The sequence below is a fragment of the Wyeomyia smithii genome, chromosome 1 (assembly GCF_029784165.1).
Source record: "Wyeomyia smithii strain HCP4-BCI-WySm-NY-G18 chromosome 1, ASM2978416v1, whole genome shotgun sequence".
NCBI classification, from domain to species: Eukaryota; Metazoa; Arthropoda; class Insecta; order Diptera; family Culicidae; genus Wyeomyia; species Wyeomyia smithii.
In genome coordinates, this window is record NC_073694.1 from 197,440,346 (window position 1) to 197,566,649 (window position 126,304).

The following is a 126,304-nucleotide window of genomic DNA, read 5'->3' on the forward strand; positions in this document are numbered from 1 at the left end:
ATAATGCTTGACTTGCTTTTGAACTGGTTTTGGATGCATTATTGCAGATTTTGATACTGCATTTTCACGTTTCAGTGCTGCGATTTTCAGGTTTTAGTGCTGTATGCCAATTGTGTTGAACCGAATATATTTGTACAGAAGTACAGAAATAACACCGAGAGGTAAAATAAGGCTTCTTGAGCAAAATTTTTAGCAAAAATTTGTAGAGGTTTGTAGAATTATCATTCTTATTAAACATATGCTGGCAACGACATTTTTATTATCACTGGACTTGTTTATTCATACTAAATTCAACAAGGAACTTGGAATATAAGCATAACAACTCAGATATTTTTTCCCTTCCTTTTCAATTTTCTATATTTCTGAGTACAAATGACATAAAGTATTTACAGATCAAATTTGTAACGGCTAATTTAACAAACATATTTACCCTGGTAAAAATGTTATGCAACTTAAATCCAAACAAAATATGGCAAGTGTTTTTTACGTCTAATGCCTGATTAATACCTGATAAAATCTGCAATATTTTGCAAATCATTGAAACTTTTTCTATCTTTCACAACAGTTCGAAAAACATAGAGGAGAAACAATTGGTATGATAAAAAGCTCATCGAAGCTTTTTTCCTGATTGGTCTGATTTCAATTAGTCGAATGTTCGCGGAATACCAGTTCAAGAAACACTAGTTAGGGCCAACAATAGTGGTCTTAAAAGGCTTCGCGCTCATTCCACAGCCCTCCGACCGAAAAGCATTGCCACAACGATTATAAGGTTAGTTTCAGAGCTATATGCTCTGTACTGAAAACAGTTACAGTTTGAACCTTTGTTTTTATTTGTTTTGTAAATATTCGAACTGTTATTAAAATTTGTATACACTTGTAACAGTAAGGAAAAAATTTTGAAAAAATACATATTTAGAAGAAATTTGTTTTGTAAGTTCTCCGTACGTCACAATTGAATCAGTTGTAACACACCCTGTTGACACAGTGCGGTTCGATGGTTCGATTTTGGTAACGTATTTATTTGCTTTCATTGACCACAGGGGGTTTGTTTTTGAAAAGTTGGTTGGGTTTGTAACGACAGATGTTGTTTGGCCATAATGGGTCAAGTAGGAGAAACATGCTGTTAGTGATAAATCAAACGGGCCCGTAACATCAAAATTGCACAAAAGCTTGAAAACTCCGAAATTCAAAGAGTAGTAAATCTAGAATTTGTTTATATTGAAATGTTAATCTGACTTAACACCAACTAATTATATGTAAGGAATTACCCATCGTGAAAAAGTTGAAGAGGTTGTTTATTAGACACGACCGCAGAGTTAACCTAGAATACGACAGCCTGTCTTAAGTCAATGTATTTCTTGCAATAGGTTTGGGAATACACTCAATGGGGTTAATCAATTTAATGGTCTCTCTGTTCCAGATGAAGTTTACCTCTACAGACGGCACCGGTAACGACAAAGAACAACAGCAGAAGCTATGTGCAGCTAAGCAGTTTCACTTGACGCCATATCCAAAACAAGAATGAAATTGTATTGTTTTGTGGCTGTCTTTTGTATCAAGTTACACTGAGAAAGCTTAATTTAGGCAGTGGCTACGATGAGGGCCAATAGTGCATTCCCGGTAACCTAGGTTTAATACGAACAATTTTCTGCAGTTTGCAGTAGCGTAGATAATTTTAAAACTGATCGCTGCAAATAGTAGGACTTGAGCGAAAAATTATGTGATTCAGGTTCACTGGCGCAAACATTCTTCAAATAAATGTTAAAATACACTCAGTAAACTTTGAGACTTAGCTGAAGTCAAAAGAGGTTAATAATGTTTGTCAATGCCATTTATTGACAACTGAATATTGTTTTTTGACATGGCAAATTTTTGATTTAGTTCTGAATGATTTACTGTGTAAAATCAACATGAGATGATTTATTTGAAACTATATATGATAATTTTTATCGCTATACTGCTAGTCACGCACGCTATATAGCTATATATAGCCACGCACGCTGTAGATATGCACACACGCTATATAGCTAGCCACGCACGCTATAAACATGCACAGACATGTTATAGACATGCACAGACACGCTATAGACAAGCACAGAAACTATATAACCATGCACACGCAAGCCACGCACGCTATAGACATGCACGCGCTATATAGCTAGCCACGCACGCTAGCGACACACGCTATAAATATTCACACACGTTATATATGTGCACATACCCTATATTTATACACCCTGGAAGATGGTGGCTTCTCAAACCACCTGGCGGTGCGAGTCTCATTTAGTTTCTGGCTGTATTCACCCAACGATAGCTGAATTGAATTACCACTGGTGGGGTCCAACTCAGATCAAAAGGGAGCCGAACTGAAAAAGTTAGGTTCTGCAGCTAACCACTACCGCCGCCGCTGTTGCCCGCTGCTGCTCTACGCCGCGTTTGCCCACTGCCATCGCTGCTACTGTCCGCCGCTGCTGCCTGCTGCTAGTAAACTGAGATTGCTTGAGGAGAAGCAGTCTCTTATATAGACCAACGAGTGCATTCCTGGCTAACTAGGTACTCCATTCTGTCGTCCTTTTTAGGGAAAGGCAGCAAGCAACCAATCAAAGGTCGACATTTACGTTTCGACAAGGTTCAACAATTTTCAATAGTACATAGTTCGAACAGTCAGATTGCAATTTTCTGCATTTGGACGGTTGCTTAAATGATTATCCAATCGATTGCTGCAAAAATGACGGAAATCGGTTGAAAACTGACTGAGTTTAGAACGTTTGAAATTGGACAATTTTCGTGACGCTCTCCATGTTTTCGGTTTTCGAAATTGGATCCCTGTATTGAAGTTGAACCCCTATATATGTTGCCGTAAGACGTATTCTACGTCAAAAAAATCAATTTTGTCAATGATCAAGGAACAACTTTATTTGAAATAAAAAAGTCTCTCTCTCGCTCGGGGAAAACTAATAGTGTTAGAAGGATCGTAGCTCTAGCCCCGCAATTGACCTGTACACTCAACAGTTGGCTGCGAAGTCTGTGTATAACAAACAGAAGTTCAAATTTCAAGACGGAATGTAGCACCAAGGCATTGCTTTACATTATCAATACACAAAATTTAAAATTGTTAAAAAAGTTGTTTAAGTTAATATTTCCGAAATCTCATTTTTTGTTATGAAAACACTATAAACGGTTAGCTAAATATTTGTTGTCTGATCATGGCAAACTAAGAGAAAAAAAGTTAAGATGGCAGTTCGTAACGTTAATGATATTTGGCCGAAAACTACAATTTTCCACCGCCGTGCATCGGAAATTGCCATTCTCCGCCACAAACATTTGCCGAACTTTTTCGGATACATTATTTTTTCTTAGCCCTTTGTCCATCTTGACGCCTTATACCGACAAAAGCTTCTAACCAACTAGCAATTTGCACTCGCGCTTGCACCTACCAGCTACCACCAAAAAAAACCCCGTTGAGTTGAGTGAGAGTAGGAAAACACGAACTCTCTTTCTTGAAAAAAAATCCCCATCATTGAGTAAATATTTACGATCCAATTTCTCTTATTCATTACTTGTTCATAACGCGACTAACTTTATATTCTCAGCTGTGCACATAGAGAATAACATATATTGCGTCTAGAAAATCTATAACGAGCGTCTTAGCGTCTTGATTGATATATTGCGTGCTCCCACGATGAAAAGTACATCGTAAGAAGGAAGGCGGAGAGAGTGCACCAGTAACGATTTTTTTTATATGGTGCTCTTTTGTGATCTTCGTTATTCACCTACCATGGAGGTCTGTTTGCAAATGTGTGAAGAATAAGAATAACTCGCACACTGACGACGATGTCAACGCATCATAGGCTTGGTTTATACGTATTCATTAGTCGCTAGAAGCGATTTTTTCCATCGGTGCTTGCGCGTCGCAATCCGAACCGAAAGAGCAACCTGCAAATTGTATGTGACTAGACACGTCTTGTCGCACATACATGGAAATTCTACGAGCGAGAGAGAAATTTCTCTCGTCGCTTGAGAAAAAAGCGATTATTCACAATTTACAAGTGTTGCCATAAAAAATCAGCAACGCTTTTGTGGCTTTGTGGAATGGAGGGTTTTGCTAGTTTTGCGGTGAGCTAGCGTTGATTACAAAATGTTGTGAACAGAATTTTGTTTCGAATTTATTTTTGCAAATCATTCAATGGTACTTTTTAATTACCAAATCCATCGAGATAAATCGATCGAGTATTATAGCTATTTAAATCTAGTGAGTTCACAAGTTGTTGTTTGCTGCTTGCACTGCTCCATGAGTAGCAGTCACTAATACACTCGACGTGAGAAATGAAGTGTCGGATACATATTTTGAATTCATTTTATGTCAATGTATTCGCAGTACAACTAATGCGTTGTGCGTTTCACACATTTATTGTGCGATTTCTGTGCAACATTTGTGCGAATCGGGAAGACACAATGATTGTACAGGACTTCAACTTTTGCGTGCACGAAAAACGTGGGCATTTTTTGTGCATTTTTTACAATGCAATGAGATAGTTCATTAAGCAGACAGTATGTGAAGTAGAGAAAGAACGAAAAATAGGCGAACTGGAAATATGATACAGATTTGGAAAAATATACCGCATCCCGACCGGAATGAGATAGGTCTCAGTAGTTTTGTCTTCTCGAAAAAATCGATGATTTTCTATACATATTTGTCCCACTAGATTTTTGCCTTTCTCCTATTGCCTTTCTCCTAGAAAGGTAAAGCAATCACTGGCAAACCCGAAAGTATAAAAGTGGTCCCAATGGCCGAATGTTATATACCACTCGACATCTTGCGACGAACTGAGCATTTTCTGTATGTATGTATGTATGTGTGTATGTGTGTGTGTGTGTGTGTATGTGCAACTTTTTTTTCTCACTCACTTTTCTCAGAGATGGCTGGACCGATTTTCACAGAATAATTGCAAATGAAAGGTCTAGTTGCGCCATAGGTTGCTATTAAATTTTATTGTAATCGGATTTTTAGTTTAGAGGTTATGTATCAAAATGTAAATATCACGGAATATCAATATCTCAGAAACCACACAACCGATTTCAATAAAACTGGTTTCAAATGATTGGGCTGTCCCCAGAACTCTTAACTTTTGAATTTTGTTATGATTGACCTTGTGGTTCAAAAGTTATGTAAAGAAAAGTTATCCTGAGGTTGTTTAAACTCACTCATTTTTCTCAGTGATGGCTGAACCGAATTTCGCAAAATTAGTGTCAAATGAAAGGTATAGTTGCCCCATAGGTTGCTATTGAATTTCATTGCAATCGGATTGTAACTGTGTCCGTTGTTCATAAAAATGTGAAATCACATAATGAAAGTAAACATATTGACTTTCTCCTAACGATCACTGGCTAATTAAAAGGTAGAAAAATGATTGAAATAACCGAATGTCATATACTACTCAAATCAGTTCGACGAATCGAGCATTTTCTGCATATATGCATGTATAGGTGTATATGTGTGTGTGTGGGTGTGTACGTATGTGCACATTTCTTTCGCACTCACTTTTCTCAGAGTAGGTCTGACCGATTCTTTCTATCTTGGTGTCAAATGAAGGGTTTATTTGCCGCTTAGGTTGCTATTGAATTTCATTGTAATCAAACTTTTAGTTTTGGCGCTGCGTCAGAATGTGAAAAACGCTCTCATATCTCAGAAGCTATGAACATAGTTGAATTCAAATAAATGGGCTTCAAACCTTTTAACAATGAATTTCATAATGTTTAAACATGTGTTTTGAAAGTTATAGAACGAAACGAAACCCACGGACTGTTTAAAACTATAGCTATAATCAAAATATGTGGCCTCAACATCATTTAAATTTAATATTGTACTATTTCAATGTTTGCGGCCTTGCTCGGCATTGAAGTTGAAATTAAAGGTCATTTCTATCATTTCACTTTTTGCCTTTCTCTTAGAAAGGTATAGCAATCACTGCAAAAACTAAAGGTATAAAAGTGCTCAAAAGGGCCGAATTTCGTATACCACTCGACTCAGTTCGACGAGCTGAGCATTTTCTGCATGTGTGTGTGCAACGCTCTCCCAATCTCACTCGATTTTCTAAGAGATGGCTGAATCGATTTCAATGAAATCAATTGCAAATGAAAGGTCTAGTTGCCCTGTAAGACCCTATTGAATTTTATTGTAATCTGATTTCTAGTTTAGAGGTTATGTATCAAAATGTAAAAATCATGAAACATCAATATCTCAGAAACTACACAACCGATTTGAACAACATTGTTTCAAATGAACGGGCTACCTAAAAACCCTCACCTTTTGAATTTTATGAAGATTGAACTTATGGTTCACAAGTTACAGAAAGAAACGTGTTCTGGAGACTATTTTATCTCACTCATGTTTCTCAGAGATGGCTGGACCGATTTTCATAAAATCAGTGTCATATGGATACGTCTTGTTGCCCCATAAGACCCTAATGATTTTTTTTGCGAACGGATTATTACTTTTCCTGTTATGTTTTAAAATATGAAATCCAGCTATGAAAAGGAACATATTCTGATGACTACTTGGGCTCACTCACTTTTCTCAGAGATGGTTGACAGAATTAGTATCAAATGAAAGAAACTTCATTATCTTTGAAACTACACAACAGATTTGACCAATATTGATATCGAATGAACGGGATAGTTAGGAGTTAACTGATGAATTGTTCAAACGTTTTGTAAGGAAAGGAAATTCAAAGACTATTCAACAGTATAGCTGCTTTGAACAATATATATGGCCTCAACATGATTTAAATGTGGTATCGTACTATTTGAACGTTCCCGGTATCGCTCGTGGTTAAATTGTTCGAAATTAAGAGTCATTTCTTATATTTCGCTATTTTTGAAGCACCAACATTACGTCAAATTTCATAATTTATACTTTAATTACAACATCAATATTTTAGAACCCAAATAGTGAATATACCTTTTTGGATTCATGTAAATCTATAATTTCTAGCATTCATGTAAATCTATTTTTACAAATAATAAGTTTGAATGAGAAAGGCTGAGTCTGACAGCTAGGTGGATTAATTTAGGTTTTTCTATTCTAATTCTTACCACTAAACGCTAATTCCCATATCAACTATTTGAGAAGTGCTACAGAGCACTAGACTTCTCTCTACAATATTCGGCTACATTTTGGATTTCCGAAATTCGGTACGGAAAATCACTTTGCTTGATCTTTTAAATGCGGTACGTTCATATCTTTATTAGGGATATTTATATACTTTGTTATCTGAACGCATTACTTTTCTGAGCATAAGAAGATAAACGCACGAGATTCATACGAATTGAAAGTTGAAACAGTTCTTTTGTGTGTAGCCGCTCAGAGCTTAACAACATTCAAATATGATAGGAATGGGCAACCTCCAAAAGAAAAAATCGCTTTTTAATGGTATGTCATCTAATATTTATTCAATTAACTAAACTTTCATCTCCAAGGTAACAAGTTTAACGTGATCATTTTTCCGAAAAAATTAACAGCCTTGTATCCCCAGTACAAACTTTGTATTGTGAAACATCGAATAGACGTAGTGGGACTGTGTAGAAATTATCTACTGGATGGCAAATTTCTCGGCATTATTGTCCCAATGGGTATTTTTATGAAAAAGAGTGTTGAATCGAAAAAAACTAGATTCATTGAAAATAATTCATTGCAAAGCAAAACTGGGGCTTAATTGAATTTGTCACATTGACGTAATCCGTAAAAGTATCGTAAAACTTTAAAACAGTTCATCTCGTTTGCTTGATTTGGAACATGGGACAAATATGCGTAGAACATACCTACATACAGCAGTACATATCAAACTATCATATTTGATCAGTAGACCACTGAACAAACACCAGTTTGCCTTTCAATCTGGTAAATCAACCGAAACAGCACTTTACACGTTGGTTTCTAGAACTAGAACAGTCATTTGATGCTGAAAAAATCTCACTGGCTGCTTTTCTAGTCATTGAGGAAGCATTAGACGAAGCCAAATTAGGTAGATCTACTTTAACGACAAAACCACAAGAGGTTGTCCACAAGGAGGGGTTTTATCTCTCTTATTGTGGTCTTTTGTAGTCGATGATCTTTTTAACAAACCTAGGATACGAAGTCATCGGGCTGCTGATGACATGACTATTTTAGTTAGGGGTAATTGCGGGTCTACTATTTCCAATATAATGAAATCCGCCGTAAAATACACACTCAAATAGTGCAAGCTGGTAGCACTGAACGTCTTACTTACCCTACCAGTCAGCTCAAGGCCGAAGTGTCCCTTGCTGTTCGAAGAAGTCGTCTCCATTCAACTCGGTCCATGGCTGCAGCTCGCCAGCCATGTCGTCTGCGGAGGCCCCGCAGGTCGTCTTCCACTTGATCAAGCCACCTTGTTCGCTGCGCGCCCCGTCGCCTTGTCCCAGTCGGGTTTTTATCAAGAACCATTTTCACCGGGTTGTCGTCCGACATCCTAACGACATGCCCAGCCCACCGTAGTCTCCCGATTTTCGCCGTTTGAACGATGAGGGGTTCTCCCAGCAGCTGATGCAACTCGTGGTTCATCCGCCTCCGCCATGATCCATCTTCCATCTACACTCCACCACAGATGGTACGCAACACCTTCCGTTCGAAAACCCCAAAGGCGCGTTGGTCCTCCACGAGCATCGTCCAGGTTTCGTGGCCGTAGAGGACTACTGGTCTGATCAGTGTTTTGTAGATGGTTAACTTCGTGCGGCGGCGGATTTTATTCGAGCGGAGCGTCCTCCGGAGTCCAAAGTAGGGACGATTTCCTGCCATGAGGCGTCGACGAATTTCTCTGCTGGTGTCGTTGTCAGCAGTAACCAGTGAGCCTAGGTACACGAACTCGTCTACCACCTCGATTTCATCACCGCTAATATGAATTCGTGGCGGGAGGTTGACGCTGTCTTCTCTGGAACCTCTTCCTCTCATGTACTTGGTACGTCTCCGTCATCTTTTCAAGGTTTCGTGCTACAATATCAATGTCATCGGCGAAGCCAAAGAGCTGAACAGACCTTCTAAAAATCGTGCCACTCGTGTCGATACCAGCCCTACGTATCACACCTTCCAAAGCGATGTTGAATAGCAAGCACGATAATCCATCACCTTGCCGTAACCCTCTTCGAGATTCGAAGGGACTCGAGAGTGTCCCCGAAACTCGAACTACGCACATCACCCGATCCATCGTCGACTTGACCAACCGTGTCAGTTTATCCGGAAAGCCGTAATCGTGCATAATCTGCCATAGCTGGTCTCGAACGATTGTGTCGTATGCCGATTTGAAATCGATGAACAGGTGATGTGTGGGCACGTTATACTCACGGCACTTCTGTAGGACCTGCCGTACCGCGAATATTTGGTCCGTGGTGGCGCGGGCACCCATAAATCCCGCTTGGTATTGCCCCACGAATTCCCTTGCAAACGGTGATAGTCGACGGCACAGAATTTGAGAGAGTACCTTGTAGGCGGCGTTCAGCAACGTGATTGCGCGATAGTTGCAGCAATCCAACTTGTCGCCTTTTTTGTAGATGAGGCACACTGTACCCTCCATCCACTCCTCCGGTACTACCTCCTCCTCCCAAATCTTGGCAATAGCCCAGTGTAGCACTAAACGTCAATCCTTCTAAAACAGTCATAATCCCATTTTCATTTACAAGAAAGAGAAAGTAAAATATTGCAACTCTTAAGTTGGGAGAAACACAGTTGGTGCTGTCCAAGCGACTAAGTACCTGGGTGTAATTCTCGACCATAAACTCAACTGGAACGACCATCTAGAGCAATGGTTCCCAACCGGGGTTCCACGGCCAGCGAGTGGGCCGCGAGGCTCAACTAGATGGGGGGCGAAGCTCTGGGTAAATTTGACAGGTTATTAAAATTTCATTCTAGATATGGATTTTCAACTCACGCGTACACTGAGGTCGTTTTTTACGCGGGGGATGCGTTCCAAATTTGTATAGGCCCGGGTAAGAAGCAACTTTTTTGAGTTGCAAATATAATATAGCAAACCGTCCTTAAACGTTTAAACCTCGTTTGAATATGATAGTGGCCAATCTAGAGACCAAAATGCAAAACTTTCAATTTTGAGTATTTACACCAAAAATTGGGACTTTTTTGAAAACTATATATGATCACTCGTGTCCTAAAACGGAAAACGTGATTGAAATGAGGTCGATATCTTGTACCGTTTTTTGAGTAATGGAGAAAAGCAACCCGCGTAAAAAAACCGCGTAAGAAACGACCTTACTGTATTAGAATCAAGACGTAAAACAAATTAGACTTGCAGGACGATATGAGACTGGAAAACGCAGCCTCGTATTGCAAAACTTTTATCTGGAATTCTTTTGCAGGCTCTTTGTGCTTTGCAAAAGAGACCGCGGAGCCAAAAAGCTTGAGAACCACAGATCTAGAGTATGCAATCTTAAAAGTAAACAACGCTCTTTGGGGTTGCAGCAATAGATTTGGAAAAGATGGGGATTCAAGCCGAGGATGATTCACTGGATATACTCGGCAATAGGGAGACCCTGAGTAACACATGCTTCGCTGGTGTGGTGGCCCAAAACTACACAAATACCAGCTCAGAAGAAGCTAGATAAACTACAACGTTCGGTATGCTTATCAACAACAGAAGTAATGGCCAGTGCACCATCTAAAGCCTTAGAAGCTTTTCTATATCTTCTTCCCTTGCATCAATATGTACAACTTGAAGCCTAAAGACATGCTCTTAGGCTCAAACGTGTTGAAATTTTTCAGGAAGGGGATCTAAAGGGACATTTACGAATCCTCAAAAATTTCCATCTGAACTCCTTAGTAACCATGAATGAAAACTGGATGGACTCTAAGACTAACTTCAACTGTTCAAAAGTGATTGAATCCAATCGCAGCGAATGGAAAGAAGTAGGTCCTAAGGGTCGTCCAAGATCAGTCATATTTTATACAGGCTCTCAAATGGGCGAGTCTACAGGCGCTGGGGTCATTGGATCAGGAATCAATATATCAATTTCAATGGGACAGTGGCCCACAGTTTTTCAAGAGCTGAAATAAATGCAATTTCAACATGCACGAATATTCGCTTGGCTAGGAAATAGAGGTATGTAAAAAAACCGTGCAAAAACCGTGTTATTTCGAGAAACCGTGCAAAAAAGGCGTGTAAAACCAATCCGTGTAAGAATAGATCGTGCAAAAAGAGAAAACGGTGTATCTGTATTTTTGAAAGAGTGAGACTTAATTTCAGCTCGTAGTCGACAGCGAGGATAGAAAATTTGCTTTTAGTTTTTGAGTCATCAAATATAATTGGTGGAGTATACCACAATACAGGGCAAAATACAGGACAAGGATTGCAAAATTCGAGTTGATCGCGACCACGCCCCGTTTCACCTTAACAACAGATAACATGTTAAGCTCTTTTCCACACTGAGGCTTATAAATCATCGAATCGAGAATTTTTCTGCTAGCAGCTCAAGGTTTAAAAATTAGCAAACAATTTTTCAAACATTTCACAGCCTAAAAATAGCTTCTTTCTTAAAATGAAAAAGGGTGTTTTTCCTTCAATAATTTTTTTTTAATAATTTTTTTCACTTTTTTATTATTACTTATTGTTATTTATTGTCAATTACGGATGAGTAAACTTCTCCCTCTTTCTGCATATACCCGAAATCCCAAATTTTCTAGAACAGGAAGAAAATAATCAAACAATTTCCTACTTTTTTACTGTGAAGTTTTCAGCAATTCAGAACAAAAATTGCTGAAAAATGTTACCTTAAACATTTTCAGCAAAAATACGAAAAATAATCAGAGGTCTGGTGGCTGGATAACTGAGACCGGAAGAACACTTCCTGTTGTATAAATACTTACACACATTCATTTTAAAGTTCTATGATAATGTCATGTAACATGCATAACAAAGTTGTAATCACTTATCCTTTGAATGCCCCATTAGTAACGCTTTGAGAATAGCACAATGTACCGTGCTGGATCGAAACCCGTACAGTATCGAAATCCGTACATCTTGATGTTTTTCTTCAGTTTTAAGCATTATAAAAATGAAAATTCATATGATAGTTACATGTACCCGTCCGTTGAGCTGTTGGCCTTCTGTTAAAATAAACTATGCGCCAGTAGGCCATGAAATAAAAATATTAAAAATAAAAAATCAATCGTGTATCGGTTTCAGTTGTCATTTCGTTGTATCGTTAGGGAATTTACTAAGGAAACGTTCATCAGATAAAAACGTTTTTCAAGTGGGATATAAGTGTTTTACTCTGTGAATCTTTTTGAATTCGATGGAAAAGGTAAGTCTTTGTCATTTTCGAGCTGTATATTGTCTGTTAAATAGTGTATATTGTATTTATTCAACAAAAACTGTGCCGTACGGATTTTGATCCTTGTTAATTGCTTGAATCGAAATCCGTACAGCGTGTGTATCATGCATATATTGTTGAATTTTCTTCTTGTTTTCAGCATATAATGGAAGAAAACAAGTATAAATATATGGCAAACAATTTCGAAGGAGCTGTGATTGAGGTGCGCAAGGGAATGTCGTACCGGGAAGCTTCGAGAGGTTCCGTTGTTCTGGTTACTACGACAAGGGGTGCCGCAACGAAACGCTACGAAAATTTCACAATTTCAGCTGATATAAAAAATTTGAAAACCGTGTGAAACTTTAGGAACCAATTGATCCTCAAAATATATTTATTCGTAAATTTAAAGATAAATTATAAATGAAAGATGTTAATTTTTGTACTTACGGATTTTGATCCATTGCTGTATGGACTTTGATCCAGTCTATATCGCGTGTGTGCGGATTTCGATTCAAAAGTGTACGGATTTTGATTCAGACAAAAAACTGTGTACGGATTTCGATTCAAAACATGTTCTATTTAAACATGTTTTTTTCGAGTTTCGGAGTGATTTTATTCATTTTGCTTGAAAATAGTGATAAAAAATAAGTAGACCTATGAGTAAACATGTCCGTTTAAGGCAATATGTGATTTCTTGATTTTATATTGACCATCTAAGATTATCATGTGCTTAAGTGTACGGACTTCGATCCAGCACGGTACCTGCTGTTTTCAACAAGAGAACCTCACGGCTACTCTCTACACTAGTAGTGCTTACCTAGCTGAAAACTAATTGGCCATCGCATCGCAACTTGCATCACAGGCCAGTTATTGAACCCATCGCTCAGTGCGCAGTGAAGTGCAGACCTACGAACGACCTACTTCCTGTACTTCCGCAGTTGAGTGTTAAGCCGCATTGCATTGCATTGAGTGATTAGCATCCCACATACCGCGCGCCAATCATCAATCGGTACGTTGCTCGGAGTTATCAACTGATTGCAATTATCCTGACCGCACTGGGGCGCGAACAATAAAATAGCATAAAAAGTAGTGTATACAAGCTAATAACACTTAGGTAAACGACGGTAATAATAATCAGCAGCTGCATGCGGCAGATTCATCCCGCTCTGGCCACTATCTGAACAGAGACGTTTTACAAGTAACTTATTCAAGAGAAGTTGATTTATAGCGTCTCGTTCAGCAAGAAGCGGCTGCTCTGCGGTCGTACCTAAGTGTCTACTATTTGCAAACCGGTCGATCGGCCGACCGATAGCCGACGTCTCTCGGCTGCTGGGTCGAGTTCAATGTTCAACGGTTTCTCACGCATGGCTGCCATAGGTCACTTTTGCGAAGAGCGGATCAGTTCGATGGTAAGATTGGAGCGCCACTCTCAATTTCACCCTCGCGGCGGTGTAACGGCGTGCATTACCGGGACGACGTGATACGATAGAGCAGGAGAGAGAGAGAACGGTAATACTCTCACCTGTCACAAACTACTTACAAGAATGGAGCCGCTCGGTTGTTTTCCTTGCGACATGATAAGGGTTGCTGATCATGATCGTGTTACCTGGCGACTCTCTCGGCTCTGCTGTCTTCTCGCGCGCTCTGCGTTCAGCACAGATCAACAAATCGATCGCTCGCTCGGTGTTCTTGGTTCGCGAATGAGATTTTTTTATCATTCTTATATTGTTTACTAGCTGCCAGTGTGTGTGCGCGAGCGTAACAACGCCTTCGGAAAGCTTCATATATAAACCAACCGGCTGGTGATGCTGTACTCCTATTTTCTCGGATAGTTCCAACTGGCGAGGATCGTAGTCCTCGCGGGTGCGTGTTGTTGCTTGGTGCGTTCTAGTGATTTGTGAGTTCTAAGTGACAAACGGATTTTGTGTTTTCGGAAAGACTTGTGCACAAACCAAAACGAGTGACAAAGTGTCCGAGTTTAGAATTCGACTGGTGAAGCGTTTAGTTTAATACGTGCAGGAGAAAGTGTACGTGTCTATGAGAAAAACGGTTAAGATTCGATTCGTATAGAATTGATCCTATCCATACGCAGTACAAAGCGGGAAAAACCCAACAGATTGCGTGTCAGTGTTACTGACTCTGTGATACCGTTTGTTTTTTTATCTCTGCGGAAAATTTGTGATATTGTTTCAATTCAGCAGGATTTCAACGTTAGGTAAGTTTAGATTGGAATCGTTCTGCATTGTGAAGTATTTGCATACAATATCTGCTGATATTAGTTTTTTTTACGGGACGACAAGATCAATCAGTGAATTAATTTGAACGATTCATGATCGACGTTACGTGTAAAAATATTACCTAACACCCAATCTACATCTGTATAAATAAGTCAATTCAATTATCGATATTTAAATGAAACGTCTTTCACGAGATACTACTGGACGAGCCTCCTAAATGCACCATTGCGATTCGTTTTGGTGGTGTTAATCCGATGAAGTATTATGATATACTTGTCTGAACGCACGTATATGGCACACATTAAGCTTAATTTATAGAGCAGGTCGTATTTCGTAAGTGTCTTGTGAACATCGTCATCGTTTTTTGGAGTCTGGTTTGAAGAACTGATTGTCATTTTTTCTAATTCTAGTGCTTAAGTCAAAAATGTTTGTACCGAATTGATCAATTTGTGTTATTTTGGTTCGAACTCAATGTAATGAATTAAGTCCGTTTTATTGGGTTGTCTAGTAGCGCAGCCTAAAACCATAAATAACCAATAAAATGATCGACCGTATCGATCTTTGATTATCATTTTTTATTGTAATACTATTTGAATGTATCCGACCTTGCCCGAGTAAAAATAAACTACTTAAACTAATGAGTGTTTTTTTTTAACTGCTCATTTTTACTTTTTGTATATATTTTTTATTTCTATATTCTTTTTAAAAAATATAAAATTTCACAATTTTAATTCAACTATAATATAAAACTTTTTCAAGACAATATTCTTCTTCACACCTTCGGGAGTCTATAAAACAAATGATTTTTATATTGATTGAATATCAAATTATAGTATTAGTGACGTGAACAAATCCGTTTCCATCCAGAAATTTTTAAAAACAAATGGTAGTTGTGCAACAAGTGGTCATAAGTTTGAACCTTAGTTGAGTCAGCCTGGATTTATTCTCAGGTTCCCCCTCCTCTCTCATGCTGTATTCCAATAAAAAGTAAGACCCAACACACAGATTAATGAGTACTCCTTTTCAGGCATTTACCAGGTTCCAAGTTACTTACCACGGTGAGAAAGTACCTCCCTTTCCATCACAGTCATAGGAGATGCAGTTGTAAACTCGGTATCTGGCTCAAGCTCAAAGTGTCGTTCTAATTTTGGTTTTTTTTTATTTGGTTGATCAACATTCGAGACTTAACAGCTTTTTTATTAGACGGTAGAACGATGCCTATCTTAGCGTGTAGTAGCGAAAAATACTTGATACATTTTGCTTACGAAAACTGGACATTATAATTGCTCAAGTGGATTTCGATTAATTCCGTTTGGAGTTCCGGTAGTTTCATCTAATGTGTAACCTTAAAGTATGGTTCACAATATTTCCAGGAGAGCTGACAAATTTCGCTAATGAGCTTTCACATTGAAATTTTCAGACTGACTAACTATTTATATGTGTTCTTCTTCTGATCTTCTAATTGTAGTCATCAGAATTACTTTTATGGCGTAATCTGAGCTAATCACACAGATATAACGGATTTGATTTCAATAAATGATGATTAAAAAATAGTTTACAAGAATCCTCCCTTGATTGTATGACGCGCTTTGTATTCCGTTCAGTTGCTAGTTGAACTCTAGCAGCCCTTTTTCCGTAATAATTGATGCTGACGTTTACCGTTTGATTTCATCTGTTTACAGAGTTTACATCACGATGACTACGGCTTAAAGCGGCAGCGTGTTTTCGTTTGCTGACAGACGACGGTTCGAGGAGGATTGCACTGCACGATTAGATTCCCACGCAAGCGAGAAGGATAAGAAGGAAAGCAATGACGACGACGCCGGGTTTCCCGCTCGATGCCAGCCGAAAACGTAAGTCCACTTAGATTTGTTTACCGCAATGACGAGCCGCAATGATCCGTTTCACATCCATTAGACCACTTTCGGTGGCTGAATGCCAAGAAAAAAAAACAATAAAAATGTCACCGAAAATACTTGCGTCAGCAAGCGATAATTCACCAGCGTCATTCATCGCACCACCAGTAGGGATCCCGAGGGTTGAAACCTCCCTCACTCGAGGGTCGGTGTGTGTGCTGCGAAAAATGTTTTGTTTGCTAAACAATCATTCAGCCTGCACCAGCAATGGGAATGTAATCAGGCGGGGTAATCCACACTAGTGAGACTCTCTTACAGGAAATCGAATTAATTTTTTTTATGACAGTTGACCCCTTTGTCAATCTTATTAGCGTTTGCAAGATGCCGGCCGCCGTTGCTGTGTTTGCGCGGGGCCGACTGTACACAAGACGGCTGATTTTTTACGGCCCTGCGGGTGCGGAATACTATTGGAATCGATTAAAAAGCTGTACCTTTTGTGAATGATTATTTACCAGTAATGTGAGAGAAGACAGAGCACAAAAAAAATCACATTACACTTCAAGTGCGTTTTTTGCTCGTGTGCTCGTGCATGACATTCTGTACCTCTGAGAGGAGGTCCACTCAAGGACTCCACACACAGTGTCTCCGGGCTATAAAGTTAAAACGATGAACACACCACGTGCATCCATTGGGGCACTCCACCGCAGAATTGTGCCGCTACCCCCGGGGGAGCATTGGGTTCTTAATTAGGTATGCAGATTGTGAAATCGTGCCTGGACGATTGTGTTAGCACGCCCTCCACCACCGACCGGCAGCTGCTGTTTTGTTCCGGGGGAAATGTCACCGCTGGGAGTTAGGCGGTTTCGAGATGGGATTATGATTTTTTGTCGAGGGAAGTCTTGATTTTGCATCCTCAATAAAACAAAGCAAAACATTGTCTATCGAACAGCTTAGATGGCACGTGTCTAATGTTGATTTTTATTCCCACCCCAACAAATTATTGGAATTTTTCTCTTTGGCATGGAAAGGTAATATTCTCATTTTCGACAAATTCATCATTTTTTTTTGCAGAGTGAGCAGAGTTCAGTGGACTTTATTTTCATTCAATTTTTTCATGATTACACTACATTCTAATCAAGCAGTTGAATTTGTCTATGTTTTTTCACACTGGTATTGTTTGCTGAGTAAATTCGAGCTTACGTTTAGTACTGTGTTGTGTATATAATAAGCATCACGTTGAAAATATTTTGCTCACCGGCTTGAAGCAGCACTGTAAGAACCTACGAGTCTTGTTACGCCTTAGTTGCTGTTAGAAGGTTCAATTGAGTAGACTATCTTTTGTTAGAAACATATTTTGACCAGAAACCCTGCCTGCTTCCACGGTTATCATGAAAAGCTTGCAGTTCCAAATCGCTAAAAAAAACGTTTCTAAAAATCAAAAAGTTTGAAAACGATATACTACCTCAAAAAACTTTGATATTAATGAGAATTTTTGTAGTTATCATGAAGGGATCGAAAAATGTCTCATATAAGGCTTGATATTACAGAAAACCGTCTCCTAAAACCAAAATGCGTACATACATGTTAGAATAAAAAAGGGTTTATAGTAGATGTACAAAACTAAATTCACGCTGTTATTTTTAAACCAAAAATCGACTTTATTTAAAAAAAGTTACCAATAAATCATTCGAAGTATTGCCCATCGTTAGCCACAACTTTGTTCCGCCCTTCTGGCTGGTAACGCCTGAACCGATTTTTACCAAACTTGGTATACGAGTGTCCTTTATAAGGGAGGTGGTGAAGGGACTGTCCTTATAAACAAAAAAGTTATGATTTTTTGTTCAATATAGGGATATTCTGATTGAGTTCGATGATTTTTAGTCCCAGGTCTGAAGGCCGGAAGTTTATGTTCAGAGACCGGAATATGATGTTCGAAACCACTTTTTAAATCCAAGATGGCGAGCCTAAAATACGTAAGAAAAGTTGCTACAACTGGTGTATTAATAAATTTATATTTCATCACTCCGTATTCATCAAGATCATCACTCCGTTTTTGCTAGAGCTGTTCTACCAAATTTGGCACAGGTGTTCCTTGACATGAACAAATGGTTATTGAAATAAACTAAAAATTGCCTTTAAAATAAGACTAAGAAATATTTTTTATGTTTGCTCTCAAAAAATGACAAACAAATGGAAAACGTCTATTTTTTGATAAAAAAACATTAATAATTTTGAGTAGAATTAAGATATTTACGATGTCAGCATTGCAAATTGTTTCTCTTAAAAAGCTCTGAAAGTCGCTCAAAGACAGTTTTAAGGTTAAACTCGAAATAAAAAAGTTAGAGTGCAAAATGTTTTTTTTTTTAGTATTAATCGGTTGTTTGCAAAGATAGAGAAAAACTTTTTTTTACAAAGTTACTAAAAATTACTGGAGTTATAATATTGTAGAACAAATTTTTCTTCTATCTACAAAGCTAAAAAAGTTAGATACTTGATTGCATCTAAAATGTTGGTCACCCTAATTTTTGATAATTTTTCAATAAGCGCTTTATTATATGTAACAACTTTGAGGAAGAAAGTTTTTCTCTAAAATATTGCTATTGATCTCTAGACCCAAATTTCCCCCTAAATTTGGTTCCTGGACCATTCTGCAGTGTCACCAAATTTTCAACTAATTCGGTTCTCATCGTATTACACTGCTGGAGGAGGAGTGCGAGTCAATATCATCGACGACAGCCGTAGCCAATCACTAGGCTGTGCTGTCTTAACGAACAAAATACATGCGCAAGCATGAGCTGTCGTGTACAACACAAGACAGCTTCATTGCCTCTGCAACCTTTATCTGTATGTGTGCTCTCATGCTCAGCTTATTCATGAGGCTGTAAGAGTAGAAAGAGAGAACAGTTATCAGTATACTATTCCACTGCAGTCTTTTTCCGAAGCCTGGTTTCAAACCTCTAATCACACTGGCCGTTTTTCGCACAGCGCTCGGAGTAATCGCATGCATTGAAGTCGATAGCATTCCTCGGTGATGATTTCGTTCGGTTTGAACAGCTCATAATAAATAATACCGGCCTGGTCCCACCGAATACACCAATCCATTTCTGAATACCCGTCACGTACGACGAACCCTTCCATTTAAGAGTACATTACTTGTACAGTTTTTAACATCGAAATTACCATATTTCACGTGACAGTGCCAATCACGGCGCGTTGTTTCACTTAAGGTAGCTTTCCCGGAACCTTTTTTCAACTCGATGCACTTGAATAAAATGTGAAAAGTTAAGCACGTCTCGCAAATGAGGATTATTTGACACAAAATCAAATATTTCACCCAACTAAAAGTATATGACGCCCTGATAAAATCACTTACGTACAATACTCACTAGGGTTTGCAATCCTGGGAACGATTTCCCGGGAAATAGCTTTTCCCGGATTTCCGGATCCCGGGAACAGAAATATTGATTCCCGGGATCCCGGGATTCCCGAGTTCAGCGAAAAATTTTGTATGATTCACTATAGTTTTTTATGCATTATTGCAATTAAATTAAATACGTCAAACTGGTGCGACCTCAAATAAATCATTTAATAAAACTTAAAGTCAGGATAGTATTTAAACGTAAAAATCATCTTTGCATGTTTATTAGTAAGCCTTCAAATGCTCTATGACTGACTTATCTTGAGTCGTATTGAACTGATTATTTAGTATTCTCTCGTTTCCTTCCGGTTTGTCTCGGTCACAGAAAACCACCGAGCGGCGAAATAACGAAATAACGTAGTTAATTAACCAAAAATCTTCCTTTGAATTTTACGTTCTAATCAATAATGATATAAACTCCAAAAGGGTTTGAAATGTTGCTCTGTCAATGAAAACTAGATTTGACACGCAGTTTAGTCAAAATAAATCACAATGGCATAGCAAATATATTTAAATGAAAAAAAAAAGCGAATAGGTTTCCTACCGCTCAAGTAAACAGTAAATATTCACTGTAGTGTAAAAAACATTTTGCCCAAAAAGTCCGTACCGAATAAAGCAAATATTTTCCGCGTCCAATGCCTGCCTAAAAGCCCAAACACAATAGATACGTTTGCGTTGCGTTGACGTTAATTTGACAGAAAATGTATGGGCTAGCTGCCAAATTGCCGCAAACGCAGCCACAACGTATCCATTCATTCAAACATCAGCGGTGATTCAGCAGACATGAGCAAAGTTTTACAGAAGGAAATAAAATTTTTGAGCTTAACGGAAAATCGTCAGCGGATCTGAAGCGACTGTTTGGCGACATGAATACCCTTAGTTCTCCTCTTCTGCAAATATATGCTACAAAAATCGATCACGAATTTTTTATGTTAACTTGAAAATGTTTAGTATTTCGTTTGTTTTTTTTTTATGCGTATTGAGAATGAAATTTTTAACAATTTTTTGTTACCTTTTACTGATGAATTCCATTTAAAATGTCATTTTGCTAAAGAATTTATTATTTCCCGGTTTACGGGAATTCCCGGGAAATTCGAGTTTTCATTCCTGTTTCCCGAGAAATCGGGAATATTGCAAACCCTAATACTCACCATAGGTTTGGAATCGCTTCACTGACTATTGCAACACCTGTTTTGAATATTGCAGCACCCCGAAAACTCACCCAAAGAGTGCAGCTTTATGTAACTCTATTTCCAGATTCCAACTGCTTAGTGAGTGGTTGTGCTATGGTTCGGAATTCGGCCGTAGCCTGGCGCTAGTGCACATGTAGTTTTGAGTATGTTAAATTTTGTAGTAATGTCATTGAAAAGGTCAAGGGCTTTTTATTGGTGAAAATTCTGATTCGAACATCGTGTTACTGAGTATTTTCTACTCAAGACGCCATTTCGGGATTCAAGATGGTGACTTCCGGTTTATGGCCAAATATCATTCAGGAAACCTGAATGATACCCAGAATTCGGAAACCTATTCCAGATGCCATTTTGAAATTCAAGATGGTGACTACTTCAAACTTATCACTTGCGATCCTGAATGCACCAATGTAATGTAACATACAGACTTATGTGAGCTTGGGGTTGTGTCTTTGCACAAAACCCTGCTGTAATTTTTGTAAAATCAATTGGAGAGGGTTTTTTCTGTTTTGTGCCCATTTGGATAGTAGATCTATCATACAGCAATACTTACGATATTAGTTGAAATTACCGCCACTGATGGCGCTTACCGGAGAGCGCAACTTTCTAGGACTTAAGGTGGCTTTTTTCAAACAATTATGAGGTTAGGTTTCATTTCATTTCACGATTTTGAGCGTAAAAACTCAGCTTCCACCTAGTAAATAGCGTTTGAATTGTTACTCGATACATGCGTCAGCGGTGCAAACAATGAAACAATGATTTACACATGTAATTTTAATGATTTTCGAGAAAATTATCCTGCAAAATTCGTGCACGGAGAAGAAGAATCTTAAGAATCGTGGGATAAGTTATGGTCAAAATACAAAGAAAGTTTGCAAACTAGCGCTATACAGCGGTGAAATTCCTTAATAATCTTTCCACCATCCAGAAAACATTGACTTTCTCAATAAGTTTTTTTTGGAAATTGCATCTTACTAACGTTTGCGGTAAAAAAATGGACTTTTTTCAGATGGTTCTGAAAAAAAGCTAAGACAGATAATGGTAATTAGGGTATCAAACGTGGTAATTAGGGTATCGAACGTCTTCGTCAGTGGTTTTCTTCGGCAGGTTTCTGCATAAGATTGCTGCAGAAAAGCTGCCGAAGAAAACCACTGACGAAGACGTATTATCTTATTTGCAAAAAAAATTCTACGCCCTTGCGAGCGGCTTTCCGGAACTGGAACATTCGCCATGGTGGACGAAAACATGTGTGTAGGCATGTTTTCAAGCTCTTTCTTCGTTTTTTTTTTCATTAATTCCTCCTAAGTTTTCGCGACAAAATTGTTGGAATAGATCTTGCGCTTCAAGTTTGCCCAGAAATTCTCGATGGAACGCAGCTGGGGGACGTTTGCCGGATTCGCCTACTTCGGTACCACATCGATATTCAGCCGCTCCATCTCCTCCAACGATCGCTTCGAGTAGCGGGGCCTATGCCAAATCTGGCCAGAACACCGTGTCTTCGCCCTTATGGTGTTTCTTGATGAACGACGCAACTTCTGGCAGGCACTTCGTACTATAAATTTCCCCGTTCATGGCCAGCCCGGAGTGAAAGAAGAGCAACTTTGGCATCCCCTTCTCGCTGATTTGCAGCCACAGCAGCATTGTCTTGGGGAACTTAGTATATCAAATAATTTGCACCTCGAAGCTCACTTCCTTCGTGGGGCAAGTAAATACATAGTGCCCAGCCAGTCGTTGCCATCAAGGGTATGATAGGTCTCGTCGTCCATCACCATTGCCACGTCGCTATTCTCCGGGAAAATCGACTTGACCATCTAATTCAACCGCTGTCGCTGCGTCATTGCCTGCAACTCCGACGTCCACAAAGTGCCGTAAGATGTCCGTTTTTGACGCGGTGGGGTATCGTTCTTTGAACTCGCACACTTCTGAACAGAGTAGCTTCACTTTTTTCGCCATCACAGTTAGAGTTTGACTGATAGAGCTGTCAAATTTTTGTTGCTAACTCATGGGTTACTATGATTGATGATGCATCGGTAGTTTCGTCAGTGCGATTAAAGGTAAACCCATGAAAAATCAGCGCTTTTTGTTCATTTGTTTTTTCTACCGCAAACGTTAGAAGGCTCGAAAAAATCGAGAGATATGTTAGGATCAAAATACGGTGAGTATCATGCTCACTAGTGTCACGTGGCGGTGCAATTTTATACCAAAGAAAGCTGGTTTTGGTCTGCTCTGTTGAACAAATTTACTGAAGACCGCAGTTTTCCAACTGGGCGTTGCAATGCTCAGGGAACCGATTCCAAACTTATGGCGGGTAGTACTAGGCAGTCTGATAAGTACCAGAAAAATGAAACTCGGAGACGTTTAGCCAAAGTCGGTTTTGTTTTTCAACATACTCTCCTTTTAGATCGATACAGCGAGTCCAACGATTTTCTAATTTTGTGACACCTTCCGAAAAGTACTTGATCGGAAAGTCCCCAAAATACGCCTCAGTTCCGGCGAGCTCCTGATTTGAGTAAAAACGCTTACCGGTGAGCCATCTCTTCAGGCTACGGAACAAGTAGTAGTCGCTAGGTGCCAGGTTTCGTGAATACGGTGGCTGAGGAACCAATTCGAAGCCGATTTCATGCAATTTTGCTTGTGCAACTAAGCAGTAATGAACAGGCGCATTGTCGTGATGGTGGAGCGGTTTTTTCTACTTCAAATGTGGTCGTTTTTCGGTGATTTCGATTTTCAATCGGTCCAATAATGATGAATAGTATGCTCCGGTTATGGTTCTACCCTCTTCAAAATAGTCCACGGATATTATGCCATGTGCATCCCAAAATACGGAGGCCATAACTCTCCCGGCCTATTGTTGTGTTGCGTTTTTGAACGCTTCGGAGCACTTTGGTTCGATAAAACCCGCTGTTTTGTCTTTTGCGTTGACTCAGGAGTATAGTAGGGGAACCAGGTTTCATCCATGATTATGAATCGGCGCAAAAACTCGGTCGGCTTACGCAAAAATGATGCCAAATTGTGCAGGGAAGTCTACACACGAATTCGTTTTTGGTCCACTGTGAGCAAACGCGGCATTCATTGAGCGCAGAGCTTCTTCAAGCCCAAAACTGAATGCACGATACTGCTCACGCGTTTCAATGACATGCCTACAGTGTTAGCTACCTCTCTCGATTTCACTTTGGGATCATTCAACATTATATCATGGATTTTTTTGACGTTTTCTGGTGTAGTGACCCCTTTTGGGCACCCAGATCGTTCAGCATCAACTGTGCTTGTACGGCCACAACGAAACTCGGTAAACCACTTAAAAATCGTTCCAATCGACGGTACAGAGTCCGGATAGTACTTAACCAGTTTGGCCTTGGTCTCGGATATTGGTTCGAAATGGCTGCCCTATAAAGAGTTAAGTTTCTTAAGCATTCCTGTGAATTGTGGTGCCCCTAGCGTGACGCATAGCTTGCCAGGTTGGTCGCTTTAACGTTATGTTCACGATAAAACTTATGTAAGCTTTTGAAAATATTTTTTTCTAATTTGAGCTTGAGGGCCACACCTGTGTTGACCCCAGTCATCCAATGATAAGGATTTGTTCTCCGTTATTTGATAGACAACTTCTCCTCAAACGTTATCAGGGCTCAAGCTCCCCTGGGAGCTCCAGCAAATTTAGTAACATTCCTTTTTTTGTTAGGACAAACGCTAAAAATCGCTGAATCAGTACGCTTTGAAAAATCGTAGAAAATTCAAATTTTGCCGTAATGTTCTAAAAATTTGGATTTCGATACCGTCAGTGTTGTTCCAAAAGGGCACTACCAGCATTGAAGTTGAAGTTTCTGTCGAACTTTTTGCCGCTTTTTTTAAAATAGGTGTATAACTTTAACCTTCCGCCTGTCTTTTTTGAATTGCTTAACTTCTTGCCGTCATACGAAATAGAATGGAAAATCTCTGCCATCACGCCTATTCACAAAGCCGGAAACGCTCACGACATTACTAACTACAGACCGATCTCGATTCTCTGTTGTATCGCTAAAACACTCTAACTTTTAATTCAGCAGCCGCTAAACCCATAATAACTCAACCCCAACACAGCTTTGTTAAAAACCGCTCTACTACCACGAACCTTATGGCATACACTGGCTTCCTCAACTCTAGTTTTCTCAATGTTCTCGAGTGGATAGTGTCTACATGAATTTCGCCAAAGCTTTCGATAAGGTACCTCATAAGCTAACACTAAGTAAACTAGAGAAGCTCGGCTTCCCTGACTGGCTCATCTCGTGGCTGCGCTCCTATTTGCGGGGCATATCCGCTTTAGTGAAATATAAATCCGTTGAGTCTAACCGCTTTTCGACATCATCTGGCGTGCTGCAAGGTAGCCACCTCGGTCCTTTAAGCTTCGTTTTATTTGTGAACGACTTGAGTAATCACCTTAAATCTCATCATCTTATGTACGCCGACGATCTGAAGATTTACCGAGTTACGAGTTTTGCGGGGAGGGGGTAATGTATTATTTTTGCCCTTTTTGCGAGGAGGGGGTAAAGACAAATTATTATTGTATCTTTGAGTATATCTTACACTCTTGATATTACATTAAACAGATTTCAAATAAGCTAATCTAACGTCGAGATAAATCTATTGTAGTACTGTAGGGGAGTTGGAGAAAAATTTACTTCTTGCTGACATTTTACGTGGATCGGACACCTACTATCGATTTCTAAGATATTTTTACTCAATATGAGACATAATTTGACTACCACTCTAAGATGTTAGCGCATTACCATTAATGCTCATACATAATCGAAATTATTTCACTTTGTGAAATATATTAAAATTATCCCAAAACCGTTTTCGTAGTTCACCGTTTTGAGCTCAGTTTTTGTCCGATATAAGGTCTGTTTTTTTTAAGATGGGTAATAAAATTCTAATATGTGGACAAACTCTTAGAATTTTGATATTTGGCTTTGAAAACAAAATGGCGTCGAAAAAACATCGAAAATTTCCGATTTTTCCAAAAATTCAAAATGGCGCCACAGTTGCCCCTTAAGGTGAAATGTGTTCAAACTCGGGGAAATTGTCTTTACGTCAAAATACATGAAATAATCATACATAGAAGCCAAGGCAAAAACTGTGTTATTCATAGAAATGAAGACGGAGGACGACGGACGGAGAATTATTTATCACATGTTAATAACTCAATTCGAGTGTGATGTGCACCCCTATTCAAGCACACTTGAGTAATTTCTAGTATTTTCATGTTAACAGGAAAAAAGGAATGCCGGTCAATTCAGGTACGTGGGAAATGACCACAAACTCATCAAATGCTCAAATTTAATTCAACTGATCGAGCTCTGCTGTCTATCAGAGTTCCTAATCTGATAGGTTTTTTTGTCTGAGAAAGTAACCTAAAGATTCAATCTTGGGTCCAATCCTGTAAAACATATTCACATCGGATCTTACTGAGTCATTGTTCTGTGATGGCACAAGCAATTCCGTAGAAGACCTATATGACTTCTTTACCAACTTAGAAAAGAGGAAAATTTCTTCCAATGCATCTGAAAATCAATTGATCACTTTTTTACTTTGAGTTGGCCTGACAAGGCTTAGTACGTGAGACTAATTTACAGTAGAAACATATTTTTAAATTGTATCAAATATGTAAAATATGAGATGATTATATTCTTTCATTAACGTGTATTCTAAGTTTTATTTTAAGTATAAACTTTCGATTTGATTATTCAATTTAATATCAGTTACCCCCCAAGATCTGTTCATTGCACTGAAAATGTTGACGATGCAGTGTAGTTACAAGTAATTCTACATCGGAAGTGAACATCCTCATACTCGCTCTGGGCTATACTCGCAATCCTTATTTCGTAAAAGGCTATAACGCTCACACAAACACGCGCCCGCGACCAGACGATTTAATCAAATAAACGGTAACCACACCAGAGCTAAGACACCGGCGAGTTAAAGTGGCGTGACATGCGGTGATAAAACGAGAAACAACTTCAAAATGCCCATTTAAATGTGTATACCTTTGTGCCGCTACGGGAAAACAGACCCTCGCAGGGTATATCGTAAAAGGAGCAAAAACAGTGCAACAGATTGACACGATACAGTGCCACACTTCGGAGAGCAGCACGTGAAATCTCTTTTTCGCTTCCGCGAAACGTGCCGCATGTGCGTCACTCCGAAACGGAACAGAGCGGCGGCGGGTCAACCATTTAAGGATCGTGTTAAAATGTTAAAAGTGAAGCACAAAACTGATGGAACAAGCAACACTCGAAGAAGTTTGTTAGCCCGGAGCGCGCGAATGTAGCGCGTCCCGCCGAAGAGTGACAAGAAATGGAAAAAGCGCATTAAAAAAACGCACATCAACGACCGCTGACTGGCCGGTTGGCGGTTGGTTGTCACTCGGCAGCAAATGCAAGGCCGAAACTATCATAACACTCACTTGAGCGATGACTAGTTGCTTTTCGCGGCTCGTTTTTTCGTCGCTCTTCGCTCCAACCCATAGACTTTGCTTCGAAAAAAAAAAAAAATACATCCAGCCCACACGCAGGATAATGACTCGCGCTCGATCGCTCGTACCATGCTTGCAGATTTGGACCGCACCGAGGATCCAGTTTGCTGCAACCGAATTGGTGTGAATGCTTACGATAACGAATCGAACGTGCACGACCGCATGCCACGCCATCGCCACCGACGGTAAACATGAAACGGCTGCTGCTCCGATGATCACTTTTCGTTGCGATAGGAGGAAGTGACTTCAACCGGTGTGTTGAATCATGAACGACGAACTCGATTTGCATTTGATTGTTTTCTTTGCTTTGCTTTGTTTTGTTGTTTTTTTGTCTTCAATTTTGCGGCTTAGCACGGGAAGGAAGCACATGGCGAAAGTGTGCAGTTTGCGTGTCTTCCGAAGCGCATTATCGGCCCGTGCCCCCAGATCGAAGGCTGGGAAGCGCACCGCGCCCTTTGCGAGATTCTAATCGATTCTAATTGTATGCTAATCGCACCGCAGTAGCGCAGCTGCTAAACGATGGGGAATTTGCTGACAGAAGAGATCTTGTCAGATAATGATTAAGCCCATCAATTTCGAAGTGCAGCAGCGCATTTCTCTCTATTTCCTGATTCTTTTGTCTAATGACTGCGTGTAGATGATTTGTTTTTATAATCTTGCTTAGAGTTATTTCCCTCCGTAAGCGAGAAAAGATGACGCTCAAAGTGGAAATTGATGTGTAGACTGGTAGTGAAAGTGATACAAGCCATCAAGCAAAAAAAAAAATCCCAGCTCATAAAATTGACTAAACGAAACGGCGAAGGTCGCGCAATGCGTTCTGAGCGGAGGATCGATGCTACGAGCGCAGCTTTATCGCACCGTCATCGGCAGCGGCTTTGCGCTCAAGCGGTCGCCTTTATTGACCGACAATAAACATTCGCGTAGGGAGAGCTTTTTTATTGATCGGCAAACAGAGCCGGCGCAGTTCGCCGAAAGAAGAAAGCGTTCTGAATGTGCCGAGCTGCTAGGGGCAACAATATCTAAAAGGGGAAATTCCACCGTGAAGGGCCGATTCAATATTGGGATTGTTGTTTGTTGGTTTTTTTTTTTGCCAAGTCGAGAAAATGCTAATCCGTGAATGCTCTGACGATTAGGGAAATGAATAGTGGAGGCCTGAGGGGAACCACAAATTTACGTAATATGCTAAGTGCGTATTTGACTACCAGATTCAGGTGTGAAACTTTAACAACGCAACATAGACCGTGCGATGTTTTACACGCATTCTTTTCTCATGTTTATTTAGATTGTTTAATAACTTAACAAGATTTTCGAATCACTTTGAACGTTATCTTTTTAGCAGAAAGAAACCGAGCGAGGCTTTGTGTATCAACCTTTCAGACCGTTCTGTCAATCGTGCTTTGGGATGGCAGGGATTTTTCCGTGTTTTTCTCGTATTTGTTCCGTACCAATTGTGTTGGTGCTATGTCCGACGTATGATAAAAACAATAACTTAAATTCAAAGTTTCATAGAGTGCTTCACTTGTGATCTCCTGGCTCATACACTAAGATTTCAGACATGATATAGAACAGACATGAAGAATTAAATTGAATTAGTTTTCAAGTTGCTAAGGGTATTGCGAAGCACAAATCGTGTCATCCTGAAATTATTAGAAGACACAAAGTATTAAATCCGTAAATCGTAAATTTATTTTTTTTTTATTTTGAAGCTCAAAAATCCTAACCCCATAGAATCTAAAAATGCTAAGCTAGACAAATTATGTAAGTTTCAAATCATTCAACCTTAAGAGTTTTAAATCATGAAAACCTAAACTCCCAAACTTTGAATCTTGCAATCCAAAAAATCGTGAAACCCGGAAATTTCAAATTTCTTATATACTTTAAACCTACAACCCTTCAATCCAAAAATATTGAAATACGGAAATCCCAAGGTGCCAAAGTAATTCGTAATTCTCATGATATCGACAGCCTAATATTTCAACAATTCAAATACAAAAATTTCTCGAAACTGGAATATCGCGAAATCCTATAAAAAACATAATCTTTAAATATCAAATCCTAAATAAATAACAAATTCATAACATCCCGGTAGTATATCATCATAAATTTACAAGAATTTTAAAACTTCAATATTTTAAAATCCCCAAAAACTAACAATTGAATCCGTAAAATACAAAGTCTCTCAGACCATAAAACTTTCGACCCTCAAATACTTAAATCTTTAAAACCACAAATCCTATAACCCTTAAATTCTTAAAACCCGCAATTATAGAATCCAAAAATTCTACACTCTACAAATTTCCAAATCCAAAACTCCTAACATCATATCCGATCGTTGATGTGTCTTCGGATGGTCTTAAATTCCTAAATCACACGATTTCGTGAAGTTTTATTATCCCAAAATACAAAAATATTGAATTATCTTGAGACCCTAATAGCCGCAAGCTTCAAAATCCAGAAATCCCATAATTCTAAAAGTTTTGAATTCCGAAATCTTTAACTCAAGAATCAAGAGTTCAAGAGACAATGTATTTCACACGTGAATGTGTGTTGTACAGAACGAAATTTAAAAGTTTTTTAAGAATGACGGATTTATTTTGAATGAAATATTTATTTTTGGAACCCATTTATTTATTGATTGTTCAATGGAAGCCTGTAACTGATGAAGTTTTTACGAACGGATATTTATTTGAATGTTGAGAAAAAAACATGAAGTAGTTGTGGTTAGTCTGGCCAAAGATCATGAAAACCCTGTGCTAGCTTTGTGTAGCTCTACAGCTATTCACGTTTTTACCGATGTGAATCAAGTAAACAGTTTTTGAAAAAGTTTTTATCTGGAAATGGAATCAGCTCGTTTTTTTATAACTGATTTGAATTGTGACTACAATAATTATCTATAGATAAATCAATCCATAGATTTGAAAATATTGAAATCCTAATATCCTAGAATTTTAATATTTTTAAATCCCAAAACTCCTTTTGAACTCAATTTTTTAGGGATTTTATAACTTAAATGCTCTAATTTCTTGACCCTTAAACTTTTGATACCTCAAGTATAGAACCAACATAATTCCTTATATTAAAAAATCCTTGAATCTGAAACTGTCAGATACTGAAATATTAAAATCCAAAAATCCCCAAAATCTTAAATCTTAACATTCTATAGTACAACAATTTAAATCCTTTAATTCCAAAATACTAAAACTCTTAAGTCTCAAAATCCCAATGATATGATCTTGAACACACAAGCCTGAAATCTTACAAAAATCCCAAATTTCAGAATCCTAAGACTTCAAGGTCTCAAAATCTTCAAATATCCTAATTCCTAAGTTCTATTCTCTAAGCATTTTTCTAGTTTTCTAAGGTCCTAAAATTCTGAAATCCTGCAGTTCTTAAATGCTTAACTCTCAATATTTTTTAGTTCACAACTTATTTTAATAAAAAATCTAAAATTTCAATTTCTCCATAGCTCACAATGTGCTGGAACTATGATTTCCAAAAATACTAGATTTCCCAAATTTCAAAATTTTATAACATCAGAAATGAAATCGAAAATCTGGAAATCTTCAAACTTGAGGACAATCAAATCAAAGAATACCTTTTTTCCGAAATCTAACATCCTTAAACATGGAAACTCTCAACTGTTATGTGTTCGACAAAAAACCATGTCGAACACATAACCCTTTCATGCCCGACGGGGTACCCGGGTACCCACAAATTAAAACTCTTGAAGCTTTGACAATTTTCATCCGATTTCAATAGCTTCAGTACTAAAAGATTCAGCAACTTATCTACTTTGAAATCTGTGCCAGCGGTACCCCGAAAGAATTTTCTAATTCCCGGAATCCGTTTTTCGTTCGGAGGTATGTTCCGAAATTGAGGATTTTTATGAATATTTGATTAAATTATTGGTACAATTTCGGTTTCCGTAAAAACTATATTCAATGATATTCGGTCAATTTTGGTTTTTGGATACCGCAAGTTGACATTTTGAAATCCAAATTGGCGTCAGGGGTCATTCTCAGGTCTTCGGATATCGTCGCGATGCTGAAACTCCTCATACAAGGTGGTTTTTGGTCAATTTTAGCTGTTTTCCGGAAACCGGAAGTCACCATCTCAAATTTCAAAATGGTGTCCGGAGTTGATTTGCGGTATCTGGGCATCATCCCGATTCCGGAAATATCCATATTCGATGGTATTTGGTCAATTTCGGTTTTCTTCCAGATACAAATGAACTTGAGATGTCAATGAGTTTTATCATTTGATTGCAGTGAATTATGAAATTTCATCTCGTGAAACCTAAAAAGGTACTCGGGTACCCTGTCGAGCACATGACGGTTTAGGTCAAATAATGTAAAATTCCGAAATAATCCTCAAAAGTAATCCTCAAATTAACCTCAAAATTCAATAATGACTAAGTTCCAAAACATCATGATACTATAAAATCTGAAATCTCAAAAATTCTACTTCCAAGATTCCCCAAATCTTTAAGTAAAACTATCCTAAAATCTTGAATACTTATAATAGCAAAATTATAAATTATAAAAAATAACAGATCCGTAACACCTTCAACCACAAAAATACACCTGGTTAGATGAAACGAAATTTGAAATTCTAAACCCCAGAAATTTTGAAATTTCAATTCAAGAAAATCTAGAAAATTTGAAATCCAAAAACCCTAAAATCCGAATTTATCAAACTAATATCCTGAGAGCTCAAAATCTCAATATGTTTTAAGCTTTCAATAATTAAATAAAATTAAAGTCTTTCCATTTTTAACCATAGATCCTCAAATTCTCAAATCTTTGAGACCATATATTTTTAAACCCTTAAATCCTTGAATTGTTAAATCATAGAACCCTCTGATTCCTCAATCCTCAACACTGAATCCTAAAATTTAAGAATCTAATCATTCATAAATACTTACCTAGGTAAAATCCTAAGATGCCAAAATTCCTGAATATTGAAAAAAATAAGGTCCTGAAAGCTGCAAATTTTTAAAATCCAGTATATCCATAATTTCTCTTATCTCAAAATGGTTGAACTCTTAACTGTTATATCTCAAAATACTAAAATCTCTAAACTCCTAAATCCTGCGAGAATATCAAAATGCGACAAATCTTATAATATAACAAATCCAAAATATTACAATATTCACTGGAGTACGAAAATTCTTTGAAATTTAAAAAAATATTACCAAATCGTCAAATCTTCATCTTGATAAGATATCAAGGATTATTTTTTATGTAAATTTTCGGCATGAAATCCGCTTCGCAGTGGAAACTTCAGTTCCTGATTGAAAATTTTATTTGTATGTGTTTCGGAGGACTTTATCTAAAAATCATGGGAAAAATTTACTTGTTTGCGTTGTTCAACGGGTTCTGTGAGTCAAATAACTGAATGCCATACTGAACTAAACCATGCATATTCAAATCTATTGTGTATACTGGTTCCGTGATTTATTTTCCCCTCTTTCAAAACAACATCTTTTTAATGGAACTATTCGTTTTCTAAGCAATCAAAATACAAGTAGCAATCAACAAACAAATCCAACGGCCGGACGCTTGGTCGCCCCCTTGCATGCATCGTAAACTGCACACAACGTTGGTAGCTAGCTACTGCCGAGCTCATTAGATTACAGGTCGACCCTCCGCGGTGACGACTCGAATCTGGATCACCTACAACCGAGCTGGAACTGTACCGATCGATCGCGCAATGTTTCACGTTCTTCGCATTCTAGTGGTTCACGGGAAAGCGTTTGGCGAAGGATACCCACACCGGATCGGATCGATGGGCCGCCCCACCACCGATCGGGCCAGGGGTGGGGAACCCGTCCACCATCACCGTCAGGGGTGAATCACCAATTAACCATAATTGAACCGATCGTTGATGTGTCTTCGGCTGTTATCTGCGGTGGAGAAAAAAATCTTCGGAACGACACTTATTCATAAATTCAAGCTATTTACGAGATGAAGGAAGCCTGTTAGCCGGTAGTAATATAATTGTCTATTAGACGTAATGGACTGCTGACCTTCGCTCGGGTTGGCGTTTAGTAGCAACACAGTCGCCACTACTTTCGCATATCCACCCCCACCCCCTTGGCAGTAAGATTAGCTTCATGTTGCATCGGTTCATCATATCCAACCGGGCGGGTGGTGTGTAATGAACTAATCGCGCGCGCACTCGCACACGAGAGTGATGACAGCTCACGCGTCGTCCGTCACCACCGCACATAACCTAACCTAGACACTGAGGCAAGTTCAATGTCAGGTGCGGTTTTTAGTACCTGGCTATGTCGCAGCAGCAGTCCGTGCCCGTACGCGGTCTAATATCGTAGTGGTGGCGACGACGTACCGTTAGGTGGCGTAGGATGCGCGGATCAATTTGCGGTTTTTTGTGTGTTGTGACACACACCGTCAGGAAGTGGGAAATTCTCAGCTCAAGTGGGCTCAACGAACTGCGTGAACTGCTGGCATATGAATCGGTGGAAGAACAACATTTTGGTTTATGATTGATAGATCCTGTAATACAGACTGGTTTTCAGGCGTTCGGCGCAGGTGGCAATGTTTAGTTGATGGGTCAGTTTATTATTCGTTGGTAAAGTAATCGTGTAACCGTTTAAACCTGTTAAACCTGTGGTCAAATTTGATGGCATTGCCGCGACGCGATAAAAAGGGTTGAATAAACCATCACCAACAAATTCAAATTTCTAATATGTTTGACTTAGAACCAAACCTTGGGGAACGTCTAAGAATACCGTTCAAGAATTAACCAAGTTTTAAACGTTTGATGCGGTGTCGTTTCATGACAAGATATTTACTTCAGACAGTCTGTTTTCTTTTCTCCAGCAATTACTTGTAATATGTTAGATTTCCTGATAAACCAGTTATGGCAACTTAGTGTTTACAAAAGTCGGATCGACGAATCTTTCTCGCTACTATGTCAATGAAAAAAACAAGTTGAGTATTCAGAATGAGTGCTCAAGAGGTTATTTGCTATACTTTAAAGGAAAAATAGTAAGAAACAGTCAGAATGACCAGTATCATTTTCAGTCAAAATTCTAACGTTTTGGGACGGTTTTCTATGTTATTTTTTCAACCTAATTTAGTCTTTTTTGCGCATATCCCTCGCGTAAAATAAACCTGACTGCAATAATTAACTTTGTAATTGCATCCGTTTTCAAGTTATTTTGAATTGAAGTTGAGAATTTAGACAACACAAACTAAATTATACATAAATACAGTAACTGTTCGCTAACTGGGTGCTGTTTAACTGGGCTGCTTTTTAACTGGGCGTTCGCTAACTGGGCTATAGCCCAGTTAAAAAGCAGATGAACGTCAAAAATCAGCGTTTGGCAGAACGCTATCAAAACGAGATAGGGGCTCATGAATAGTGAATTGAGATCGATTTTTTCAGTTCAATGGATTTTGGTTGTCATCACACCCCGATCAGAAGAGCATAACTAAAAAATTACAAAATTCTATCAACGTGAAATACAAATAACATATTTTGATACAATTTTGTAATTTTCCACATAATTTTAATAACAAAATTGAATCTGAATGAGTTACAATAACAAAACGTGAAATGAAGTAGTTCTGAAACAAGTCTAACTAATTTTTCGTTTTTATCAAAACCTGTTGTTTCCAACAATGTTTGTTATTAAATTGTTCTATATACTATCTTATTTTGTTAGAAAGCTGATATATTAGTAACAAATTTTGATATGTGTTTGATACTAGTAGAATCATTTCTGTTATAATTTCTGTTATTTTAACACCTAACGGGACCAAATTAAAAACACAGCCTGTAAGGGTTTTCCCGTAACAAACTAACAACTTCTGTTACATTTTTGTTTTTTCTTTCTGATCGGGACATGCGATCCACCAGACTCGTTTCCAGGTCAAATAAATATTTTGTGGAAAGAACATGTTTCCAAGCAACGGTTAGTGTAAATAAAGCACACGCAAAGCTAAAGACAATGTATTATTTTTCATTTCATCAATCAGGATTTTTAGTGTATTTGTTTTTAAACATTTTCCAATTTTCGCTGAGGGAGATTTGCCTAGCGCCATTACATCGAAATCCCCCTCGGTATTTGACGACATTTGAAATGTCAGCCCAGTTAGCGAGCGACATTCGTTAACTGGGCTAGGCCCTCAGCCCAGTTAGCGAACGAATAGTGTAATACACTAACTAAATTTTCCCAACGAATATTTTTTGCCAAAACATGACATTATACCACAACTATTGATAAAAAAGTTCTTGAAGGAGAAACTTAAAACATATGTTAACTTAAATGTTATGTTTTAAAGAATTTTTTCGTTTTCAACATATCTGAGAATATTCAAATTACAATTATGCAATATGTTTTTAAAAGTAACTATAAACTATAAAGCTCTTGGCAACTTTTTACTTTATAAATGCATCTGTTGTTGAGATATATGAAGAAGAATTTTAAAACATTTCAGTTTTTTCATAAAAATAAGCTTTATTGTGAGTTATTTGTGGTTCTCAATGAACAAGCATGAATTTATTAAAATACACGATTGGTATAACTCAATTCATTCTTTGGCGTGGAGGGTGGATGAATAATTTAGAAGTTATTTCCGTCCATTAAATTACAACTGGTAGACAAAAGCGACAAAAGTGCTGCTGTAAAACTCAAAATGGCTGCTCTAGAAAGATTATAGCTTTTAAACCATTTCTGTGAATTTTGGTTGGTCATTACCAAAACGCGTCAACTTGCGTGAGAGTTCGCATTGCAATTCCTTGCCGGATTCGACCTGAGCACTTCTCAAGGCCACAACAGAAAATGATCCCAAATTGAGCGCAAAATTGCCGAAAAGTCCTTTCTAAAGCCAGAAAAGGCCAAAATAGAAAAGGATCCCAAATTGAGCTCAAAATCGCCGAAAAGTCCTTCCTAAGGCCAGAAAAAAACAAAAATAGAAAATGATCCCAAATTGAGCTCAGAATCGCCGAAAAGTCCTTCTTAAAGCCAGAAAAGGCCAAAATAGAAAATGATCCCAAATTGAGCTCAGAATCGCCGAAAAGTCCTTCCTAAGGCCAGAAAAGGCCAAAATAGAAAATGATCCCAAATTGAGCGCAGAATTGCCGGAACGTCCTTTCTAAAGCCAGAAAAGGCCAGAATAGAAAAATTGCTGAAAAGTCCTTCCTAAGGCCAGAAAAGGCCAAAATAGAAAATGATCCGAAATTGAGCTTAGAATCGCCAAAAAGTCCTTCCTAAGGCCAGAAAAGGCCAAAATAGAAAATGATCGCAAATTGAGCTCAGAATCGCCGAAAAGTCCTTCCTAAAGCCAGAAAAGGCCAAAATAGAAAATGATCGCAAATTGAGCTTAGAATCGCCGAAAAGTCCTTCCTAAAGCCAGAAAAGGCCAAAATGGAAAATGATCCGAAATTGAGCTTAGAATCGCCAAAAAGTTCTTCCTAAGGCCAGAAAAGGCCAAAATAGAAAATGATCCCAAATTGAGCGCAGAATTGCCGAAAAGTCCTTCTTAAGGCCAGAAAAGGCCATAATAGAAAATGATCCCAAATTGAGCGCAGAATTGCCGAAAAGTCCTTTCTAAGGCCAGAAAAGGCCATAATGAAAAATGAGCTCAAATTGATCGCAGAATCGCCGAAAAGTCCTTCCTAAGGCCAGAAAAAAACAAAAATAGAAAATGATCCCAAATTGAGCTCAGAATCGCCGAAAAGTCCTTCTTAAAGCCAGAAAAGGCCAAAATAGAAAATGATCCCAAATTGAGCGCAGAATTGCCGAAACGTCCTTTATAAAGCCAGAAAAGGCCAGAATAGAAAAATTGCTGAAAAGTCCTTCCTAATGCCAGAAAAGGCCAAAATAGAAAATGATCCGAAATTGAGCTTAGAATCGCCAAAAAGTCCTTCCTAAGGCCAGAAAAGGCCAAAATAGAAAATGATCCCAAATTGAGCGCAGAATTGCCGAAAAGTCCTTCCTAAGGCCAGAAAAGGCCAAAATAGGAAATGATCGCAAATTGAGCTCAGAATCGCCGAAAAATCCTTCCTAAAGCCAGAAAAGGCCAAAATAGAAAATGATCGCAAATTGAGCTTAGAATCGCCGAAAAGTCCTTCCTAAGGCCAGAAAAGGCCAAAATAGAAAATGATCGCAAATTGAGCTTAGAATCGCCGAAAAGTCCTTCCTAAGGCCAGAAAAGGTCAAAATAGAAAATGATCCGAAATTGAGCTTAGAATCGCCAAAAAGTTCTTCCTAAGGCCAGAAAAGGCCAAAATAGAAAATGATCCCAAATTGAGCGCAGAATTGCCGAAAAGTCCTTCTTAAGGCCAGAAAAGGCCATAATAGAAAATGATCCCAAATTGAGCGCAGAATTGCCGAAAAGTCCATTCTAAGGCCAGAAAAGGCCATAATGAAAAATGAGCTCAAATTGATCGCAGAATCGCCGAAACGTCCTTTCTAAAGCCAGAAAAGGCCAGAATATAGAAATTGCTGAAAAGTCCTTCCTAAGGCCAGAAAAGGCCAAAATGGAAAATGATCCGAAATTGAGCTTAGAATCGCCAAAAAGTTCTTCCTAAGGCCAGAAAAGGCCAAAATAGAAAATGATCCCAAATTGAGCTCAGAATCGCCGAAAAGTCCTTCTTAAAGCCAGAAAAGGCCAAAATAGAAAATGATCCCAAATTCAGCTCAGAATCGCCGAAAAGTCCTTCCTAAGGCCAGAAAAGGTCAAGATAGAAAATGATCCTAAATTGAGCGCAGAATTGCCGAAACGTCCTTTCTAAAGCCAGAAAAGGCCAGAATATAAAAATTGCTGAAAAGTCCTTCCTAAGGCCAGAAAAGGCCAAAATGGAAAATGATCCGAAATTGAGCTTAGAATCGCCAAAAAGTCCTTCCTAAGGCCAGAAAAGTCCAAAATAGAAAATGATCCCAAATTGAGCGCAGAATTGCCGAAAAGTCCTTCCTAAGGCCAGAAAAGGCCAAAATAGAATATGATCGCATATTGAGCTCAGAATCGCCGAAAAGTCCTTCCTAAAGCCATAAAAGGCCAAAATAGAAAATGATCGCAAATTGAGCTTAGAATCGCCGAAAAGTCCTTCCTAAGGCCAGAAAAGGTCAAAATAGAAAATGATCCTAAATTGAGCGCAGAATTGCCGAAAAGTCCTTCCTAAGGCCAGAAAAGGCCAAAATAGAAAATGATCCCAAATTGAGCGCAGAATTGCCGAAAAGTCCTTTCTAAAGCCAGAAAAGGCCAAAATAGAAAAATTGCTGAAAAGTCCTTCCTAAGGCCAGAAAAGGCCAAAATGTAAAATGATCCGAAATTGAGCTTAGAATCGCCAAAAAGTTCTTCCTAAGGCCAGAAAAGGCCAAAATAGAAAATGATCCCAAATTGAGCGCAGAATTGCCGAAAAGTCCTTCTTAAGGCCAGAAAAGGCCATAATAGAAAATGATCCCAAATTGAGCGCAGAATTGCCGAAAAGTCCTTTCTAAGGCCAGAAAAGGCCATAATGAAAAATGAGCTCAAATTGATCGCAGAATCGCCGAAAAGTCCTTCCTAAGGCCAGAAAAGGCCAAAATAGAAAATGATCCCAAATTGAGCGCAGATTTGCCGAAAAAACCTTTCCAAGGCCAGAAAAGGCCAAAATAGAAAATGATCCCAAATTGAGCGCAGAATTGCCGAAAAGTCCTTTCTAAGGCTTGAAAAGGCCAAAATAGAAAATGATCCCAAATTGAGCGCAGAATTGCCGAAAAGTCCTTTCTAAAGCCAGAAAAGGCCAAAATAGAAAATGATCCCAAATTGAGCTCAGAATCGCTGAAAAGTCCTTTCTAAAGCCAGAAAAGGCCAAAATAGAAAATGATCCCAAATTAAGCTCAGAATCGCTGAAAAGTCCTTCTTAAAGCCAGAAAAGGCCAAAATAGAAAATGATCCCAAATTGAGCGCAGAATTGCCGAAAAGTCCTTTCTAAAGCCAGAAAAGGCCAAAATAGAAAATGATCCCAAATTAAGCTCAGAATCGCTGAAAAGTCCTTCTTAAAGCCAGAAAAGGCCAAAATAGAAAATGATCGCAAATTGAGCTTAGAATCGCCGAAAAGTCCTTCCTAAGGCCAGAAAAGGTCAAAATAGAAAATGATCCGAAATTGAGCTTAGAATCGCCAAAAAGTCCTTCCTAAGGCCAGAAAAGGCCAAAATAGAAAATGATCCCAAATTGAGCGCAGAATTGCCGAAAAGTCCTTCCTAAGGCCAGAAAAGGCCAAAATAGGAAATGATCGCAAATTGAGCTCAGAATCGCCGAAAAATCCTTCCTAAAGCCAGAAAAGGCCAAAATAGAAAATGATCGCAAATTGAGCTTAGAATCGCCGAAAAGTCCTTCCTAAGGCCAGAAAAGGCCAAAATAGAAAATGATCGCAAATTGAGCTTAGAATCGCCGAAAAGTCCTTCCTAAGGCCAGAAAAGGTCAAAATAGAAAATGATCCGAAATTGAGCTTAGAATCGCCAAAAAGTTCTTCCTAAGGCCAGAAAAGGCCAAAATAGAAAATGATCCCAAATTGAGCGCAGAATTGCCGAAAAGTCCTTCTTAAGGCCAGAAAAGGCCATAATAGAAAATGATCCCAAATTGAGCGCAGAATTGCCGAAAAGTCCATTCTAAGGCCAGAAAAGGCCATAATGAAAAATGAGCTCAAATTGATCGCAGAATCGCCGAAACGTCCTTTCTAAAGCCAGAAAAGGCCAGAATATAGAAATTGCTGAAAAGTCCTTCCTAAGGCCAGAAAAGGCCAAAATGGAAAATGATCCGAAATTGAGCTTAGAATCGCCAAAAAGTTCTTCCTAAGGCCAGAAAAGGCCAAAATAGAAAATGATCCCAAATTGAGCTCAGAATCGCCGAAAAGTCCTTCTTAAAGCCAGAAAAGGCCAAAATAGAAAATGATCCCAAATTCAGCTCAGAATCGCCGAAAAGTCCTTCCTAAGGCCAGAAAAGGTCAAGATAGAAAATGATCCTAAATTGAGCGCAGAATTGCCGAAACGTCCTTTCTAAAGCCAGAAAAGGCCAGAATATAAAAATTGCTGAAAAGTCCTTCCTAAGGCCAGAAAAGGCCAAAATGGAAAATGATCCGAAATTGAGCTTAGAATCGCCAAAAAGTCCTTCCTAAGGCCAGAAAAGTCCAAAATAGAAAATGATCCCAAATTGAGCGCAGAATTGCCGAAAAGTCCTTCCTAAGGCCAGAAAAGGCCAAAATAGAATATGATCGCATATTGAGCTCAGAATCGCCGAAAAGTCCTTCCTAAAGCCATAAAAGGCCAAAATAGAAAATGATCGCAAATTGAGCTTAGAATCGCCGAAAAGTCCTTCCTAAGGCCAGAAAAGGTCAAAATAGAAAATGATCCTAAATTGAGCGCAGAATTGCCGAAAAGTCCTTCCTAAGGCCAGAAAAGGCCAAAATAGAAAATGATCCCAAATTGAGCGCAGAATTGCCGAAAAGTCCTTTCTAAAGCCAGAAAAGGCCAAAATAGAAAAATTGCTGAAAAGTCCTTCCTAAGGCCAGAAAAGGCCAAAATGTAAAATGATCCGAAATTGAGCTTAGAATCGCCAAAAAGTTCTTCCTAAGGCCAGAAAAGGCCAAAATAGAAAATGATCCCAAATTGAGCGCAGAATTGCCGAAAAGTCCTTCTTAAGGCCAGAAAAGGCCATAATAGAAAATGATCCCAAATTGAGCGCAGAATTGCCGAAAAGTCCTTTCTAAGGCCAGAAAAGGCCATAATGAAAAATGAGCTCAAATTGATCGCAGAATCGCCGAAAAGTCCTTCCTAAGGCCAGAAAAGGCCAAAATAGAAAATGATCCCAAATTGAGCGCAGATTTGCCGAAAAAACCTTTCCAAGGCCAGAAAAGGCCAAAATAGAAAATGATCCCAAATTGAGCGCAGAATTGCCGAAAAGTCCTTTCTAAGGCTTGAAAAGGCCAAAATAGAAAATGATCCCAAATTGAGCGCAGAATTGCCGAAAAGTCCTTTCTAAAGCCAGAAAAGGCCAAAATAGAAAATGATCCCAAATTGAGCTCAGAATCGCTGAAAAGTCCTTTCTAAAGCCAGAAAAGGCCAAAATAGAAAATGATCCCAAATTAAGCTCAGAATCGCTGAAAAGTCCTTCTTAAAGCCAGAAAAGGCCAAAATAGAAAATGATCCCAAATTGAGCGCAGAATTGCCGAAAAGTCCTTTCTAAGGCTTGAAAAGGCCAAAATAGAAAATGATCCCAAATTGAGCGCAGAATTGCCGAAAAGTCCTTTCTAAAGCCAGAAAAGGCCAAAATAGAAAATGATCCCAAATTGAGCTCAGAATCGCTGAAAAGTCCTTTCTAAAGCCAGAAAAGGCCAAAATAGAAAATGATCCCAAATTAAGCTCAGAATCGCTGAAAAGTCCTTCTTAAAGCCAGAAAAGACCAAAATAGAAAATGATCCCAAATTGAGCGCAGAATTGCCGAAAAGTCCTTTCTAAAGCCAGAAAAGGCCAAAATAGAAAATGATCCCAAATTAAGCTCAGAATCGCTGAAAAGTCCTTCTTAAAGCCAGAAAAGGCCAAAATATAAAATGATCGCAAATTGAGCTTAGAATCGCCGAAAAGTCCTACCTAAGGCCAGAAAAGGCCAATATAGAAAATGATCCTAAATTGAGCGCAGAATTGCCGGAGAGTCCTTCCTAAGGCCAGAAAAGGCCAAAATAGAAAATGATCCCAAATTGAGCGCAGAATTGCCGAAAAGTCCTTCCTAAGGCCAGAAAAGGCCAAAATAGAAAATGATCCCAAATTGAGCGCAGAATTGCCGAAAAGTCCTTCCTAAGGCCAGAAAAGGCCAAAATAGAAAATGATCCCAAATTGAGCGCAGAATTGCCGAAAAGTCCTTCCTAATGCCAGAAAAGGCCAAAATAGAAAATGATCCCAAATTGAGCTCAGAAATGCTGAAAAATCCTTCCTAAGGCCAGAAAAGGCCAAAATAGAAAATGATACCAAATTGAGCGCAGAATTGCCGAAAAGTCCTTTCCAAAGCCAGAAAAGGCCAAAATAGAAAATGATCCCAAATTGAGCGCAGAATTGCCAAAGTCCTTCGTAAGGCCAGAAAAGGCCAAAATAGAAAATGATCCCAAATTGAGCTCAGAATTGTTGAAAAGTCCTTCCTAAGGCCAGAAAAGGCCAAAATAGAAAAATTGCTGAAAAGTCCTTCCTAAGGCCAGAAAAGGCCATAATAGAAAATGATCCGAAATTGAGCTTAGAATCGCCGAAAAGTCCTTCCTAAGGCCAGAAAAGGCCAAAATAGAAAATGATCCCAAATTGAGCGCAGAATTGCCGAAAAGTCCTTCCTAAGGCCAGAAAAGGCCAAAATAGAAAATGATCCCAAATTGAGCGCAGAATTGCCGAAAAGTCCTTCCTAAGGCCAGAAAAGGCCATAATAGAAAATGATCCCAAATTGAGCTCAGAAATGCTGAAAAGTCCTTCCTAAGGCCAGAAAAGGCCAAAATAGAAAATGATCCCAAATTGAGCGCAGCATTGCCGAAAAGTCCTTTCCAAAGCCAGAAAAGGCCAAAATAGAAAATGATCCCAAATTGAGCGCAGAATTGCCGAAAAGTCCTTCCTAAGGCCAGAAAAGGCCAAAATAGAAAATGATCCCAAATTGAGCTCAGAATTGCTGAAAAGTCCTTCCTAAGGCCAGAATAGAAAATGATCCCAAATTGAGCGCAGAATTGCCGAAAAGTACTTTCTAAAGCCAGAAAAGGCCAGAATAGAAAATGATCCCAAATTGTGCTCAGAATTGCAGAAAAGTCCTTCCTATGGCCAGAAAAAGCCAAAATAGAAAATGATCCCAAATTGAGCTCAGAATTGCTGAAAAGTGCTTCTAAAGGCCAGAAAAGGCCAATTTAGAAAATGATCCCAAATTTAGCGCAAAATTGCCGAAAAGTCTTTCCTAAGGCCAGAAAAGGCCAAAATAGAAAATGATCCCAAATTTAGCTCAGTATTGCTCAAAAGTCCTTCCTAAGGCCAGAAAAGGCCAAAATAGAATATGATCCCAAATTAGGCTCAGAATCGCCGAAAAGTCCTTCCTAAGGCCAGAAAATCCCAAAACAGAAAATGAACCCTAATTGAGCTCAGAATCGCCGAAAAGGCCTTCCCAAGGCCAGAAAAGGCCAAAATAGAAAATGATTTCAATTTAAGCTCAGAATTGCCGAAAAGTGCTTCTAAAAGCCAAAATAGAAAATGATCCCAAATTGAACTCAAAATCGCCTTAAAGTGCTTCCTAAGGCCAGAAAAAGCCAGTTTTTGCATCATTTTTGTTCTTGGCAGCAGCATTCTATTTCATCTTCTCGGTGGCTCCAATTCCGCTCCGTCGGCTCGTTTTTTCTGTTGTTGGCCATTGGCCATCCATCGTAGAAACGAGTAACTTTGTTATAAATCATGGATGTTTTATGGATTTCTGTTAAAAAAAAGCCCACTACCTTCGATTTTGGATGCTGTTCAAGCATTCTAAAGACGCGCTCCCGAAGAAAACTCTGTTCCACGACCTTCATTGTAAATAATCAATAATATATCATTACCCAAAAAGAGGAGAACAAATCCACTTATAGCTGTTTGTCTCCCTCTAGCAGATAACGTGACATGAGTTTAATCCAGCTTCTTATTACTCACCCGTTATATTGTTTCAGTAAATGAAAGTATACATAATAAGGTTAAAAAAAAATAGTTGACACAAATAGAGAAATTTGGTTTGATGCTTGGCTTGGAACGAAAAACTAACATATTTTAACGCTAACCGTTAGAGAGTGTAACCAAGTGTTCATAACCCTATCAGTAATAATTACATTTATATTTCGAAGTATTCGCAGCTTGGACTGAAACGGTACCGACACATGCAGCATCAGCGCCACCGCCGCTCGCACCTGCATGGATTATAGCATAGTCATGCGGTTTCACTTTATGCCGGGCAATCCCTTCGGGTGGCCTTGCACTCTTCGCTGGTAAAGACTGACGGGCGCAGGGTTTGCGTACGACCTGTCGGCTGCATGCCGGCTAGCGATGAAGTCGTCAAATTTGACAGACAGCAACCTTGCCGTCACCTGATGCTGTCACCGGCATTCAGGTCACAAGTCGCGTCTTTCTCTCATCAATCACAATGTGTCACACGTGTGCACGTGTGTATGCGTAATCAGTGTCAGATCGATTGCAGAAGTTTTATTGTTCGCAACAGCCGAACCATGAGAGCAACCGATGATGCAATATTTATGCTTCTTCCTGATATGCGTGTAAAGCAAACCGACTCGGAATATCCAGCGAGCGCTGTGTGTATACAATTAACTAGTTTCCACTAACAAGATTAATGCATGTTCACGCATAGTACAAACTATTAACGCAGGGAATCCCGCGCATGTACACAAGCGGTTGTCAGCCGCGAAGAAACACGCGTTGCGTTACCTTTTTTTGAAGGTTATGGGTGCGTGCACCTTCTTCTTCGGCGGCCACCGTAGGGCCAGGAGGACAGGGCTGGGTCAAAGTACCACCAACGAAACAAGTTTTGAGAACGAACAAAACCGCGCATTGTCGCGGCGCGGTGCAGGTTTAATGATCGCTAATGTGACATTGACTGTACGCGGTCCATCGGAAGATCTGCTGGAAGATCGTGGTTTATGCCAAAAGCGGTAAAACAAACCATTTATTTTGATTTACACGCTCACAGTTGCGGTGACTAATAGATTGCCAGAAGTGCGGCTACCGGTTTATTAATGTTGCCACCTCTATTTGTTTTCGCCCTCTTTCAAGGAATCATCAAGTTCGCATTTCTGGGGCTGCTGTTCATCGTGTTGGGCTGCACCGTTGTGGTGATTGACCCGACCGATATGATCGTGACAAATGTAAGTGCTTAGTTCCGTTGGATTTCCCACCGTTCTAACCATTCCTCTAATTGCAGATGTTATCTATGTATGAAGGTTCCTACCTGCATCGGTTGTGGAAGAAACCGCCGTTAGATGTGTTCATCAGCATTTACGTGTTTAATGTGAGTAATGCCGATGCGTTTCTTCGCGGTGAGGAGAAGATCCGTGTGGTGGAGGTCGGTCCATACGTATACCAAGAGTACCTGGAAAACCACAATTCAACGTTCAACGCAAACGGAACTTTAAGTTTCACACCCGTCCGTCGGCAGGTGTTTGTCCCCGAACGCTCGATCAGTGATCCTCAGCAGGATTTAATCATCGTGCCAAACATCGCACTGCTTGGAGTATCCAGTGCAGCATACCGGATGTCAACGTGGGCCTCGCTTGCCGTAGCAGCCGCTCTTAAGCCCCTAGGAATGTCTCCTTTCCTTAACATCAGTGTGCGTGATCTGCTCTGGGGCTACGACGACCCACTAGTCAAGGTCGCATCAACCCTCATACCAGACATAATAAACTTCAAGAAGATCGGCATTCTCGATCGCGTATGTATCTCACTCGATCATCGCGCTTTGCACCTTGCCTTTCCGGTTTCGTCTTGGCTTCTCGTAGAATGAAATCTCACCCGAACTTTCTTTCTTTCTCTCTTTCATTCGACCTCTCTCACAAACTAACCCATAACCCATCAGTTTAACCGTGTTTACCCCTGTCCCATTCACGTTAGATGTTCGATGACGGCTTCGATACAGTCACGATCAACCTGCCAGAAGCGGTGCAGAATCTGCGCAAAGCCAAGGTTGTCGCCGATGTAGATGACGATGTTGACCTGGTGGAGGATGAGTATTTCGCCGAAGATGTTCTACAAATCGTGGCCGACGATGATGAGGACGCGGAAAAAAGTGACGCTGATGAGATTATCCGCAACTACTCGATTGATTTGTGGAACGGTTCCCCCGGACTAGCCCATTGGGGTTACGTAGGGAAGGACCACTGGGATGCTCAGCGCAAGTATGGTTCACGCACCGTAAAAATTATGAAACTAAAAAAGTCTAAAGTTTTGGTTTTGCTTCAACAGAAATACACCCTGTAATACACTCCAAGGATCGTACGATGGAACGGTGTTCCCGCGGAACATTTCCAAGACGGAAATATTTCGAGTGTACCGGAAAGCGTTCTGTCGAACGCTACCGATCGCTTTCGAGCGGGAAGGCGAACACGACGGCATCAAGGCGTACTGGTTTGCGATCCAGGAGAATGCGTTCGAAAGCTCGCTGGACGATCCGTACAGTTCGTGCTACTGCCGGAATGGACACTGTTTGCCCAGGGGACTGGGCGATCTGAGCCCCTGTTGGTATAGTAAGTAGTTCCGTAGGTCTGTGTACGTGGTACGATCGGCTAACGGTTTCCTAATTTTGCAGATATTCCAGTTGCCGTTTCTTTGCCACACTTTTACAAGGGTGATCCGGCACTGGTGGAAGCTATCGATGGACTGAAACCGGATAAGGAGAAACATGATGCGGTCATTATTATGCAACCGGTGAGAATTTCGACCGTTTATTGCTGTAAAAATAGTACTAAAATAGGGCCCGATTTTCGTTGTTTTTAGCAACTAGGAATTCCCATGAAAGCAAGCATCCGGGTGCAGATTAGTTTGCTGACGAATGTCAGCTTCAATGCAGACCTTCGACCGTTCCATAATCGAGTGATTCCCCTTATCTGGGCTGAAATGGTGAGTTGATAAGATTTAGGATCGTATTGCTCATCTTAACAATAGCTTATTTTAACCATTCGATTGTTCGAATTTTTGAAAGTTTTCATCAATTTTTTGACTCTTTATACTTTTTTTTCAAATTTGTGTCGATTTGGCTATCGAACAATCTTTCTTCTGTTTCAAATTCAGACTGTTAAAAGTCTCGCGATTCGAGTTTACATGTTTTACTCTTTACACTCTTCACTAGTTTTGCTTTTCATCTTTGCGGATAAAATTGTTACTAACTCTATATTATATGATATATATTTTTACTCTAACTGACGTTCTAAAACGCTGATATTAAGGCCCTTCAACATTATCGCTCTAATTTTCACTTTTCCGCAAATCGATTTTTTAACGATTCGACTATCGCACAATAATTTCTTTTTTAGCAATTGAAGTAAAACATTTTCAACAAGAGCATTGATAAAATACGAAACACATTTACGTACAAATCTAACTACCACCAGAACGAACCATTTTATGTCTCTATCATACTTCCTCTCTCTCTTCGCGCAGGCAGTCGAGAAGCTTACACCGGACATCGTGATGCTGCTGCACCTGCTGTTCGACTTTGCACCGTACCTGCAGAGTGGGTTCGTGTATTTGCTGTGGCTGCTCGGTGTTTCGCTACTGGCCACGATGGCGCTGTCGCTGCTGCTGTGCACGCGACATACCGCCCTCGAGTACGACCCGCGCAAGTCGATCCGATACTCGACCGTCAACATCATACCGTACCCGCTGCGAAAGGAGCTGGAGAAGTACGGCAGTGCCGTGACTGCCGCCACAACTGAAAGCGAAATCCGCCGCGAGCCGCTGCTGATTGAAAACGAGGCCCAGTACTGCTAGAAGCGAAGCGACCGAGGGGGCGGCTTCCATCAGGCCGATTTTATCCGCTTGCGGATAGGATCTTTGCGCAATTATTCTTATAGAATAACTTAGTCATTGTGATAGTTAAGGCTCAGTTTTATTTTGTTTAGTTGTTTTGACTACCGGTCAAGCGTAAAAGTTTTACATGTCAACACAGCACAGCTCCATCCGTCCGTTACTTTTTTTTATTTCTGCTGAACGCAGGAAACTCGCCTAATAAAGAGTTGAAACTGTGATTCCTACAATAGCGATTATGATAACAATTTGCTATAAAAAAACACAATGCTAACAATACCTAACAAATGGTTTCATTGAGCGCGGCAATTTTCCCGATACAGCGTAGGGTTAAATAAGGTGTTGTAACTATTAGACAAGTACGTATGTTGGGTATTATAGAAGTTAACGTTTAATTTAATTTTCCCACACTCTAGTTAAGATATAAACGTAAGATATAAACGATTAGAATAAAACTTTTGCTTGTAAACACATTCGTTCGTACAATTATCTGTCAAATCTCCTGTTACGCGCACCTGTTGCAATAAAATCCTTACGGAATTTCGCTAGACCAAAGGGATAGTTAATTATTCGTTAATTATGGTAACTCACCTGAAGTGGTCGATGATTTATGGTCAACCGATTGGCCCCAGCATCAGCACGCGTAATAAACTGGCACGTGAGTGCGGAACATCGGTTTGGGAACGTGAATTCATTTATCAGGACGGATACATTTTGGTTGGGGTTTTTCCTTTTTGCGTGCGGAATTACTATTAGGACGCAGCTCGCTCCACAGTGCTAATTGCCATTCCATGGTGCAATGCGATTCCATTCTGGCGATTTGATTGATTAGTGCGCTAGGGGGAACTGATGCTACTGTGATGCTTAATGGTCATTTAACACGAAGATAGTGTCTTATTTATTCATTCTATAATTGATACATGTGAGGTAAAGGTTATGTAACCGATTTAGAAACTCTCCTATCGGAATCATCAATGTGGTTGGTTGCTGTAAGAATACTAGATTGAAATGCTCTGGATAAAAGTAACCTTCGAATTTTTGAACCGGAATGTTGTTACATGCAACTGGAGACCCTAAAAAGAGCCTTTATCACAAGGTGAAAAGACCTTCCAGCGGGTGAAAAAGATAAAGCTTTATAAACTGATGTACCCCCATCCCAACGAAGGATGAAATTGTCAAAATAGCTGACTGTAAAAAAAAAAAAAATTCACTTGTTGCTGTCAACCCACTTTTCAAAAATCTACAAGTTTGCAAGTGATCGGCGTTGAGGGTACGAAGATATTGACCACATAGTCTTCGTATGCCCTAAGTACCACAGAGCAAGGGCCAAGCTTATAGATTCTCTCCGGAAACAGAAAGTGACGTTTACAATGCAAGTACGGGATGTGCTTGCTAGCCGCAACCCCGCGCTTGTAATACCCATTTACGACTTTTTAAGAGATATCAAGTATCGAATTTGATTATCTCTATGCTTTCTCTCCTAATTTCTCCCAACACAACAATCTTAAAAAGTTTCACACTAATTCTGTTTTTTTTTTTCTTTCTTTCGTTCATCTTTTTTATAGAAACATGAATCATCGCTTCTTTTTGAGAGACATGATCCACCGAACTTAGATATAAGTTTTGATTTCAAAGAGATAAGGAACCATCACCCTCAACGAATAGTAGTAAGGATTAGTATTTAGTTATAAAGAGAAAAACTTTGATGTTAATGTTAGTCGTAGGCTTAAATGACATGTATTTTTAAATTGTATTTTTGAAAGAGAAAAGATGAGAGGGTTTTTATGCCTGTTTGAGGAGGAGCAGTCGGGATACAGGCTCAACTCAAGCTGGCTTTTCCCTACTCCAAAAGATATTCGGCCCCGTTATGCTTCGCGGTTGGGCCTAAATAAATATTAGAGTTTAAAAAAAAAAAGTGATCAGCGTTGACCTACAAAAATGCCAAAAAAAACTCATAGATAGCATTTGAATGTTATGCTATCTGTTCAATTGCCTTTCGAAGTAAATTTTTATAAAAATATGACATTGGTAGAATTTGATTTGTTTTGTCAGAGACGTCGGAAGCTTGCACAGTTACACTTATACAATGGTAGAAGGTTAAATATAAAAGCATAGTTAAAAATGAAGAAAAAATACTACAAGGTATACAGCCCTAGGGTTGTATGAAATGGTGACGTGGGACTAAACACTGTAATTAGGGGATTTTTTGTTACAAAATATACAGAGTCTGCAGACAGAATCAATGTGTTTATTTTCAGCCTCCCCTGGAAATCAATTTTTGGAATATATTCAACAACACTCGAAGAAAGATCATTTATATTTGGCGATATTATGCCTTTAGTATTTTTTTTTGTGCAAAAAAATATGTATTTAACAAGGCACAAGCATATCGTGCTTGTTGAAGAAGCACCAAGAATTTCTCATAATGCGTCCAAGTCAGAATTATCTCTATATCCTCAAAAACCAAATCCAACAATGCTTACGTTATCATAATGAATGGTTTTGTCTTATTCAACTCCAACTAAATCAAATCTATAGTATGGATCTTACTTTCAAAATAATATGGAAGCCCTAACAAAGGTTCATCAATTGGAAAACATAAGAAAATATTTTGAACAAAATTCCTAACAAGTTCCAGCAAAAAAAAAAACGTAGAAATCCACAATTACATTTTTATTTTTTGCTTGACAATTGTTTCATTTGCCTGCAACTACATTCGCTGTATTACGAAGACAGGAAATATACGTTTATTATGGTTATGCATAGAATAATAATATATCATCTAACAATTTTTAAATGTAAAAATAGATTCTGTACGAATCTTACTAAATCAACTAAAAAATCACAAGCATTCGCAGGTTCTTACTCTTCTATAAATGTATATATTTAGGAATTTACTCTTTCGATACTATCCGGTCACGATAATTTAGTGAATATCGAAGATAAAATTAAATAAATGTCCGTTGCAAAAATTTACAATTCTTGCTGAGTAATTTATGCCAATCATATTTATGAAATAAACTTTCAATCACCATCAACAGCAGTATTGTAGTTTTTCCTCAATTGCATACGAATAGAAATGTACGAACAAAAGTGTACCACTGCAATACGAATAGTACTGCTGCAGTACGAATAGAAGAGTACCACTGCAATCATAGACGACTAGCCTGCGGTTCTATACTCCACTGGTACTGTTGCTTTTACTGGCATGTTTTCTTTCAAGACATCAGTTTTTATTAGGTCCTACAGTACCTAACACTCAGGTTTAGAGATTGTTCAAGGATGGGTATTGTTTCAAACTTTTAGGAAAACTTTTACCTTCGAGACATCATATTAGTCTAAGCTCATGGAAGCAAAAATGAATTGACCTTTTGGGACGGGGAGACTCTGTCAATTTTTATTTCGAAATTGATACAGGGAATATCACAGGGAACGGATGGTGTCCATTCACGTCGTCTGTGCTAGGAATGCTCGCATGTAATTGGTTCATTATTCGCGTAAATTTGCTATTGAAATTATTATCAATTTTACCGCTTAGCAATGAAATTAGAGTGATAATTAACACATTACAAAATTGTTATACATTTTATCTATCCAACAACATATTGGTTATTGTTATCCATCATGTAGTTATGCTGTTATAAGCGTTTCAAATCTGACGCAACATGCATCCCAGTATAGTAAACAAAGACGTGTCCCACGTCAAAAATCATCGATTGTTAAGGTTTTGTATATTGATCAAAGCGCTACGCGAATATAATGTTAATAAATAATTTCCAGTTTGTCACTGCATAGTGGTACGAGAGCTCAGAACCTAGAACTTATTCTATTTATTCTCTAATTACTGGTTTTATTGACATACTATCATCAAAAAGTGTTTAGTATATAAGAAGCCTCAAAGAATGACAACAAGTTTTAGTTCGGAACTCCATCGCTAGCGGCACTGCAAAATCTAACTTTCAGTTTTACACTTGAGAAATTATGGATTCAGCAAAGTTGTAGATTAGCTTGTAGCAACAGCTCTAGCTCTTCTTGTTTTTGAGATAAATGTGAGTTCCGTTTTAAGCACGTTTCGTTTTACCAGCAAATTTTTTTCCTATTTTTGATTTTTAATTTTTAACTCGTCTAATGTTTTACTTTATGGTAGTTCAAAATTAATGCTCATAGTTTTCCACAAGGGTAGATTTACACGATATATAACATATTTCGTGCCAACTTGACAGAGGGGCCGGCAGTCCCCTCAGAGAATTTAATGAAACTTTGTAGGTGTGTAGGCCTTACAATCCTTTTTTTTTTTATTCTCGCTTATTTTCCGTCGGTCTAGTTTCGCCACTGTTGTGGCCTATCACCGACGCCCAAGGAGGCGACTCCACACCCAGAACCCTAACTGACGACCCGTTTATTAACAGACCGGTGCCAACGGCAATCCTGAAAACTTTGCATAATTTTTTTTTTAAGAGTTTATCTGGAGTAACATTTGAAGGAGACTGGAACCTTCAAACCTTTTTTTTAATTGATATATCTAAATAATGTCGAGAGATAGAGAAAAGTTGTTAATGGATAACATTTGAAGAATTGTATGAAATTGTTGAAAAAACTGAATTTGAGAGCATACACTGAAAAACTTATTTTAAAACAAAGAAATTTTGCTCAAAGTTCAATCTGAAAAAAAAAGAAAGATTATAGCTTTTTAACCATTCCTGTGTACTTTGGTGTCCCTAGCCACCAATATTTTTTCAGAGACTCAAATGTGTTCTCTCGTGGTGAGCAATTACCATACAACACGTTGAGGTAAATGATTGCGTTTTTACTATGGCTAGGGGTACCAAAATTCACAGGTTAAAAAGCTATAATCTTTTTAGAGCAACTGTTTTGAGTTTCAAAACAGCATTTTTTCGCTTTTGTCGACCAGTGCAATTTAGTTGCCCTCTGAACTCTTTTGAACACATATGACTTATGACATATTTTTGTGAAGGTGCTTTAGGTTTAACAAAGGATCTCTTCCATGTTTTCTTCTCGTAGTTGTCTTATTGTTTAAGAGTCACTAAGCGAAGCTTTCTGCTCTGACCGATGTTTCCTAATTTTTAGATAATCAACTAGCCTAACCCAAAATTTTGGAATTAATTGTTAATGATGATTTTTATAAAATCTTGTTGACTATATGGAGATAAAAATGCCACAAAGACAGAAAGCAAAGCGTGCGGCACTCAAACGACGGATTGGTATAAACTGTTTGAAAAGAATACTGACAAGTAAGGGGTAACAATAATTTACTCACTAAGCTACCTTTTCCTAGAAGCAGTGACAATGGCACCCGATGACTCTTCAGCAATGAGACAATCAGAAGAAGGAAATATGGGACTGATCGTTTGTTGCACCGTTAGTGATCATTTACATTCTCGCTCGTAAGACAAAGTTATAGATACTTTAGGGTGAATTCAATGTCCAATTAATATTCAATTTCTAATAATTAAAAATGATAACAATAAAAAAAAATCTCACGAAACCGTTTTTAGCAACTGAAAATCGAGGAGCGTGTTGCCAAAAACGGAGCTTACCTGTAGTCCTTAAAATGAGATTTTTTTTCAATATTTTAATATAAACTACAGCATTTAGAAGGCAATATCTTCCAGCATGTATTTTTATATGTAGCTTTTTCACATGTAGCTTTTTCACAGAACGAATTACTGCAAAAATTTAAAATGAATATCAATTTTTGTACAACGGAAAACAAATAAAAATATTTCGGACATAATTTTATTGAGATCGGCTATGAGATCTCTGAGATAATAGAGTTTCGTTGTTCACACATCTGTATACTTATGTTTAAAAAGCCACTTTTTATGAAATTCATTAGAAATCAAAGGGGCAACCAAAACTTTTGGTCGACATTTTGATTGTAACAATCGGTCAAGCCATAACTGAACCGACTGCAAGAGGTTAGAAAGTGTTTGATATAAATACATACATTCGCACATGTATTTTTAATAAACTTTTTTTTATGAAAACTACAATAGATTCGTGGAGAAATTAAATGAAACAAAAATGAGACAAAAAAGAAGAAACTTAATTCCAGAAAACAAATTGAAGTTCGAACGTTTGGTTTGATTGGTATAACGCCTTCAGTGATGTTGTAGACAGTAATTTGGTTCTTCCAGAAAAAATATACACCCTGAGACAAAAAGAATTGAAAAAGGAACACAAAAAAATAAATAATTGATATAATTATTCAAAACACTCACTTTATTCTTTATTTGTAAAAAAATCATCTGACAAGAATAGTCTTAATGAATGTGCACTTGTCAATTTAACTTAAAAACTACGACGAACTCTCATTGCGAAATTGTGTGATGGTGTGCCAAAATCAAAAAGGTCTTCCACTCTGGAGAATGATCGAATACAGCAAGCTAACGGGTCGGTAAATCCGAAATTAGTACGGTGAATTTGAATTTATTTCTACGGAAACTACACATTACAAGCTTACCAAAAGTAGTCTACTGAATTTGGAGAATTAAAAAATAAAAAAATAAAAATTTGTCAAAAATATTAGAATTTTTTCAATAATATTTTTTAACATTGTATATTTTTTTTGGAAGGACAACATTAATTTCTACAACTTTGCCGAACATTCGCTTCTCTGCTAGCGTTGCGAAAGGAAGCATTCGAACATAGGTCCGTTATTTTCGCTCGCTTGAACAAACCGCCGGGCGCTGGTTACCCCTTGCTGCACAGAAGACTTTGTGCACTTTGTTCAGACTGTACGCGTGCTATTGGTGTTTTCGGTACCGGCACTGTGACAACAAAGCCATTCAGTAGTCGGTACAAATTCCCCGCGCCGTCGGGCGCCAGATATACCCTAGCGGTGTAGAAGAGTGTACAAAGTGTTCAGACGCTGCCGAAAGAAAATCCCCTGCACCGCCAGCCGCTGGTTAGCCCCTAGTGCTGGTTCAGCTGAAGGAGACTGATTGTGATTCCTGCCGAGCCACATACTGGAATAACCCAACTATCAGCCAAGAAGGCGCGTAGGCGAAAATACAAAACGTCTGGTGAAATATTCACATCTTTTGTATATTTTTTTTTTCATCGGTTGTCTCTTTTTTATTTACCGTTACCGAGGAGAATATCACTGTCGATGACATTTTACGTTATGTGGTGGACTGTTTCAAGAACCCCGTGATGCAAAATGTAAAGAAACTTGATTGCAAGCCATTGGATTCAATATCCATCGAATAAGGGAAGAAGAAACTCCTCCCTTCTAATTTTTTTCGAGAGACATTTTCCGGATCCGCATTGCCGAACTACGTCCTATTGGACAGGGTACGTCTGCCTGTACCCCTGTTCGCACAGCCACCTACTGCTGCAACTAGGCACGCTGCAGCAAGTGCAGAGGAGGCAATCATGATGAGATCGCTTGCAGTGGGGATACTGAAAAGTGTCTCTATTGCGAGGGAACTCGGCATGACCTTTCGGCATGTCCCGCGTACAAACAGCGCGAGGAAAAAATTAAGCGTTTTCTCAAGGAATAATCAAAGCGCTCTTTTGCAGAAATGCTGAAAAGAGCTGAGCCACCCTCGACAGGAAACATCTTTTCCTTTTTGCCAACCGATGAGGGTACATCTGACAATTCCGCCGAAGAGTGTTTCTATGCCATGCCAGAAGGATCTAAGAAAAGAGGCAGAGAATAATTCGCTCTCCTAATCTTTCTCGCAAAGGTCGTAAGATAATCTCTAGCGGAATGACCAATGAGCCAAAACAGAAGCGATGAAGAAAAACCGAAGCAAGTACCTCTCGGTTTTAATTTCAAATCAAACCAGGAGTACCCTCCGCTCCCTGGGACACCAAAAACCCCTCGTGCACCCATTTTTCGATCAGAAGAAAAAAAATAAACAGGGTTCATAAAATTCTCTGGTATTGTGGATTGGATATTTATAACATTCAACATACCAAATTCCCTTCAAAATTCAAATTCTTCTCGCCATTCTCTTAAACCTTTTTGAAGCAACTCGCAGTAACTTATCATATCTGATATCTTTTGATGACTAATCTATCGAAAGAGATTAGGATTTACGCCATTGTGTTACAGTTGAATTGGATCTATTTTCACATTTGAAAAACGCGTTTGCGCTCTGTGAGACCTTTCTTAATTCAAATGTTTAACTCAATTTCTACGATATTAATATTATTCCTCGAGATCGAGACTCACACGTTGGAGGGGTACTTTCAGAGTATACACTGGGGTCTTTTTTTACGCGGGTTATTTTTATGAATTTTATTAAACGCGATTTTTTTACAATAAAGCGGAGTATTTTCACGCGATTCTGAAGATTTTTTGTACGCGGTTTCAAATAAGTTTAGTATAAGTAAATCTAATCTAATCTTTAAAACGCGGTACAACCAACCGCGTAAAAAAAGACCCCAGTGTAGTGCTATTCCTTTTTCAGAATCGACCTATTCCCGATCTCGAGTATTGAAGCTGTTGCCATTCAAACTAATACGAATGGAAAAGACCTTTGCATGGTTTCATTTCATGTACCTTCATCCGCGCGGATTGAACAGAAACAACTTTTTGATATTGCAGAGTTGCTTCCAGTACCTTTTTTTGAATGGGAGATTTTAACTCTCATTGTTCGCAATGGGGGTCGCTGTACGACGACAACCGATCTTCTTCAACCTGTACTTTGATCGACGACTTCAATATGACACTTTTGAAATCTGGGAAAGCGACACGTGTACCTAATCCTCCAGCACGTGGAAGCGTGCTCGACCTATCTCTTTGTTCGACATCACTAGCGTTAGATTGCCAGTGGAAAGTAATCAATGATCCCCACGGTAGTGATTACTCACCAACCGTTATCTCAATTGCTAATGGATCAACTCCAACGGATCTAATCAATATTGCGTAAGACCTCATACGTAATATTGATTGGAAGTCCTATGAGACCAAAATATCGCAAAGAATCGAGTCCCATCAGGAACTTTTTCCGGAGGAAGAATACGCGTTCCTGTCTGGCTTGATCATCGAGGCCGCGACTCAAGCTCAGACAGATGAGCACTCTTTGGGATACCGCCAGGCGCATGCGGAATCGTAACGTTTTGAATGAGAAAGAGGAGTATTCAGATCGCTGGATATTCGATTTTGCCAGAAAGGTCTGTCCGGACTCTGTACCGGAACAGAAGACCTTTCGCGACGCGACGTACGGAAGAGCCTCCATTTTCGAAGTTAAAATTTTCAATGGCCCTCCTCTCGTGCAACAATATAGGTCCAAGTTTGAAAAGAATCAAATTCAACCTGTTGAAGAATCTACCCGGTTATGCAAAAAGACGCTTGTTGAACATGTTCAACAATTTCCTTCAGCTAAACATTGTTCTGCAAGGCTGAAAGGAGGTAGAAGTCATTGCTATTCGAAAACCTGGAAAACCTGCCTCTGATCACCATTCTTATAGGCCGATTGCTCTTATGGCTAGACAAATGGGTCGAAACAAACGGGTTACTTTCAGATACTCAATTTGGCTACCGCCGGGGCAAAGGGACGAACGATTGCCTAGCGTTATTTTTTTTATTAAGATGAATCAATTATTTACAAACAATATCGCACGCTTAGCCTTGGGGCTGATAGCGGTCTCGATCAACTTAATTAGTTGAGAGAATTCGTTATCGATATTGTTTTTGGCACATTTTGTATGTGTAGGATAAGTACAACGATACACCGTGCCCCAGTGCTGAGTCGAGAAAATTTCCAGCTCGAAAAGATCCACGACTCGATCGGGAATCGAATCCGATATCACAACCGTGTGGGAGGGCTAGCCGACCGACATCGCCAACCACAGAGCCACGGGGACCACAATTAATTATTCAATTATTTACTAATATAATTTATTCAAAATTTTTATTGTGTGTTCTGCCACAAACGGTGACAAATCAACACTATTTATTGCCTAGCGGTACTTTCTACTGAAGTTCAAGTCGCCTGTGCTCGAAAAGAGCAAATGACCTCTGCATTCTTGGGTAATAGGGGGCTTTTGACTCTGTCTCTGTAGAAGTTTTAACCGAAAAACTTCCTTTGCAGGGATTTGCACCAAATTTGAATAATTTTTTGCTCAGTTTGTCGTCAGAAAAGCATATGTATTTCTCGCTTGATGATTCGACAACTTCCCGAATTAGCTACATGGGCTTTCCCCAGGGCTCATGTTTAAGCCCTCTTTTATATAATTTTTACGTTAATGACATCGACTTGTAAAAAACTATTCCAAAAACGATTCTTGTATTTTTATTAGAGTTCCCATCCTTCTATGTGTTGACTGACAATCATACCATGAACTTATCCAATTGGAAAAAGCGCGGTATCGAGAAATTACTACGGTACAAATAAGAGATTAGGCAGTGTAATAATTTTGTCAAGGCGTGATGAGATGAATATAGGTACTGAGATGAATATAGGAGCGGTTACCCTATATCAATGGGAAATACGTTTCAGAATATTCCAATTTGTCCTAATTGAGTCATAGATCGAGTATCCTTGTTGTATTTCATTTCTGCGGTGTTACATCATCAAACAGAAACAAACGCGTCATGATTTCCGTACAAGATATGGCTCATACGCGCGATATTTGTTATTATAAACCCGGTACTCGAACACAGTCCATCGTTTACCAAAACGAACCTCCTCCCTCTTCCTTTTTCTCCAACATCCCAGAGATTTCTCGTGGATATGCAGAGATGTTCTCGGCTTCCAATAAAGCGACCTGCATTCGGATGCGGCCGGTGCTGAATGAAAAGATCAACGTCAAGAGTTTTCACACATTAAGGACGAATTTTAGTCTCGGGTATCATCCGTTGGATCTCTGTGTAATTAAAGCTGATCTGGCAATTATGGAGTAGCAACCGCGGGCGGCCAATCATGCTCATGCTCATGCTTTACGAAACATTGGTGTTCCGATGCACTGAAATATGCCTAAAGTTCAGCTCACTGTACCGAAGTCTTGTCCCGCTACCGGCAGCAGTGTGTGTGACGACGATAGAAAATAATCCTGCTACTTACGACATTACCGTAACTGAATTTTCCGTATACTGTCCTTGTGTCTACTGTAAGTACTGAGAAGTACAACATCTGGTGGGCGTATCTTTGTGCACTCGAACAAACAGAGCAACAACAACAACAACAAATCGTTTACAAATTCAAATCGTCTATATATCTTAGTGTCGGCTGTGCTGGGGAAGTGCTTGGATTGGATCATTGCGGACACATGATTGGTTGAATTACAATCAAGGTGGCTATGAGCTTCAACTAGTTTAGTATGAAAAAAAAAATGCTGCAAAATATAATTCCATGAGCTAGAGTAATTTATTCTTTGTTCAACTAGATATCAATGACTAAAATCCGTTCAGTGGTAACAGAGTTCTTAACATTCGAAATATTTCAATCTTGCCGTTTCACTGCATTCTCATTTTTTTGGATTGCCGCCCTACTAAAGTAAGACGTGGTTCTACGTCAAAAATGTTATTCCGTCTTGTGACAAGATTTAAAAGTAACAAACTGACGTAAATTGCACATGGTTGAAATTTTAAACAAATACTGTTTTGCAAATTTATTTTCTTTTTCTACTATTGGAAAAGGCAATATTTTTCCAGGGTATATTTTTTCAAGTCGAGTCAAAGATTCCACCTACATATGAGATGTTTCCTTAAGTCGAGTAAAGTCGAGAATAAATACAAAATTTCATCACAATCAAAAATGTTCGTTTCTTAGCAAAATAAAACAAAATTCATCCGGGTTAAATATGAGCGCGTCATTAACTTTGTCGTAAGATAATGTCATTCGAAGATAATAAAATTAATTTTCAAATGCAATCAAAATAAATAAAAGTGGGCGTTTCTATTGAAAATGGTTTAAGCTTGAGTGTACAGGGGATAGTCGAAATAAGTAGGATAGGCAAAATTTTGATGAAATTTGAAATGCTATAGCTTTGCTAAACGTTATTCGATTTTAATAATTCGAACACCATTGAACTGGAAAACTTTTGAAGTTTCATTTTCTGACCCCAGATCTGGCCTAGGTCACCGGATATAGGAAATATTCCTGAGTTCCGGAAGGCATGTCAAACCTGCTAATTCTTGGATGGATTTGGTAATGGGTTACCTGATAAAAGTGCTCATTTGCATAGATCATTTTTGAAGCGAATGGTTCATCAAGATCCTGAATCGGCCAAGAACTCATCGAGAAATGGCTATTTTTCTTCCGAAAGTCCTCAGAGAAACCTTTAGTAGGGGACATTTACGTTTTTGCACCAAATATAGCGTGTTACACCTCTATTTTCAGGATTTTTTATCAGGAATCTTATAAAAGACAGATATCTGAATATAGGCTGCATTGGCCACTTCCGGAACGACCTGGAGGCCCCGAAGGAACCCGTAGTGGGAGAATTCACATTTCTGCATCAAAATATAGCATGCGACACCTCTATCTTCAGGATTTTTCATCAGGAATCATTCAAAAGACATATTTTTTTAAATACAGATTACGTTGGCCACTCCCGGATCGATCCAGATTCCCCGGAGGAACCCGGAATTGGAACATTTACATTTTTGCATCAAATAAAGCGTGCGACACTTCTACCTTCAAGACTTTTCATCAGGAACCATCAAGAAAACATATTTATGAATACAGATTACGTTGGCCACTCCCGGGATGATCCGGATACCCCGTAGGAGCCCGGAAATGGGGACATTTACATTATTGCATCAAATAAAGCGTGCGACACTTCTATCTTCAGGATTTTTCATCAGGAATCATACAAAAAAAATATTTCCAAATATAGGCTGCATTGGCCACTTGTCTTTTGGATGATTCCTGATGAAAAATCCTGAAGATCGAGGTGTCGCATGCTATATTTTGATGCAGAAATGTGAATTCTCCCACTACGGGTTCCTTCGGGGCCTCCAGGTCGTTCCGGAAGTGGCCAATGCAGTCTATATTCAGATATGTCTTATAAAAGATTCCTGATAAAAAATCCTGGAGATAGAGGTATAACACGCTATATTTGGTGCAAAATCGTAAATGTCCCCTACTAAAGGTTCCTCTGAGGACTTCCGGATGAAAAATAGCCATTTCTCGATGAGTTCTTGGCCGATTCCGGATCTTGATGAACCATTCGCTTCAGAAATGATTTTGTCATCTATGCCAATGATGCAAATGAGCATTTTTATCAGGTAACCCATTACAAAATCCATCCAAAAATTAGCAGGTTTGACATGCCTACCGGAACTCAGGAATATTTCCTATATCCGGTGACCTAGGCCAGATCTGGGGTCAGACAATGAAACTTCAAAAGTTTTCCAGTTCAATGGTGTTCGAATTATTAAAATCGAATAACGTTTAGCAAAGCTATAGCATTTCAAATTTCATCAAAATTTTGCCTATCCTACTTATTTTGACTATCCCCTGTATATCGATTGTAAAGTTTTGCAATGTTATACCAGCTAGAAAGTAAGCTATATTTGATAAAGCGGATAATTTCGGCAAACAAAAAGAAAGAATATTTCAACAACATTATTTCTTCGATTTAATCTACATTTTATAACTCAACATATAATACAAGTGTACAGACCTAACTAAACATACTAATTAAAAACGCATTTTTCTATTCCTAATAAAATTTTTGCTCATGAAATGGTAACAAGTTGAACTATACAATCGCCTTCTCCTATCAGTGCGATCCAATCTAGTGCGGAATAGAGCACAATGCGAAACGCGCGTCTGTTCATTTTCCTTTCGCTTCTCGGTTTTTTTCCTCTCTTGCTAAGCCAAATAATCCATGTTACAACAAATAACAAACAAACTATTCCGCACTGCTGTGCGATAGAAGTTGAATGAGCAATAAAAACAAATATAACAACGATTCGGTTTTACGAACAGCACACTGGTAACTGTCAACGACGGTGTGGATGAAACAAAGGAAATTCCAAAACAAAAAAAGCTCCACCAAAACGGTATGGAAAAGCGTGAAGGGGCTTGGCCGTATGCCATGGTGCCAGAAACAGAGAGAGAGAGAGAAAAAAAAGAACCGCTTGGCAATAGAGAAGCCGGTGTTTGGAACAAAGATGAACACGCCGGTAAGCATCGGGAAGAGGAAAATCGACGCGTACTGAAATCCAGCCGCCGGCCTGTAGATTAGAGTGGTTCGTACGTAACTCTATATGGCAATATCATTGGGAAGTGAGAGTGCGGATCGTAAACCGAACTAGACAAGCACTAAATTCTCGAGAGTCTAACCAAATGGCAACAACTACAAAAAATAGTCAAAAACATTAATGGTATTGTTTTTCGATGTCAGTTTTCTATCACCCGCGAATTGTGGTGTAAAACCAATGGTACTCGAGTCATGTTTTCTGCTTTCGATTGCTATTGGCATAACATGCTTCCGATCAATAAGATGGTGTGTGCTTCAATAGCTACCGAAAAGGATTTCCCTAAAGCACGCAGTCATGATAAGTAGTAGTAAAATCAAAACATAAGGAGAACTTGACTGTCGGTTCAATGGGTCCGCATCTCTGAACCATCTTAGCTGCAATTTGATAGTATTGAATCATCATCATAGGGTGCTCGAATGTATTTTGTTGGTTTTCTCTGGTCCCCGAACAATGCCTTTGTACAACCACGTGGCTACCAATCTGAACCGGCGAAATTGGGTTCGGTCAGTTCACCGTTGGGATAGGGGCCTATCGCTTCCATTTCTGGATACAACCGTCGGTCAACCGCGCACTTCCGGATGCTTCTTCCTCTCCGGCTAAAAAGTAATATCACAATGTGCGTTTTGTTGCTCTGCTTCTTGTCCCCGGCGGTAGGGAACCAGCTGTTCTTGATTGGCGGTAAAGTTCGGTTCGATAATTGCCCGTTTGCCTACGCTGCAGCGGATGTAATTCAATTCTGCCGAATTGTGTCCATTATCCACTGCCGGTAGAAGGAGATCTTGGTGTAGACGTCCGGGTAGTTTTTGAAGGCACATCCTGATCCGAACGACGTTATTCCGACTAGAATCCAAGGGCCATGCTTTGTTATTCGACACTGCAGCGGTCCACCGGAGTCCCCCTGTGGATGAAAATTAAGCAATAAACAAGCGGTTCTGCACTGCTACAAATCGATTCGTTGCGGTTCACAGCCACAGCTGATCTGCGCTGAGATAGTTTTAAAAGGGCATAGTTACCACGCACGTGCCGCCGGTTCCGTCCACGTTACCCGCGCACAAATGGCCCCGGTGCAGTTTGATGAAATCTCCATAAGCTTCCTCACATCTGGACAGTCAAAAAATCGTACACCCAAAAGAAAAGAAAACAACAATAATGGAAAACAAACGAAAAAAAACGTTAACAATCAAAAACGTTTATTCAACGAGGAGTCGAAGAAAGAATGCAATCGTTCCACAAGCACCCAAGCATCAAAGCATCAGATGGGACTTTCGACGATTGCCCAGAATGGGGAATCCGTCCAATAACCGTAAAAGACCGTTCTACATTCTAGCTTCAGTTTGGTTTGGGGAGAGTTGGTAAAAAAGTGCACAAAAGCAATACTTTTTACTATTCTGGATGGGGGCCTTCGTCTGCAGCAGGATGTCGGTTAATTCATCGTCGATTGTCGATTTGCCCCAACCTGTTGCCAAACAGTCCACGTACTGGGTGGTATCGGGAATGGCACTGACTACATCGCCACCGCTACTGTTGCTGTCGTCTTCCTCTCCGAACTCGTTTCGGTAGTGGTCGTTGCGATAAAATCCCCCATGGACGAACTTATCGTTCCGTCGCCGTTGTTTACCCCCTGACCGACGATTTCCGCCGCTGAAATTGTAGTCCCTGCTGTTGTTATCATCGTCGTCATCATCATCGAAATGTAGCCGTCGCCCCCTCCGGCTGGACCGTCTCGAACTGGTTAGCGTTCCATTCCGTTGCAGCTGCTGTCGCACCAGTCGGGTGACAAGAACTCGTGCTGTGGTTCGCTGCGGCCATTCGGGGCTTTCCCCGAGAAGTCGCAACCGCCGCAGATAGTTGTCGTCCCGTTCCGGTAGAGGTTCCGGAAACGATTCTGATCCCGTATCAGAGCCAGACTCCCCTTGGTGGTTGGCATCGAATTGTTCCGCATCGTTCTCCGGTGGCCGCCCGAGGTAGTCATAGAAGAACAACGCTCCCCCGGTGGCTTTCGTGTTCAACCGGTCCAGTTCCGGGCGGGGGTCGTACGCCACACTGTTCACCTTGATGTCGGCAAACGGGAGGCAGATCTTTTTGACGCGCGAGTTGGGCGCCATGTTGGCGGGCCGGTTCAGCTTGAGCAGCACTGGAAGAGGAAAGGGAATCAATAGAGACATATAATTTGACCGGCACATAGCTGTTTTCTGGATAAACAAATATTTGTTTGGCGATTCTTTTAAAGTTAAATACATTGACTAAAATGTTTTAAGGTCAAATATTAGAAAAAAAATGAATACGGGCAATAGAAACTAAAGAATTTAAATAAACCAGAAACACTCTGAGATGGGAGAGGTCGTAGCAAGCTGCGACCGCGACTGGATGTAAAAAAGTTTTCGCTTGCGTTTGTTTGTGTATTTCTAAATAATTCACAAATATTTTCCGGTTTTTCGTGTTAAAGTGCTTAAGAACTTGGAGAGAATTTCAATCCGCATTTTCTTCGCTGTTGTGCATGGATCTTTTTCGTTTATCACTGTTTTTGGACCGTAAAAGTGTGCTATTAGTTATGAATATTGTTATGCAGTTCGAAATAAAAACTGCAAACTGGAGCCAAGTGGAAAAGACGTGACTGAAAAGAATGTATTTTTTTATTGGAACCTGCAATCATGAATGTAACAAGATTATTTTTCTCGAAAGTGCTAACTATCACCAAGGAAACGGTATGATTGTACTTGCTTGTGTGCGAGTGGTGGAAAAAATAGCGAAATGGTTGGGTTGCTGAATGCTGACTCGATGTATAAAGCAGGTATTAGACGAAGCGCATTGTGTAAATATTTACCAAAACGTTCATTTATAATGTTGCTCAGTGGTTGAGTGGATCTTTTTCGGATCTTGAATAGATTTTCTCTATTTCCGGTGAAATATTAAATATAAGCTAGTTTTCTAGAATCTTTTCTACTTTTTTCAAGATACAAATAACTAAAACTTTGACATAATTTTGTGAGTATTTTGTCAAGCTTCATTTCATGATTTTTGTGGCTTTTGAATACAGTCGAATCCCTCTATTACGGAATTGTCGACATATAGCGACAAATCTTTCCAAGCAACATTCTCAACGGTCCCTTCTGCTTTTCATAAAAATTATTTGTTTTATTGCGACATTTGTCTATAACGACGGCCCTTTGCGATGCCACTATAAAACAGTTCGACTCCTAATATTGATTTTTAAGTGACTATCTCGAAAAATATGTCACTTACTGGGCTATTGCCTAACAGCATACCGTTGCTTTCGGTTTAAATCGGTCTTGAATGAGAAAATTAAACAATTTTGTGCTTTAGTAAAATAAATCACTCACGCGTGGCCCCTACAGTATTATTAATTTCTGATAGTTTAAACCAGTATCAACACGTTAATAAGCTAGGTGTGCATTCCTAATCAACCGACTGAACGAAGAATAATAATATAATATAAATTATAATATAAATTATTGGTCGCATCACTCATCGAAGTGAACCCTGATTAGGGTGTCTCAAAAAAGGAAATGTTGAAAAAGTCAAGGTGCTCAGCCCTAAATTGAAAGATAATGTTATTTAACCCATTAACGTGCCGAGGCTAAAAAATGTCATTGAATTTTCTTGTTTATTTCTGATCACTGATCATAGCTTGTAATTTTCAAGCAGAAAAAAAAACGAAAGTTGTTGGTGACAATATAGTTGCCACTGCCTTAGAAAGGGTTAAAGCATTTTTGTAGAACATTTTGACTTTCTAAAAAATTGTTTTCAGGTTGCCCAAACGAGATTTATGAAATATAGACTTTTTCAAGCTATAAAACCAGAGTGGTTTTGCACTTTTTTCAATTCTATTCGATTCCCACATTTTTCCATATATTTTTTTTATTTTTGTGGGGTTGTTTTTGAATATTTTGCATGTTTTAGTTTAACATCGTAGGAAAAAATGAAGCGGACGAAGAATGAAGGGTTCTAGGAAAGAAAATGAGTTGTCTCCCGACCCGCCAAAAAAGACTTCTTCTTTTTTAAAAATGGAACTTTCTGATCTGTTATATATTTCAATAAGTTTTCTTAAAACACATACCCGTTTTAGAAAATAAATAAATATCTAATCACTCAAAATCATTCCGCGTCGAACACTCGACAGAAACGGACGTGCAAAGTGGTCGTTCTATTACAATCCGGTCCGTGTGTACGAATAGCCAAACAAAAGAGTGTATTATTCGCGCTAAAGGCCAACTAGATTGTGAGTTGTGTCGCTACGTTCTGTACCCGGCTCGCAACTTTGGCTGTATTGGTGCAAAATACCAGCTGCAGTTTTGATCTGTGCACAGTGAATAGATCTTTCTAATTCAAGGCCATCATTTGACAGTCGAGTCGTGTCGCTGTGCTGAGTGATCTCACACCCGGCTCACTGCTGGTGGCTGTATTGGTGCTGCTGTACTGGCGCTGCTGGCTGCTTTGGGTGCAGCTTCGAACGATCGGACAACCACTGCTGGAAGGAAGAAGTAAATAGGTACGTGTTCTTGTCGGCGCTAGTGCGCTAGTGCACTACATTTAGCGCGATGGATATAGATCCCTCGCCTCCCGTGCCACCATCCCCGAGCCCCCCTGACCCTGACCCTTCTGTTACCCCCTCCCCTGTTCATTCTCCAGTCCCCCCTCGCCCCAGGCTTTACCCGGACGGATCTCAACAGGGCAGCTATACTGTTTATTTTCGTCCAAAGGCAGGAGTGAATTCAAAGCGATTAAACATACTGCAAATTTCGAAAGACCTGACGAAGGGGTACAAGGCCGTGACCGAAATTTCCAAGGTCCGACCTAACAAGCTCCGTGTCGTGCTCAGTGATCTGACACAGGCCAATGCTATCGCTTGCTCTGAGCTCTTCACACGCGAGTATCGCGTTTACATACCCGCACGAGACGTGGAGATCGACGGTGTCATAACCGATTCGAGTCTGTCTGTCGAGTGTATCCTAAAAAGCGCAACCGGTTGCTTCAAAAATACCGAAACACAGGCGAAGATTTTGGATTGTAAGCAATTGCGGTCCATGTCTCTCGTCGGCGGTAAAAAAGTTTACACTCCGTCAGACTCGTTTCGCGTTACGTTTGCCGGATCTGCACTCCCTAGCCACGTCTCGATCGACCGGGTTCGTCTGCCTGTGCGATTGTATGTACCCCGTGTTATGAATTGCACCAATTGCAAGCAGTTAGGCCACACAGCCGCCTACTGCTGCAATAAGGCACGATGTAGCAAGTGTGGGGAGACTCATGCGGAAGATTCTTGCAGTGTTAATGCTGAAAAATGTATTCACTGTGGGGAAAACCAGCATGAGCTCTCCACATGCCCGGTGTACATGCAGCGCAGAGATAAAATCAAGCGGTCACTTAAGGAGCGTTCAAAGCGTTCTTACGCTGAGATGCTGAAGAAGACCGTGACCACTTCTACCATAACATCGAACCCCTTTGATCTTTTGTCCTCTGATGACACCGATTCTGACGATTCATCAGCGGGAACATCTTATGCCAATCCTGGGGAGTCTAGGAAGAGGAGAAATGTTTCTTCTCCTAAACTTCCCCGTAAAGGTCCTAAGATTTCCCAAAGTGTAATGAAAAGTACGAACAAACCAAACAGTGCTGCGGAAAAGCCGAAGCAAACTCCTCCTGGGCTTGCAAATTTAAAGTCCCAGAAGGAGTTCCCAGCACTGCCAGGAACATCTAAAACCCCAGTTGTTCCTTTTGCACATCCAGTTGATGAAACAAACTCTGGATTAGTGAAATTTTCTGACATTGTGGACTGGATTTTTGAAACTTTCAATGTACTCGATCCAATTAAAATTTTTCTTACAGCATTTCTCCCAACAGTTAGATCATTTTTGAAGCAGTTGACTGCCCAATGGCCCCTCCTTGCAGCGATTGTATCCTTCGATGCCTAATTCAACTGCGTATATGAAGGATTCTATCTCTGTCTCGCAGTGGAATTGTAGAAGTATTTTACCAAAAATTGATTCGTTTAAAGTTTTGATAAATAAAAACAAATGCGATGCATTTTCCCTTTGTGAAACTTGGCTTACTTCAAATATTGATCTCAACTTCCATGATTTTAATATTATTCGCCTTGATCGAGACACCCCATATGGAGGAGTACTTTTAGGGATTAAAAAGTGCTATTCTTTCTATCGTATTAACCTCCCCTCGATTCCAGGCATCGAAGTTGTCGCATGTCAAATGACATTACAAGGTAAAGAGCTTTGTATTGCCTCAATATATATTCCTCCCAGAGCACAGGTTGGGCAACGGCTGCTCTTTGATTTAATAGAACTTCTTCCCTCGCCACGTTTGATTTTGGGAGACTTCAACTCACATGGCGTGGCTTGGGGTTCCCCTTACAATGATAACCGCTCCTCTTCAATCTATAACCTTTGCGATGACTTCGACATGACAATTTTAAACAACGGCGAAATGACACGTATCCCGAAACCTCCAGCGCGCCCAAGCGCTTTGGATCTATCCTTATGTTCGACGTCGCTACGGTTGGATTGCACATGGAAGGTAATCCTCGATCCTCACGGTAGCGACCATTTGCCTATTCTCACTTCAATTACTAACGGATCAACTCGCATGCGACCAATTGACATTCCGTATGACCTCACACGGAATGTCGATTGGAAGTTATACGAGGAAATGATTTCAAAAGCGGTCGAGTCGATTCAACATCATCCACCACTTGAAGAATACAACCTCCTCGCGGGCTTGATTCTCGACGCCGCGTTGCAAGCCCAAACGAAGAAATATCACGGCGTAACGATTAAAGAACGGCCTCCCACTCCGTGGTGGGACCAAGAGTGCTCCGATGTCTACACGCAAAGATCCGACGCGTTTTTGGCCTTCCAGAAGGGAGGTATACCCGACGACTATATACGGTATTCGGAGCTTAATACCAAGCTTAAAAGCCTGGCTAAAGCAAAGAAACGCGGATATTGGCGTCGGTTCGTGAACGAGACGTCGAGGGAGACATCGATGAGCACTCTTTGGAACACAGCCCGAAGAATGCGGAATCGCGTAACGGTCAACGAAAGCGAGGAGTCTTCAAGTCGGTGGATATTCGATTTTGCCAGGAAAGTATATCCGGACTCTGTTCCTGCGCAAAACTTTGTTCGCGATACGTCTCCGGGACACGACGCGATAGAGTCACCTTTTACGATGGCAGAATTTTCAGTTGCCCCCCTGTCCTGTAACAATAACGCGCCTGGGTTAGATAGAATCAAATTCAACTTGTGGAAGAATCTACCCGGCAATGCCAAGAGGCGCTTGTTGAACTTGTTCAATAAGTTCCTGGAGCAAAACATTGTACCGCAGGATTGGAGGCAAGTGAAGGTGATCGCCATCCAAAAACCAGGGAAACCAGCTTCTGATCACAACTCTTATAGGCCGATTGCAATGCTATCCTGTATCCGGAAATTGATGGAAAAAATGATACTCCGTCGTTTAGACCATTGGGTCGAATCAAATGGCCTACTATCGGATACTCAATTTGGCTTCCGCCGTGCCAAAGGGACGAATGATTGCCTTGCGCTGCTTTCAACAGATATTCAGCTGGCGTATGCTCGCAAAGAACAAATGGCGTCTGCGTTCTTGGACATTAAGGGGGCTTTTGATTCCGTTTCTATTGACATTCTTTTGGGTAAACTTCACCGACAAGGATTTTCTCCAATTTTGAACAATTTTTTGCACAATTTGTTGTCCGAAAAGCACATGCATTTTACGCACGGCGATTTGGCAACTTTTCGCATTAGCTACATGGGTCTTCCCCAGGGCTCATGTTTAAGCCCCCTTCTTTACAACTTTTATGTAAATGACATCGACGAATGTCTGGCAAATTCATGCACGATAAGACAACTTGCAGACGACAGTGTAATCTCTGTTACAGAAGCCAAAGCTGCCGATTTGCAAGGACCATTGCAAGATACCTTGGACAATTTGTCTGCTTGGGCTTTACAGCTAGGTATCGAATTCTCTCCGGAGAAGACTGAGATAGTAGTTTTTTCTAGGAAGCATGAGCCTGCTCAGCTTCAAACACAATTAATGGGTAAAACGATGTCTCAGGTTTTGGTACACAAATATCTTGGTGTCTGGTTCGACTCTAAAGGCACCTGGGGTTGTCACGTGAGGTATCTGATGAAAAAATGTCAACAAAGAGTGAATTTTCGTTGTACAATAACCGGACAATGGTGGGGAGCCCATCCAGGAGACCTTATAAGGCTTTACCAAACAACGATATTGTCTGTCATTGAGTACGGGTGTTTCTGCTTCCGCTCCGCAGCAAACACACATTTGATCAAACTGGAGCGAATACAATATCGTTGTTTGCGTATCGCCTTGGGTTGCATGCAATCGACCCATACGATGAGTTTGGAGATCTTAGCTGGAGTACTACCATTGAAAAACCGCTTCTGGAGCCTGTCTTCTCGTATTCTAATCAAATGTGAGGTCTTGAACCGTCCCGTGATTGAAAATTTTGAAAGGTTAATCGAACTTAATTCTCAAACCCGTTTTATGACATTGTATTTCAATCACATGTCCCAAAATATTAACCCTTCTTTGAATATTCCAAATCGTGTCGACTTATCAAATACTTCTGATTCTACTGTGTTTTTCGAAACATCCATGATAGAAGGAACTCGTGGAATCCCGGATCATTTACGCGTGCAGCAGATCCCTAAATTTTTTTCCAATAAATATCGAAACATCAACTGCGACAATATGTACTACGCTGACGGATCACTTCTTGATGGCTCCACTGGCTTCGGTATCTTCAATAACAATTTAACCGTCTCCCATAAGCTCGATAATCCTGCTTCTGTTTACGTCGCAGAATTAGCTGCAATTCAGTACACCCTAGGGATTATCGAAAAAATGCCCACGGACCATTATTCATCTTTACGGACAGTCTCAGTTCCATTGAGGCTCTCCGATCGATGAAAGATGTTAAGCACTCTCCGTATTTCCTGGGGAAAATACGGGAACATCTGAGTGCTTTATCCGAAAAATCTACTCAGATTACCATAGCGTGGGTCCCTTCTCACTGCTCGATACCGGGCAATGAGAAAGCGTACTCTTTGGATAAGGTGGCCGCAACAAACGGTGATATTTATGAATGACCAATTGCCTTTAATGAATTTTTCGCAATTGTACGTCAGAATACGATCATCAGTTGGCAAAATTCTTGGACCAAGGGGGAACTGGGAAGGTGGTTACATTCCATAATCCCCAAGGTGTCGACGAACCCGTGGTTCAAGGGGTTGGATGTAGGTCGGGATTTTATTTGCGTGATGTCCCGGCTTATGTCCAATCACTATAGATTTGACGCGCATCTCCGTCGTGTTGGGCTCGGGGAAAGTGGTATCTGTGCCTGTGGCGAAGGTTATCACGACATAGAGCACGTTGTTTGGTCATGCTCTGTACACCGTGACGCCAGGTCTAGATTAATAGCTTCCCTGCAGGCCGAAGGTAGGCAGCCGGCTGTTCCTGTTCGTGATGTCTTGGCGAGCCGTGACCTATCCTACATGTCCCTTATATACGTTTTCCTGAAATCCATCCACGCCCCAGTTTAGTCCTATCCCCTTCCGCCTACATCCAACCAAACGACAAGAACACGTTAAGACCCCGGATCCGGAAACAGCAATCAGACCCGCACGATACTCTCAAGGCCCGATGGAAACAACCCAATATGCCAGTCCGTAATATCTTGGCCCAGCAGCGGAACAAATTTAATATGCTGCTTACCTATGGCAATGAAAACCATCAAACAGCAAACGTGTGCTTTTAATGCAAAATATTCTAGCTTTAAGTTAGATTTAGTTTCAGCTCGTAGTCGGCAGCGAGGATAAAAAATTTGCTTTTAGTTATTAAGATACTTTAGAAAGTAAGCTACCAGATATAATTGGCGCCGTTAAACATTGAATTGTATTTGTGCCGTGTCAAATAAACTATAGATGAAGAAAAAAAAATCACTCAAAATATACTACCTAATCAATCTTCTCCCGATATTTAAGCTTTCATTGACTTTGTTTCGACTACCTTTCGTGTGGTTTTCGTTTAACAATAGCAGTATGATCACCGAAGAAGGCGAAAATAAAACAGTAAATAAAGCATTAGGCTTGAAAGAACGTAAAACGTTGAAGCTGCGTGAACTCAATTGAAAGTGACCTTCAGATGGTTAATTTTAAGTTAGAGTAGGGTATAGTAGTAGGGTAGGTAGAGTAGGGTAAGCCTTTAATGGACCACTTAGTAGCGTGGCTGCAAATTTAGCTAGGAAAAGTGTAAATATCTAAACTGAATTAAGTATTTCATTATGTATAAACATGAAGTAACATGTTTATCATCTTTTCTGCATGAAAAACAACAAGATAATACCTCTATTTTCTTATAATAAAAGAAATAAATCATCGCTTCAGTTTCCTTTAATGGGCCACCGTTTCCTTATTTGGACCACAACAATTTCCTAATGTGGGCCAGGTCTAAATAATATATCTCTTCAACTGTAGCTGCTGCTGATTAAACTAACTCTGGCTTACACACTGAGAGTTCTGGATGGCGGTTCATGAATCCACTGTACCATTTATAATCGAACACAGACAATATTGCAATAGCATTGAATATGTTATTCAAAAGTTTACTATTGTATCAACATACCGGCTTTCATCTTACAGTCTGAATGACGAGGGTTTTCTGAAACGAATCTTGCAACTGTAGACTGCAGCCGTTCTTTCGTAATAGGGAATCCTTTACGTGATATCCGAGTTATCCAGCTAACAATTGAGTCCTAATTCCGCGACAGTCAATGCAGTTGGTTTACCTCTTCTTTAGTCGAAACACCACTGTTTATTGCCTGTAGACACCCAGTAACAGCTGCTTCGGTATATTATTACCAATTTTCGGCGTTTTTCGCCTTTTAGCAGCAATTTTTTACAATAACACGATTATAACAAATTTATGGCTACTATTGTAATCATGATTCGCGGCGTTATTTCGATGATAGCTCTTGTTCGAAATGGAGAAAACAATATTATTTCCACCTTTATTTGGGCCACTATTTTTTTCAATATTTTAAGTGTTTTTATAGTAAAATTTATTGCTTATCTTTTAAAGACACTATTATCCTACCCGTTCATCGGAAATCTGATAAGTTTTGCTCGGAAAGTGTGATGCCAGTACAGTTTTGGTAAAGCCCTTTCCTATGAAAACGTTAACAAACCATGGCAAATCAGGAAGCTGTTATTAAAAGACATTTTTTGCAGCTTTAATGAAGAATATTATAGTAAACGTCTGTTGCATCATTTCTAATGCAGAACATTATTGAAGTTGTCGAAGCACAAATCAAAATATGTATATTTATAATGTGTCATTTAGTGTAAGAAGTTTAGGTGGTTCACTAAAGGAAGTGGTCTATATTAAGCAGATCTACCCTATATTTTCACTCATAACCATGAATTCGAATGCTTATGCAATATTCAAACATGCGCATTGATTAGCTGATCAGAGGAAAGTGCCATCCCGTGAATTTGTATTGTTGAATAGAGTATGAAAAATTTTGACAACGCACAGCATGACGGTGGCATGACTCTCGTAATCATCATCTAGGGGAAAGTAGGTAAAGACGGACACCCTAAGGTTTTATCTAAATAGTTACTTAGTTATTGCTATTTAGATCGCAGTAGTCATACAAATTGAAACTTGAGGTCATTTGTTTTCATAATCATTTTTGGTTTTAGTTAACTTCCTCCAAGTTTTATGTGTTTTGGGTCTTCAAAAATAAGACTACAAATTGCTGTTTTTTGTCATGGTTGGGAAAGACGGACACTTAGGGTGGGTAAGATGGACACTACGAAGGTAAAGGTGGACACTCACAAAAAAGATGTAGTACGTTAAGTGTTCTTTTGATTTATGTGTTAAGTGATGGCCATACATTACTCTACGTTATTAGAGTCCATCTATACATCACGTGAACAATTTGAGAGGATTGGTTTCGATGAAGGCGAAAATTCTCCGCCTATATGGCCTGTTCTAACTGCTGAGTGATTAATATCTGCTGGTTTCTCTCGCGGGTGTACTTTGTGAACATCTGTAGTACACAACAGATGCTATATGTGAAAATTCTTGGAAAATCCGTGTGCCCATCTTTCCCTACCTTAGTGTGTCCGTCTTGCCCGACCTGGTTGTAAATTTTTCAAACGATCGTAGCTCTTCATCGGAACATCGGAAATCTGCTGGATTTCCACTAGAAAACCAAGGAAAGACTAATTAATCACTTTACTATTGTGAACAAATGAAAACACGTAAGTTTCACGAGTTTTTCACTATTTTCCGTGGAATAAAAATTACAACAAATTGCGCGTTCACGAAAATATTCTTTGTTTTACTTACAAACTTGACAGTATGCTTGCTGAAAACCGATAATGCAACTCAAAAGCATTAACACACTATAAATAAGGTATTCGCATCACTCAACTATCATAATACATTCTAGTTTGTGAAATATTAAAAGTGTCCATCTTACCCGCAGTGTCCGTCTTTACCTACTTTCCCCTACATATACAAGATTGCTTCAAACACTGGAAAAGTATTAGGGTTTTTAGCTAGGTTCGATGTAGGGCTACAGATGGTGTGACAAACCACATTGAGCTATGGATTATTCAAAATCATGCAGAGAGCTCTGTGAAGTTTTGTAAACAAGATAGCAAATACCAAGGTATTTTATGCCATAGGCTGTGGATCTTTTTGAGTTTAGTTGTTATTGCTTGAAATGTTTTTTTTAAATATTGAAAAAAAAAATTAATTCAAGTTGGCACATTCAATCAACTCTAATCCTGAGGGATATTTCACCAGTGTTGGGAGGACAACCCTTCCAATCGGAAACGTTACCGAAACTACCATCAGGGCTCGGCCGGTTGACAGCCGTCAGCAGATGACAGATGTCAATGTGGAATTGGGCCCAGATCCGTTGCATTGTATTTATATTGCGATCGTCATCTCACGTGCACACATGTTTTATTATTTTCTCGGTAATAAAGTTTTATATAGTTTGTAATCGTGAGTCTGTACTTTAATTATAACGGTATAGCAACAGTGGTGACGAAGCGGTAGTGAAGTCGTTCGTAATTACGCGCGATCATCCCGGTGAAGGCGTTTTCGTGAATCGACGGTGGCAGAAAGTTTTCGCGATGGCGACAGGAAGCGGAACAGCACCAACCCCGAACAATATCACGGATACCTTTGTACGAATGCGGCTAATAAACAAACTAAATGAAACTGAGGACCAGACCCTCCAGCAAGTTGTGAAGCAGTGTAGAAGCCTGATATATCAGAAGCAGGGTACCGTCCTGGTGGATAATGTGTCATCGGTACTCTTCGTTGCCCACAACCACCATTCGAAGTTCAATCATCGCCCACGTAGCGAAAGTCTCTCTCGTGAAAAGCCTAGATCGCTCTGCTGGTCCTGCGGCGAGATGCATTTCAGCAAAGACTGTCATTTTCATGAACATAAATGTCACGACTGTGGCAAGCAAAGGTCACCGTGAAGGATACTGTGCCTGTTTTTCATCGAAGTCCTTCGCGAGAGGGCATAACCAGAAACACTAGCGAAGAGTCAACGAAGACGGTGACAGTGCAAAAAAAAGCCAGTGGAACGGCTTGGCATTTCGGCTACAGCTGGACACTGGGTCGGACATATCCATTATCTCTCATCGGTCGGTCGAACCAGGACAGCGTCTGTGAAAACCGCTGAAACTAGCCTCAGAACTCCAATGCAGCATCACCCTCCACAACATCACCAGAGAGGGCGAGTGTGACGTAGCTGCTCCTAATGCGAACCTCGATATTTTAGGGATCGATCTGCTAGATATGATTGGATTGTGGAACCAGTCAATCACTGCAACCTAGTTTCCGATCCTGCCAGCAATGACGTTGTAGCCCTCTGTTCTCAGTTCCCACAAGTCTTCACCTCGGAGTTGGGCTTGTACAACAAAAGACCTATCAAGCTGGTTTTAAAGGACAATCTGAAGCCGGTTTTTCGACCTAAACGACCGGTTGCTTATAGCTTGGAGACAGTTGTAGAGACGGAACTGCAACGGTTGGAAAGCCTTGGAATCCTGACTGACAACTTCTCTGAATACTGTGCTAGAAACAAACTGCTATCCTTCTCCTCTGTCTGAGGATATGTTCACGAAGATGACTGGCCCATACCGTGAGATTGTCTGTGCTTTTAGACAGTTGGGGTCTACGGAATGCAACACCTGAATCTGATGTGGACAGGGATCCACTAGCAGTTCCCTTACCAGACGATCTTATAGAAGATCTGCAATAACCAACAATTCAACAAACCTGAGTAATTCCTCCCCAGGGTCGGCGGTTGATGTGGGTAGTAGTAGTACCCACTCGGAAAAAATCTCTGTGGGTACTTACTTACACGGAATTATCAGATAAAACCAAAAAAAATGTAATGTTTTCTATGTTCGAAACTTAAAATTGTCGCGCACATGTGCGAGTGACTGTTTTTTAAAGGATATCGTTGAGCGAGAGTTTATAAAGCTACAGTTTTCATGCATTTCTAAGCGATTTTCTATGAACACAAGTTCGATTTCGAAAATTTTTAGAGCTACACTTGAGCATTTTTTTCATTGATCAAAAAGTGAGACTTTCACTACAGTAAGTAAAGCCATATGCCTTAAGCCTTACGGAGACAGTTTTCGAGAAGACAAACTGGTGATTTTTCATGAGTTTACCTTTACAGACACTAACGAAACAACCCATGCAGCATCAATTATAGTGACCCATGAGTCAGCAGCAGAAAATTAACTAGAATTCTCAACGTGATGGCGATAACAGTGAAACTACTGCATTTAAAAGTGTGCGTTCGAAGAACGGTACCCCGTCGCGTCAAAAATGGATATCGTGTGACACTTTGTGGACGCCGGATACGCCCGTGTCGGCATCTAAAATAGCTTAGCAAAATTGGACAACAATCAAAGCATCAAAAGAAAGCCTGGTTCCGAACAGCCGCGACCCTAAGCGACAAGGATGCTGAAGAGGAAGACCGAGAGAAAAGTGGCTACATCGCTGCGTGCGTTTAGTCGGGAGGTTGGTACCACCGGTCAAATTGTGAAATTACCTGGCGAATTTGGATGGCAACGACTGGCAGGGAACTTCGTTTTTTACTTCCTCCACGAAGGAAGTGAGTTCCGAACTACCAGAAAGGCACCCATGAAGCTTACCTACTCCTTACTACCCACTCGGGACAACAGTGTTCAGGAAACTTGTTCAGGATGGTCATGGCCTTCTGGTTTACGAACAGTTCAGTTGGAAATAAGACCACTAGGTGACGCTAGTATGTGGCAAGTTCTGAGTGTTATGAACTAAATTTATTTCAAGAATCCAATGATTTAGAAAGTCAGCAATATGTCAGAAGGCCTTTTGCGTTCGTTCTAGTTTCATGGTGTCTTCTGAACGATTGTTTGCATTAATGACCCGCACTTTCGCAAAATATTGAAAATTATTTAAAGTTTTCTAAGATGAAAATAAAAAAAATATTTTTTTTTGAGATAAGAGATAGAGGAATGGTTTATTCGGCAAAGCTTTATAAAATGTAAAAATATAAAACTTTGCTGAACTAACGCAATTCCTATCTATTGAGTACAGAGCTATAGAGTGTTTCCCATAGAAGTAATTTGAAGTTTAATATTTTGTACTCAACTTTGGTTAGTTGCCACACACTCCCAAAACTTTTTCTTACAAAGCTATGTATAGCATATTTAATTTTGTTTAGATAAATTCAAGAATTTATAGGATGAAAAGGGGCAAGTGGAGGCACGATGGTACCCCTTTTTCTTGAAGCTTAACTCGATCACAACAAACTGTTATAGATTTCATTGGTCCTCAAAATGGAAATAGCTAAATTCTTTAATAACTTTGTAGGAAAAAGTTCTGGAGATGTGTGGTCTTTGGAAAAAAAACGTGGGTTTTGTATGCTCCAATAACTCCTTACAAAAACATTTTCCTTTAAAATGCAATTAATCAAAGTGAGGTACAGAAAACTAAATTTCAAGTAACTTTCATACAAAATACTTCATGACTCTGTATTCAATGCAGATGGGAATTTCGTTGATTTGAATATTTTTACATTTTCTGGAATATTTTCGAAAAATCTATTCCTCTATATCTTAACACAAAAATACAACAATGTTAGTTTTTTTTTTAATTTTTATCATGGGAAACATGACTTTAACATTATGAGATTATGGAGATCATTCTTACGAACAAATGTTCCGAAAGCATCATTAAGCTGGAAAGAATGTAACAGTTCTGAGGAATTAAGTTCTACTGTTTACCCTTTTGGACCGCAGTGTGCTGGTGCCATTGGCCGAATACCGTTTAGGTCCAAACGCGAATAATTGTGTGGAAACTGAGCTTCTGTACAACTTAGCTAAAGACTTCCTTTGAAATCGGAACCGTGAGGTTAAAATAAAAAGAGGCAGAATTGTGCACTGAACTGTATGTCAACTGGGGGCCATTGACATTCCGAACAACTTTGCTGAAGATCTCAGTTTTCTAAGAGGTCAAAATCGTGAGATAAGTTATCGTCAAAATACGAAAAAAAAAGCGTGACTACCCGATCAGAAAGACAAAAAAAAAATGTAACAGAAGCTGTTAGTTTGTTATGTGAAAAACCTTTCAGGTTGTGTTTTAATTTTGATCCGGTTAGTTGTTAAAATAACAGAAATCATAACAAAAAATATTCTACTAATATCAAACTCATATCAAACTTTGTTACTAACGTATCAGCTTTCTAACAAAATTAGATAGCACATAGAACAGTATAATAATAACCATTGTTATAAACAACAGGTTTTGATAGAGATGAAAAAATTGTTAGATTTGTTTCAGAACAACTCCATTTCATGATTTGTTGTTATAACTCATTCAGATTCAATTTTGTTAACCAAAGTAAATGGGAAAATACAAAATCGTATCAAAATGTGTTATTTGTATCTCCCGTTGATAGAATTTTGTAATTTTTTAGTTATGCTCTTTTGATCGGGTACAGCGTCACATAGCGGAGGAATTCTGTACTAAACTATGCTCCATCTAGAAGTTCTCAACCTCTGCTGAAGCTTGTAATTTTCTAGACAGTCAGAATCGTGAGATTCACTAATTCCAGGCTCACTAGCGGTACGTAGCAGTTGAGCTCCGCACTGCACAGTGGTCCAGAGGCCAAAAATACAAAAAAAGTTTTGTTGTTTTCTGGTTATTATTGATTTAATGGATCGGTTATGAACCTGAGAATGAAGGAAAGCTGTTTTTGTTGGCCTATTTTATGAACAGTTTACTTTTGAGCAGGAGATAAGTGAAGGTATTCGACAATTGCGAAATCAGTTTGAGCAGACGTATTTTTTTACACTGTGTACATATCCGCTGTAGAACAAATTCAATTGCTTCATTTGCTTTTTTTCTTTATAAGCCTTCAGAAAACAGGTATGTCAATATTTGTAATATTTGTCGGGCAATAAAGTTCCGTCCTATGTGGATAGCAAGATGTTGTTTGAATGGGTATGTGCTAAACTGAAATCATAATTAGTCGTAAGAGGGAACGTAGTAATAAAGTCAGAGAGCTCCACTCATACTTAAGTTCATGTAAATTTTTAAATATGTTCCGCGCGAGATACTGTCACCAAATTACCATCAAACGAAAGATTTAGGACTTAAAAAAGATTTGCTAAAGGTTCCAGCTGCAGGTATTTGCATCTAAGTAGATAACAAGCGGCTTAAGATGGCTACCTTTTCGTTTGAATTTTTTAGTTTTTACATAGTTTCTTAGAATGGTTGTGGTACATTCAGCTCAAATTTACAAATTTGTACTTAAACATTTGTCTATATTCGAGTTTTGATATTTAGTGTTGAAATACGGGAGGTTCCTGAGAAAATATCAAATTTGTTTGAAGTTATTCCAGAAGAATAACGTATAAGAAGAAAAATAAAACTTTGATCGCTTTGAGGGTTCACTTAACGAAACCAGATTGTGCTTGAACTTTGCATAAGGACTTTTTTCGAGGGGGCAAAACTTTTGAAAGCTGCCGTATTTTGAAATTCAACGGTCGAACTTTTTCCTTTATTCGATTGGCACCCTATTATGCATGCATAATGAAGGCAATGCCAGAAAATTGAAACAAGTTGGACGATGGCTGTCCCAAAAAAGTTTGTTATAGTCGAAAAACACCTAATTCTGTCGATTTCAATAGTTTCATGAGCAATACTGTACAAAAATGATTTATGACCGCCCTTGCCATACAATTTGAACCACTGTGCACTGAACTGTTCGCTTTTAGAAGCCTTCGACCTTCTAAACATGTTTGCTAAAGACCGCAGCTTTCTAGGAAGTCGGATCTGTGAGATAAGTTAAGGTTAAAATACAATGAAATGAAGCCCTTGACCATCTGAACAAGTTTGCTGACGACCTGAAAACATGGGATATCTGCCTATTTCAGGCTATGCCAAACCTTTTAGGGTGCTGCAATACGCAAATTGTATGTTTTAATACTCAGTGAAGTGATTCCAAACTTATGGCGAATATTTATTCATTTATTTATTTAATTATAGTGACTTTAACCGTTAGTCATTCGTCACTTCTTATGGCGAATAGTGTGAGTGATAGATTCAACGTTACACGACGAACCCACCGAAAGACCAATAGTTTTATCGTTACATTCTAGAGATATTTTTTTGGAAAAAAACTTTAGTTAGCAATCGAGTAGAAATGCATTTTTGTATTGATTTCTTAAACTGTCAAAAGTAGCTTCCAATCGAAACCAACAAACAACCTTCTAACCGCCATATGAATCTTTTTCTTATTTCTCACTGAACTCAACCTAAATAATTCATGCATGTTGCATCCAGTTCAATTCAGTTACCTTTTAAAGATTTTTTCACGCCAATAAATAATTCATCGACTCAACCTACCGAGATCGTGTTTAAAGTTGTGATACTTCTCGTGCAGAATGATCTTGTCGACCGGGATGCGTTGCTCGTAGCCAGACTCGTGGCCCCGGTCGTACTCGCCCAGCACCACGGTCCACAGGGCCGGCAGGGGCAGATTAAACAGGTCGCTAGAAAAGGAACGGACCTTTATGACTAACGTAATCACGCTCATGGATACAAAACCACTAACTACCACTCACTTGTGAATGCAGTGCGCCGCCGACAGAACCCAGTTCCGGTCGATTAACACCCCACCGCACCAGTGGCCAATGAAGCCATACGAGGGATGCATCAGCTCAAGCGACACCTGCCACGGATACTGGCCCTCCAGGGTCGGAACGCCGTGCATAATCTTCGGGTTCCGGTTGGGACTGTCCGTCGTTTCGCTGCCGACGTCGAGGTCTTCCGGACGGTGTGATGCGCTCTGCTGCGCGTTGGCTCGGGACGGCTCCGGTCGGTTGTAGTGGTTGCTCCAGCCGGTGCTGCTTCGCGGCTGCCTGCGAGAGGTACGAATTCCGCAATCTGTAAATAGAGACACAATGCTTTAGTGGAAATTTCAAACTGCAACCATTGTAGAATAAAACGCATATGAACAAAACATTGTACTAGCATTGGACGATACCGTATCGATACCTTTGGTATCGATACCGAGGGGCCTGAATATCGGTATTTTTTATCGATGCAACTGACGCTGATATTTAGCTGGATCGATACTTTCGCCCCGATATTTTTTCGATACTGAAGGGAAACTATAAAATCGGAGAATTTACGGATACGACTAATTGCCTGAATGTCTTAAACAAGCTGCGTGGAAATTGAACTCTTTTTGTAAAAGCAACCAACAGATTGCATATACCCGCGCACTTCTAAGATGGTTTTCATGCCTCTTGCGAGAAAAATTGTTTCGCAATTGACAATACTGTCTATGCAGAGCAAAACCGGAATCGCCGCGTCACTCACCTGACAAGCATTTTGTGGTAAATGGCTTAGTATTCCAATAATTATACAGCAGTCTTTTTATGCGGGGGTTTCGTCTCAAATTTTTATGAAAACGCGTAAAATATTACTGAATTAAGTTGAAAAGATTACTAAGACTTTCGTTCTGAAATCTTTTTGCTATGTTTGAATAGGAGAGTGATCAGTTTAAAGACAAAAATGCAACATTTTCACCAGAAATTGTGATTTCTTTGTAAAACGGGTATCCCTAAACATAAAACGGAAGCTTAACTTGAATTAGGTCGATGTCATGTACCGTTTTGAAGCACTGCAGAATGTTTCTTGTTCCCTATTTAAAAATTTCTTAACATTGTTAACTGTATCTTCTTTCTTCAATGAGTCATCTCCTCAACACTGCAGGGACTCGTATTATTTTTTTTTTTTGCAGGAAGGCACACAATAAAGAATAAAACGCCAGAACTTTTGTGCTGCTCGAAATTTTAAATCAGGCCGCGGACACGCTTATGCTATTGCACTGATTTGTATGTGACATATAATTCCCACCGTGGTCCCATTAGGTCTATTGACCGCAAGGATACCAAATGTGCAGATTTGTCTGCAAAACTCAGATTTTTGATTCGCAAATAATTGCAGTTTTTCCCTAATTTCTGTGTTTTTGTCAGAGTTTCTTTATACTTGCGCAGACTTTTTCAAAATCTTTGCAGATTTCTGGAGACTTTTGCCTATGCAAACGATTTTTTTTTTTCAAATCACTGCCAGATTTTTTTTCAAATTTCAAGCAGATTTTGTCAGTTCTTCGAGCAGTTGCAAACTTTTTCAAAAACATCTGCCACCTCGGACTGACCGTAATGAAGATAAAAAATATTGCCTCTTTTCATAGACCTGTTTTAAGTAGCAGGTAGAATATCGATACAGCTGATATCGATGCTACGCGTTCGATATCAACCGGGTACCGGGTACGACCGAAGAAAAATTTTCGATGCTCGAGTATCGATACTTTTGCAGATTTTGGCCAATGCTACATTGTACAAGCTAATGGGAGATAATAGATAAAACGCCCCAGTAAGCAAAACGGCAAAATTGATTATCAGGCTTCGAAAGGAGGTGTGCTGAAGGCCGCAGCATTCATTAATAATAAGCATTAATGGGATGTGTATGGTTGTAAATTGGCTGCCGGCTTGTTTCAATGCGATGCAGCGGAATGTAAGGCACTTGATAGAAATCCCGGAGGTAATCATTTTATAGCCAACATGCTCGGTAAGGGTTTTTTCCGCGCTAAGTATTAGTTTGTTCAACATTTAATCATCCTTAGTAATATCATAAAACATAATAATCAACTGATTATTTATTCAATATTTGTTTGGGTCATGTGCACACTTTACTTTCACTCGGAAGAGACCGTCAGCGGGGCTGTAACTTCCGTATTGCCTTTTGGCGATTACTGATGACTAGTGCAGTTGCTTGTCATAATTATTTCGCCCGAAGCCCGGTTGATTACTTCGCACGATCATTTGCACGATCATCGCGGTAGTTTGTCGAAGCACCCCCAACGGCAACACGGCTGATGGCCTTGTCCAAGAAAAGTACCCACCGCAGCTCACGCTTCACGCTCCATTACATCATTGGTCTCCGGCTCCGGTTTCCACGCTGGTGGCTACGGACGGGACGCAACCTGTCAGTGCATCTCAACCTCAACCGCTGCTGACCACTCAGTGGCTTTCGTTATTCACGAACGTGATCGCGAGTCTTCCTAATCGTTTAGCATAAAGGAGGGTTCCCTGGCTATTACGAAATTCACTTTTCCTTTCCGCCCGTACCCGTATGGAGGAAAAACATGTTACCGCATGCCGCGCGGATCGGTGAAGGGCTTTTCAACTGCCATCATGTGTGCGAACAGATTTACTTAACGCGCCGGGCCTAACCATGGCTTTGGTACTGCTCATTACCAGTTGATTCGCATCTCCTCGCATCTCGCAGTCAGCAAAGGGCTCTTAAGAAAATTGGCCTCGTAAAGCAGTACAGTGATGCCTCATCGAGGTTAACAAACACTTAACTTTGACTCCATAATGACGAACAATTCCTTTTACTTGGCAACACTGCGACTGCTGCTGGCTACCCAAACTAGTCGATGGATGATCGTGTTCGTGTTAGGTAAAAGATCGTGTTTCTTCGACAAAATAAATTGGAAAAGCCGGTCCAAACAAGATGGTTGGTTTTGATGTTTTTTTTTTCAACATATTTGGGCTCGGGTTGAACTTCGTGCCACAGAAAGTGAAAGACTTTAACGCAACAAGAACATTTCGTATAAACTGTATTTCAAATGCAAAAGCGAGGAGAAGTAAATGTTCAGGGTAAGGTGGGTGGGCATTTGGGCAAGTAAACTTTCGTATATTTTTATTTCGAATATATTGTTTATTTTTTTAAGTTTACAAAACTTCGTTTTCCCTTAACACTGATGATAACTGAAATTTAAGAATTTTTACCCACTGCTAAAGGTAAATGTACTTGCAGAAAAACTTAATTATTTCTCATGAAGAGCCATACCTTTTTACAAATAAAAAACACTTGAGAAAAGTCCGTATTCGCTTCCCGACAAAGCTTTTTCATGATGCCGGAACAAAAAAGGTGTACGGCCTTCACGTTGTATCTTTAGATCCTACCAATCAACTATTTGCAGTTCGTTGAACTACAGTTATTTTTTTACATGAAGGAATTAAGACAGATTCGTTGGTTACTTTAACCGGTCTTCCTCTACTTTCCTGGCGAATTATTGTTGAGGTTGACAGGAAATTATAAACAGTCGAAACTGAATGGTTTTTGTTTTTAAAATGGTTTAACTTGAACTTTTTGCTATCATATTTGGGCAGTTCAGTCAGACGTAGATAGAGAGAGAAACAGGAAAAGATAAAAAGCGATAGAGGGAGAGAGAAACAGAAAAGGATGAAAAGCGTGTGAGACAGAAAAGATCGAGAGAGGGAGAAAGATGGAAAGAGAGATAGAAAGGGAGAAAAACGAGAGAGAAAGAGAGAGAGAGAGAGAGAGAGAGCTTCAGGAGGTCTGTTCAATGGTTTCTGGAAAAATTTTATTTATAAATTGAGTTCTGAAACGTCTCGAAAAATGGTCCTTAGCCGTGTCGGGTCGATTCTGTTTCGCTCGACCTATGAATCGTCGTATCTCGGTACTCAAATTTTTCAACTTTTTGTCGATAGCGGTCGTGGTTGTGATAGACGCGTGAGCGTGTGGATGATCTGTTTGGATGACTTTATGCGGTGAATGGTTGTAAAAAGAAGCGACACTTTTGTGCAAGCGCTGCTGCAATGCTGTCATAATAACTTATTTCAATTCATGTTTTCAGACACAAGAGGACACAGAGAGGAGCACACCAACAACTACTGAAATGCCATGAATACTTCTTATTGTATTTTATAACTCATTTTCATTCATATCACATTGTATGTACATGATCACATCTATATTGTTTGGATTGTTTGGATGACTTTTTGGGGTGAATTATTAATTAAAACATGGAAAATTTTCAAGTTGTGTTTGTCGCATATTGAAAGTACCCGCATTACAGTCCCACTGCATAGTGGTACAAACTGCGAGAATATAATTTTGCTTCAGATTAGTGTACATCGGATAAGTTTAGGCATATAGAAGTATGTCATTCAATTAACTAGACTAATGTTGTTTTTTTGTAGTACAATCTACGTTGCCAGTGATACTACCGGTTGATGGTTAAATTTATATGTGATGGGAAAAAAATATGCGAGTACTTTTGAAATGTATCCGCATATTTTGTCTTATTTTGTCTTTTTTTTTCAAGTTATAAACGTAATTGGTATTCCATCCATGGTTTTTTGTTCTCAACGAGAAACTTGTGGTGCCATGAAATCGTTATGGTCATTGGTTCTGGATGTAATTGCTGGAAATCCGAAAATTCACGGATAATATTAAATCGCCGTTTTCTCAACATGTTGTTTTTCATTATGGGACAATTATCCGGGTACCGGCAGAGCAGCACAGTAACAACTTTTGATACGTCGTGAATTAGACTTATTCAAATTCACCCATTTTATTTTAGCACAACATAACGGACACTTCCCATATGTTTTTCGAATATTGTTATCATTTTTTGCGTTTTATACATTAAAAATTTGAATATTTCAGCTATGCAGGGGAGCCAACCGAATCTTCTTCACATGCCCTAACACTTCTCATTTTTATAATTAATTTGTATTAATCTCACATAATATGAACATGATCATAACTATATTATTACATTAATCCAATTAAATCAGGGTCACATCGCTTATTAAAGCGAATCCTGATCAAAAACCCAACCCACTAAAAAAACTCCATTCCGTAGTCTTTGTAGGGATGTAGAGGTATACTCGGTCTCTAACAAAGCAATGACTAGGAGACGTACATCAGACTGAAGGCTGAAGCCTAGTGGATTGCCTCACTGGTGACTGCTGCTGACAATGCTAACAGCAGAGAAATCCATCAACGGAGGACGGTTCCGCACGAATAAAATTCTAAGAAAGAACCAACGCATCCTTGGTGGTTTTCGAACGGAAGGTGATGCGTAACATCTGCCGTGAAGTTCAGATGAAAGTTGGATAAACCCATCACCTGCTGGCGGATTGGTTCCGCCATCGGCCAAATGGCTGGATATGCCGTAAGGATGTCGAAAATGGTTCTTGATAACGACCCGACTAGAACGAGGCGACGTGACGCGCAGCTAGTAAGGTTGCTCGATTAAGTGGATTAACCGAATTGAATGGAGAAGACTTCTTCGAACAGCAAGGGATTTTTTTTCCTGTGTGGGCGCATCACTGCGACCAGAGATTAGATCTATTGCGATATTGCCCAAGTGTTTTCTGTACTCCGCACTTCATATTATTGGCAGTATCACTACTGAAGTAAGTGATATGCTTATCATTCATATCCGTGCTTGTGTGAAAGTTTTACCTTTCCGTTTCAAGCTTACTACTCTACTATACCGAGCCCTCTGTCCCTCCTAACAATATCGACCAAATACAATTCCCTGGAGAGAACTTTCATACGTTACTCACACCAGTTTTATTATAACAGGGACTTATTTTTGTTAGAAGGAGAGTCAACAGTGGTACTGTAGGATTCAGATTGAAGAAAAGGTACTTGGTGGGAAGCCTGAGAATAAACCCATGCTAAATTCGAAATACCTTTTAAAATCATAGAGACCGAACGGGAAGTTTGGGAACAAGGTGGCCCGAATATCCGACAAGGCTCTGTCGTCTTTTACACAGATGGCTCAAAAATGAATGATTCAACCGGAGCTGGTATAAATGGTCCTGGGATAAGTATCTCGATACCAATGGGCCGTTGGCCTACAGTGTTCCTGGCCGAAATATTTGCAATTTATGAATGTGCACAAGTCTGTTTGGCTAGGAAATACAGGCATGCTAACATATGCATTTTTTCTGATATCCAAGCAGCACTTGAAGCACTAAAAGCCTTCACATGTACCTCTAAGCTACTATGGGATTGCAAACTTTTACTGAAACAACAGGCAGAAAGGAACCAAGTATGGTTATACTGGGTTCCTGGTCACTGCGGAGTGGAAGGCAATGAAAAAGCCGCAGCTCCCCAACAGCAAGGGATACTTTGGCCCGCAGATAATGAGTAAGGTAAGTCATACAATGATAGTAAACCCGGACGAACACTTAAGTTTCGCATAGATTCCCTAGGGTTTCCCTCATTGGAATCGTGAGCATCCTCGATAATGGAATCCTTGAATAAGAATCTTCATAAATCTTCAAGACTGCCCTGGATATGAGACTAGGAGTCATTTGTATTTGAATTTGAATATAGGCTGAAAGCCCGTTACCCATTCTTAAAAATGAGTTTTATATTGCACTTGTACAGGTAAGTTACATACAAAAATATAAATATAAGATTGGTAAATTACTAGTCAAACAATGAAAAAAACACTAATACAGTTGTCCTTTGAAGTATAAACAAAGCTTCTGTTTTACCACTGATGTACTCATGTCAATACTGATGATCAGCTGCAGTGTGTTGAAGGTATTCATAAATCGAGTAGTTGGTTCGTTCTGCGAATAATTCCTGGATCGGAAAGAAGGGTCGAACGTTCTACGTTGACGAAGCGTGACTTGACTGTTGTTGTTGACATGAATGAGAATCGCGGAATGAGAGTCCATCGGACAATACAAAATCGCTTGAAAAAAAATCACACAAAAAAGTTGGCAGAATAACATATTTGACTGTATACTGATGCAGACACAAATTGTCGGAAGTCAGGAATCGCTTTCCATAAATTAATCAACGCGAAAAACATGTCTTGAAGACCGCAACTGAGTCGAAAAACTTCATCTGCTAAATTGGATGCAACAGGCTTTCAAGAAACGTAAATAATTTAGGATTCTCAGGGTGCAATTTGTTGGATGTAGTGCAGAATTATTGCAATGCATTGTTTTTGGGTCTCTTTGCGGAGAAAGATTCCCTAGCCTACTACTGTCAGCAACATCGACATACTGAACTTAATGCGAGCAATCAGATCTCCGAAGCTCTTTTCGCTATGTACCTAACTCTGTAACCACAATAACTAACATTTTTCATATTTTATTTCAAGAATTGTTCAAAGATGCGTGTATACGAATCTAAGAGAGTTTTCAAAATGAAATTTAAGATTCTATTTTCGGACTCTTGAGAAACTCATGAGAATGTTTTTTCTGTCTGTGTCGCTGAAACGATTCCTCTCAAGATTCCATCACCATGTTATTGGCATTCTGGGAATTTACACTCAGGATTCTTTTTGTATTAGTTAAGGAAGTTAGCTATATATTTTCCTCAATGCTAATTGTCTGTAAACTGCAAGTGCTTGTTTCTCAGACTTTCACCAATTCTTCTCGTCCAATAATTGAGCTCGAACAGCATCGCTTAAGCCTCATCGAATCAAAGAGGCAATTAGCAAATGTTAGCTCATACTCATTTTAGCTGTTTGAGAAACAAATGTTTAGCCGATAACGAATCTCTTGAGTGCCACTCGATCTATAAGTCCTCGTCCACAAAATCATAATAATATTTCGTTTTCATCAGTACGATGTCTAACGCTACCGAACACCTCTTCATTCACATAACAAACAACACCGACACAGCAGTAGGTTACCAGTGGAAGCCCACTTTCGCACAGCCGAAAATCACCGACAAGTTGTTAAATCTGCATTTTTATGTCAATTCCCCAAGTGCAACGAGAACAAAAAAATAAAGGTAGACAAAAACCAGCCCAGTCCGAACCTATCAATTAACATATCAAAATAACAACGAGAAGAAAGGCATGATGAAGTGAATTGTTTCACGATGGTGATGCTCGCATAATTTCGCTCCCTCCCACCCCTGAGGCCAATTGAATATTTACGCATCATTATACAATTTGCCGGCTGGGTACGACTCGACCGGTGCCGTTGTGTTCCGAACCCGGTGGTACCTCCTCATGCCGCCCACTGCTGAGTGCCGAGCCGAGAGCTGAGACAGTAATTCCCAGTTCGAGTAGGCTCCATGTGGGTCTGTGTGCCACCCCATACACAGAAGGAAGCCAAAAGCGGAGAAGAAATAATAGTGCCGGATCATCTTACACACATTTACTGCTAAACGGTGACGATGATGCTCAGCAAGAAGCGATTTCGAATGATTGCCCTCTTGCTCGGTTTGATTGATTGATTGATCGTTTAGTGGTTCATCTGTGGTTTCTTGCTGTTACGGTTTTAAGGTGTCCGATAGTAGTCGATTAGTGACTACCGATGATTCAATTTAGCAGATGGAACGGACGGGGATGCTTATAATAATGATGACTTAAAACAACATGCAGAACATTGTTTGTACAGTGATTTTCGTGACTTTATCGTTGGTCATTTATCTCACTGTTCGCAATATTAGCAAATATTACTATATCATATCATCACAAAAACGTTAAAAATCTGTCCACGTGGTATGTGGATGGCCCTTTACCACATTTATATTATTTATTAAAATCATGAAACATACAGAATTGATAAATAGAGACGCGAAAATCGAAACAAAATTGTCCACGCATTCATGCCAGCTTCACTTCTTTCTAGGTCAACTGAGTTTGATAATTTAGAAAAGTGTTTTGTTGACGACAATAAACAGCTCACATTCCGGACCACACTTTCACTGTAGAGTAAAAATGAAAATCACTTTTGACAGTACAAAACTAAGCAACTGTGTGTAATTGGAGTAATCTAACTAATCGTCACTATGTAGAGAGTTGCACTCAGTGCCACGACCAACGAACAAATTATTTAAGGTGATCGTTCCCAGTTTGTTCGTGAAGCGAGTTCGCGTGACCTTTCCGCTGCAAAAGCAACTACAACATAACTCACCTGTTGATGGTACTTCAATTCATGCTAAGCGTAAAAACTTACTTTGAGACCATGTAGTACCAGATGCATACCAATCAGGAAGTGATATAAACTTTTCCCTTTCGCACCGGGCTAGAGTAACTTTTTTTCCAAGACCGCACTCCAAAAGCAATCAGCAGTCAATCAAACTGAAAGTTAATAACAGTTTTCAACGGTCTGCAAACCTCCGGCCTTCAGGGGACCTTGCGCACATCGGTCAAAATTAATTGCCGGTATGTTTTATGTGTTCTCCCCAATGTCTCTTCGCCTATCAAAACGTCTTCGTTAATCCAGGCAAAGCGGCAACAGCTGCTTCTGCGGCTGTCGGCACGGTAGCTCGACATATCAATTATAGGAGAGAAAAAAAACTCCAGCTAGCGGGTCTGCCGGGTTCCAGTGGCTCCAACTACTGGGCAAGCTACGGAACGACGGTCGCCACTAGTACAGTGCACAAATAATGAATAGCGAAACCATAGCATACGAGAGGGATTATGTAAATTATAAAATCACTTTCACCCACCCGGGGTCCGGTAGCCGGCACTCTACGGGATATCTTGCGAGCCGAATTCCAGCCACATTTCCGATGAGCTAAGAGCAATAATTAGCGCACAAAAGAGAGCAACGCTAAGCGGGTAGACATAGGACCTTTAGCGTCGCAACAGTATCAAAAGTGTGGCGGCAGCCAACGGATATTATGATGGCTATCGTTTTTGGTCACATCGATGGGAATCACCGAAACCGGTCCCTGTTTGGGCCGACTCGGAAGCTGCTGTTATCATTCGCCCGGATCGCTGCGAGATATTATGCAATTTGGTGGATTCTCTCACTTCGCTGAACACGGTTTAACAACTGCATCTAGTATCAAGCAAACACTGGTGCCGTGTGAGAGGCCGCTTCAGTGGCCACTTCCAAGTGGACGACACTCGTAGCAGTCCTCAGCCGCGAACCGGGCAGGAATCTGCACACTAATCACCGCAATTTTTGTTTGTTTATACTTTTTTAATTGCTTCTCGTCGCTCGAGCTTAACGTTCGTCCGGTCAGTGTTGGTGGTTTGGATTCCTGGTCCTCGCGAGACGTTGGGGAGCACCCTATATAATTGTTGTTTACTGCACCGGGAGAGAACAAGCAACGGATGCCACAGAAAACTTCATCACTCTGTGCCATCTCCCGAATTTGTGTACGCGAGTAGATTATAAACTTTCGTCAAGCAAATTCATTTTTGATGAATTACAGCTATTAATTTTTGGAATGATTTTTTTTTTTCGTGGTATGATTTAGAATATGTATGTATTCAACCAGATATTTCAACTGCAGCATAATATTTCGGATTTCTGGTATACGAAATTCGACGGCTAAAAGGGTTAGTATCATTTTTTCACTATCTCGAAGATCGTGCATTGAAACATTGAAAAAAGTTCAGTTTAACATATTATCTTGATTTTTGATACTTTTCCTCCTTAAATTATAGACTACACCCGATCAGAAAGACAAAACAAAAATGTAATAGAAGTCGTTAGCTTGTTATGCGAAAAACCTTTCAGGTTGTGTTTTAAAATTGATCCTGTTAGGTGTTAAAACAACAAAAATTATAACAAAAGATATTCTATTAATATCAAACCAATATCAAGCTTTGTTACTAACGTATCAGCTTCCTAACAAAATTAGATGGCATATAGAACAGTAAAATAACAACCATTGTTATAAACAACAGGTTTTGATAGAGACGAAAAAAATGTTAGATTTGTTTCAGAACAACTTCATTTCAGGATTTGTTTTTATAACTCATCAGATTCAATTTTGTTATCAAAAGCACATGGGAAAATACAAAATGGTATCATGTTATATTATTTGTATCTCGTGTTGAAAGAATTTTGTAATATTTAAGTTATGTTCTTCTAATCGGGAGCCCATGACGATCTTTCTCCTAAAAACTCTAATAACACTTTTCTTTTCACTCTAATCATCTTTCATTATTTCCAGTGTACTATCAGCGCGACCTTTTCAATAGACTATCTCACCGAATCTCTTTAACCTCACTTTTCTGACAGTTTACGTTTACGTTTTGGACTTTGTGCGTTTTTTTCTGGTGGAACATCATGTGCGTAATGGAAATGCTGTTCAATTTATAATTGTAATATTTTTTTGTTCTTCGATAGTATCGCACAGACAGTTCCTAATATTAGCTTATTCTAGATTTAAAAGTAGTCCTATTCACATCAAAGTCATAATAACAGAGTGCAACAATTTTTTGCCTTGGCTCTTATGTATGATTTTTTGATGAAGTTTGATGCGAAAATAAATTTCCCTGAGTTTGAACATATTTCAACTTAAGGGGCAACAATGGCGCCATTTTGAATTTTTGAGAAACCGGTAATTTTTGTGGTTTTTTCGACACCATTTTGTTTTGAGGCAAAATATCAAAATTCCAAGAGTTTGTCCACATATTAGCATCCTTTTACCCATATTTTGAAAAAAAAAAACAGATCTTAAATCGGACAAAAACTGAACTCAAAACGGTGATTCGAAACGGGCGTCGATTTTACCCGCACATACATATTATTGAAAATGCCTAAAAATATTGAGAAAATCATTCAAACATTTACTAACCTTTGATTATTTCTTCTGGTTAGTAGTATGAGTACAGATATTTGCAGAAAAATCGTTTTACACTAGAAAAAACCTTTTTTTTTTTTTTTTGTAGGCCAAAAATAACATCACCACCACGAATGAACACGTGTTTTTGTTTTTGTTTATTATTTTGACTGTTTGACTGTTTCATGTCGCATACTTTGTCTCAAATAGCTTCTAGTGCCTCTAAGATAAGGTGCCAAAGAAGTTTGTACTATTTTTCAACGTAATAGTCGAGATTTAAACGGGTGTCCATTTTACCACCCCTGTTCATTTTACCCACAATTCCCCTACTATAAATTTCCCCGTTTACGGCCAGCCCCCTTCTCGCTGATTGTCAGCCACAGCAGCACCTTCTTGAGGAACTTGGTGTGCGAAATAAATTTCACCTCGGTGCTCACTTCCTCCGTGGGAGAAATGAAATTCGAAGTTCCCTGCCATTCGTTGCTATCTAGGGTGAGATAGGTCTCTTCGCTATCACCACTGCCACGTCGCGATTTGCCGGGAAAATCGACTTGCCTGCAGCTTCGAGACCAGTGGACGGAACTGCCGCTTCCTGACATGTATGTCCATGTTTCCAGATACTTTTTCACTGTTTTACCGCATGCACCAACCTCCCGGCCGGTCTTCCTCTTCAGCATCCTTTGAAGCTTCTTGTCGCTCAGGGTCGTTGGCCGTCCGGAACCAAACTTTTTTTCGATGCTCTGATCGCTGTCCAATAGTGTCAAGATGTTGTGGATGCCGGAACGGGCATACCCGGCGTCCAAAAAGTGCCACACGATGTCCGTTTTGACGCGGCGGGGTACCGTTGTTTGAACGCGCACACTTCTGAACGGAGTAGCTTCACTTTTTTCGCCATCACAGTCAGAGTTCGACTGATAGAGCTATCAATTTTTTTTTGCTAACTCATGGGTTATTATGATTGATGATGTATAAGTAGTTTCGTCAGCGCGAATAAAGGTAAACCAATGAAAAATCGGCAATTTTTGTCCATTTTTTTACCGCAAACTTTATTATGAACACTTAAACATATATTGCCGAATGCTTTCAAAAGAGATTGCTGCTCATGATTCGCCAACATACAGGCTCAGTAGTGTTTTGGCCTGATTTGACTGATCCTCCCATTATGCGAAAGCCACTCAAAAGTGGTTTGAAGACAACGAGGTCATTTTTGTGCTAGAGCCGTTCGTCATCATTCATTCCAATCGCCAATATTTGTTTTGAGGAAATTTTTGTACCTATTGCAAAAAAAAAATTAAGCTCTACGTCGCTGTTTGTTATATACACTAAGCTCTTTTTTACGCGGATTTCGAAATTTACGAAGATTTTTCCGAAAAGTATTTTTTTTACGCGGCATGTTATTATTAGTTTTTCGTGTTCAAATCGCCTATTTAGATTGTCCGATGAGGTAACTTAATCCAATTACTGAATATTCTGTACTTCATCTTGACAGTATTCATGTACTTCATCTTGACAGTGTTTATAATAAGTCCAATTCTCACAGCTTCTCTTCTGAGAGCCGTCAAAGCCTCGTTCCGAAAGCCCATCCCTCTGCTTTAGACCATCCAACGTTACAAACGCGTCCAAATTTCGCTCGCTGCCCTGTCGCTTGATGTGAAACTACCAAGGGTCACGCGACTCAGCTGAATAAGGTGTGATGGATTCATGTTCAAGCATAAACCACCACCGTTTCACTGAGTCGTACGCCGCTTCGAAGTCTACACGGTGACAAAAAAGTCCGATCACACTTTTTTGGGGTCGCCTGTAGCCTACACGTTGCATCTCTCTGGTGCCATTTATATGTCAAATGAAAGGGTTAACTTTGCTGCCCAAAGTGGCAGAGTTTCGTTTCTGTTCAGTTTGTTTACATTGAGTTGTGAGCCATGGCAGAGTTAAGAGCAGCTGTTATCGCTGAAAATGTGAAAGGGTACAAACCCGGACACCAATTCAAACACCTAAAACCGCTCGGAATCAACCGGAAATTCGTGTACCGGACCATAAATCGGTACCTAGAGACCGGAGGCACCGAGGACAACGTACGATCTGGACGACCAAGATCTGTGAGAACTCCAAGGCTGAAGAAGATTATACGAGACCGGATTCGCCGGAATCCCGCCCAATCTACACTGAAGCTGGCCAGGAACCATAAAATGAACCGAGAATCAATCCGTCTGCTTCTGCGCAAGGATTTAAAACTACCGTACAAAAACCGTACAAAAACAGGTGGTTCATGGGGTTACCAAAGCTACAAAGGACAAGAGTTACCAACGGTCGCGGGAGTTGCTCGGTTGGCGCGCAGATGACGAGATTATTTTTTCGGGCGAGAAGCTGGTCGTTTTGGAGCAAACTGTCAATCGCCAAAATGATCGAGTTTGGAGTGTGGGCCTCCAGCAAGCTCCTGCAGACAAGCTGAACGCTTCCCGGTTCCAAAATAAGACGTCAGTGATGCTTTGGGGAGCCATTTGCAAGAGAGGTAAACTGCCTCTTATTTTTATCGATAAAGGGGTCAAAATCCACGCAGCGTACTACCTGGACACGGTTTTGAATAAAAATGTTCTGCCTCAAGCTGTATTGTTTGAAGACGATTACTACTGCTTCCAGCAAGACGGCGCCCCATCCCACACCGCGAAGGTTGTTCAGGCGTGGTGTGAGGAAAACTTGACCGATTTCATTTCGAAGAATGAATGGCCTCCGTCGTCTCCGGATCTGAATCCACTGGATTATTTCGTGTGGGGATACATGATGTCGAAGCTGAACAACTATAAAATAACAAATTTGGAGCAATTCAAGCGAGTTATCACGAAAATCTGGGACGAGATGCCGATGGAGCACGTGCGCGCTGCTTGCGACGACTTTCCGAGACGTCTGAAGCTGGTTCGATCAGAGAAAGGTGGTGTAATTCCGAGATACCGTCTGTGAAGTATCTTTATGAGTTACTGAATAAAGCTATGAAAGCCAGATTCAGATTTTCTTCATATTCTTTGAAATATTGAGATTTTCCTGTGTGATCGGAATTTTTTGTCACCCTGTATGAACAGATGATGTGTCTGCAAGTTGTGTTCTCGAAACTTGTCGAGGGTCTGTCTCAAGGTGAACATACAGTCCGTTGTGGATTGTCCCGCTCAGTCACTGTACTGGTATTCACCAACGAAGGCTTCCTTCAACGACTTAGTCCATGGAACAATTTGCGGGAGAGAATGACTCCTTCCAACCTGTCCGTAAAGAGTAGGCATACCCTCAGAATAAACAGATGAATGGCACTATACAGCCGTTCACCCTCGGGAATCTCTCCCGCATCTGGCGCGTCACACGGTTTGCTACTCTTAATGTGTTAGCGTAGGCCCGGTTTTTTCTTCGACACAGACACTCACTACCTGTGGTTCCAACTGTTATGCCTATCACCTCATGTGCTGTTTCACTGACGGCGTCGTGGATTGTACTAGTTCAGGTGCACTTCAATCAGGTTGTCAATCCGTCCATGAAATTTCCGAGTGAGCTCTTCAGCAACTCCTTTCTTTGATAGTCTTTGGATGTTCAGACGTATCTTCGGCCTTAATTTAAATACGTTGAACAGTCGGGCGCGAATCTTGCCCACCACAAGAGAGGGATTTGAACCGACGTTCGGCCCCTAATGCCCTTGAAAGTGCCGTCCTTCGATTATCATTGGGGTGTCTCCAGGTGTACTTCCGTATGTTCCGGCATGCAAAATAGGTACTACAGATGGCCATATCCCTGGCCGCAGTGAAGTTCACTAATCTTAAGCCGTTGTCGTAGGTAGTAGAGTGGAGGCTTTCCATACGAATAACGGTACGAACAAATTCCTACCGTCCGACTGGTGCGTTCATATCCCCAACAACGATCTTTATGTTGCGTTGAGGGCACTCTCCATAGCCATACGTTGTCTAAAGGAGCTTAAAGAACTTCTCCTTTACGTCATCTGGTTTATCATTAGTCGGCGCGTACACATTGATAGAGCTGTATTCGAAGAATCTGTTCTTGATCCCCAATACGCATACTCATCAATGGATTCCACTTAATAACACGGTTAATGTGGTTCTCTAGAAGCATGAAACCGACGGCCCGTGCCACCACAGTAGTGAATGTGGTACTTGAAAAAAATGTCCGAGGTCGGGTCTACCGCCCGGAATTCGCGTTCTCCGGTTTTTGGCCAACGCAGCTCTCTGGCCAAGACCCTAAGGCCTTCACTCAAATTTAGTTCTATATGACTGCTTAGTACGCGAGCTGTGCATTGTATGGCAGCCCTTCACCTTAGAGAAGCGGCGAAGTGTCGATTTATCAAAGAAATATTTCTTGTCTCCAAAAAGCTCCACATGCCTGATTTGTTTCCGTTTGTCTGATTTGATCTCGAGCTAGGACATGATGTGCAAATGGTCAAACTGCCTTCATGAAACGTTTTGATTTTTTTGGCACAATGCTTGCCAATGTTTCCAAAAATGTTCAACAAATAAAAAATCAATATTCTGGATTCTGGATTTCTATTATTACTAATTTATTTACTAATGGTTGCTCATTGAATCTTGAGATGAATTTTGAATTTATTTGAACTAATCATAATTTCAACGCATTCCGGATTCCTCTTGCTTTTCATGAGATGAATCTGCAATTGTTCATCATACGTAGTTTAAAAAAAAAACATGATTAATATTTCGAATGTTGATTTTTACTGATAATACACAGTCCGGTGTATGAAAAAGTTTCGAAAAATGGTTGAACCAAACGCAGTTCATCCACTTCGTAAGCAGGAACTGGGTAAACGAGAAATATCGAGAGTTTATGGCATGCAAACCGTACGGACTAATCTAGAGAAACATTTCAAAAGGTCTTATCTGCTTTGATCGATTTTCTGATCGATTACTTTCATTCAATCACTACAACTTATTAAACATCTTTTATGACACGTTATTTGCACAAGTTGATAGCGGAGGGATCACTCTAGCCATCTGAACAAAACCAGGCTTGAAAGAGTTACTAAAGCTGAACCGTTACCAAAATGAAAAGACGCTCCGGAAAAACGATGAAAGCAGATAAGACCTTTTGAAGTGTTTATCTAGAAATAATAAAATATAACAGTGCGCTAAACTAAATCGATTTTATGTCGAATTCGTTTTTACGGCAAGACCATACCGTTCCGGACTACACCTTGCAGCTGAAAAAAAAAAAACACTTTCCAAGCAGTTACAATGGTGTGCGTAATACCAGAGGTAGCTGTCACTTTGTTTTGTTTTGGTCAATATCGCCCTTGTCTTTTTGTCGCGTTTGTGCTACTATACGAAAAATTCAAAATAAATCATCATCGGATTCGGACGATGATGTTTTGACAAAATTACTAGTGTTTTGACAAAATAAAATCGAACCTGATGTTTGACACGCGAAGAACGATAACCAAAGCAAACCGATTTTGACACATTTCTTTTTTGATTTTGACACATACGTGTGAATGTGTTGGTGTCTTCAAAACTGCACTCTGTTTCTTTCGCGGACTATCCGGGACAGAAAAAAGGTAGTCAGGGATAGTCCGATAAAAAAAAAAAAACAGTTATAGAACAAAGTGTAGTCCGCGGTGTAGCTACACCGCACTACACCGTTGTCACACCCTGTCCTAATTCTCGAGTTGTGCCGAAGTTTGGCTTACTTTGTTAATCTCAAACATAAAAAACAGTTGAATATTTATATCGGCCTAAGCGACGGCGAAGACGAAAAACTGAAATCAGCGGCTCAGACGAAGTACATATATTGAAACCATTGTCATAAAACGCGTCTGGATTGGGAAATGTTCCTAATAATTGATCAAAAAGTGGAAAAACTCAAATAGGAGAAACCTCAAGTCGCCAATAAATGTTTCAAAAAGTTAGAGTAAGATTTATTTTTTTGCCGTTCCGAAAACTAAAATTAGTCAAACCAGAAAATGGTCAGCAAAACACTGAAAAATCTATCTCAGGAGCCGGCGATGGAAATAGGTCAAAATTGAATAGTAAATCCTCGCTTAAAGATTTTCAGAAAAGAGTAGTTGAAAATTTATTAATAATTTTGGGTTACACTGAATCCGCCGAAAAAATAAAGATACAGAAATCATATGAAAAACTCGCTTGGAATAAGGTATATTAGTATAAATCAATATAAATCAATATAAATCAATATAAACGGTTTTGCATAGTTGATAATTGCCGAAATAGAAGAATAAGATCCAAAATTGGGCCTATAACGCACCGAAAAACACTTTTACAAAAAAATTTCCTACGGTTTCTAATATCATGTATTTTTTCCTTTCGTGAAAATCTCAGAGCGTTTTTCGTGGTGTTTATTTTAGGCTCAACATTAAAAAATCATAACTTATGAACTTTGGAAAAAATATCTGTTTGGTTAAAATGGTGTCTTTAGCAAAGTTGACGTCACAAACGCTGGGATAGAGTATTTTGACGAATTGTTTATGTCATGTGACTCATCATTTCAGCAATTCTAGTTCACTCCTCAAATCAAAGAGAGGCAAAAAAAAATTGCTATTAAAGACGTATACATCGTTACGGGTCAGCAGAATAATGTCAACAAACAATTTTGTTGATTTATAGGTTGTTGTGCTGCTATTAGGCAAATTTCGGCTGAGTCAGAGCTTAACAAAATTGTTCGTCGGGTACAAATGTGTTTATATCATCAAAAAAAAATTTTTTTTTGCTCATGAAAGTAATCTTATGTAATCCTTCCCTTTTTGTTCGTTTTTTTTTTTTGGATAGAATTTCTGGTGATTTTGTTTCAATTCTAAACTCAAAATAGAGTTTGAAATCACTTTTTTTTTCAAACTCTTGAACCACATGCCCAAGCCATCCTTGTAGGAGCTTATGACCACTGCTACCATTAGTTAGATATATTGTTGTATAATTCATCCAAAAATAGCCTTTTATTTTGTTTAAACCGGACTAAAAATCATTTACATCCCACTAAATAATATTTAAACTTCAAGTCCGACTTTACCGAAATTCAAAAGTAATGTACGGGGTAACTTGTCCTTTTATTTAACTTTGAATGTAGCTGTATGAAAAGAATTTACCAACGAAAATCACACTCACCTGAGAATAATAAATGCTCCGCTCGGACAAACCCTACGATCAGCAGCAGAATGGTCATACACATGTTGTATCCATTTTGCATGGTTCCCCTCGTGCGTTGGTTCTCCTCGTGGCCCAAGGCTTTGTACCCGCGGGGTCTGCTTTCTCACCACCGAAAAAAATATTTCTTCACCGCACCACAAGTGGTGTAGATTTTTGTCACTTTCGATATGATAAATTTCACTGATTTCTTCACCCTAACTCACATTCGGACGACGCCTGGTAGGGAAACAACAGCTACAACAATAATTACGACAACAGCAATGGTGGTTTCTGCGGTTCTGTTCGACGGCAACGAGGGCAGCTAATTCCATTTCGGTATCCGGCATCCAAGCTTGTCACTCTTTTCGGCCCACCTAATTTGCATACCTTCAGCAGATTAAAAAGCTATCAACAATTTCCTGTCGTGCTGGGTTGGACGACATTTCGGGCGATTTCCATTGTGTTGGCGACACTTTTCTTGCCTCACGATGAAGTCATACTCACAGCTGCTGGCTATTGTGACTGCTGCGAAGATTAATTTGGTAGAGTATTTCGACGGAGTAGCACTGGAAATGGAAAGGGATAAAAAACAAAACAAAAATATAGTGAATAGGTAAGATGAATAATGGTAAGCAGTATTTCTGCACTGAACACGAAAAGCGGGACGGTTCTGTGCGGTAACCGTGGTCTTACCGCACAGAACCGTCCCGCTTTTCGTGTTCAGTTTGTCTTTACATAGTACTCGAAAAGCCTAACCGACTATAATCTGCACTCATGGGGGTTAGCATTCCACGCCCCACTGCTCAAAAACTGTTTTTAATAACTTTGAAGTAGATTTATGTAGCTTTAAACGATCAAATCAAATGAACCATAAAGTTTTTCAATAAAAATTCTTAACTTAATGCAATGCTAATGGTCATTTTGTCACTGTAAACATTAAACCGCAAATTACATTTTTGTTAGCTAAATACCAATTAGATTGCATAAAGCACCGATTACCCGTCCAAGCGTGGGCACATAACAATGACTCAGCAAGCTGTGAAAAATCACCACAGTCCCTGTTGGTAAACAATAGTTTTACGTCTCCGGTTTAACGTACCGCAACATAACTAGCAGGAACAGCAAAATAAAAGAGCGTAACAAAAGACCGGAAAACTCGCTCCGAAAAAAAGGCAAGTTTTTAATGTGGGACCCAGCTGCTAGCGTTAGTAAACACAAAACCTAAGTACCGACCATGAGAAAAGCAACAGTGAGAGAAGAAGACTCGACGAAATAGTGAGCCGTGTTATCCTCATAATCATCATCAGCATCATCATCATCATCTTTATCATTAGCGACCCTGTACGCGATTCGCAAAACGATCGGACAATAGTAATAAAAATAAAAGATGCGAAGGAGAGTAACCAGCGGGTGGCGACCGGGGGCAGTTGCAGAGCGTCGTACGGTGGCTGTCAAGAAAACCGGCAATAACACTCCGCGATGTTGTGATGCTTGTCAGGGCGAATGGGGCGCGTGTCTTTGACGTGATTCAGACAGGCTGCAGACAGACAGACAGCCGTCCGTCGCCTATGGCATATATTTACCGGCAGCGTGGAGTGTTAAGCCGTGAGTAGAATGGACGTTAGACGTGTGCCGTTGCGGGCTTTGTCCACCTCTGTAAAATTATTGAAGCTGGCGGCGGCTGACAATTAGATTGAAGAAAAGCGTGGAATTCCGGGGAAACGCGATTCGTGCGAAATCAAAAGTTAACAAAATGTGAAACTGAAAGTGTCATGCAAAAAAAAATTGACAGCAATCGGAACGCATGGCAGGTTCGAGGTAAGTTAGATGACCTATTTAATTTGTTTTGGTCGTGCGAAGATTGTCTTTTTTTTGATAAGGTAACGCTGTTTCCGGTACATCCTATAAAAATATATAAGGTCTTGGGTAATTGAGCATGATTAGTTCATAGGAGTGCGAATGATTTTTTCCGACTAGAACATCCTAAATAGAAAACTAGTGTTGGTAAAATAAAAACTCACAGTAAATAGTTAAACGTCATTTTCTGATCACATTCTTATGTAAGGCGGCATCCATAAATTACGTAACGCTCATGGGGGTTGAGCGTTACGTTTTGTTACACAGGGGAGGGGGAGGTGATTTCAGCGTTACGTAACAAAAAATCTCTGGAGAGACTCTCCAAAAAAAAACATTTTTATCAAGCAAATCCTTCTACATCGTTACGTAATTTTTATAGAGGAGTAGGTGTTGGTATTACGTTTCGTTACATATGGAGGGGTGGGGTCCAAAAAATAAAAAAGGGTGGTATCCAAGACACGACCGCATAGTTGACGTAGGACTACAATAGTTTTTATTATTTTTTAATCTTTTTTAAGCTCAACATCATCTAAAAGAAAGATATTTTGGCTCTTAATATTGCCGAAGCGGATGACCGGAATCGGTAAAACGGTTCCGGAGATATGACCCGAACATGTTCTGGTAATATAATGATAACGATCGAGGCAGTATTATGCCTTTGATTATTTGGGTGGTGATATCACAGGTGGACAGGTGGACCTAGATACAGGTCGTCACCCTAATTCATCAAACGACACCTCAAACGACTTGGTGGCCATATCTACTGTTAAGTTCGTCTTGGGCACTTAACCCTGCTATCTGCCTCTTCCGATTCGTACCGATTGTTATCCCCGGCGGCGCAGCTTATTTTGCGGCACCTCAATATTTATATTGAAATCTGATATTTGCTGCTATATGAAACAAAAAGAAGAAGAAGACAATTCAAACGGCAATTCGAATGTGTTCCAGGTCGCAACACAATACCTACGCGTTAACCCAACAAGCCTCCCTGTGCGACGACAGCGGCGATGTAGTCTCCACTTGGCTTGGCTACACACAAATGGCTATCGAGTTCTTCTGCACTAATAGACGACGAGTGGAATGCGTTCTATTCATACATGGCTCGGTTTAATACTGTTGCCGGTGCCAGCATGTTTTCCTTCAAGACTTCAGTTTTAATAACATTCTAACAGCTATCGTTAAACTGTCTGACAAAGGAGGTGGGTACGAACTCTCCGAAAAAGCTTCACCTTCAAGACATCAAAACAGTCTAGGCTCATGGAAGCAAACATTAGTCGACCTATTGGGACGGGGAGATTCTGTCAATTTTTTTTGCCACTGCTATACAGGATATACAAACAGACAGTTGGTGTCTACTCATGAAGTCTGTGCCAGGCGTACTCGCATGTGATTGGTACATTGTTCGTGTAAATTCGAACTGGAAACTTTTATGAAATTTTCACTGTTTAACAATGAAGTGATAATGATAACTGAAGAATCACAAAATTGTTCATCATTTTATAAAACCAACGACATATTGATCATTGTGATCCATCAGTATTACCGTTTGAAATCTTTCATTCCGTCTTTACACCATGGTTTTTAGTTTCTTCAAAATGTATCTTAATAGGTCTCAATTTGAAGGGCATATTTGACTATATATATGGAGAAATTTTTAAAAGTATGTTTTTTATATTTGAGTAAAAATTTTAAAAAATTTAATATATTATGCATGTCAAAGCACACAGATTTATTTTGGTATTTTTTCTTATTAATTTGATCCAGAAAGATCTACTGCTTCAAAAGTTACAAAATTTTGAAAAAAAAATACATCGAATGAAACCGTTTTTTATGGCCACCCTATTTCGGAGCAAGTCGTCCTAACAATTCAACAAAAAAAATCGGGTTTGATCATTTTCAACAAAAATCGATCCCTGCAACTTTGAGCAAAGTTAAAGCAATTTGTGTGACCAATTTCGAAATAGGGTGATCAAATAAAAACGGCTTCATTCGATGTAATTTATTTTCAAAAATCAATTACTTTTGAATCAGCTGATCGATTTTCGATCTTTTCGGATCAATTTATTTCTTGATTTAAATTGAATTTACTCAAATATAAAAAAATTTCTTTCAAATTTCGACTGAAATGTGCCCTTTCAATTGAGACTAAAAGATATTTTTCATGTTTGTCCCAAATAGAATGACAAATTAATGAAAAAATCAATTTTTTTGATGAAAAACATTAATAACTTTGAGTAGAATTGAGATATTCACGATGTCAGCAATGAAAATTGTTTCTATCAAAAAATAGAAACTGAAATGAAAAGTAAGAGTGGACAGTGTGTTGTTTCAATAATAATCAGTTACTTTCAGAGATTTTCAAAGAACTCTTACAAAATTTAAAAAAATAGATACAGTCATACCTCGATATAAGGCAACCTCGATATAACGTTACTCGATATAAAGTAACCTTTTTTAATTTCCCAAAATAAGAGTACAACAATCATTTTTGAGGTGTATAATGTTCCGAATAAATGTTTTAAGTAAGTTTTGAAACCTATAAGTACCGTAAAATGGGGTAAAATTGACATTTATTGTTTTGATGTTTTGTGACTGGTTTTGTTGTCTACGAAAATTAAAGGGACAAAATACAGGTTTATATATACCTTTAGGGGAAGGGAAATAAGTTTTTGCGCACTGCTGAGTAACCATCAAGAATTTTGCATAAATAAAAAAATAATTTTTTTCGTGCTTCGATATAACGTAACTCGATATAACGTAACGAAAATAAAAATATAGTTGTCTTATATCAAGGTATGACTGTACTTGATTTCATCGAAAATTAGGGTTACCCAAATTTCTGACGGTATTTCAAAAAGCACTTGAACATACTTAACAACTTTGAGGAAAAAGTTTTTTTCTTAAATATTGCTGTTAGACTCTAGACTCAAGTTTCCCCTCAAGGTTGGTTTTTGGACCATTGTGCATTAATGACATTGATGACATATGACATTCATGACATTTATGACATTTATGACATTGATGACATAGATGACATTAATGCCATTTATGACATGACATTTATGACATTTGTGACACTTATGACGTTTATGACATTTATAACGTTTATGACATTAATGACATTAATGACATTAATGATATGATTGACATTAATGACATTAATGACATTAATGACATTAATGACATTAATGACATTAATGACATTAATGACATTAATGACATTAATGACATTAATGACATTAATGACATTAATTTTTTTTTATTCTCGCTTATTTTCCGTCGGTCTATTTCCGCCACTGTTGTGGCCAATTACCGACGCCCAGGGAGGCGACTCCACACCCAGGTCCCTAACTCACGACCCGTTTATTAACGGACCGGCGCAAACGGCTTTACTTCCTCATGCGATGGAAGGCGTGATCCCAGAGATTTTTCGCCTCAGAAAATCTCCCGGTGTCGGCTAGGATTGAATCTAGACAAGTTGGGTTGGTTGTGAGTGGATCACGCCACCTTACAACCATCGACACTTGGAGAACTTGGAGGAAAAAATTTAAAAAATAAATAATATTTTTTTTACTTTTTTTATCGTGTATATTATTTTAAGAAGGAAAAAATGATATCCATCTATTAATATTTTGGCACTTGAAATTATTTAAATGTCATAGATGTCATAAATGTCATAAATGTCATAAATGTCACAAATGTCATAAATGTCATAAATGTCATAAATGTCATGAATGTCATAAATGTCATAAATGTCATAAATGTCATAAATGTCATAAATGTCATACATGTCATAAATGTCATACAGGTCATAAATGTCATAAATGTCAAAAATGTCATAAATATCATAAATGTCATAAATGTTATAAATGTCATAAATGTCATAAATGTCATAAATGTCATAAATGTCATGAATGTCATAAATGTCATAAATGTCATAAATGTCATAAATGTCATAAATGTCAAAAATGTCATAAATGTCATAAATGTCATAAATGTCATAAATGTCATAAATGTCATAAATGTCATAAATGTCATAAATGTCATAAATGTCATAAATGTCATAAATGTCATAAATGTCATAAATGTCATAAATGTCATAAATGTCATAAATGTCATAAATGTCAAATATGTCATAAATGTCATAAATGTCATAAATGTCATAAATGTCATAAATGTCATAAATGTCATAAATGTCATAAATGTCATAAATGTCATAAATGTCATAAATGTCATAAATGTCATAAATGTCATAAATGTCATAAATGTCATAAATGTCATAAATGTCATAAATGTCATAAATGTCATAAATGTCATAAATGTCATAAATGTCATAAATGTCATAAATGTCATAAATGTCATAAATGTCATAAATGTCATAAATGTCATAAATGTCATAAATGTCATAAATGTCATTAATGACATTAATGACATTAATGACATTAATGACATTAATGACATTAATGACATTAATGACATTAATGACATTAATGACATTAATGACATTAATGACATTAATGACATTAATGACATTAATGACATTAATGACATTAATGACATTAATGACATTAATGACATTAATGACATTAATGACATTAGTGACATTAATGACATTAGTGACATTAATGACATTTATGACATTTATGACATTAATGACATTAATGACATTAATGACATTAATGACATTAATGACATTAATGATATTAATAACATTAATGACAGTAATGACAATAATGACAGTAATGACATTTAAATAATTTCAAGTGCCAAAATATTAATAGATGGATATCATTTTTTCCTTCCTAAAATAATCTACACGTTAAAAAAGTAAAAAAAATATTATTTATTTTTTAATTTTTTTCCTCCAAGTTTTAAATTTGTTTACCATTTGTTTACTCCATGATCAAACAGCTATCAATGTTGAGCGAATCTTTCGTATTTTTTATGACAAACATTCTAGATTAAAAAAAAATGAACTATTTTAGAGGTAATCAATTTTAATTTTTTTTTTTCGGATCGTATATTTTCTCAGAACGACGAATTTACTATCTACAACTTTGCCAATAAACAACCTATTGGATTGGATTCCAAAACATTACCAATAGCACAAAATGGCATTTTTTTCCCATGGAACCATCTATGCAAAGTTTCAACTAAACAAAAAATGGTTGATTAAAATTGTTTCCTATTTTTTGTGGAATTGCTCAGCATGGAAAGAAGCTCGATATAGTAAAGCCGTAGTAGCAGTGGCACCTGAAACGGAAGGGTAAAGCCTGACACATAAGCACGGATAAAAATGATAAGAGTGTCACTAACTTCAATAGTGAATCAACCAATGATATGAGTACAAAAACACCCGGGCGAAATCACAATAGATCAAATGTTTCTGGTTACAGTTATGGTACTACACAAAAAAAAAATGCTAATAAAAAAATTAATAATTGAAATTCAATATCTTAAATAATTTGAACACATGAAAATTTTAATGATCTATAGTCGAAAAATTGAAAAAAAAACGAAGAGCAGAAAAGTAGAGAGAACACTGATAAAGGAAAGCTCGATTCCTCAGCATAAAAACATATACACGCAAGCATATTGCAAAAACGGGTATCTCTTGCGCTGCAGATAACGTTCAATATTTAATTACCTTACCATGACTGCAGGTTCAAAAATAAAAAATAACAAGGTTTTGAATTAATTAATTAACCCTCTAGTGCCCAGTGCCGCCTTTAATCGGTCTTCAGTTACGCCTCTAAAAAGCTTCAATTAATACTTAAAAAATGTTTATAAAAATTCATAGTGATTTTTTCGAAGTTCGTCTGAAAATTAACTTGGGCACTAGAGGGTTAATCTTCAGACCTACATCGTTTTGCGTTTTTGATAATAAACTTTTGATTTATGAAGTAAACTAAGGCTCTCAGTTTAAAGTTGACAAAAATATAGCTTATCTGCTGCTATTGCAAGTGTACCGCATTTAAATGAATGAAGGGAAAGTGTTTGTTCAGAGAAATATTAAATTTAGCGCAAAATTTGCAGCTACGAAACAAGAGCCCAACTTCGAGCGACCCTCAATTCGACAGAATCCAATTTCCTTCTCTGCGACTAATTCTCAAGCTAGAGAAATTTCACTTTTCCACCGGCTACAGCAGTTTAAATTATGCACCTGCACCACAACCACCACCACCACCAACACGGGGGTGCGGGGGAATCGAGTCGTCTCGCGACTAACCTTCTTTACCATGCTTGAATCGAGCGGAAACGCCAAATCACTCAATTCCAGCTGACGACGACGACGTCGTTGTCGCGTGCATACCAGCGAGGTACACAACTAGCCCCCTTTTGCTTCTCCCTTCCTTGCTTCGCACTTTTCTTTCCGAGCAATCGATTGGATAAGAGCGCACAGAGCGCGTTTGTTGATTCGAACAGATTAGTGTACTCTTGACGTCCACACCTGGCCTCTTGCGCGTCTCCACCACGCCCCGTGCAGTCTTAATCAGTCTGATTTTGTTGCTATTGAAAATTTAATTCTCCAATTACCGGCTACGGTTAATTCCGTGAACCCCACGATATCGAAAGCCTGAACCCAGCACCAATAATTCCGTCGCACCGTCCGGACGGTTGATGGATGGAGTATTACGCTATCCAGTAGCACGATCTCCACCAGATTCATCGTTCATTAAGTTGCAGGCAATCTTCAGCCTTTTCTTCGAAATGTCAGCAAGAGATGACGATAAGGCCACGGCTGTGACTGAAAAACCCCCGAACAGGAACTTGGAGACCAATTCAATAGATATTTTTTCTTATTTTTTTCAATTATTATTTGCAACAAATTACGTCCGCTGCTGAACAACGACAGTAGCAGGAAGAAGCTGTGAAGACAGATGATCTGCCAGCCAATGGTGAGCTAAGATAATAGCCGCCAGATTGTATCGTCGTCGTCGTTGCAGTCGTCAAAATCAGCGTCTGCTTGAAATGGTCATTGTCTTGCGAGGCCGCCCACAAGGCACAGTCCGGTGAGTGTCTTCCGTGTCGTACGAGCGATTGGATATGGGAACCGAGACATCATTAAAAACAGCGGTGTTGCAAATTGAAAGTGAAATAAACCTTATGAGACGCGCGATGCTTGGGAGGATCGAATCAAACAAGCGCCACTGGTTAATGTTTATGATGGGCACATTACTCAATAGGTTATTGTTACGAGGTTCACCCGCCACCGGCTGGGGATTGGCGCTATTCACATGTTAGTTTAGCTGATGAACATTGATTTCTGTAGGTTTAATGAATAGAATCCGTATTGTGCGGTGCAGCGAAAGCGTACGCGGTAATAATATGATGCCGCCCGTCTGCTGGTCGGGAGGAAGGGTTTAACCAATTTTATCCGGTTTTCTCATTAACGTCACAAACCGACAGACTGTCTTCTTATACATTGGCTACAATGCCGCAATGCGAAAGTCCGAGAATTCAGCCGCCGCCAGTTTGCGTGGCTGGAAAATTAAGTGTCAGGTGGCTGTGGTTCCGGTCGTCCCTAAATTAGCATTGTTAATCCGTGTGATGACGGCGCCCCCCCTCGGAGCTGGCTTGTATGATGGATGCGTCGAGATGTTTCTCAGCTAGTTTGATCGAATTTCTACCAAGAGTTAAATACCGACGAGGGCGTCTAGTGATGGTCTCTTATCCACTGCAAATGACCCAAACGTGCTCCGAACTTTAATCAGATTTCCGAACAACGCGTTATGCGGACAGTACAGGGAAACCATCTTGCTGAAACAATGTTGGGACGGTTGTAAAAGGATGAACGTGATCGACATCCGTCCGAGCTTGGATACAAATGATATGATTCATTGTGATGATAGCCCACGTGTCAGTGACCAACATCAGCAAACGTTTGAAAATAATATGATTATTGAATCTTGGCAAATAGAAATCATGGATAATCAAGTACATATATTTTCACATTTTTCATGATTTTAGTAGTATAATTGAAATTGTACATGTGGTAGTAAAGTTACTTGTAACAGGTGCTTTCTAAATAATAATTCTGCTTTTGTATTATCTCCTGAATAATTCCCAAAATTTGCAATATTTAGTTTTAGCCAGTTTAATTTTTTATTTTTTTTTTTTTGAAACTTTCAAATCACATGCTTTTTTATTTATAAAATTTTGGGTAACACTAATTTTTCAACACTTTTCGTATTTATATGAACAAATAAATAAAGTTTCGCTAATTCAAACGAAAGTTTGAGAAATTCTTACACCACTGAAAGTACTGTTAACGTAAAAGCCCTGTTTCATTTTATCTGTCTTAAGGTATCAATGAAAGATGACAATTTCTCTACCGCTGTCAAAAAAGATTGATGTTGGTACGTGGAGAAAAACGGATTTTTACACATGAAGATACATCCATCATTACCAAGAAAAAAAAGATATTTGTGAAAGGTCCGTAATCTGCTTACCGACGAAGCTATTGAAAGACACCAAAACAAGAGCATTTCGAATGCATCGTTTGATTCTACTGTTCGATGTTCTTTAATTACTTTTGTACACCAAGGAACTTAAAGTCCTAAAAAAATTTTCGATTGAGTAACACTGAGGCAGACTCGTTGGGTTGCGTAATTTGGGTACAAATGGGGTCGAGTGGTGATTCAGGAACGTTTGTGTTTTTGGCGTATTGTGATGATGTTTTATTTGGGCAAAACACGTACCTTTCTTCGGCATGGTGTTTTTGAAGAAATGAATTCGAAATTTTCTTCAAACAATTGGGCTTGGACCATGATTTAGGCTCACATATCTTCATGGCGAGTTTATGTTGAGGTTTTGAGGATATTATAAACAGTCAAAACCGGAAGTTTTTTGCCTTGAAAATGGTTTACCCTGAACACTTTGCCGAGGTTTTATTTTTTGCAGCTCATCAAACTGTACAATGCGCTTGCATAATGCTTCTTGTTTTGACGCCTTTTTGAGCAAAAATGAACAACATTCATAAAAAAAACGAAAAATATTGGTATAAAAGACTACAGAACCGTTCAAAACAACCACCGGACAAATAACAATACGACTCAATAAAACTTCCCTTGACAATGCCACCGAAAACGGTCAAACATCGGGCAATTGAAGCGAGTCTCCTCATCAGTGTGGTATCTAGGTTTCTAGGTGAAAAAAGCGGCACAAAAAATACACTTAAGTCTTCTTTATGCGGGGGAAGCATTCCAAATTTGTATGGGTTCGCGTAAGAAAAGGCATTTTGAATTCAAAATATAATGAAGAAAACGGTTCTAAAATGTTTGAATCTCGTTTGAATATGATAGTGGTCAATGTAGGGACTACAATGCCAGATTTTAAATTTTCACTACTAGCACTTAAAATTGTGATATTTTTTTTTTAAAACGGCTATGTGACTATTTTTGGCATAAGACGATAAACATAATTGAAATGAGGTCGACATCTTGTACCGTTTTTGAGTAATGGAGAAAAGCAACCCGCATAAAAAGAAACCACGTAAAAAAGATTTTACTGTAATCTTTTGCATTTATTTAAATGTAATATAAAAAAAATCGGTGGAAACAAAACCAATATTAAGGATTGGAATGGTGTGCACGATTTCGGCCTTACTTTTGACTTACGACACACGATAAAAATGATGTCATATACGGAAGGGTCCGCGTATAATTACGCACTTTTTTCAAAATCCGTCCAAAATTAATTATAAAAAAAATGTTTATTCATATTTGCTATTTTCGCTACTTTGTACTAAAGCGTAAAAAATTGTTAAAAAAATTCAATAACTATGGTAAGATTGTTGTGTATTTTAATTATATTCATGGCGAATGGACTAGAGATAATCTTGCGTGTTGAAATCGAGAATATTTTTTTTACCATCAATAAGGCTAATGCAAGTTTTGAATTGGTTTTTATGTCCAAGATCATCAAAATTAGCCAACGGGGTCGAAAAAAGGGGTATCTTCGATGAAAATTAGCACACGCAAAATTCCTAGTTTTATTACTTTGAAAATAATTACAATAATTCTCCCTTTTGTAACAAACTTATTACTTTAAAAGCAACAACATTATTCTCCAGTCAAGTAACAACACATACACATATATTCTGGAAACGCTACGGGAACACGACTATCTAATAATAGCTGTTAAAACTAATTGCTACATTTTTACTCGTTACTTCAAAAGCAGCAACTAAAATTTCTCTTTCTGGTAACAAATTTGTTACTTAAGACCAAGGATGTAAATTATCACTCACGCTCATTTTTTTCGCAAACCGAGAGCTAATTCGATAAGCACATTTTTGAAAAAAATCGTATGACAAACTAGAAGTCCTCAAGTAGAACTACAACTTTGCCGGAGAGAATATTACCAGTACTTAAACACCGGAGCCCTGAGAGCAGATTCAAGAAATTTATCGCGATAATTATCGCGATTGTGATAATCATCACGATAATTTCCCAGAATGTCTTCTCACAACTCCAGTGTTTGAGTACGAGCAATTCTCTCTTCGACAATGTTGTCGTACAAATTTGTTCAAAAATGTGCTTATCAAATGAGCTATCCGCTTGCGAAAAAACAATGAACGCGAGTGATAACTTTCATTCTTGCCTAAGATTCAATAATAATCATCTTCAGTAGAGTAACAAAACATGTCGTATATTTCGCACGTGTTATTAGTTTCTTTCATTTCCTTTTCATCCGGTCTACGTGCAAAGTTGTGTTCGTCGTACGCATACAGAGCAAGAAAAGACAGACTCACACATATTGGATTTTTTGCAAGCGGATGCAAGCAATATTGTAAGCAGACGCCTTATAGCAAAAATAAATTGATTTAGACCTTGTCACGAGGAATTGCATTTTTTCATTTCCAAGTAAACTATCAGTAGAACTGAAGAATAAATACGTGGTGTTTCCAATTTTACATTTGCGCCTTTATCAACCGAACGACAACTGTTAGCAACGACTACCCGGCCTCTCCCGTTTTCTGCTAGTTGCCTTACTACAGTAAAGGCCTAGGCTTCTGAAAGGAGAAAATAGGTTGGGTTCTAAGAGAATTTCTGTATACTATTAAGGATCACTCTTTGCCTGATTGAGTCTTCTAGCTAGTGTCCTCGCTAATGTGGAAGCCTATGCACCTTGAAATATAGTAATATAGGGAGGTTCCATCTGTCCAATGATACGACAAATTCGAGACTAACCATAAACTTCCCCTAAATCCTGTAACACTGAGCTAACCGGCAACCGGTTGATTTACATGTAGAGAAACACTGCTCCTGGGGTGCTGACCCATTCCGGAAGGGACCGCCCCCACTAGAACTAGATCACCCCTCATAGACTGCCAGTCGTTCGTGCGTTTCTTTACATTTTACCCCACCTGATGATTGTAAAATACGCTATGTTTTCTACCAACAGTGACGAATAATAATGTAATTATTTATCATAAACAGAGGATATACACTATATGTAGATATTGTGGGAACTTGCCAGGGCGAAATTTTCGGCGCAGTGTGTAATACGTGAGTTAGAATTTTTATATGTTAATTAATATGATATGGTAAAGATATGATTAAAGCTTGTATATTCAAGAAAAAACATATGGATAAAACAGATCAAAATTTTAAGTTTGCATATGAGTTAGTAACTAGTAACACGAAGAATTTCGAAAACCAGCTCTCGTACGCATGCGGAGCAAAAAAGGAGGATGCAAGCAATGTTGTAAACACACGCTTCATCGCAAAAAATGATTGATTTGGCCCTGGTCACACGGAAATACACCATTTAATTTCCAAGTAAACAATTAATTGAGCTATAGAGTTAAAAAGTGGTTCTGATTCCAGGAAACCACGGAAGAGATTCTCCGTATATAGAGGGGACTGAAATGAACCAGATTACTGCATCAATAAAAATTAAATGGATGAAATCACGCTAACAAATGCATTGCGACTCTTGGTTGTATGTTCCCCTGCAAAAACTAATACACGCGCGTAGCTGTCTTCCATTTTGTTACTTTCAGTTTGTTATGTATGTATGTTGCTCAAAAGTAACAAAACACGGGTTAAAGCTGATGAAGATGTAGCTAGCCGAATTTGGCATCTTCTGCCCATAGGAACGTCTTTGCAAAATTTCAGCCAAATCAAAAATGACAAATATAAAAAAACTGGGGCATTTTTTGCGAAGCTCTCTCTTTGCACTATTGCAGGAATGTTTTATTTTAATTTGTGAAGTTTTTATGATAGGACTGTTTAATTCTTCGGCATAGTCTCCAACATTTTGAGGCCAGTTTTGCAGTGGTGCACATCAAGTCGTTTGTTACCCGAGTGGAATTGCTTGAAACCCGAAACAGTGGCTCAGGCCTTAATCTGGATAATACGGAGAGTGGAAAAGTAATTCGTACCGCAATTCCTTTCAATTTATTGTATTGCTAACTGGATAAGCAGGAATGTTGTGTTGATGAGAGAGCACTTTTCCGCGGCAATTTTGCCTAAAAAATCTAAACTATTGTTCATTGACTGGTTTACCATGTTCACTTTACACTTTACTGGCTTTTTTGTTGCATTTTTGAACGCTAAAAACTACTCTCAACAGGTAAAAACCATTTTTCCGACAACTGACTGCAGTGCTCGTAATCAATGCCTCGTCAAAAGTTTGACACGTTAGCCTCTTTGATCAATTGTTGAAAAACGCAGCTTTCATCGCACGCACAGCTTCTTCATGTGTGAGTAATCATGCGTAACATGATCAATGCGTTGCTGCAAGATACCTATGGCTTTCACTAGCTTGCTTGATATCACTTTGCGGTCATTTAACACGATTTTAAAAATGCCTATGCCCATTTTCGGAACCATACCATACAAAACACATCAGTGGGGTAAGATGGCCCATGCTATTAATTCCCTAAAATCCTCACACATGTGGTTTTTAATGATGAATTTCATCGTTTTTCGCATATAAACCTAGCTTTTCTAAAGTTCTCATGTGAAAAAGTGAACCATGATGCCTAAATTACTTGAAAAACTGTAGGATTGTCTGTGGCTCTGTTAAACATCATAAGTTTTATAGCTTTTGAAGTTAACTGGGTGCATACAATTCAAAAAATTGTGGTTCGTCTATCTCTCACGCTTTTGAAGTTTATAACACTATGAATATTCCAATTTGTTGTGCTTATATGCACCAACTTCTACCTAAAAACGATCAAAATTAAAATTGGAGTAGAATACACTATGAAGCGCTGCTGGAGATTGTTTGACAACTTAGGGTATGCCAAATTGCTTTACATTCTACTTCTGAGACATCAAGCGCTTCTCGTTTCGGGTGCTAATTTCTGCTAGAAAAAACATATTGGAACATATTGGCCTGTGTTGTGGCGCGTCTTGACTATAAACTTGTTTGGTAGCAATGATAACACGAGTCGACAAAATGAAAAAAGTGTATTTTTGCAAAAGTGCACTTTCAACCATTCCTATGAATTCTGGTGCCCCTAGCCATTACCAAAACGTGTCAACTTACGTCAAATCTCTCTCTACTACTATGTGCGATAAAAGCAGCAGAGCATAAAAAGAGATGGCTAGCAATTCGATATGTCGTGAGCAGAGATAATTAAAATAATATTATTTGGAATATAGTATTGTCGTAGAAGGTACAGAGTACCAGCAGAAGGTTTATGAGCAGATCGAGGAACAAGTTGGAGGTAACCTGAATGAACAGCGAAGGCATATCCACAGTGCAATCAGCACCACAATGGACCCAGTCAACATTTTCATACGTATAATAATGTTTCGATTCCAATATCCGCACCTAGGTTGTTAATACGATAGATTATCGTCGATAATCGTCATCGCCGATATCGATAACGTCTGATATCGTTATTGACGATGACGATAGCGTCTTCAAACGTTATTGACGATGACGATAGCGTCGTAACGTCATCGGCGATGACGATAGTCACCAAACGTTATCAGCTCGCTAACGTCTTTTGTATGTTTTGTCTGCTGTAGTTGCAATTGGATCAAAAAGTTGGCGCGGGGTGAGGTAGGACTTCAAGGGGTGGAGACGAAGCATTACTAGGCAACAGGAAAAATCTTTTCCTCGTTTGTTTATGTTTCGTTTCTCATCATGATAAGAAATGTCTCAGTTTTAATTGTTTCAAATTGTAAGGCGCTTTTTGAAGCACGAATATGAATAGCAAGATATGTGGCATTGTCAGATTTATGATTCAATTCCATCTGAATGATATATCTGATGATGCGAAAATTAGTAATAGTATTACCACTGGGTTGTTTATAAACAAACGTTATCGATTCGAACCGTCTAGTAGCTATCGTCCTTGGCAATGACGATAATGTCTGAAGACGTTAGCGTCATCGTCGATAACGATAACAGACGGTATCGTTAGCGGCGTTTACGATAACTTATCGATTAACAACCTTTACTCATATATATCTTACAAACTCGCATTTGATGCACAAAAACAGCATATGCGTACTATTTTGGAGGCGATATATGTACTGAGGAATAATAGTATGCAATTCATTGATATATGTGAATTTTATATAAGAGAATTTCCGATTGAAAGTGATTTGTTTCACACTATCTTACAATTCTAAGCCTACAATTGTAACTCGGTTAAACTCCACCATGATATACAATTAAAACTGAATTTCTGCGCAGGATACTAAGTGTGGTATACAATTTCGACTTCGTTTAAATATATTTGCGATAATTTCCACACATTGATTTACGATTTGTGGTTGACTGGCGAAGAAGTGTTGGGAACGTCTGCGACACGTCCAATGAGTGGTTTGACGCTGTATGCCAGCCAGCGACGGATGAGAAGAACCGTGCCAGAGTTCACATGTTGGCCACGGCTGTGACTCTTCAGAGCGTAGGAAGATACTGGGAAGCTAGAGCTGCTAAAAGTCCACTCCATCGCCGGAAGAAACGACAGCATTGGGAGCGTATTCTTGAGGAGGCGGAAGGTTGCTTCTCCAGGCACGATGCGAGAAGCTTCTACAAGCAGATTATTGGAAATAGTCAGCCCCTGTCATGTGCAACGATAGGAAGGGGAACCTGATTACCGATAGAAAGGAGGTGGCCAGGCGTTGCAAGGAGCACTTTAGTGCTGAAAGTGTGGTCCGAGAAAGAGTTACCCTCGGACTGGTTGGAGGGCGTCATATGTCCGGGCATAACCCTTCTCAACACTGTTTAAAAAATTCTCTCCCCTATTCTGTTCCATAGACTGAGGCCGTTGCAGGAGACCTTTGTTGGCGACTATCAATGTGGTTTCCGAAGGGGACGCTCCACTACGGACCAAATGCTCACCCTGCGACAGATCCTCGATAAATTCCGAGAATTCAACTCACCATGTGTTCATTGACTTTAGAGCAGCGTACGATATAGTTAGGAGAAATGAGTTATGGCGAATTATGCTCAAACATGGTTTCCCAACAAAATTAATTAGGCTGATACGTGCCACCCTTGAAGGCTCTACATCATGCATCAGAAAAGCCGGTGAGATATCGGACTCCTTCGTGACGTTAGATGGTTTGAAGCAGGAAGACGGGCTGTCAAACTTATTGTTCAACATCTATATAGGGTGCTATACGGAGGGCTGGCGTGCAAAGAAGCGGCACCATCATTACGAAGTCTGACATGCTTCTAGGTTTCGCGGACGATATCGATATCATTGGCATCAACCGTAGAGCAGTGGAAGAGGCCTTCGAACCTCTCAGGAGGGAAGTCCGAGTGGTGTTAGATGGGGAAACTTTTGTAGTAGTCGACGAATTTATTTACCTGGGTACATTGGTAACATGTGACAACGAGGATAGCCGTGAGATAAAAGCAGCTGCAAACAGGGCCTTCTACGGATTACGTAACCAGTACTAAACTTGCACTCTACAAAACACTAATTCTTTCCGTGGCCCGATTCTTCTCGAATTCTGGACTCGGTAACGGATCGATAATCGGTCTCTTGCCGTAAAAGTAAAGGAAGTAACCTAAAGCTTTTGAATTAAAAAAAATAATATTTGGGATTTAAAAAACAAAATGACAACTCTGCTGCCAAAAGGAGGAGAATATTTCTGATTCCTTTAAAGCAAGCAAAATTCTAAGAATCTTTTCTTGGATTGTTCTTTGACAGACAGACATTTTAAAATAAATATGATTGTTGGATGAAAATTAACAAATTTGAAACTATTTTAGACAAAATGTTATATCTCGAGAATAGATTGTAGTAGACATTCCAATTAAAATTTTAAGCAGTTTTTGTTGTTGTAGGATAGATCCCTTCCGTCAACAGTCAATTCCATATTGAAGCAAACCATTAATTCGGATTGTGATAGCAGAATGGGGAAAAATAAGAAAAATGTGTAGACATTCGTTTAGCCGAATAATGAAAATTTAATCGAAATAAAACTTTTAACAACTAATTTCGGAGAGAATTCATAAATAATTGTTACGAATTAATTCGAAAATATTATTTGGCATTGAATCGGACAGCTTTTGCAGTACTGCCAAATCTATTTTAGCCCATCACTCTTTAATTGCTGACTTAAGGCTGGAAAAGGATTCAAATTGACGTCCGTTCGCATAAACCAACCTAGCCAAGGTTGCAAGCTGGCCAGTCCAGTAATGAGATGCTTTTCTCAGCATGGTAAGAAAGGGCGCCCAACACCATTAAACTTCCACCTCCAAAGTTTCGCTTCGATCTGACAACACTGGTTTGATCCAAATCATGCCAATAGCAATTGTAAATTGAATTTCTTCTCATAAAAAAATACAACATTACGCCATTCCGCCCTCCACTCCATGTATTTCCTTGCGAACTTGAGCCGATTCTGCTTATGTATGAGGGTGAGCTTCGGTTTCCCTTGAAGTTTCCTCCATTTTATGTTCGGTGATTCATTTAAAAATCGGGCAATTTGTCTGGGAGTCACAGGAACATCCAGTTTTTCCCTTATCTGGGAGCAGGACAGTCGGTTCCGTGTAGCTTCGTGTCTTATTTGACCTTCCAGCCTCAACGAAACTTTGGTGTTCCCTTTGGTAGGACGCTTATTGCCATATTTCGAGCCTTTTTTGAGGACATTTCGTACCGCTTTCTGACCGTCCTCCTTAAAAAGCATTAAAATACGCCGTTCTTCCTCCGTCAACCGATTACCTTTCGCCATTGCTGATATTTTAATGTTTATCATCAATAAACCAAAATTGAACTTTGAACTTTTTTCACCTAGTAGATTGAACGTTGTTCAGTCTAAATATTCCGTAAACCACTTCAAAAAACCACGATCGTTTTACGAAAGCAAATATTTCACGTACCTAGGCTAAACGAATGTCTAGGACGAAAACGCTGCTTAAATGTTTATAAACACCGCAATAGGCTCAGTGTGTGCGTGAGTGGGACTTGAATCGTTTTCATGAGAGCAGTTCAAGTGTGTTACCACTACGACTAAAGGAACATCGAATAAAAAATTCAGTTGATATTTTTTCCGGCATATTCAAAATTATCGATGCTTGGCTAAACGAATGTCTGTATTACCTCTGGGTGATAGGTTTTTCTTGTTAAAAAGTCTTGTGTAAACCTATTGAATTTAAAATTGAATTGGTTGTATTTGCCGAAAAATGCAGATACAGTTTCAAAATATCGAAATAGTCTATCTGGTAAAACATTGTTATTTTTTTTTTTTTTCAAAAATCACCTTATGTTTTTAAATTGTATAGAAGACAAAAGAGATTTCTACTAAAAAGTACGTCTTTTTGCTAAAAGTGGAGGTTTTCACAGAGCGGGTGGTATTCCAACCGATACCAAAATTGGAAATTTTCCAAAATGTAGGTGAACAATTCCACCAACTTTGAGTAAAATTTGGGATGGTCGTGCCCAAGTTTGTGCGTTTCCGTGAACACTTCGTATGTAATGACCCATATTTGACTGTATTCACAACAGTAAAATCTCGAGAACAGATATTATCCATTAATATACTGATATAAAATGTACATTAAAATTTAAAAGCGTAATTGCTCACAAATTTGAATTTTGCAACAATAAAAAATGGACAAGATAACTATTGATTTGCATATAAATATTACGCTCCTATGAACCTCGTTATTGTTATGTTTTTTAGTGTGCTTACAATTTGTAATCCGACCTACTTCAAATAAATTTATTACAGAAAGACTCTAATCAAATGCTCGGCCTAAAATAAAGCTTTTAATAAAGCTTAACTGTGTCGAGGTTATAACGTAAACTTATTACTCCACTCTAGTTTATTGAAACTAAACATATTTTTAAGAACAAAGAGAACCATTATCCTATTTTTTATGTTTATTCTGTAAATCGAATAAAAATGAAATAATTTTTCATTAATTTTTGGTGGAGAAGCATTTAATTAATTTACAATACCTATCAAGATAAGCAATGTTGTGTTATTAGCGTAAAGTAGATTTTATTACCTAAACGAATGGATTTGTGAAAAAAAAAAATGAAAATCTGTAAAACGTTTAAGAAGAAGCCAGAGTAAATTTTTTTTAACGAAATTTTACCTCAAAATCACCGAAGAATGGAAACACAGCTGACTGTAGATGAAAAATTGTTTCATCAATTTTATTAATTTTTCAACAAAATGCATCTAAAATTTGTACCTTTCCTAACTCTTCCCGATATAACTTTGTATCATTTCGCACATACTTTCCTCGACTGCGCACTAGACCTTGAAGAATGGCGAGCAAACAACAACAACAATTGCAGTAGTGCAAATTCAAACAATCACCGCCGCCAGCTGCTGAAGCGTTGACCTTCACTGTGGCAGTAACTTACCTTCGTTAATCAACCGCCCGTTCCGATCCGAGCACTTAAGGTTTCGCATTAATCTAAATTATCGCAAAATGGGAGTACTATTTCCTTGGCCACCCCGCAGGCCACCACCTTTCAAATCCAAACGGCTTCCTTTCCCGGGACCAGGACCAGTCTCTCGCATGGGCACTTGTTTCTTTTAAACTTATGCTTTACTTTCACTGGGAGCCTAGCACTGAAATCCGTCGGCCCGCGTGGCCCAAAGAGTACGGAAGCCGTGCCCTAGAATGTAGCACTTTTTCCGGCGCGTTGACTCAAATTGTACGAAGTAGTTGGCGGGTAATCTCCGTTAATATTCACTATCTGTCGGATCGATCGACTGAGTATTGAATTCGACCTACACACTGGCACGGTTTCAGGTTCGTTTCTTAAAAGAACCTCGTAAAGTTTCCGTCTGATCGACAGAACACAATTTAATAAAAACTCAAACTATGCACAAAAAAAGGGAAGTACGCAAATGAACGTCACAGAACAGCTCTGCACAAGTGTCTGAGAGCCCAAAAACCGTTCCACCTGCAGCCGGCCGAAAATGCCGTTTTGTTGTTGTTTATTGCTCCGTGGATCGCAGCTGACTGACAGCGTCGATCGCGGCCTCCGGGAGCCTCAGCCAGCGACGTCTTCGAACGGCTCCTTTTCAGTTCCGCAAGTTTTGCCTTCCAATGTTTTATTTTCCTGTCACGGCCGTCGCGTCGTCATCGTCAGCTGTGGTGATATGACTTATGCTCTCACTCTCTGTTTTGCCTCCACCTTTCGCAACACCGCTGCTGTGGCGGTCTGCAATCGTCATTACAACGATCATCAGCGTCATCATCATCATCATCATCAACAACAGCAGCAGCAACAGCAGCAGCAGCTCAGCATCATGACTACCGCCTCCATAATATGCATGTGCGCGCAAAACCCAAACTCATAAGAGTTCACAGCTGCAGTCGCGATTATGCTGCTACGGGAGCCCAACGAGTAGCGAGCAGTAAGAGCACGTTTTACCTTTGTTTTTTCGCTTCTTTCCTTCGTCAGCCTGCCGCTAAGTCTGGCACGTCGACAGCTCTTGAAGTCTTCCGCCTTGTTTTCTCACGTGCGCGACTGGAGCGTAAGATCGGCGCAAGTTACACACACACACTCACCGTCCGACAAAGTCAGATCCAAATTGGCTATCCGTAACGCGCGTGATTTCCCCGCCAACGGGTTTGGGTCTGTGAGAGGCATCAGCTGTGACGATGCTGTGTACGTTACTTCCATGCGGTACATTGGCCAATTCGAGCAGGTCCAGTGGAGCTGCGTCTTTGACTGAAACAATGAATTACAATATCGAAAACTCGAATGAGAAATGCATAATTTAAAGATTCTCATTACTAGACAGAATGCAATTTTCCCAACACATAGAATAACTATTGCCATCAAATTTAAAGCGGATTAGGAAGAAATGTGAAGCGTAAAACTTGAAGAATGTTTTTAAATTATAAGATTTTATTTTTATCACCACATTGCTTGCAGCAAGCAAAAAAAAGGTTGAGATAGGAAAGCCCAATGTAATAAAGCGGTAGATGAGAGGCAACTTTGCTGGTCACCGTAGCCAGAAGCTGCAGCTCAAGCAGTCCTCGGTGTCGTTATTGACGTCGTCGATTATGACATTGTACCGCCCCGCGCCACAGCCACCACTTACTTATCTTGCACTACAAGGCACAATACGACGAATGGGGAAAAGTCCGCAAACCGATGTAATCTGTACGCTGTCGTGCTTGTAATTATTTATTTTCCGGCATTTTTTTTTTCTTAGCTGCTGGCAGACTGATTTCAATCACGTGCTAGAAGTTACTGCCAAGCTTTTAGTTAATCCAGTTTCGGTCTCACTGAGTGGTAGTAACTTGTGAAAAAAAGCATGAATATTGCATGAATTTTTTGCTAGCATTGATGGATGATGATGATGGTTGGCATCGACGCTATCGCCAAAGTTCGAAAACTAAGTCGTAATCGTTGACTCAGTGGATTATGGCAAATTATATGCATATAATTTCTAAGGTGATGCACGCTTCTTCGCTATTAGTACCATTAGCTAATCAGTTTACTTTTAAAACTTCAAGCACTTTATCGCACCGCTGATTCCATCACTAAAAATCGTGTCGCAAAAGTTTCTAAAAATAACTCGTAGTTATATTATTTGATCAATGCCCAAGTTGAAAAAATATTCTTTTAGATCTCTTTCCATAGGTTATAAATTGCAGTTCTTCTTGCTCCTTGAAGAATGTTATTATGAATGCTTTCTTGAAAGTTCGATAAGTTGACCACCGGATAATGCTCTGTAAACTCTCTCGTCTTGGAGCCTCAACTAAACTAATTTAGGGAGCTACGTAGCCGCAAGGTTACAGAGTCCGCTTTGTCAAGCGAATGGTTGTGGATTCAAATCTCAGTAGAAACAGGCCATTCGATGTCAAAAAGAACTTAAGCATGGGCCCACAACCACTTACCCTTCCTTTACGCTCAGTTCTAAAATACTTTGCGTTACTTCCTCTTTACAAAAATAAATCCCTCTTATCAATAAAACTGCCCAGAAGAAGATAAACGACGATAATTCTCCAGGGAATTATAATAGGCGATATTTGGCAAGAGGAAAGAGGCTCGGTATAGTTGAGCCGATAGCGTGTAAAAGAAAAGATAAAATCACATTACACACAAGCACGGATAAAACAATAATAATAAATATGCCACTTCTTAATAGCGACATTGCTAATTTTAAGAGTGTGGATTTAGATTGGATTTGGATTGGATATGGATTTGGATTTCGATTGAATTCGAATTGGATTTGGATTGGATTTGGATTATATTTGGATTGGATTTGGATTGGATTTGGATTGGATTTGGATTGGATTTGGATTGGATTTGGATTGGATTTGGATTGAATTTGGATTGGATTTGGATTGGATTTGAATTGGATCTGGATTGGATTTGGATTGAATTTGGATTGGATTTGGATTGGATTTGAATTGGATCTGGATTGGATTTGGATTGGATTTGGATAGGATTTGGATTGGATTTGGATTGGATTTGGATTGGATTTGGATTGGATTTGGATTGGATTTGGATTGGATTTGGATCTGATTTGGATTGGGAGTGAATTTGGTTTGGATTTGGATTGGATCTAGATTGGATTTGAATTGGATTTGGATTGGATTTGAATTGGATTTGGATTGGATTTGGATTGGATTTGGATTGGATTTGGATTGGATTTGGATTGGATTTGGATTGGATTTGGATTGGATTTGGATAGGCTTTGGATTGGATTTGGATTGGATTTGGATTGGATGTAGGTTGGATTTGAATTGGATATGGATTGGATTTGGATTTGGATTGGATTTCGATTGGATTTGGATTAGATTTGGATTGGATTTGGATTGAATTTGGATTGGAGTTGGATTGGATTTGGATTGGATTTGGATTGGATTTGGATTGGATTTGGATTGGATTTGGATTGGATTTGGATTGGATTTGGATTGGATTTGGATAGGATTTGGATTGGATTTGGATTGGATTTGGATTGGATTTGGATTGGATTTGGATTGGATTTGGATTGGATTTGGATTGGATTTGGATTGGATTTGGATTGGATTTGGATTGGATTTGGATTGGATTTGGATTGGATTTGGATTGGATTTGGATTGGATTTGGATTGGATTTGGATTGGATTTGGATTGGATTTGGATTGGATTTGGATTGGATTTGGATTGGATTTGGATTGCATTTGGATTGAATTTGGATTGGATTTGGATTGGATTTGGATTGGATTTGAATTGGATTTGGATTGGATTTGGATTGGATTTGGATAGGATTTGGATTGGATTTGGATTGGATTTGGATTGGATTTGGATTGGATCTGGATTGGATTTGAATTGGATATGGATTGGATTTGAATTTGGATTGGATTCGGATTGGATTTGGATTGGATTTGGATTGGATTTGGATTGGATTTGGATTGGATTTGGATTGGATTTGGATTGGATTTGGATTGGATTTGGATTGGATTTGGATTGGATTTGGATTGGATTTGGATTGGATTTGGATTGGATTTGGATTGGATTTGTATTGAATTTGGATTGGATTTTGATTGGATTTGGATTGGATTTGGATTGGATTTGGATTGGATTTGGAATGGATATGGATTGGATTTGATTTGGATTGGATTTGGATTGGATTTGGATTGGATTTGGATTGGATTTGGATTGGATTTGGATTGGATTTGGATTGGATTTGAATTGGATTTGGATAGGATTTGGATTTGATTTGGATTGGATTTGGATTGGATCTGGATTGGATTTGAATTAGATTTGGATTGGATTTGGATTGGATTTGGATTGGATCTGGATTGGATTTGAATTGGATATGAATTGGATTTGGATTTGGATTGGATTTCGATTGGATTCGGATTGGATTTGGATTGGATTTGGATTGGATTTGGATTGGATTTGGATTGGATTTTGTTTGGATTTTGATTGGATTTGGATTGGATTTGGATTGGATTTGGATTGGATTTGGAATGGATATGGATTGGATTTGGTTTGGATTGGATTTGGATTGGATTTGGATTGGATTTGGATTGGATTTGGATTGGATTTGGATTGGATTTGGAATGGATATGGATTGGATTTGGTTTGGATTGGATTTGGATTGGATTTGGATTGGATTTGGATTGGATTTGGATTGGATTTGGATTGGATTTGGATTGGATTTGGATAGGATTTGGATTTGATTTGGATTGGATTTGGATTGGATCTGGATTGGATTTGGATTGGATTTGGATTGGATTTGGATTGGATTGGATTGGATTTGGATTGGATTTGGATTGGATTTGGATTGGATTTGGATAGGATTTGGATTGGATTTGGATTGGATTTGGATTGGATTTGGATTGGATCTGGATTGGATTTGGATTGGATTTGGATTAGATCTGGATTGGATTTGAATTGGATATGGATTAGATTTGGATTTGGATTGGATTTCGATTGGATTCGGATTGGATTTGAATTGGATTTGGATTGGATTTGGATTGGATTTGGATTGGATTTGGATTGGATCTGGATTGGATTTGGATTGGATTTGGATTAGATCTGGATTGGATTTGAATTGGATATGGATTAGATTTGGATTTGGATTGGATTTCGATTGGATTCGGATTGGATTTGGATTGGATTTGGATTGGATTTGGATTGGATTTGGATTGGATTTGGA

At 39.1% G+C, this 126,304-nt stretch overlaps 2 protein-coding genes across 3 annotated transcripts in view; one reads left to right on the forward strand and one right to left on the reverse strand.

Moving 5' to 3' along the window:
• Positions 1-48,532, forward strand: part of LOC129729281 (scavenger receptor class B member 1-like) — a 64,734-nt gene extending 16,202 nt beyond the window's left edge. Inside the window, exons 1-9 of one of the 2 annotated variants that reach the window (XM_055687795.1) lie at positions 14,126-14,548; positions 16,253-16,423; positions 45,319-45,410; positions 45,467-45,973; positions 46,153-46,436; positions 46,504-46,784; positions 46,847-46,965; positions 47,035-47,157; positions 47,698-48,532. In XM_055687795.1, the coding sequence (XP_055543770.1) occupies positions 16,381-16,423; positions 45,319-45,410; positions 45,467-45,973; positions 46,153-46,436; positions 46,504-46,784; positions 46,847-46,965; positions 47,035-47,157; positions 47,698-48,027 (1,779 nt within the window). In that variant the 5' untranslated portion in view covers positions 14,126-14,548; positions 16,253-16,380 and the 3' untranslated portion in view covers positions 48,028-48,532. Of the gene's footprint in view, positions 1-14,125; positions 14,549-16,252; positions 16,424-45,318; positions 45,411-45,466; positions 45,974-46,152; positions 46,437-46,503; positions 46,785-46,846; positions 46,966-47,034; positions 47,158-47,697 lie in introns of those variants that run through there. The other variant, XM_055687800.1, reaches the window with a different exon arrangement.
• Positions 48,533-61,599: 13,067 nt separating this feature from the next.
• LOC129724952 (plasma kallikrein) lies at positions 61,600-121,640 on the reverse strand. Its single transcript, XM_055680259.1, has 7 exons — positions 121,049-121,640; positions 100,369-100,955; positions 81,475-81,796; positions 81,257-81,402; positions 63,629-64,385; positions 63,265-63,352; positions 61,600-63,149 (listed from the first exon to the last, which is right to left on the reverse strand). Exons 2-7 carry the CDS (start codon positions 100,448-100,450, stop codon positions 62,982-62,984), a joined length of 1,563 nt encoding a protein of 520 aa, XP_055536234.1. The 5' UTR covers positions 100,451-100,955; positions 121,049-121,640; the 3' UTR covers positions 61,600-62,981.
• Between the last annotated feature and the right edge of the window lie 4,664 nt (positions 121,641-126,304).

Excerpts from the sequence above, each read along its gene's own strand:
- LOC129724952 (XM_055680259.1), bottom strand. The coding sequence starts at position 100,450 with ATGCAAAATGGATACAACATGTGTATGACCATTCTGCTGCTGATCGTA. Across the intron at positions 64,386-81,256 it reads CAACTTTAAACACGATCTCG|TGCTGCTCAAGCTGAACCGG; the intron begins GTAGGTTGAGTC and ends TTCCTCTTCCAG. Across the intron at positions 63,150-63,264 it reads GAACCGGCGGCACGTGCGTG|GGGGACTCCGGTGGACCGCT; the intron begins GTAACTATGCCC and ends TTTCATCCACAG.